The sequence below is a fragment of the Kogia breviceps genome, chromosome 15 (assembly GCF_026419965.1).
Source record: "Kogia breviceps isolate mKogBre1 chromosome 15, mKogBre1 haplotype 1, whole genome shotgun sequence".
Classification (NCBI taxonomy): Eukaryota; Metazoa; Chordata; class Mammalia; order Artiodactyla; family Physeteridae; genus Kogia; species Kogia breviceps.
In genome coordinates, this window is record NC_081324.1 from 79642812 (window position 1) to 79786990 (window position 144179).

General features: G+C 47.2%; 1 pseudogene; it reads left to right on the forward strand.

Annotated features, from left to right (window-relative positions):
- Positions 1-7471: 7471 nt before the first annotated feature.
- Positions 7472-120422, forward strand: LOC131742188 (26S proteasome non-ATPase regulatory subunit 5 pseudogene; annotated as a pseudogene).
- Positions 120423-144179: the final 23757 nt, after the last annotated feature.

Sequence of the window (144179 nt, forward strand, 5' to 3'; positions counted from 1 at the left end):
TTAGGTTTGCCAAGTGATCCTTCAGCCACAGAGGCAGAGAGTACATTGGCTGAAAGCGCGAGGTGTGTTGGAAGGAGCCTCAGATTTTGAGCGCCATGGCTGGTTGGTGGTTGAGACCTTCTGAGGCTGTGTGACTGGAGTTGGGTCCCTTCCTTTCTCTCCGTTTTAATTTTCTCATCTGTAAAGTGGGGGGGAAGTGGCCTTTATCTGTTTGCCTCATAGGATAATTGTGAGCCTCAGCTGAGTGAATTCATGAAAAAATACTTTGTCAATGTAAAAGTGCCATGTAGCTATTGTGCGTGAGAGCTGGATACCGTCTCACCGTCATAAGCTGTTTCCTCTTTACCATTCTGAGGTTCACGGGGAGCCAGGCAGGCCGGGCCAGGTGGAATTTGGCTTGTCAAAGCTTTTGCATCCTTCAGAAACAGAGAACTGCCCTAGCCACCGAGCCCCACCCTCTTCCAATGACATCAACAGGACATGGCCAACCTCTGATGATTCCGTAAACCCCTCCCACTGGCAATTCACTGAATAGCTGCGCCAAGACAGCCCAACTCCTTGAGAACACATTACATTCTGGCCTCCCCGCCCACGCACACACCCCACCACTCAGAGCCCCGTGAGGAAACAGAAAGCTGGGAGTTGGAAGAACATGTGATGAAAGGACTGCTCACAGAGGAGCGGGCAAGGCTCGGGGCATCCATGAGGGCTGTGGGGAGACACAGACACTAGCAATAGTTGGGCGCGGTTGAACATAAGGCTTGAATATAAAGGAGACGAAGGGGGCTCTCAGAACCTGGTGAGAGGTGCAGCCAGGGAGAGGAGGCCAGAGGAGCTGTGGTCACGGAAGGGCTTAGCCACAGCCCAAACCACAGTGCTGCGTTAGGGAGCAGGAGAGGGGATGGGGGAAACACCGCCAACTCTCTGAGCTTTCCTGCCTCTCCGGTGCCTCCCGCTGGCTACACTCACAGAGCAGCCAGAGGCCAGGGGGCCCAGGGGTGCCGAGAGCGCAGCTGGATGCGGGAGTGCCAGCAGCCCACTCCCACGTGCGCCTTCTGGCTTGCCCTCTTGGGCCCCCAGACTCTTAGTGAGAGGTGGTGTCTCTCCACTTTTCTGGAGTCATTTTCAGAGAGCACTGTCTCTCTCAGGAGCTCTCTCCTGGGGACCGGGACCCTTACGGAGAGGGCTGACACAGCAGGAAAAGGAAAGTTCTGAGATAGGCCAGGATGTCAAGGGCAAAACGTAGGAAGAGCTGAAGCTTGGACGCTTCCGTCATCGGCTGGGTGGTGGGCCCCCGCGAAGGCCAGGTCAGCGAACACAGGGCTCCAGCTCTTCCCAGCACTGCACGCGCTTTCTTCTTCCTGTGCAGCTTGAGGGCATCTAATTTTCTCGGCTGCAGCACAGTGGTTCAGAGCATGGCTTTGGAGTCTGGCCCTCCCACCCCCGGCTGTTTAAACTTGGATGTGTTTGTTAACCTCTCTGAGCTTCGGTTCCCTCATCCATAACATAGGAATACATCTACTTCATGAGGGTTGAATGAGAGGCTGAAAACAAAGGACCTGGCCACCCAGGAGACTGTCCGAATACGACAGCTGGAATATTGCGCTCTTCCTGGCATATGAGCTTCTCTGGTGGGGCTTCCAGGGCTGAGGTGCAGCCCCCTCTCAGCCCCCGCCTCAGCATCCCTCCCTCATCAGTTGCTCCTCGCTGGCCCTGCGCCCCTGGGAAGGGTTGTGGTCTGGCTCAGCCCGCAGATCGTGGGCAGGAGAGGCTGGGGGAATGCAGATATGGCCTTATCTGAGTGTGTGCAGCTGCTGTCTTCCTTGAGTCCATCGCCAGGAACAAGGGCAGGCTCTGGGCCCCCTGGGATGCCCCAGGCTTCTTCTGGCCCTGATGAGTCTATATAACATCAGCAACAATAATAATATCCAGCAATACCTCAGGCTTTTCTGTTTGCAGAGCGTTTTGATTTTTATCCTCTCATTTTATCTTCACAATGACCCTGGATTATTATGACCCACCAAATTTTACAGAGGAGGAAGACCAAGGCTCAGAAGTATCAAGAGACTTGCCCAAGGTCGCATGGCTAATTGGTGGTGGAGTGAGGATTAGAACCCATGCGGTTTGACACCAGAATTTAAGGTTCACTGTATTAGTGAGGGTGTTTCTGGCTGCAAGTAATGGAAAACCTTGACTCAATTACTTAAACAAGAAAGACTTTCATAATATCCCTAACAGGCAGTCTGGAGGAAATTTGGTTCTGTGGTTAGTGAATTAGCATTTCAACAATGTCATCTAACCTGGATTCTTTCCATCTCTAAACTAATAGGAATTGCCTTCTTTAGTCTGACTCTTTTTTTTTTTTTTTTTTTTTTTTTTTGTGGTATGCAAGCCTTGCACTGTTGTGGCCTCTCCCGTTGCGGAGCACAGGCTCCAGACGCGCAGGCCCAGCGGCCACGGTTCACGGGCCCAGCTGCTCCGCGGCACGCGGGATCCTCCCGGACTGGGCCACGAACCCGCGTCCCCTGCATGTGCAGGCGGACTCCCAACCACTGCGCCACCAGGGAAGCCCTCTGACTCTTCTTAAAGTCACAAAATGGCTGCTGTGGTTCCAGGTGTCACATCCACATATAACATCCAGGGAAGATGAGAGCCCTTCTCTTGACTATGTCTCTCTTAATTTTGTTTTTGAAGCATAGTTGATTTACAATATTGTGTTAGCTTCAAGTGTACAGCATAATGATTAGTTTGTGGTTTTTTTGCAGATTGTATTACATTATAGCTTATGACAAGATATTGGGTATAATTCCCTGTGCTATACAGTAAATCCTTGTTGCTTATCCATTTTATCTGTTCATCAATCCCATGCTCCTAATTTGTCCCTACCCCCACTCCGACTCTGTCTCTTTAAGAGCAAGGAAACATTTCCAACAAGGCATTGGCCAAAAACTAAGTCCCCTGTCCTGTTCCCAAACCAGCCCCTGACAAGGGAGTAAGAATGGCTTAGACAATGACTCTGCTTCGGAGTCGAGAAATGGCCATGATGGGCAACCGTCTGTTCTCTCCCTCCACACCTGTGACTGCTATACTCTTAATTCTGGCCCTATGACTCATCCTCTATCTGTGTCCATTCCTAGTTGCAAAGTAGACTTCATGATGTATAAGATAATTCAGGTGTTAGGGTGCAGAAGTTGTGGTCTCAGCCAGTCACTGACGTGGAGGATAACTGGCACAAGGAACTTTCCCGTCTGGAGTGGGTGGGCACCTATATCTCTGGGGTCAGAAAGCCACTTCTGGCTGTGTGGCCCTGAGCAAGCCTTCCCCACCTCCATTCTTTTTCAGTAAAGGGGGCCTAATGACGGTTTATGTCCCTAGAGTAGAGTGTGGATTATAGAGAACTCTGCAAAAGCACCTAGCACAGCGCTTAGTGTGTAGTAGGTGCTCAGTAAAGACCAGCTGGTGTTACTACAGGTGTTAAGTTTCCTCATCTTGAGAATTAGGGAGGCTGTGACCTTGGGGACCCTGGCTTGCGTTTAGCCCTGTGGCCAGCTTGCTCTCCTGCAAGAGAGGGGATGACTGATACCCCTTTGGCTCCAAAGAGAACCTTTCCAGGCAGCCATAATGTTCATCCCTATCTGCTAAGCTATTCCACAGTCTCCGTGCCCTGCAGAAAATCTGGCTGATGTTTCCTTCTGCCTGGTCTGTGCTATCTGAAGCTGGTGTGAAGGGGGCTAGAGACCACAGCCGTCCTCTGACAGCAGCAGAGAGCTGGTGGCATGTTCTTTCCCCCGAGGGGGCTGGGGACAGCAGGTGACACTCAGGAGGCAACCCAGCCACCCTGCGGCTGGTGAGCGGTTCATGCAGCTGTCATCCTGGAACTGGTACAGAATAGCAGACTGCAGGAGCAAGTTATCAGCAGAAGCTTCTAGCATCACGGGTCTAGGCTGGAAACGTCCGTGGCATGTCAGCTCAGCAAGAAGCACCATGCAGTCAGGAGGTGGAGGCCCAGTCCAACTCCCAGCTCTGCACTTTGACCTGGGTGATCATGGGCAAATCACTTCATCTCTCAGAGCCTCTGTCTTCCCACCTGACAGGGGTTCAAAGTGTAGATTCTAGATGCTGTCTGGGTTCACGTCTCAGCCTTGCCACTTAACGGGTGACTTCTAGTGTTGGTAATGTATGTATTGGGTGTGCATGTAGGTGTATATGCACAGCTCTGAAGGTGTCTCTGGGTGCATATGTGTGGGGTGGTGAGTATGTATGGGGGGGTGTATGTGTTGGCAGGTGTTCATGTATCAGGGTGCCTCTGGGTGTACATGTCTGGCTATAGAAATGTGTCTGTGTGCATGTGTGTGGAGGTGGTATGTGTGGGGTGTATGTACTAGAGTGTGTGCGCGTATGTGTGCGTGTGTCAGGGGTGCACGCGGGAGAACCCACGTGCTCCTCAGGAGTGCGTGCGCCTATGGCGGTTGGGGGGAGAGGGAGGGCAGAGAGTGGGGCCAGGAGAGAGCACACACACTCCCCTTCCCCTGGCACACTCTCCAAACCACTACCGTCTCCCAATGTGAGCTCTTTGTAGCTAAGATTAATTTTCTTATTTAGCATTGATGTGGCACTTTGGATCTGCAGAGTGCTTTACAATCGGTTTTATTAGTTGTGCTTGTGTGTTATATATAGAAGCAACCTCAGCTGCACCCAGAGCCTCCCTCCAGAGAGGTGAACCAAGGCAAACTCTACCCTCTCCCTCAAGTTTGGCCCAGTTCCGGGGACAAAGTCTGCTCTTTTGTGTGCAGACCAGTGTTAAGGTGGGTTGGTGGTGGTGGCGATGCTGGGGGCAGGGGGTGCTCGTGTGGACCTGCCCCCAAGGCGTTCTCTCATCCAGGAGAAATCACTCAACCTAATCACCGGATCACTTGCCTGGCTCAGCTTATTACTTGCCTGGGCTAGTGGATGAGAGGCTATCTGCAAGACTGCCTTAAAACTCCTTGCATCTCTTGTGTTAATGCACTTGTTCTTTGGATTAGCCGTTCAGACTTAACCCCTTGCCTTCTGGCTACTAACCTGTCTCAGGTGAGACCCTGAGACAAGGACTTAGGTGCAAAGAATTTATTAGGGAGGTGATCTCAGGAAGTGTGAGTGAGGTAGTGGGAAAGGGAGATGGGAAAGGGAGAAGAACCAAGAAGAGGAGGAGTGTCACCGAGGGGATAATTGCTGTGGACAGTTGGAACTTCATTCTACGGAGAACCACACCTTACAAACACCCCCTGGAGAACTGAGGGACTGGGGTATTCATCTATCCACTCCCACACCGTATCATTTAAGGTTGCCCCCTGGGCCCCCTGGGTGTTAACTCCCCCATACATCGGGCTGAGGCCAAGCAAGCTCCCTGGTTGCTGGAGGAGGCCCTCAGGCTGAGAGGACAGACAGATAGGGGTGCTCGAGGTGGAAAGCCTGTGCATGGGGGTATTGTGGGCTGCAGCTGCAGGGGAATTCAGGTGAGCCAAGGGCATATGGCGTGGGGGCAACAGTGTCTGTTTTACACACCCCTGGCCCCAGTAAAGCCTTTATTTCAAGGTCACAGATTCCATTAGCAAGTTCTTGGTTCACTGTCCGTGTGGCCTGCGGCAGCGGGCTGTCTTGGGACTCTGCACTATCCTGGTTTCTCTCTCTGTCTCTCCAACGACTCCTTCTCTATTTCTCTCATTTTCCTCCTCCCAAATGTGGGGACTCCCCCAATATCTTTGATTTTTCTTGCCCATATGCGAACTCACCAACATCTGGTATGATGTGCCATATTGGAAGCGGTGGCCCACACCTCTCTCTCCAAGTCCTGGCCTGTGTTTACAGCTGCCTGCGTGAAATATTCACTTGCAGATCACTCCAGCAGCTCAGACTCAGCATTTCCAAACCCAGCTCGTCATCTTTGACGTCTGCTCAAATCCACTGCATCCTTGCTTCTCAAGTTCTCTCCAGGGCCAGCTGCACGGGCACTATCTGAGAGCACATGGGTGCACAATCTCAGGTCCTGCCACGGACCAGCTGAATAGGATGTGCATGTTTAGCCATTCCCAGGTGATGTGTGTGCACATTAATATTTGACAAGCATTGGTCTACATATTGATTCTCTGTGTTTTATTAATGGCACCAGCATTTTACCAATTACACAAGTCTTAAAGCTTTGCAATTATTTAAATCCCAGGAATAACTATCCACTAGCCTTCTCCCAAACCAAGATTTCTGTGGGACTGAGATCTCAGTGAAACAGGTAAAAATAGTAATAATAATAATGATAATGATGATAATATAACTGATATTGATGTGTTTCAGTTGAATGTCTGTGACGATGCCATTACACGCATAATTTCACTTCAATACTTTTTTTTTTTTTTTTTTTTTGCTGCGTTGGGTCTTCGTTACTGCACACGGGCTTTCTCTAGTTGCAGCGAGCGGGGGCTACTCTTCCTTGCGGTGCGCGGGCTTCTCGTTGTCGTGGCTTCCCTTGTTGCGGAGCACGGGCTCTAGGCACGTGGGCTTCAGTAGTTGTGGCACGTGGGCTCAGTAGTTGTGGCTCACGGGCTTAGTTGCTCCACGGCATGTGGGATCTTCCCAGACCAGGGCTCGAACCTGTGTCCCCTGCATTGATAGGCGGATTCTTAACCACTGCGCCACCAGGGAAGTCCCTCACTTCAATAAATATGTATAGAGCTCTTGCTCAATGCCTGCCTCAATGCTAAGCTATGATGTAACACTGAACTAGACTCAGTGCTTACCCTCAAGGAATTCACAGTTGAGAGGAAGGAGACACACATAGACACCGAGTGATAAATAGAGGATACCTTGGAAACCGGAAGAGGGGTCCTAACACAGACTTATGGGGGCAGAGAAGGCTTTCCGGAAAAGGGACATCCAGTTAGACGGAACCTGAAGGATGAGTGGACCCAGCCAGTGAAATCAGGAGAAAGGGCTTCGCAGGGGGGTGGCTTGTGCACACAGTGATAAAGAGCAGGAGGCTTTGGGGGGATTATCCCTGATTTCCAGGTTTGTGACTTGCAGGGAAATCACTTCACCCCTCTTGCCTCATTTGCCTCAACTCTAAGTTGGGAATAACAGATTTTCCCTTCTCAGAGTCATTGTGAAAAGTAAATAAAAATGAGTACGGTTCAGAACTGCAGCTACTTGGTTCCCATAAGTACTGATTAATTATAAATTGTCAGCAACCAGAGCTTGGACCTTAGTTACAGAAAAAATAATCATGGTGTAGTAGGTCTAATGAGGGCCTCCCAAAAGATACATCCATGTCAAATCCTTGGAACCAGTGAATATGACTTTATTTGGAAAAAAGGACTTTGCAGGTGTAATTAAGGACCTGGAGATTAGATCATCCTGGATTTTCTGGGTGGGCCCAAAATCCAAGCATAATTGTCTTCACAAGGAGAAGAGAAGAACAGAAAGGGGAGAAGGCCATGTGAAGATGGAGGCAGAGGTACAGCCATGAGCCGGGGAACGTCTGTTCCCCACCCCCCCCAGAAGCCGAAAGAGGCAAGGAAAGAGCCTCCCCTAGGGCTTTCAGAGGGAGTGTGGCCCTGCCAACACCTTGATTTTGGATTCCTGGCCTTCAGAACTGTGAGAGAATACAGTTCCGTGGTTCAAGTCGCAAAGCTGTTAACAGCAGTCACAGGAAACGAATACACCTGGTTACCGGTTTTTGAGCCTTCTCTCCACACCAGGTGTGGAGTTCTCCTCGGTGATGCTTTGAAGCAATGCTGTTATTTCTGTTTCATGCTTAAGGAGTGCTAAGCCTCATGGAGGCAAAGCGACTCACGCTCAGTCATTCATTCACTAAATACTGACCCACCTCTTAACTGACCAGACGCTCTACTGGGTACTGAGGCCAGAGGCGTGAGCAAGGGAGACGCCTTTGCTGAGGTCCAGGGCTTATAAACCTATGTGGGGTTGAATAGTCCCCCAGCCCCAATTCATGTTCCCCCTGAATCTCAGAATGTGATCGTATTTGGAAATAGATTCTTTGCAGATATAATCAATTTATAATGAAGACATACTGGATTAGGGTGACCCCAATCCAGTGACTGCTGTCCTTGTGAGAAATTTGCACCGAGACACACTGGGAGGCCACGTGAGGACCAAGGCAGCGATTGGAGTGATCTTCTACAAGCCAAGGATCGTCAAGGGCTGCTGGCAGCCACCAGCAGCTGGAAGAGGAAAGGAAGTGTCTTCCCCTAAAGCCTTTAGAGAGAGCGTGGCCCTGCTGGCACATGGCTTTCACACTCCTGGTCTCCAGAACTGTGAGATATAAATGCCATCCAGTTTGTGGTAATTTGTTAAAGAAGCCCTAGGAATTGGACGTGCGGCTCCAGCAATGCACATGTCATTGCACGCGGGGAAGCAGCACACGGGCAGCTGTGGTCGCCAGTGAAGTGGGGTGGAGGAGGGCAGGGGGTGCTGGAGCGGGTTCTGAGGCGGGGTAGGAGCTGAGTGTGCAAAGAGAGGGGACATCTGGGCTGGAGGGGACAGAACGTGGAAGGGTTCTGTGGCTTGAGGACGGGACAGGCTGGAGGGATGGACAGAAGGTCAGAGCCCAGAGGAGCACACAGCCAGCAGCGGGGAGCCCGAGCCCGTTCCCTCCCCGCCCTTCCGGCCCGAGGCTTCTCTTGCAGAGGCTGTGGGGTCAGTCTGTCTGTGGCACCTTCTACCCCGCGTTCCCCTCTCCGTTTCCCCCTCCCCACGCCGGTGTCGGAGCAGGAGTCCGAGCTCGCCTTGCCCTTCCTTGAGCGCGGCGCGGGGCGCCGGGAGGAGGCGCAAAAGGCGCTTTGCGAGGCAGCGCCCAGCAGCTTCGGGGCCCTGGAGCCGGCTCGCTGTGAATGGGCTGCAGACAAAGGCATCGCCGCCGACCGAGTACCTGTAATTGGAGCGTCCGCGAGCTCGAGAGGGACAAAACGGAGACGCGTGGCGGCGACTTAGGCGGCCCGTTGCTATGGTTTCCGCGGGGCTGCTAGGGAGGGCGGTTACCGGGCAAAGGAGGAGGGCCCGAGACAAAGGGGGCCGGTACGAGGGAGCGGCCTGGGGCAGGTGTGAGTGTGCGCGGGCGAGGTGGGGAGGAGACCGAGAGGGGGTGAGAGAGAGGGAGGCGGACCGAGGGAGCCGGGAGAGGGGGAGACAGAGAAGGAGACAAAGGGAAAGACCAGTGCGGCGGGGGAGGGAGAGGCAGAGAGAGACCGATAAAGACAGAGAGGCAGAGCCACTGAAGCGTAGGTAGACACAACAGAGACACTTGGAGACAGAGAATTATGGAGAGAGTCATTCACCTATTAGCACCTGCTGTGCGAGATAGGCCTGTTAGCAAGACAGACACCATGCCGACCCCTGGAACTCACGGACCCAGAGAGAGAAACTGATGCAGCCAGAGGGAGATGCTGTCTTCCCTCCTGGAGTAACCAGGTCTTACTCGGAAGGCTGGTGTCCCTCCGAAGCTGGTAACCTCTGGGTCAGGCCATTGCATTCTTCCTCCTGTCTCCAGGCAGTGTCCTGGGAGGGCTGTTTGTAGGCAGCGCCTCCTGGTGGGAGGGCACTGGGCCTCTCCTTTGTAGCTCTCTCATTGGCTGCCCCCCAGGATGCTTGAATCTCCTACCATTACAGTGGACTTGGACAGGTTACTTCATTTAATAATTCTGTAGCTACAAAATGCTTTTCCAGGTGTTACTCGTGTGATCCAGTGTGGTGGGTGTTATCACTACTCCCACTTGACAGGAGTGGAAACTGAGGTCTTAGGGGGTCACACAGTCATTCAGTGGCAAAGTCACTAAGGTCTTCGGATTCCCAAGTGTTCTTCCTTTTGCTTACAGCCCTACCTGGGCAAGGCTTGTTTTGTTTACAGGGAACAAAAACTTACACAAATGAACTCTAGTAGGATGGAGAGTTTATTGGAAGAACAGAGAAGGGACCCAAGGGCAGGACGCAGAGCTGGATCTCACAAGGTTTCCATCGGGGCACTGAACAGAGATCCGAAGCCAAGAAAACCATTCTTCTTTGACTCTTCCTCAAACCACCTAGTGGCTCCTTTCTGCTTTTCTCTGCACATTGGCTCAGCTTACAGGTTCCATAAATGCTAAAAATGACCTTCAAGAAAATCCTCTTTCTTTTCCAGTTGAAAATTTCAAGACAGAACCTGATTGGCTCACTTGAATCAAGTGCACAGTCCTGGTCCAATCAGCTGTGGTCAGAGGGGAGGCTCCGCGCATATAACATGACCAGCTACTTGTGGCCAGCTCTTTAGCATGGGCGGTCAAAACAGCGGGTGTGGACAGGACAGGCACCCTGAGTTACATATATAAACATACTCATTTCTGTCGTGGGGATATGAGGACTAACCTTGCCTGCCTTCAAGGGCTGTTGCGGGAAGGGCATATTTACCAAAGGAGTTTGCAAACTGGCAAGGGCTTCAGAAGGGCCAGTTGTTATTGAGGTTAAAGGGAGCATCTGGAAGATACAATATCCCCCCATCACATCCTTTGCCAAGATCATGGCCCTGACCCGATGGGGCAGCATGGGAGAAAATTATTATTGACGAGGGAATGAAGCAAGGTAAGGGGAACTCAGAGGATGGGTGAGCCATGGTGTATTCCATGATGGAGTGAGAATGGGAAGAGGGGTGCCCTTTGTTCATTAATTCATTCACTCATTTAATAAGCCCTGTGAGCCTACCGTGTGCCAGAACTGTACCAGGTGATGGAGATACATGAAAAAGATGTGGCCTCTGTTCTCCAGGGATGCACGGGGGCTGGGTGATGGGCACATAACCTGCCCATTACTAACTGTCTTGAGGTGAGAGAGAGAATGGGATCAGAAGGGGTCCCCTAACTCAGCCAGAAGTACCAAGGAAGGCCAAGTACCGGTGACTCCAGAAGGACATTTGAAGGATAAGTAGGATTTGGAGAGGCGGACAAGGGTAGGGTTAGAGTGGATGGTGGGCACAGGCATTCTGGAAGAGCCGCGGAAGCATGAGTGTACTTGGGGAAGGTTCAGAGTGCCCCGTGATGGGGGTGCAGGGCGTGTTTGGGGTGGTGTTGGGAGCGATGGCGAACAAGGCCGGAGATCGTTAAGGAGCTACAATATTTGGCCTCTGTCCTAAGGACACTGGGGAGCCACTGGAAGCTTCCAACGGTGGTGCCGTTTCAGACTTGTCTTCTAGAAAGATCACTCTGACTGTAGTGCAGAGTAGATTGAATGGGGTGGGGGGGATGGAGACAGGAAGAGACAGAGGGTGTTTCATAGGACAATTGGGAGATGTTAGGCAGTACCTCAAATGTTAATGCTCTCACACTCCTCCCAGGGAACTTGGCTAAAAATACTGATTACAGGGCTCTTTAGAGAGAGCTCGATTTAGCAGGTCTGAGAAGGGGCCCATGAATCTGCATCTTGTAGATAGTACCCTAGGTCATGGGTAAAAATGGTTCCCAGACCACTCTTTAAGAAACTCTGGTCTAAGGGGCAGGAAGGTACCGTCATGAATCAGGAAGTATCTGAGAAAGATCTTGCTGGTTACCGCTTTGAAACCAAAGACCATTTAATGGCTGTCATGGATTTTTCACAAGAGTGGTTATAATTGGTTCAGCATTATCATTTTACATATATATCATGCTGCACACTCAACCGCCAGCACCTGTTGCTTATAACCAGGGAGTAAGAGACCGCGGGATGCAACTTTGAGAGTTCCTTCTCACCATTTATTACCTGCCTTCCTATCGCCCTCATGTGCTGGGGTAGTGGAGGGAAAGTTGAACTTTGCTGAACACTTTCTGCAGTCTTGCAGTGTCACAGATCTGCTTTGGAATGCCAGCTCCTCCATTTATAAACTGTGTGATTTTGGATGAGAGACTTCACTTCTGTGAGCTTAAGTTGCTTCGATCTGTGACCTCGAAGCTAATTAGATCTTCCTTCATAACATTGAATTGAGGATTAAATGAAAGAACTGAATTAGTTGTTTATACCACTATGAATTCGTGGATCCTGAACATATTTTATGTGTTTAGCTCTGTTGCATTATTCTTATTAATGCTCAAATTATCTCATCTTTGGCTGGTGGGAGACTATTAATATTGGCCCTTGAGTCCTTTGGAAATGACCCTAATATATCAACAGCTTTCTTACCCTCTGGTATGATGATGCTTTCAGACTCATCGTGTACATTTTCTGCCCAAGGCCAGGAGTCAGCCGTTTCTCCTAGGAGCCCTATTTTCTTTGAATAGGAAAATGATATTTGAGACCATAATCTGGGTGTTAGCAGGGCTCATTGGGTTAGCTATTGTTTCCAGGGATTTTAAGAGGACAATTAGAGAATGCATATGTTTTGTGGGAGAAACTGCATCATGTTCATAAATGTATTTCTAATTCACACTTGGGATGTATTGTTTTTATTTTGATTTTATATGTATATCTCTTTTAAGCTGAAAAACCTTAACTCCTAATGACAAGAAATTAGCTTCTTACTTGCTTTTTTGGTAATACAAATATATCATGTTTCAGAAATATACAATAACAAACTAACAATATGATTACTCAAAAAAATTTTATTTAAAAAACATCACCAGGTAGCATTTATTCAGGTGCTCATTTGGTGCCAGGCACTTAATCCTGAAACAAGCCAGGGAGGGAGGTGGGCTTATTATCCCCATTTACTTATGAGAAAATCGAGGCTCAAGAGTCACAAGTCGGTAAGTGATGAAGCCAGTATTTGAACCCCCAAGTCGCTGACTTCATCACTCTCTCTTGCTTTGGGTTTCATTTTTCCCCCTTGCCTTTGGAATTAATAATGTGCCTGCTCTCCAACTGCATGGGCCACCTGGATATTTAATATTCCCAAAGATGACCTGACATTCATTATATGGAAATGCACAGATGAGAGAGAGAGAGACAGACAGAGAGAGGCAAGCCGTTTACTAGCCTAATGTCATTACTAGAATGGAAAGCTTCTTGAGAAACGTGTTGGCTCATACTTTCAAAGTGACAGATTATTGCTTTCTGCTTTATTAGCTGACGGGCTCTGTTTACAGGTGTTGAGTATTTCTCGTCTCCTGCCAGATGTTTTAAGTGGGGCAAGCAAAAGGGAGGGGTCCTCAGGGCCTTGAGAAAAGATGTTATCAGGCACAGGCTTGAACCTACCAGGGGAGTTGTTTTTTTTTTTTTTTTTCAAATTTATTTTTGGCTGCATTGGGTCTTCGTTGCTGCACGTGGGCTTTCTCTAGTTGCGGCGAGCGGGGGCTGCTCTTGTTGCAGAGCACGGGCTCTAGGCTCGCGGGCTTCGGTAGTTGTAACACGCAGGCTCAGTAGTTGTGGCGCGCGGGCTCTAGAGCTCCAGCTCAGTAGTTGTGACGCACTTGCTTAGTTGTTCCGCGGCATGTGGGATCTTTCCGGACCAGGGCTCGAACCCGTGTCCCCTGCATTGGCAGGTGGATTCTTAACCACTGCACCACCAGGGAAGCCCGCTACCAGGGAAGCTTTAAAGGGGTCACTGGCTCCCTACCTTTGGGTGTTCGCTTAAGCCGTTTTTCTCAAATGGAATATCTGCCTGTGACATCATAGTCAGCCTCAGAGACCCAGCCTTTTTTTTTTTTTTTTTTTAAGAGCGTGTACTGGGTTGAATAGTTTCCCCTCAAAATTCATGTCCACCTGGAAACCTCAGAATGTGACTTTATTTGGCAACAGGGTCTTTGCAGATGTGAATGATCAGGCCGCCCAAGATGGCTGTTGTCTTGCTCTCTGTACATCCCTTGGTCAACCAGTGCCTGCTTCACCTACACCCTACCCACAGGCCTGACCTTCCCTCTTAAACATAGAGCCTAATCAGTAAGTGCCTGCATACTTGCCTACGGCCCAGCTAGTGATTGTTCTAATCTTTAGATCAGAACCTCTCCACCACGAGGGTGGGGCGCATGGGGCAGGCAGTGCTCCTCTGCTAGTTTCCATACCTCTCCCCTCCCCCCATAGCAAAGACTGCCGCCATGTCCTGCCTGCGTCCGCAGAACATGTGGGGTGTCGCTCCAGGACCTAGCTTCAGACGTGTAAGATCCCCCATCCATCCAACCGCTGATGTCGCTGTTGCTGACGCTGGGCTCTTTCTTCGGCCTCGAGGCTGGACGAGTACAGGGCTTGCAGGCCAGTGGGGTGCAGCCCAACAGGATGTAAGTAGTTAGAGAGGGTCACAGTGGATTAGCGTGGGCCTTAAGTCCAAAGACTGGTGTCCGTCTAAGAAGAGAAGACACACAGAGGGAGGAAGGCCGTGCAAAGATGGAGGTTGGAGTGATTCTGCAGCGTGTGCCACGGAAAGCCAGAGCCGCCGGAAGCTGCAAGAGGCAAGGAAAGATCCTCCCCTAGGGGCTTCGAGGGACCATGGCCCTGCTGCCACCTCGATTTCAGATATGTAGCCTCCAGCGCTGTGAGGGAGTAGCTTTCTGTTGTTTTAAGTCACCGGTGTGGTATTGGTTACCGCAGCCCTAGGAGACACAAACAGCACCCGACCCCGCACTGGGGCAGGAAGACGACTGGGGAGGATGAGGAGGATCGGGGAGGATGGTCGGGGGCTTCCTGGTGAGAGTGGCAGGCGGGAGGGGACAGGAAAAGGGCATTCTAGGCAGGGGGGCGACCCCATCAAAGTCCAGGAGAGGAGACGCAGCCGGGGTAGGCAAGGAGCTGCACGCGGGGCAGCCTTTCTAGAACGGTGCCAAGACTATTGTGAGATGAGGCTGCGGAGGCGGGCAGAGCCCAGAGCACACGGGGTCTTGCAGGCCAGCCGAGAAACTTGGGGGTTTCATGCGGGGACCAGGGAGCATTTGAGGGGAGACAGGGGAGAGACACGGCGATGACATGGGCAGGCCTGAAGGTTCTGGAGGGTGAGCTTCCTGCGGGGCTGGCTTCTCCTCTCATTGGAATTCAGTCTGGCACCCACAGGAGACACGACATTTCCTCCCCAGGTGGGGCCCCCCCTCTGGGCCACCCCCAGGCCCACCCTGCACGGAGGTGAGCGAGGGGGGGGCGTTAATAAAGCCAAGTGTTTCTCCGGCTCCTGGCTTGACTCCGTCAGACTCAGCCGGAAGTCCATTCAGCCGGCAGCCTCCGACCTTTATTTTGTCATTTCCTAAGGTTCTGCTTTAATAACTCTTTCTAGCCAAGACAGCCGAGGCAGGGACCCCCGCTGCCCTCTCAGGAGGGGGGAAGCGAGGTGCGAGGTGGGGATATTCGCTTTATCTCCAAGGACACTGAGGGATCTTTCCAGACCCATTTTAATTGGTAGTTCTGAGACGTCCAGGACACACCTGGGGTAATTTCCCTTCTGGAGAGAAGAGGGAAGGAGGAGCGTCCAGGGGAGGAGGAGGGGCTGGCCCAGCCCCCAGGGCCATTGGCCCAGCTTCCTGTCAGTCATCTTTAGCTCCAACCTTGCCCCTCTCTCTACTGTCTGCCCTTCTCTCTCCAGCTCTGGGTTCTCTCCACCCCTGTCCCTCCTCTTCCCCTCAGTCCTGCTCTGATACTGGTCAAAAAGAGTGAGAGGACCTCATGGCAGGTGACGCAGATTCTCTCAGCCAAACTGGAGGTGGTCTCCTCTGAATTCTCTTCTCGACTAAACCCTGACTTTGGGACTTTAATGTTCCTTCCCGTGTTTCGCAAGACTCCCGCTCAGTCTGTTTAGCCACGTGCACCGGTGACCCTGGGTATCTGATTGGGTTCCTCAGCCTCCACCATCCCCCAGGTGAGGTCTGATCACCCTGTCCTTCATCCCACAAGAATCCTAATGTAGCCAGACTCCTGGCCCTGATGTTTTTCCTGAGTGACTTTCCATCCGCTGACCTCCACCCTGCTCCTTGGCTATAAATTCCCACTTTTCCTTGTATTTGGAGCTGAGCCCAATCTCTCTTCCCTACTGCAAAATCCCATTGCAGGGGTCCCTGTTCCTACCCGGTAGTCCCCCTGAATAAAGTCTGCCTTACCATTCTTTATCACAGATCAGGGATGTTTGTTGAATAGATACTGGAGCTGGACAGAATTTAACCCAGTGGTTAAGTGAGGAGGCTCTACCTCGGAACAGCTGGTTTTGCATCCCACCTGTGCCGCTTTCTAGCTGGGTGACCTTGGACACGTGGTCAACCTCTCTGTGCCTCAGTTTTCTACTCTGCCAAATGGGGCTAAGCCTACCACCTGTAGCTGTTGGGATAGGAGGATGCTTAGTCTAGTGTCGTGCAGAGCCTAAGTGCCAAATAAACGTTATCTAGTCTTCGTAAGGATTGCTGCTTTTGTTTCTGGGAATGAAGGATGGTTGAATGAAACAAACACTCAGAGACGAGGAGACCTAGGCTTGAATTCCCGCTTTGCTTCTTACTCTCTCAGTGACCCAGGGTTAGCTAATTTAACTTTTCTGGCCTCAGTTTCCTCATCTTTAAAATGGAAACAAACATACCTAACTCTCAAAGGTGTGCAGGTGAGGATGAAAGATACTGTTGAGAAAATCCTTGGCACTTAGGAGCTCGATAACTGGTTGGCTCTACCACTTACTGTGCCGAGGTCAAATGACACTCCCTCTCCCACCTTAGTTTCCTCATCTAGAAAATGGGGATAGTAACAGTACCTATCTAAAAAGCTTGCTGTGAGGATTCAAGGATTTATTTTAAGCAAGGCTCTCGGAATAGTATCGGACACTATTAAATATTATAATTATTATTCCTATTATTAGTCTTCCTTGTACTAATAAAATTTGAAAGCCACTATTTATTAAGCACTTAACTGTGTGCCGGGCCCTGTGCATTACAGCCCTATGTATTAGGAGTTCTTATCAGCCCCACTTTACAGAAGAGCAAACTGAGGCTTAGAGAGATAAGATCACTTGTCCGAGGACACCCTGCCTGGAAGTGGCAGTTACTCTCACTGTCATCCCAAGAATGAATAGTGGTCTGGAGATGCGGGAGCAGCCACCAGAAGCCAACAGCATAGCCATCCTCGTGGTTCAGTGCTCCAAAGGTCCCCCACCCCCAGGGAAAACTGGGCTGCGGGTGAAGCCCAGCTGAGCTGATGGATGAGCAGAGACAGCTCCTGCTGCAGTGTAAACACAGAGAAATATAGGTCAGTTCCAGCAACCAACCCTCCTGACCACCCCCCCCCATGCTTGTTTTACCCCGAAGCCAGTCTTGTCAACTTGATCTTCTGCCCTGAACTTGAGCTGTCCTTGGGAAGTTCCTGTGTTTCGTGAATTATGCAGACTTAACAAAATGTGTGCTCCACAGATTAAAGACTCCATTCTCCTTACTGGAAGGCCTTTCTTTCCTCCGCTAGATTTTCCCTCTCTTGTTCTCTAAGCCTATTTTTCAGCCACCCTGCAGAGCATCTTCTCTCTTCTTGCTCTTAACAATGCAACTTGTGGTTCCACTGCTCTGTGCTAGGAGCGCTGCAGATTCTTTCCCATTAACTAAAAACACTTTGGGGAATCCCAAGGGGTCCCGGATGAGCTTCTGGGAATTTCCCTGGGCAAGTTGAGTGGATTGGAACTCAGCATGGCTGGCTCTGATAAGAGGGGTCCAATCAGTAGTGTCGTGGTAACTTGGCTCTTCAATAAAAAAGAAAGGCCTTGATTTGTAGCATTTGCCAATTTCCATGGTGTAAATGCTCCCACCATGGTGGATTTCACGGTCCCAGTGCGTTGTCACTGAACGTGAACTTGGGAAGGGACAACCTGCTCTCACAAGCTGGTACAAGCTGGCTCCAGCACACGACCGTGTTCACTTCCCACGAGTGGGGGAGAGGCAGTTATCATTTTGGTCTAGGTTTGGGTTCTGATCGTGCCACTGAGGAGCTGTGTGAACCTGGGTGACTTACTTAACTTCTCGGAGCTTCAGTTCCTCATCTGCAGACGGGCACACTCATAGGATTTCTGTCTGTGGTTGTGGTCAAGGTTAAATGAATTGAAGTACGTAAAGTGTCTAGCACCTAATCTGATACACAGAGCTCAGTAAATGGTATCTGTGAAGGGCTTGTGTCAGGGTAGCCCAGGTGTAGCTATAAGAAGATGTAACCCCAAACCTCAGCGTCTTAACGTAACAAAACTTGATTTCTCAGTCATGTTGTGTGACAAAGGCATATTGGCAGGAGGTCTGCTCTCACCCTAGCCTTTCAGGAAAGCAGGTTAATGGAGGCTCCATGTTGACGTATTTTCATGATCCTCGCCGCAGGAAGGAGAGGAATGAGCTGAAATACGCTCTCTTTTAAACCTTTTGCCCAGAAGTGGCACTCATCACTTCCGCTCACATTTTATTAGCTAAAGCAAGCAGGTGGATTTACCGAAATTCAAGAGGGTGGAGAACAGTAATCCAACTATGTGCCTGGAAAGAGAACCCCAAATTCTTGGTAAACAGCCTTAAAGATTAGCATGATCTCTTATATATCATTTTCTCTGTCACTAATTTTTTTCATTAAGTAACTAAAACTGAGCAGAGAGAGTGAATGGGAAGCCCAGGCCACCCAAATTACCAGCTGGGGAACCTTGGGCAAATTACTGAACCTCTATGGCCTCGGTTTTCTCACCTGTAACATGGGGAAACAGATCCTTCATTTCTCATAGTTGTAGTGAGGATTACCTGGGTCAATAGGCATAGTCATTGTAAGCGCTGTATTAGGTATAAACCATCATTATTATTAACCCACGACAATCCTATGATGTTGGTACTACCATCACCTCTTTTTTGCAGATGAGGGAACTGAGGCTCAAAGGAGTGGTTTCCCTTGTCTGATGTCACACAGATGGGAGGTAACCACATCAGGATTGGAGTTTACAGCTGTCTGATCCCAATGACTCCACTTTTGAGGGGCCTGGCCCTTTTTTGAGAGGAGCCACCAGCCCCCCCCCCCCCATTGTGTCTGGCCCCGGAGGGATGTTGTTGGCTGCGTCTGGGGGTTCTTCCATAGACCAGGGATCGTGGTAGCTAAACGAAGCAAGAGGTACACACTCTTTACAGTGCTAGCACACGCAGGTGGTCGCTGCCTTGCTTAGAGTAAATGTCTCAGTTAACGCAGAAGACCTCTTTTTGTTCCATAGCTGCAGGTGAGTTTGCCTTTTGGATCAGTGAATTGTGGACGGTCAGCAAGGAAGTCTACCTGCGAATCAACAGCCAAGGTGCCTTTTGGTGCAGGTGTGTGTGTGCTCCAAACGGGGCTGTGGGCGTGGGGAACGGACTAGAGTCAGGTTCAAATATTTTGATTCAATCCTTGCTAAGACACATTTCACATCACAACCAGCACGTGGCCTTGTGTGCACAGGTGTGTGCACGCACACACGCCGTCGCGCACACGCGCCGTCACGCACACGCGCCGTCGCGCACACAGGCACACACATAACTGTTATACGAGGATATTTTCCATTCCATTCCATTCAGAAGTGCTGGTTTCAGTGCACTAATTTCACGGCACCGGGAATGGGTTGCAGCGCTCACTTTGAAAAACGTTGGACTAAACTGTGACTGCCCAGCTCCTGTGTTGGGACACTTGGATATGCTGGGAAGGTATGATATGTCGCCATGGGGTAGTAAAAAAATTAATAAAGAGATATTCCATATACCGCACGTTTTTTATCCACTCATCTTTAGGGTGTTCAGGTCTTACACATACAGTCACTCCCAGATGAAGATGCAGAACATCTGCGGTCCCCTAGGAGGCCCCATCATGTCTCTTTCCGTGAACACTCCACTCTCAGAGGTGATCAACTCTTCCGACTTCTAACACTTTTAGATTCATTTTGCCTGTTTTTGAACTTCATATAAAATGGAGCCATGCTGTGTGTATTGTTTTATCTTCTCTTGGTCATCATCGTCAGTGAGAATCATCCGTTTTACCGCATGAAGCAGCAGTTTATCCTTTTTTATTGCTGCCTAGCGTTCTGTGGTACGAATGTGCCACAGTTTATTTATCTGTTCTTCTATTAATAGACACCTGGGTTGTTTCCAGTTTGGGGCTATTATAAATAAAACATGTACAAGTCTTTGTGTGAACATATGTTTTCATTTCTCTTGGGTAAATTGCTAGGAATGAGTTTCTTTGGGTTACAAGGTAGATAGATGCAAGTTTGATTTTATAAGACACTTCCAGATCTTTTCTAAAAATCGTTGTACGCTCTGTATCCCGATTTGGAATGTTTCAAAGTTTTGGTTGTTCCTCATCCTAGCCAATGTTTTATGTTGGTTAGATTTTTAAGAAACCATTTTGATGGGCATTCAGTGTTTTTTGTTTTTCTAATCTGGTTTTAATTTGCATTTCCCTGATGACTAATGACATTAGATTCATTTTCATGCACTAATTGCTTATTTGTATATCTTCCTTTGTGGAGTATCTGTTTAAGAGTTTTGACCATTTAAAAAATTAGATTATTTTTTCTTTTTATTATTGAGTTGTAGGAGTTTCTTTTATATTCTGGATACAAGGACTTTATCAGATACATGTATTGTAACCATTTTCTTTCACTTTATGCCTTCCCTATTAAGTTCCTTAAGGGTGTCTTTTGAATGAACAGAAGTTTAAAATTTTTATGACATCCAGTTTATGAATTTTAAAAAATGTATGCTTAGTGCTTCTTGTGTCTTAAGAACTGTTTGCTTATTATAACATATTCTCCCATGTTCCCTTCTAGAAGCTTTATAGTTTTAACTCTTACATTTAGACCTATGACTCACCTTAAAATTAATTTTTTGTATGGTATGATATAGGAATTGAGATTCACTTTTTTCATATGAGTATCTAGTTATTTCAGCACCATTTGTCAAAAAGACTCCTTTTCCATAGAATTGCTTTGGTGTTTTTGTAGAGAAACAATTGACTATAACATGTGAGTCTATTTCTAGAATCATTTTTCTGTTGCATTGATACGTTTTTCTTTTCTTTTCCATCATTCTATCATATTATATTGATTACTGTTACTTTATAATAATCAAGTAATGTAAGTTTTTCTTCAAGATTGTCTTGGCTTTCCTAGATTATGTGTCCTCCCCAAACTCATATGTTGAGGTCCTGACCCAAAGTACTTCAGAATGTGACTTTATTGAGGGATGGGGTCTTTGTAGTGGTTAGCAAGTTAAAATGAGATCTGTAGGGTGGGCCGTAATCCAATATGACTTGTGTCCTTTGAAAAGGGGGAATTTGGATGTGGACAGGCACACAGGGAGAATACCTCATGAAAAGGAAGGCAGAGATCAGGGTGATGCTTCTACAAACCAAGGAATATCAAAGATGGCCTGCAAACCACCAGAAGCTACGGGAGAGGCATGGGACAGATTTTCTCTCCCAGGCCTCAGAAAGAACCAATCCTGCCAACACCTCAGTCTTGGACTCCAAGCCTCCGGAACTGTGACACAATAAGTGTTTGTTGTTTAAGCCACCCAGCGTGTGGTACTTTGTTGCAGCAGCCCAAGCAAACTAATACATAGGTGTTTTGCTTTTTCATGGAATTTTAGAATCAGCTTGTCAGTTTCTTCAGTCTGAGATTTTGGTTGGGCTTGCAGTCAATTTGGGGAGAATGGGCATCTTAACGACATTATGTCTCTGACCCAGGATCATGGTATGTCATTTCCATTTACTCAAGGCATCTTTAATTTCCCTTAATAGTCTTCTTTAGTTTTCAGCAACTTACACATTTTTAATTAAATTTATTCCTAATTATTATATCTTTGCTGATGCTTTTGTAAATCCCATTGTATTTCTAATTTTGTTTTCCAATTATTTCTTACTAGCAGAAATGAAATTTATTTTTATTATGTATTGACTTGTATCCTGTGACTTTACTAAATTCACTTACTCTAGTAGAATTTTTGGTGTGAATTTAATAGGGTTTTCTACATGTACAATCAGGTTGTCTGTCATGGCTGCAGTTTGTTTAAAATAATTGGCCGTAGAGTGTAGCAGTGACTCCTCCTATGACCTAGGTTAGACGTCTCGTCTCTCTGAACTTCGGAGGTCCTTACCTATAGAGGAAGGTTATTACGTGGACTGGTCTTTGAGATTCCTTTCAGATCTAAGATGATAAGGGACCTGGCTCTGCCATTTGCTTGTTCGTGATCCTGGGCAAAACACTAGATCTCTACAAACCTCGATTTCCTCATTGGTAAAATGGGCTGAATCATAGTAAATTAGCCATGTCACAGAGTAGTTTTAAGGCACCAATGAAACAAAGCCTGTGATCAGGACACTGCGAAGATTGCAAGCACTCTGTAATTTACACATTGTGGTATAGTAAAATATAGATTTGGCTTTGTCCCTGGTTCCTGGTCCAGAGCTTAAAAAACCCTTGGAATTTCCTAAGTGATAGCAGTACCTCTTGTTATTCCTAACTTTCTGCCCCTTTCTAGACACTGGAGTAGTTGATAATGAGGTGACTCAGGGTGGGACCCCTAGATAGATTCAGGATAGGGGCTGGTCATCAGAAAGACCAAACTCGTGGTTAAAGGGTGGGAACTTTCAGCTCCCCCAATCCCTGGGGATGGGAGGGGCCTGAAGATTCGGTTATAAACGCTCTTGAATAGTTGGGGTGAACACACCCCCACGCTGGGAGTGGGGGGCGCCCCGACTGCACAGGCACAGAAGCTCCTGGGCTCCTTCCGGGCCTCACTCTATGTACCTCTTCATCTGGTTGTTCTTTTGCAGCCTTTATGGTGACCTCTAAGAGCAAGCATAGCAATTTCCTGAGTTCTGTGTCTAGCGAGCTGTCAGACCTGAGGAAGGGGTCTTGGGAACCCTTGAGTTTGTAGCTGGTCGCACAGAAGTGTGGGTAGCCTGTGGGTGGCGTTAGAGTTGATTGTTGGACACCCAGGTGGTGTCAGAGAGTCGGAGAACTGGAGAACTGGTCGTTGGTGTTGGAAAAAGACAACATACCTATTAATGATAATGACGCTGTTAGTCATACTAGTGATGGCACTGTAGGGCTCTTCAGCTCGCAGAGCACTTGTACCTTCTCTGTCTCACGTGCTCACCACAAGGGCCTGTGAGGTCGGCAGAGCTGAGGCTATTAACCTCACTGTATTGATGAGTAATTACAGGCTCCGGAGGTTAAGTGACAAGTCTAGGGTGATTCAGCGCGTAGGAAGCGAGGCTGTGACCCGGTTTTCTGACCTTGAGCCCTGTGTTTGCACACGTAAGGACAGGTTGGGCTGTCCCCAGCACCTGGGGACATCATCACCGAGCATGCTCTGAGATGTGGGTGTGTGTGGGTCGGGGGGGGGGGCTTCCCTAAAGCCACCAGCTTAGGACCATGGTTCTCAGACTGAAGTGTACCTCAGAATTTCCAGGGGAACATGTCAAAACGCAGTTGCCTGGGCTCCGCACTCGTAGGTCTGAGTGACGGCCCAGGAAGGGCTATCAGGGATTTTAAACACCCAAGTGATTCTGGTACAGTCCCCCCCTCTGACCAGAAGCCTTGCTTTAGGCAACAGTTCTCAGCCCAGGCTGCACAGGAGAGTCCCCAGGGGAGCTTTTGAAACTTGTGCCACCCGGCCCTCCCCTCGCCCTCCCCCCGCCGCCCCCAGAGCTCCAGGATCAGGACCCCTGGCGAGTGCTGCGCACCCCAGATGAAGCTGACCGGCAGACCCACCCGCGCGTCCCCTGCGTCTGCTCCTCCTCTGTGACTTTGTAGAACTCTCGTTTTATGTCTCTGTGAGTCATTTTGTTTGAATCCCCTGTGCTTCTGTCTCTGTCCTTCTGTGTTTGTCCTTCTTTAGTCCATCTGTGTCTCCCTGACAGCCTCTCTCTCTCCACTCTGTCTCTCTGTTTTCTGTGTCCCCTCTCTGGGGGATGTCTCTGAGTCTCCGCTTCTCTCTGTCCCTCCCATCCCTGGATCTGTCGCTGGGTGTGTCTCTGCGAGTCTCTGCCTCTGATTCGCCACTGTGTACCATATTCTGTGCTGAGTATGTAGCGGTGAAGATAGCAGATGTGATACTGTCAATCACAGCGCTCATGATAACTTCGTGTCGTGGGTCGAGCAGCTACTGTCCACCTACTGTGTTCTAGGAGCTTAATTTACATAAGGAACTTGATACCAAAATTCCTTGCGGGGAGACGACTGGCCCTTTTAGTGGAAAATACTTTATCTGCTTGTAATCATTATAGCTATTAATTAATTACAGCTATTAGTACACTGGACACTTAACTCTCCTGTATTTGGGGGTGATATTGAAAATGTTTAACAAATGAGCAATTGACCAATGGATACACTTGCCCTACTTCTCACTTCTATTGCAATTAATCGCATAAACATCCAATCTTCTGCCATGCATACATTCATTCATTCATGTAATCATTCATTTATTCTTTCTTTTAGCGTATTTTTAAGGGCCCACTGGATATTAGGCACCATGTTAGGAACTGGGGATGCAGCAGTTCACAGGACACCGTAAGGAACTCAGAGGAGGGAGCTAGAGAAAGACATTGGCCAAGTTCATGGAATGTGACAAAGGAGAAGTTCAGAAGAGTAGACCTGCAGTCTAACCTAGTTGGAAGAACTAGGGAGGGCTTTCTGGAGGCAGGGACATTAATAGTGAAACTTAAGCAATGAACAGGAGTTAGCTAAATGAGATCTCTTTCTTGCCAGTTTTGTATGCTCCATCGGTTAGAGCATAAGGCCCTGAGCATAGTAGGGCGTCACCAAATCTGTGAAGATTAAAACATGATGACTCCGAAGCAGACAGTACTATTGGCATGTCTTTTCTCATTGCCTGCACCTAACATCTGGCCAAGAATCAAAGGCAAATTTCTCCAGTCACCATTCATGGTGATGTCAGAGCTTTCAACAGATTCTTGCCCTGCCCATTCCCCCAAACTGGGAAGGCAAATTTGAGCCCAGGAAAGTAGACTGAGGGGGCAAAAGTTGACGAGAGAGAGCACCAAGTCCCAGGCTCTCAAATTCATGCCTGTAGGGGCCAGGTTGGGCTGTGCTTCTAGAGCTTCTGTTCTTTTAGAAGAAACCAGAAATCTGAATTTTCATGTAAGCCCTTCTAATTTTCATGTTTGGACCTAATTTGCAATTTAAAAAAAAAAGGCCATTGTGTACAGCAAACCAAATATCTATGGGCTGCTGTCTTAGTCCTTTTGGGCTGCTGTAACAAAAATACTGCAGCCTGGGTGGCTTAAGCAACAAACACTCATCCCTCACAGTTCTGAAGGCTGGGAAGTCCACGATCAGGGTGCTGGCCGATTTGGTATCTAGTGAGGCCCACTTCTTGGTTCATAGACAGATGACTTCTCACTGTGTCCTCACATGGTGGGAGGGGTGGGGGAGCCCTCTGGCGTCTCGTTGCTAAGGGCACAACCCCATTCACGAGGACTCCACCTTCCTAACCTGAACGCATCCCGAAGCCCCCCAACCTCCTAATACCATCACCTTGGGGGCTGGAATTTCAACATGTGAATTTTGGGAGGATAGAAAAATTCAGTCTATAACAGCTGCCATTCCTGATTTCGGAGTTATTTCCTAAAGATGGAAAGGGAATAAGAGGGACTTATATTTACTATGCAGCCACGTTGTTCTGAACATTGTACTGCATGTTCTATGGATCTTCATCATGAATTTTCATCGCATGAACATCTCTATTCTCTTATCTTTGCAACAACCTCATGGAATTGGTATTATCATCTCTGTTGAGGAAGATTGCCAACTTAAGTCTGCAGGGACCCGATATTGGCCATAAGAAAGTTTAATATTCACACAGAACTAGAAGCGAGCTATGAGGAGGATAAGGCCTTTGGATTAGAGACCTGATTTTATGAGACCCTCCAGGTGCTAAGAGACTTGAATAGCCAGACGTTGGGCTAAAAACTGTCCTTGGGACTTCCCTGGTGGTGCAGTGGTTAAGGATCTGCCTGCCAACGCACGGGACACGGGTTTGAGCCCTGGTCCGGGGAGATCCCACATGCTGCAGAGCAGCTAAGCCCGTGCGCCACGGTTACTGAGCCTGCGCTCTAGAGCCCGCGAGCCACAACTACTGAAGCCCGTGTGCCTAGGGCCCGTGCTCTGCAGCAAGAGAAGCCACCGCAGCGAGAAGCATGCGCAGTGCAACCAAGAGTAGCCCCTGCCCACAGCAACTAGAGACAGCCCGCGCGCAGCAACGAAGACCCAACGCAGCCAAAATTAAAAAAAAAAACAAAAAAACGTCCTTTTTTTGATTGGGTATCTTCACGAATTGCTTTAAATACCACTGCTCTTTCCTGCAACTTTCTTGCTTAGAGAGTTTTAACATGCTAGTTAAGGAGCCTGGCTCCCCTGTTATGTGACACGTGTGAAACCCACAAAGTCATTCACTATGGGTTGATGGCAAGTCTGTCTATTCAAGGTCCACTCAGCTAAGCAACACTGTTACACCTCTAGTTTCTAACTTCTCTATGCCTCCGAAATAGTTCAGTCCTTTTATTTGCGTGCCTATAGGAGTTGCATTAGAAAACACTTCCTTTTGCCTGGGCTTCTGTATCTTTGCCCCTGAAGTGAGCATCCTGGAGCCCTAGAGTATTAAGAGCTCCCGGACCAGTGAGGATTTCACAAGGTGAACTCCAAGTCCCCTCTGAGTATCTCCAAGTGGGATTTAGCAAGGTCGTGGATCTTCAGAACAACCTGGTGGAGGTGTTGTCTGTTCTAAGATGTGAAACCCTTGAACAATCAGATAAAAGGGCTCAACTATCTCAGAGTCACTGGGAGGTCAGACATGGGACGGAGTAGCTGTGCGGCTTAGCAAAGTGAATCCTTTTTTTTTTTTTTCCCTTTAAAAAAGTATTCATTTATTTTTTTGAAGTATAATTGATTTACAACGATTCAGATGTACAGCAAAGTGATTCAGTTATACATAAGAATATATACATATATTCTTTTTCAGATTCTTTTTTTTTAACATCTTTATTGGAGTATAATTGCTTTACAATGGTGTGTTAGTTTCTGCTTTATAACAAAGTGAATCAGTTATACATATACACATGTCCCCATATCTCTTCCCTCTTGCGTCTCCCTCCCTCCCACCCTCCCTATCCCACCCCTCTAGGTGGTCACAAACCACCAAGCTGATCTCCCTGTGCTATGAGGCTGCTTCCCACTAGCTCTCTGTTTTACATTTGGTAGTGTATATATGTCCATGCCACTCTCTCACTTTGTCACAGCTTACCCTTCCCCCTCCCCATATCCTCAAGTCCATGCTCTAGTAGGTCTGTGTTTTATTCCCGTCCTACCACTAATCTCTTCATGACATTTTTTTTTTCTTAGATTCCATATATATGTGTTAGCATATGGTATTTGTTTTTCTCCTTCTGACTTACTTCACTCCGTATGACAGACTCCAGGTCTATCCACCTCATTACAAACAACTCAGTTTCATTTCTTTTTTTTTTTTTTTTTTGCGGTATGCGGGCCTCTCACTGTTGTGGCCTCTCCCGTTGCGGAGCACAGGCTCCGGACGCGCAGGCCCAGCGGCCATGGCTCACGGGCTTAGTTGCTCCGCGGCATGTGGGATCTTCCCGGACCGGGGCACGAACCTGTGTCTCCTGCATCAGCAGGCAGATTCTCAACCACTGCGAAGCCCAGTTTCATTTCTTTTTATGGCTGAGTAATATTCCATTATATATATGTGCCACATCTTCTTTATCCATTCATCTGTTGATGGACACTTAGGTTGCTTCCATGTCCTGGCTATCATAAATAGAGCTGCAATAAACATTTTGGTACATGACTCTTTTTTAATTTTTATTTATTTATTTATTTTTTTCCTTTTTGCAGCACGCGGGCCTCTCACCGCTGTGGCCTCTCCCCTGCGGAGCACAGGCCCCGGCCGCGCAGGCTCAGCAGCCACGGCTCACAGGCCCAGCCGCTCCGCGGCACGTGGGATCCCCCCGGACCGGAGCACGAACCCACGTCCCCTGCGTCGGCAGGTGGACTCTCAACCACTGCGCCACCAGGGAAGCCCGAAGATAGAATTTCTTGTGTCGTGATTTCCATGGTCACCAAGTGGCAGGCATCAACCACTGGCTGAAAAACAGATAAATAAGAAAATGATTGCAAAATGCTTTACACAGTAAAGCATTTTGCGTAGTAAACAGTCACTATATATGACGTCAGAGTCGCTGCCTCTATAAAAGTAGGCTACACGTAAATGCTTCGCATGGAGAGCACACGGGGAATTCCCTCTTCCTTTGGAATGCTGCAGCCTGAACGTTCTGCGATTTTAAAAGCTGCTTTGGCACTGGAACTTTAAGTGATGGGACTTAGATAAGGAGTTTAATTTGTGGATTCCCTCTATGCAGAACCAAATGCACAGTGGGGAGTCACCCATCCTGGTTCCACTGTCTTGTTTAAGACTTTGTTTGTGCATTTCAAGCTCAAAATATGCTCCCATATTGTCTTTTAGAAACTTTATCTTTTTTTCCCTTTCACATTCAGATTTACAATCCACCTGCAATTGATTTTTGTGTATAGTATGAGTTAGAGATCAAGTTTCAGATTATTTCATATGGATCGCCAATTGACACAGCACCATTTATTGAAAAAGTCATCGTTTCCCCGTGGCTCTCCTATGGCACCTTTGTTATAAATCAAGTGTTTTTACATGCGTGGATTTGTTTCTGAGCTCCCGATGCTGTTTCGCTGGTCTATTTATCTTTCTTGTATCAAAGCACATTCCCTTAATTTCTATGGCTTGATAATAACTCCTGATATCCAGTAGTGAAAGTCATCTGACTTTGTCCTTCTTTGTGATAATTTTGGCTCTTTCATTTTGTACACATATTTTAGTGTTACCTTGTACATTTCCATCAAAACAAAAACTTGCTGGAATTTTTATTAAGATTACTGTCTCTTGGGCTTCCCTGGTGGCGCAGTGGTTGAGAATCCGCCTGCCGATGCAGGGGACACGGGTTTGTGCCCCGGTCTGGGAAGATCCCACGTGCTGCGGAGCAGCTGGGCCCGTGAGCCATGGCCACTGAGCCTGTGCATCCGGAGCCTGCGCTCCGCAAAGGGAGAGGCCACAACAGTGAGAGGCCCGTGTACCACAAAAAAAAAAAAAAAAAAAAAGATTACTGTCTCTAGAGCAAATTTGATGAGAAATGACGTTTTTACAATACTGATTCATGTTTTTTCACAACAACCCCATGAGGTAGGTTCTATTTTATCCCCATTGACAAATCCATCCCTCTTTTGCAGCTGGGGCACAAAAATGTAAACTAATCTCATGACGTATAAGGAGGAGGGGTGTCCCACCCAGAGATGTACTATATCTTTGACATTGTTTAGAATTACTGTCTCGTGGTAAAAATGTAAAGCTGGGTGATTGTCGGCAGTCTTATTATATTGCTTTTAAATTCTCTTTCAACCCTGCACTCTGTTACCCTTTGCGTCAGGGGCAGACCACTCCCACTGCTCTTGGCATGCCTCTGACCTTGTCCCACCAGTTTGATTCACCTATGCAAAACTTCAGTTTGGAGATGAGCAGTGCTGGTAAGCAGGTATGGGCGAACTCCATCTTTGAGTGAGCATGGTGGCAGACACACACCCAGCTTTTTAGGAGCAGCATTGGCAGGGGGTGGTGTTTCAAACCCAGAGGCGCTAATGTTAACTGAAGTGTCTGTAACGAGTAGTGGTAGCAGTTGTCTGTGCTGAAGTGGTACAGACCGGGTTTCATTCCTGGACATATCCTCCCTGACTGTAATCCTTTGATTCTCATTGGAGATGCCAGGAACTTCTTGATGTCCCTACAGTTTTTTTCTGTTCAGTTGGTAGCAGGGTTATGATTATTTGCAAATAATGGATGGAGTCATTATTGTTATTACTATTGTTAGTCGTGCCTCCTCTGCCCAGCTTATCCGCTTCCACTTTCTACACCACGCAGCTATCCCAGACTTCCAGAACACCAAATCTTGTCCAGCCCACGCATATCAGACACCTGCTTGTCTGGAGCCAAGGATTAGACAAAGATCAATTAGAACTTGTATTGTCAAGCTGGAGGGTAATACACAGGTGTTTTCCTTTGTAGTGGGTCACGTGTTCAGGAGCCCTGCAGCTCCCCTCCATTTGGTGAGAGTTTAATACCACAAGGAAGGAGCCAGCACACTGCTGGCTAAAAGACCAATAAATCATGCTGTGGACATGGGGAAACACCAAAGCCTTCCCTGGAAAGGCTTCCTGGTCCAAGGTACCATTAGTAATGCTGCTTTTTGCAATCATAATAAAAATAAAACTAATAGGAAAACCAGGTAGAGGCAATTCCACTGCCTACTGGCTTTTTAATTTTCTTGAAGATGCCAGAGGCAGTCTCGAGCCCATTATGACTAAATGAGGCATATTATAAAAGACTTGCAAAGTCCAGACTGCTTTTACAGCCATTAATTAGCCAGACTTCTAAATAGGCCCATAAGATTAAGCTTGGGTATGGTCGGTTTCTGGTCTCTAGAATGGGGTCGTAGTATGCAGAGAAATCAAATATCATCGGTTCAGTCATGACTGTCCTGCCCTTCTCTCTCATCTCAGCTCCACTCAGATACTGCCTTTTTTGGGAGGTGCGGAGAATGAATACTACCTAACCATGCACCTAATGAGAGGGCTCTGAACTTCCCTGCAAGGCTGTGGACGGCTTGAGCACAGGGACTGATGACATCATATTAGTTCCCACATCCACAGCATCTTGTGGATAGTAGGTATCAGCTGACATTCTTGGTGGCAGGGGACACAAACCTAACTCCAGCTTCCTTCAACTAAAAGAGAATATGTGGAAGGCTGTGGGGTGTATGGAATGAATGATCGGCTGGAGGGCCAGGCTTGCAAGCGAATAAGCATCAAGAATTATAGCACGGGCTTCCCTGGCGGCGCAGTGGTTGAGAGTCCGCCTGCCGATGCAGGGTACACGGGTCCGTGCCCCGGTCCGGGAAGATCCCACGTGCCGCGGAGTGGCTGGGCCCGTGAGCCATGGCCACCGAGCCTGCGCGTCTGGAGCCTGTGCTCCGCGATGGGAGAGGCCACAAAAGAGAGAGGCCCGCGTACCGCAAAAAAAAAAAAAAAAGAGAATTATAGCACATGTCCTTCGGCAGAAATTGTCCAGTTCACAGCCTCAACCATCTCGACATCCTTTCGTCACCAGCTCAAGATTCCAAGCCTCTGGGGAAAGCAGGTGACTAGAGGAAACTGTGTCATTCTCCTGTCCCCTTATGGGTGTCACCAGTGGGAAGGGATACTCATCCCAGAACCATTCTCAGTGGGAGAGTTTCCAAAATGGAAGTCCATGTGCCAACAGGCAGAGGAGTTGTAGACTGGATGGTGGTCAGTAAATGTTATATGTTGAACTGAATCTGCTACTTTTCCTGCTTTGGGTAGAGTCAGGCGCATCCCAAAGAAGGAAGACATAAGAAAATGTGATTTTTTTTTTCCCCCTCTGAGTATGGACCAGAGAGAGGCTTACCATGTACTAAGAATTATGCTAAACATTTCCCAAACATTATCCTCACAACCCATGACGTAGGAACTATTAATGTCCCCATTTAACAGATGAGGAAAATGAGGCTCACAAAGGTGAAGTCACTTGCCCAAGGACGCACAGGCAGAGCACAGATTCAAACCTAGGACTGTCAAACTCCAAAATCCACCCGTCCAGGTACTCCTTCCCCCCCACTTCCGGTCTGGCGCAGGGCACACGTTGAAGAAACAAATGGGCCCCCAGGACGACAAACTTGACTGAGACCTGACTGAATGAATGAACATATCTAAACATAATAATAATAATGTGCTATGGGAAGGGAATGATGAGCCCGGGAAGCAGAGGAAGGAGTGAGAGAGTGGCGTTTGGTGGCCACGTTCATTCAATGCCATTTAAGCAACGAGAGGCCACAGGCCATGAGGCTCTTTGGCACCTGTGACTCCAGCTGGCAGATGCAGATTGTAGGTATCATTCCACAACATCATGCTTTTTTTTTTTTTTTTTTTTTTTAATTTAAAGGGCAAAAATCTGTTTTAAAATTCTTTGAGAGGCAGACACCATGACTTTCGGATCCAGCTGGCGTGAGTTTTTTTGTGGTATGCGGGCCTCTCACTGTCGCGGCCTCTCCCGTTGCGGAGCACAGGCTCCGGACGCGCAGGTCTAGCGGCCATGGCTCACGTGCTTAGTTGCTCCGCGGCATGTAGGGATCTTTTCGGGCCAGGGCACGAACCCGTGTCTCCTGCATCGGCAGGCGGATTCTCAACCACTGCGCCACCAGAGAAGCCCCAGCTGGCGTGAGTTTAAATGCCTTGCGGACTTGCGTGATCCTGGGCGGGTGTGTAACAGGGGCGGGGCATGTGCGCAGCTGTTAGTGTTATCGCGAGATCATGAGCGCGAGAGCTTTAGCCCGCAACCTTTACTGCGAGCACGAGACCGCTAGCTTGGTGGTAAGTGGTCCTGGTCACAGCCTCGTCGGGGTCTTCCCGGCACAGAGTGCGGTACGAGGCGGATTGCGGCCTTCTCCTCGGGGCCCTCTGGCCTCTGGCCAGCAGGTGAGCTGGGGGGCCCGGGGACAGGCCTCGGAGCAGCCGCGAACCTCTCCAGCATCCCCACTTCCGCGACCTAATGGCGGCGGCGGTCTCCGTGGGTTGCGTTTCTCGGGCCCAGCCCCGCTTTGGGCAGCCTGAGGAGCCCGAGAGCCGGCGGGGTTTTGGGCGCCTGGCTCCCTCAGTGATGACGGCTGGGCAGGGACTGGGGTCTGGCCCTGAGGGTGCCGCCAGCTAGGCCTAGGCACTGGCGGGAAGACCCAGGCAGGGTAACTGGCCTGCGCAGGGGCCGTCCCCACCCCCCCGCCCCCCGCACTTAGCCGGGGGCCTGGACCTCGGAGGTGAAAGTTGAGCCTTGGAACCTTTCCCTCTCTTGTCAGAGCAGAGGGTAACATTTGTTTTGGTAGAGGTTTATGGAACATTGGGACCTAGCCTCAAGAACAAAGGATCTGCCACCAAGAAGCCTGCAGCAACTAACCACGTCCCTACCTCACCTTTCCTATAAAAGGGCTTTGCAGAAAGCTTTCAGGAGTTTGGGGTTTTTTAAGGCATGAGCCCCCCAGTTCTCCTTGCAGGGCCCCACAGTAAACCTTTCTCTGCCCCAAACTCCGACGTTTTAGTATCGTTTGGCCTCACAGTGCGTCAGGCCCAAGGACTTGCATTGGGTAACAGGTCATTTCACGTCGTGGTGCCCGAGTTGCTCTGTGAGCCTAACTACAGAACTACTCAAGGACGGTTATAAGGATTAAACGGTTTAATGCATGGAAAGCACTTACGAGAGTTTCTGGAACATCTCAAGCCCTGGACAGGTATGTGTGGATATTATTATCAATTCCACTGAGGGCATAATCCCTTTGCCGCTGCATAGTATTACACAGTGTGACCATTCCTCTGTAGACAGATGTTAGGTCATTTCCCACCTTTTGGCTCTTACAAGCAACTCAGTGTTGAAAATCCTTGTGTATCCCTCCTTGTGCGCATTGCATCCATCTGCATTTTTCTCTTCCAGAGTTGCCAGGAAGAGAAACGTCTGGATCCTAGAGCACATGCCTTTTTTCGTTTTAATGAGTACTGCCAAACCTCCAAAGGTGCTGAACCAGGGTGCACCCCCATCTGTAGAGCGTGATGATCTAGTTCTTACCTGGTTGAATCTGTCTTTTTGGAGAGATCCAACCTCCCTCCTGCTCATTAAGCCGCTTCTGTTGTCAGAGCTCAGCTGACGTCTCTGGCTGCGTCCCTTTTCATTATTCCAGCTTTGCGTCCTCAAGCAGTCCCTTGCCATGCTTTTCCTTCCTGACTCTTATTTAATGCGGCCAAGTGCTTTTGGAATCCTGGGTGATAATGGCAGACAGTGCGCAGGATGGAATGTGGAATTGGAGGTGCTGAATGTAGCCTTTGTTAGGAGTCTTTGGCGCGATTTCAGCCTGAAATGGAGCATTCTGCTCTCAGCCTAAATTGCCTCAATCACACCTGGCGTGCTGGGTGGATGGCGGCGCAGACAGGCTGAATGTTTTTCAGGAACATTTCTGTGGCTTTGGAGGCAGGACACCATGTAACCAGGGGGGGACAGCACTGGGCTTCAAATAGCACTTTTCGTTTCTGACCCTGTGGGTTTTAGCCAAGGAGTCTTCTCTAGTATCCTCGGAGGGGTGACTCCTCAGCATGGAGACAAGGAAAATTTGGTCATTTAGGGCATAAATTGACCATGATAAAATCCACTTTATTTATTGGTATGTTTTGGAGGTGCGATATTTGCAAAACAGAACTTGAAAGATTCTCTAAAAATCCAAATAAGCACCTGAGTAGCTCCCTGGAGGCAGAGATGGATTTGAAGCTGATATTTTCCCATTTCTCCTGCAGTTTGCTCCAGCCCTCATCACGATTATTGCATTCGATCAACTATCAGCTAAGGTCTCTATTTTGCTGTCTTTGCTTTCTCTGCCTGAAAATTAAAAAAGGTTTTGAAGTAATTGTCTGCAGTGGGGGTTTGCCTTCAAATGCTAATGAGGTGGTGAGGTGGAGGGTTGGACACTAAATGTTTACATTAAAATGGAAACATGTAATCGATTTTTCAAGCAGGGCCTCCTGTTTGCTTTTAAAGTACACTTCATGCGACTAAAACGAAACAAAAAAATCACCATCTTTAAGTAATATTGGCTGAGGCAGCAACTTGTGGTGAGCTACAGCCCAAACCAAGGATAGAGATAATTGTTTCCAATAATGCATCAGTACACCATTGTCTTTGTTGTAATAAAAAAGGAGAATTTATTTCGCAGCTAGACATGGGATTATTATCGTTTTAGGTACTTTTTGTAGTGACAGTGATTCTTCAGTAAAATGATATTTTCTCTTCAGAGAACAAATAAAAAAATAAGCTGATCTTTCAGATGAATAAAGTTGAAGTTCTGTTTGTTTATTCATAGGACAGTTGCTAGATGGTTTGAGAAAATGTGGGTTAAACACTAGTGTTCTGGAGTCTGAGAGAAGTAGATTGGAATCCAAGTTCTGCCATTTACCAGCTGTACAGTTTAGGGTCTCTTTGAGCCTCGGTTTCCATATCTGAAAAATGTTGCCCAGGCTGAAAGAAAGGCTGGGTTACCAGAAAATAAAGAGAAGAAAACTCCCTTTACATAGTAATTCAAAGTATCTTCCTATTATGGGGATACCGATATGAACAATAAGATTAACTCATATTTACTGAGTGCTTGTTACGTGCCAGGCACTGTTGAGAGTTTTGTTTGTGTTAACACTGTAATTCTAATAGCTCTATTAGGTAGGTCCTATTATTAAGTAGGTACTAATATTAAGCCAGTTTTAAAGATATTGTTTAATTTATTCAACAAGTATTTATCGAATGTGTTTGTATTTCTCAGTGAAATAAATAAATAAATATTTATTTATTTATATTTATTTTTAATAAAATAATTAAATTATTTATTGAGTATTAAATATTAAAACATTTATTAAAATATTAATTTATTAATATTTATTAAAATATTTATTATTTATTAAAATATTTATTGAGTATCTGCTGTACCAGGCAGTGTGCTAAATTCTGGAGCTACATTGGTGAACAAAATTAGCCACAGGCCTTGCTCTATTGGAAATTAAAGTCCAGGTGGCATGGGGACAGATCATAATCAAATAATCTCAAAAATGAGTAAATTGTTACAAAGTGAACAAAATGTGGAGAAATGGACTTGCTTCTTTCTGTGAGAGTGTCTAACAAAGAAGTTTGCATCAGAGTTGGGGAGGTGACCTGTGCTGAGCTCTAAAGGAGGTGCTGGAATTAAGTGAGGGGGAGAGCATGGGGGGCTGTCCCAGGTGGAGGGAGCAGCCCACGCAAAGGTCCTGTGGTGGGGGGAACATGGCATGCGAGGGAACACACCCCCACCCCCAGCCTTAACTCATTTCTATCTTTGTCTCTCTGATCCTGGAAAGCGATAAGGATCAGGGCATTTTTTGCTGCACTTGGCCAAGTTTTTACTTCATAGGGCTACTGTGCTTTGTGGGGAAGAGGCAGGGTATGCTGTAGCAGGTGGGGTCATGAGCAAGACCCTCACTGTTGTTAGAAAACTATTCTCTGGGGGCCTCGTCAATCTTTCCATATCCCTAGAAGCTGTGAGATGAGACCCAAGTCAAAGTAGAGAAGAAACAACCACTTTGGATAAAACTCAAAGAACCAATATGGCAGCCCATTGACTGCTGGGGACATGGAAAGCCTTGAGGGAAGTTGTCTCAAGCTTTGAAGAACAGTTGCAGGACATGGTGCTATGTGTAACTGTCTGACAGATGTCCTGGGATCTTATCATACCATATCAGGCTTGGGCAGGAGCATCTCACAATTGCTATTCCTCCTGTGGTTGGTGAGTGTGTGTACCCATGCTAATGAATTAAAGTCTGCAAAGTGTTTTAAACCTCCTGAAACAAAATGGAATAGAAGTGTGAGATTTTTAAATTATGATTGTTATTGATACTCTGCTTCTCAGCAGAGCCAGAGCATATTCTTGTTAAATGGCCTGTGTGCTGCCAACAAGACCAGAGCAGGTGTTAGGATGTTGCCAGCCATAAAGGCTTTTCTCAGCTGTGTGTGTGTGTGTGTGTGTGTGTGTGTGCTTGCGTGTGTGCATGTGTGCGTGTGCGTGCATGCGTGTGCGCCTGCAATATATATAAGGGTCAACATTCAGTGTAGAAACAAGAGAGAATTAATCTGATTTGTAAAAGAGCGCAGAAATTGCCTCTGGAGCCTGATTGATTGAGAAGTCTTTTCTCATTGAGAAAACAAAACATGAAATTATTTTATTTTCTCCAGTACCTACTATGAAGCCAGTCTCTGTTACACTTCCCACCCCCACCCCACCTTCTTGCCACCTGATAAGTCAGTTGGATTCCATAACTCTTCAATCTCCTTGAGCTATTAAAATAGCCTAGTCACCAGGCCATTTTTCAACGGACATATTTCATCCAGAGTTCCCCCTTTTGTTTGCCAGCACGGACTGGACTTAGGGGATGGCTCTGGCCTCTTACTGCCCTGCTCCCTACACGTTCCTGCTCCTTTTTTTCTGCTGTGTTGAGGTGGGAAGGAGAGAGAGGGGAAGAGATATTTCTTTTTGTTCTGTTCTGTTTTGTTTCATAGATCGTATCTTTTAGAGCGGTTTTAGTTTCATAGCCAGACTCAGCGGAGAGCACAGGGTCCCCACAGATACACAGCCTCCCCGGCTCTCAGTATCCCCCAACAGAGTGGGCCGTTTACGACGAGCAACGGACCTACGCTGGCACATTGTTACCACCCAAAGGCCATAGTTTACATTCAGGTGCACTCTGTGTTGTACGTTCTGTGGGTTCCGACGAATGTGTGATGGCATGTATCCACCATTGTAGTATCGCACAGAATAGTTTCACTGCCCTAAAGATCCTCTGTGCTCCACCTTTTCATCCCTCCCTGCCCCAGCCCCTGGCAACCACTGATCTTTTTACCATCTCCTTAGTTTTTCCTTTTCCAGAATATCATAGAGTTGGAATCGTAAGGTATTTAGTTTTTTTTTGGTTTTGGGGGGTTTTTTTTCGGTACGCGGGCCTCTCACTGTTGTGGCCTCTCCTGCTGCGGAGCACGGGCTCCGGACGCGCAGGCCCAGCGGCCATGGCTCACGGGCCCAGCCGCTCCGCGGCACTTGGGATCTTCCCGGACGGGGGCACGAACCCGTGTCCCCTGCATGGGCAGGCGGACTCTCAACCACTGTGCCACCAGGGAAGCCCGGTATTTCGTTTTTTAAATTGGCTTCTTTTCACTTAGTAAGATGTGTTTAAGGTTCCCACATGTCTTCTCATGGTTTGATAGCTCATCTCTTTGTAGCGCTGAATAACATTACACTGTGTGGATGTGCCACAGTTTATTTACCCATTTATCAGTTGAAGCTCAACTTGCTTCATTCCAGGTTTGGCACTACAGACATCTGCGAGCAGGTTTTTGTGTGGACGTAAGTATTTAATTCATTTTGGAAAATACCAAGGAGCGTGTTTGCTGGACCACATGGGTAAGAGTATGTTTGGTTTTGTAAGAAGCCGCCCAATCATCTTCCAAAGTGACTGTTTCATTTTGCATTTCCACCAGCACGGTGGGAGAGTTCCTGTGGCTGACACGCTCTCCAGCGTTTGGTGTTGTCCGTCTTTTGGATTTTTGCCATTCTGATAGGTGTGCAGTGGTATCTCATTGTTGGGATGTTTCTTTTTAACGTGTCCTTGGTGAGCTGACTGTCCTCTCAGTTCTAACTGCTGTATCCACGTGGGAGAAGCTCCATGCTGGGGGCGGCGGGGAGGGGCTGGAGCTGTCCTCTTTCTGCTGGTCATTTCCACTGGTCTGGCTTGCTCTCCACGGACTCTGTGCAGGGGCGTGGAAGCCCCAACAGACCTTCCTGGTAATGGATTCCATCTTCATGCAGTGTTTTTGCTTTTGTTCCTCCTGAGGCTCAGGAGCTTCAACATCCAGACATATTTATGCTGATTTTTTGGCTGAGGATTTCTGTATCATTCAGGGAATATAAAAATCAGACCCCCATACCTTGGTACCAGTATGCCTGGGCTTCCGATTTCTTACAGGAGACTTTTTTCCCCAATATAGTAGATGCCCCACCTTGCATCTCTTTGGTCCACCTGAGTTTTTCTTAAGCTTCAAACATTTCGGAGTGTGCTGCTGACAGCTTTTTACCACAAGTGCTTGCCTCTCCTCTGCCTGAGAGCTCATCTTGCTGAGCTCTGGTATAACCTGGAAGTGCGGAGAAATCGACCCTCTCAGAGCAACCTTTCACCATTGGGGGATGGGAGTTGGTGGCTTAACGTCCCATCCCCCATCCTCCGTGGGAATATTCTGAGGTGTGTTCACCACGGTCTCCCAGAGGGTCCCCAGCAGTTTCCCCCAGTGGTAACTTGCTTATTATGCAAACTTTATTGGCTTTTCACATTTTCCTCCCTTACTTTCTCATTGGGATATGGCCAGACTCTGGTCTTATTTGGAAAGGTATATTGCTGATGAATAAGATGTGGGATGTGATTAAATGAGAGGAGTTAAGGATGACTGCAAGGTTTTTGGCTTGAGCAGTTAAATGGCTGGAGGTGTGGTTTGATGAGACGGGAAAGACTGTGGGAGGAACAGTTTGGGGGGGGGGGGAGTTTGGTATCACCGGCTTAGGTCCAACGCGCTTATAAGCATCCAAAAGAAGACATCAAGTAGGCAATTGATCCTAGGACTGTGGGACTCAGCGGAGAGGCCAGGTAGCTCACAGACCAGGGAGGGATACCGGCACATGGATAGCAAGTTGTTCCAGAGCAGCGAGTGAGTGCAGCAGGCTGTGGAAGCACAAAGGAGGGCCCGAGACTTGTGGTGTTGGGAAGCGCTATGGAGTAAGTGATCTTTAAGCTGTGACCTGAAGATCGAGGAGGACAAAAGCCATGTGAAAATGGAGGAAGAACAGAGTTTAGGCAAACGGAACAGCCCATGCCAGGCCCCGAGGGAAGGGAGAGCATGTTACCATTTTGCAGGTAAAAGCAGGTCAGTCTCACTCAAAGAAGACAGTGGTCTGGGGAAGGATGGGGAAAGAAGGCTGGCGCGATCCGGTCATGCAGTGCCCTGGAGGCCATGTGCAGGAGTTTGGATTATTTCATGAGTGTACAGGGGTGTCACCGAAAAATTTTAAGCAGGGCGCTGAGTGTCCAGATTTATCAGATGCTTCTCCTCTGGAGATGCCTTCTCCCAGAGGCATTGTGAGCCGAGTCCTGTGAGCTCGTCTCCCTTGGGCCACCCCGGGCCTGTCTTCTTGTCCATCCCCATCAGCTCCATTCCCATTCTCACTAGGCGTATCACATCTAAGTAGGTCAGGCCAGGAAGAGAAGGTCCTCAGGGACTTTTCTTCCAATGGCGAGGCCTAGATTCAGGGAGCAATAGTCTGCATGGACGGCCTGGCTAAGATCTTGTACTCAACTGAGGGGAAAGCAGCCTGGGATACTTCCCAGGGCAACGTAAATGGAGTGGGTTTCTCTTTCTTGTGAACCACGAGTTTTTTCAAAAAGCCTCAGGCTTTGGCAGGTAAGATCGCTAAAATCTGAGGCTCCAGTTTAGTGCTTATGGTGATTTTTTTACCCTGGGAAGCTCTTTTTCTCTTAAGTCACCAGATCATGCTAAATATTGCAGCATGTGGGCATTTAAAATGCATGTGTGTGTCACTTGGGAGAGATCCACTGTCAGTTTCCCTGTGGCTTCTGCAAGTAGGATACATCTGGATGTGGCAGCTTGAGAACAATTGACTCAGCCTCTGAAGCCCTGCATTCTTATATTTGATCATCTGTCATTTACTCTGTGTCCTGGGGCCTGTCAGTTGTCATATCTAAGGTTTAGTTTCACACCTTTTAAATTAATAGGTTACCTTTGACAGTTTAAATGAAATGTACAAATTCCTCCAAGAATACAACATACTAAAATTAACAGAAGAAGAAATAGAAAATCTAAAAAGCCCTGTATCTATTTAAGAATTGAATTCACAATTTAAAAACTCTTCTTGACTTCTCTCTGCCACAACTATAGGCCCATTTTATCAAATATTTAAGGATAAAATTATGCTAAGATTACACAAACCCTTTCAGAAAATAAAGAATTGTTTCCAACTCATATCATTAGGTCAGCATAACTCTCATAAGAAAAGCTGACTTAAAAAAAAATAATAGACCAATGTCTTTGACATAGACTCAGTTCCTTAACAAGGTATTATCAAACAGAATTCAGCAATACATGAAAAGGTAGAGTTGAGATCAGAACCATGGACACATTGCATCTCACTCTTCCATAGCAACCCCCCGACAGACATCACTAATTGATCACTTTGTTTTTTTTCTGGCCGAAACATTCTCAGCCTATTTCTCCAGGCAGTCAGTATCAATCAGTTAGAGTTGGCATGTGAGAAGAAATCTATTTGACGTCATTGAATTAAATGGATCCTAACAGTACAAGGCTGAGATACTCTAATTCTATCTTCCTATTAAAAATTTGAGGTCATTTTACAGGCAAGCACTTCCTTCAGTGTGGGGTGATTTACTCCAGGCCAGACATGCAAGAACAAGAGTTCCTTGTTGTGAGCAGCTCACACAAAGGATGAAGCCATAAAATACCAACTGCCCGTGAAGACCGTAACCTTGCCGGTCCGGTCCTCGTTTACTGCTGTAGCATCTGCCCCCCCCAGGGACAAAATCTGGTACACAGGGTCATCCGGGACTGTTTGCTGAATGACTGAGTGAGTGAATTCTGGGGGAAGCGGACAAATGGTTCTATCTCTGTAGAGTTGTTACAGTTACTGCCATTTAGTCAAGGATAACCAGCCACAAATGATGAAGCCACGGACTGGGGGCCAGACCACAAGCTGCAACGCAAGGGTTGAGCATTGTTCTGATAAGTCTCGTATTAGTAACTTCAGCCTCATCTTTCCTCTAGTTTGCAGACAAATATATCTGGCTGCCTTCTTGATATTTTCACCTGGCCTCCTCAAAGACTTGTTAAGCTCGCGGTCTATCACAGACTGTATTGTCTCCCTCCTCCCTTACCCCCAAACCTGGTCCTTCTCCGGTGTTTCTGTCTCCGTGAGCCTCACAATCATCCATCTGGCTGTACAGGCCAGAAATGATGGCAGCCTGAAAACCTCTCCCCTCTTGACATCTCACATCCTAATTATCTCTGAAACATATGCGCTCTTCTCTGTCTTCCCCACCACCACCCTGAGTTCCCGGGACCTCTCACCTGGAAGGGCGGTAACAGCCAGCTGATCGACTCCCTGCATCCCCCCAACCCCCTTCTACCTCATTCTCCGCACTGCAGCTCGAGTGATCTGTTCAGGGAGGGAGACGCAAGAGGGAGGAGAGATGGGAACATCTGTATATGTATAGCTGATTCACTCTGTTGTAAAGCAGAAACTAACACGCCATTGTACAGCAATTATACTCCAATAAAGATGTTTTAAAAAAATGCAAAGTAAATTATTCACTCCCTGATGAAAATTGGGTGACTTCTCATTGCCTGTAAGAGCGAAACCAAACTCTGTAAGCTCTCCTAGCACCCCTGGGTGATCCGGCCCTCATCCTCTTAAGCCGCCTCATACAACACTCACCCTTTACTTCCGGTGTGTTTATCCCGCTGACCTTTCAGCCCCCCCAGACACGGCAGGCGCCTTCACTCCCTCTTCTCTGCCTACAGTGCTTTCCCCCTCCTCTTTATCTAGTTGATTCCTACACACCCCTCAGAGTTCTTGACACTTCCATGGGAAAGACTTCGCTAACCTTCCCCCTCCACCCCTTTCCCAGCAACACACAGGATAACAAAGACTTATCCAGCCCCCCGAGTCAATAATGCCGAGTTTAAGAAGCCCTTTTCTAAGTCTAAGATTTGGGGATTTATTGTTACCGTAGCTCAACAGGTCTTTTCCTCACTTATAAAATGAATGACTGAAATGACAAATTATAAATTTCAATCTTCTCTACCTCACAGAATCTCTGTTATTTTCCTTAAAGCTAGAGCCTTCAAGAAGGCAGTAAAGACTATCAAATGTAAATTAGATAGCTGGTGGGAAGCTGCTGCATAGCACAGGGAGATCACCTCTGTGCTGTGTGACCGCCTGGGGGGGTGGGATAGGGAGGGTGGGAGAGAGGGTGATGCAAGAGGGAGGAGATGTGGGAGCATGTGTGTATGTATAGCTGATTTAGTTTGTTGTAGAGGGAAAACTAACACACTATTGTAAAACAATTATACTCCAATAAAGATGTTAAAAAAAAAAAAAAAAAAAAAAAAAAAAAGAAGGCAGTAAAGGATTTATAAATGAATTGAATAAATGAAATAACTCCACGAGGAGCCAGTACGTTTTCTACGTGGCAATAAGGAAGTGGAGGAAACTGCAAAGTCCAAATGTAGAGTTAGTGCCATATAACTGCTAAGAGTAGAGGTTGCCATAGTAGGGCATATGCTCCATTGATCTGTCGAATCAGGTCCTTTGCCTGTTTGTGAAAATTCAGTTTTATTGGAACAAAACCATGCCCATTTGTTTATGTATAGTCGATGGCTACTTTTGTACTACAAGGACAGATCTAAGTAGTTACAACAGAGACAGGGTGGCCTGCAAAGCCCCAAATATTTGCTGTCTGACACTTTGCAGAACAAGTTTGCTGGTTCCTGTTAAGGGCGTGGGTTTGAGTCCCAGTTCCAACGCTTACTAGCTGTGTGACCTTGAGAAAGTCATATTACCTCTCTGAGCTTTAGTTTTCTCAGCAACCAAATGGAGAGAAAAACATGACTTGCCTCATATGGTTGTTTAAGGATTTAATGAGATCACTTGCTCTGCACACTGCCTGGCACATAGAATAGGCTTAATAAATCACAGCTGTTACTAATAAGTTAGTACTACAAATCATGAACAATAATAATAAAGCAAAACCACCTTTTATGTCTTGGGCAGAAGTAGATTCTTCCCTGGGGCCTGACAGTAAGTTTCCTTCCTCTGTCACAGATGCCCTGGCAGCCCATAAGGAAACATGTTTATCTTGAAAGCCCCTGGCAGAGACGGCGTGGGTGGGGCTGAGCTGGCGGAAGGACCCCGTTTCTCAAACCCAGCTTTCTACGTGGAATTATTCAGAGGGAAACCGTATCAAGCCGCCTTCCAGCTTGGTGTCATCCATCTTCTAAAGGTAATTCAGTAGCCCTTGGTGGCAGATGATGTATGGGGTGGGTGGCCAGGGGGAGGTGGCTGTTTTTATTACAGCTGGTTTTTATCAATGACCGGAGACCCGCTGGCTGGGGCCAGGAGGAACAGGCTCTTTGTTTAATCCTCTTAACCCAGGCCTTGTGTGCAGCCAGCTGCAGGCTAGCAGAGGGCCGCTGGCCACGTGGGCAGGGGAAGCACGTGGATCATTCTGAGTTGAGAGTGCCCGCTATTAAGGTAGGGCTCCTGCACAAAGCTTCTTTAAGCGCCTCCCGCCCCAGCCTCATCTGCTTAGTGCTGCAGTCCTGGGAGGGAGACGCTGTCATCCCTGCGTCACAGATGAGATGCCGAAGCTGGGAGGTAGTTCCTCATCTCGTGCCTAGATTAGGGGCGCCAAGGCAGGCGCCCCTATCTTGACAGGATGCACGTGGGGGGCTGTCTTGGACGCACCGGTCTTGGCTTACCCGTGAGGGTCACCTTCGTGAGGGTAGGACCTTGTTCTCTCCTCCATAATCTCATTCCTAGGGCCAGGCCTGGCACATAGTGGTATTTCATAAATGTGTTTAAAGAATGAATGGTGCCCAGGCTTTACACATGTTTTATCCTTTTCCTGAAAACGCTCTTCCCGTCCTTTTGCTTAGCTAACCCCTGCTCGTCCTCAAGGTCACCATGTAGATGTCATCTTGTGTCAGTTGGTGTCCAGTCAGGAAAATAGAAATCATAGGAACTAATTTAACTGAGAGAATTTAATAGGGAGTTGGTTAAGCACTTCCGGGAAGATGGAAAAGATAAAAAGGGAACACTGAGGTCACAGAGATAGTAACTGCAGTGGATTTTAGTTATCCATTGCTACGTAACAAATAATCCCACAACTCAGTAGCCTAAAACAGCCGTTCATTATCTCATATTTTCCGTGGTTTGGGAACCTGGGCACGGCTTGGCTGGATCTTCTCCATCAGGGTCTCTCATAACAGCAGTAAAAGTGGCAGCCGAGGCTGGGGTCTCGTCTGAAGGCTCGACTGAGGAGGGATCTGCTTCTAAGCTCACCCAGGTGGTTGCTGGCAGGATTCAGTTCCCCATGGGCTGTTGGATCGAAGCCCTCAGTTTCTCCCCATCTATTTGCTGGGGGCCTCCCTCAGTTCCCTGCCACATGGGCCTCCGTAGGGCAGCTTGCAGCGTGGCAAAACAAAACATCATCAGGCTGAACAAGCAAAAGAAAGCATCCTTGACGGAGGCCACAGTCCCGTTATCTAATCTCTGAAGTGACATCCCATCATCTCTTCCTTTTTCTAGTAGAAGCGAGTCAGCAAGTCCGTCCTACACGCCAGGGGAGGTGATGGCAGGAGGGCACAAATATCAGAGGGCAGGGATCATGGGGAGACCATGTCAGAGACTGCCTCTCACAGGCAGAAAGATGCTAATACCTAAAGGGGAGAGGCTGCGTTTTAGAATCTAGGTGTTTGGAGGAGGGTCCCCACAGGGCTGAGACTGCCTCGGAGGGGGTGGCCCTGGCCAGCTGATACTGGTGAATGATGGCGCACAGTGAAGCTGTTTGCGGCAGTGTGAGAAGAAACACCTGGACACAGGAGCTAACTGCTGTTTCTGGAACCAACTGGCACCGTCCAGGGTCAGGGGAGAACCATTGACACTGATGGGAACAGGATGCAGACTGGAAGGAGCAACCCCTTCTGCCCTTTTTAAGGGTTGAATTGTATCCCCCCAGCCCTCAGATTCATAGGGCAAAGTCCTAGCCCCCAGTACCTCAGAATGGGACCTTATTTGGGAATAGGGTCATTGCAGATGTAATTAGTCCAGATGAGGTCATGCTGGAATAGGTCATACTAATCCAAAATGACTGTTGTCCGTATTAAAAGGGGGAGTTTGGACACACAGTGCAGTGGAACCTGAAGGCAGAGATGGGGGTGATGTTTATACCAGCCAAGGAATACCAACAATTGATAGCGAACCGCCAGAAGCTAGGGGAGAGGCACGGAGCAGATTCTCTCAGCCCTCAGAAGGAACCCACCCTGCCGCCACCTTGATTTTGGACTTCTAGCCTCCAGAACTGTGAGAGAATAAAATTCTGTTTTGTAAACCAACCAGTTGGTGGCACTTTGCTCTGGCAGTCCTGGGAAGCGAATACAGCCTCCTCCAGCCTTGCAGTCACCTCTGGCTTACATCTTACAGAACCTGCCAGGGATGCAGCTTGAAAAGTAGGGATGTAGTTGCAGCTCAGCTTCATCCAGAGATGATGGAAGATGGATGTGAAGCTGGGCAATGAAATTGCAATGGCCAGCGAACCCTTCTTTGGAGGAAGCCTTCAGTGACACCACCACAGGGGCCCAGGCTGTTCTCTTGCCTTCTTGTGTGTCTCCTCAGTTCTCTGTACCACCTCTGTAGCAGCACTTACTATCCTCTTGTCCTAACTGATTGTTTGTGTCTTCCCCTAGATTGTGAACTTCATGAGGGCAGGAGCTCTGTCCCTTTTCCTCCACTGTGTCAGCCGTACCAATACAGACAGCTATCGTATTATACATATAATCTCACTTAATCTTCATAATAGCCCCACAATGAAGATATTTTTATCCCCGTTTTACTTACGAGAAAACTGGATGTCAGTGAGATCAAATGACTTGCCCAAGGTCATACAGCTGGCAAGTGGCAGAGCCAGGGTTAAACCTCCTTTCTGTTATCCACCTCTGCTTTCTCCCCAGATTTTTAGAGCTGCCATATATTAAAGATTTGCAATATGCCGGGAGCTGTGTTAGATGTTATCTGCATATCTGTCTCAAACTCCATATTTATATTAGCTCCATTATCACCTAATCCTCATTTCATAGAGTAAGCAGTGCTGATGGAGAGCTGGAAACCAAACTGAATATTCCAGTTAAATCCAATCCCTCTGTGTAGCCAGACAGCTGAAAAATCAACCAGTGTCTCTCCACTAAGAGCAGATTAGTAGATTGTTGATACATCTAATGGTTTGTTTAGTTGATGGCTTCTGCCATTATTAGGGGAGGATTTAGAGGGGTTTTTATGATTATAAGACCCACATCAATTAGCCTTGGAAATGAGAATGTAAATACAAAATGTTATTCTGTTGCCAAGCAAAATAAGTACCTGTACTTATAGCCAACGCTTTAAGAATTTATTCAGCAAATATTTGAGCACATACTACGTGTTTGGTACTGTTCTCACAGCTGTACAGGATATAAAAGTATAAGATGCATTCCTGTCCCTAGAGACCTTGCAGTGTAGTTAAGGAGAGGAGATATGCACACATGAGATGTTAATTAACAAAACAAGGCCATCTAGGGTAAATAGCAAATTAATGGAATGGACAATAGGAAATTGGTGCTTATGGGAATTCAGAGGAAGGAGTGATCATGATGATAGTAATGAAGAAATTTGCTACCATTTTACTGAGCATTTATTGTGTTCCAGGCAGAGTGCTGTTTGTATGCACTAACGTTTTGCTGATGAGGAGACTGAGGCTTAGAGAAGTTGAAAGACTTGCAGAAAGTCACATAGCCAGTGAAGGAGTGAGAATTTGATCCTGGGTTATCTCACCCAGGAATGAGCTCTTGCTGTCATTCTGTATTCTGAGAGTGGATTGTACTCTGTATGTCCACAGAAATCAATGACCGTGTTGGGGGCTGTAAATGTAAATCTTAGAGTTGATGATGTTTAAACTGGGTTTTGAAGCATGAGTAGGAGTTCAATGGTTGGAGAAAGGGAAAAGACACTCCAGGCAAAAGGAATAGCCCTCTGCCCACCCCCCCCTTTTTTTTAGAGATGGCTGGTATAAGTCATCCTCATTCTCTTATGCCCCTTCCTTCAGGGAGGGGTTTGGAATTTCACAGTATTTCCCCTTTGACTCTGCTGGCACTGAGGCTTGATTCTTTGGGAGAGAGAAGCCTCTGTGATTCTACAGCAGACCCAGATCTTGTCAATTATTTTCAGCATCTAGAAGAGACGGTGGTGGGACATCCTCTCTCCCCTCAACACATATAACTATTAAGAATGCTACAAACATTTTGTTGGGCAAACAATTCTTGGGAGAACTAAAGTACTTATTGCCACTTTAAAAAAGCCATTCTGAGAGAAAACTAAAGTAGATGGAAATCAATTGAATTTTCTGCCCTAGGAGATCTTGAGCAATGAAACCCATGTAACTGACCAGTGGATTTCAGAGGGGGATGGGTACAAAGGTAGTAAGAGGAAAGATGAGGACCAAGGAACATGTAGGGGGAGGAAACAGTTGTTTTGCAGAAGGAGAAGTACAGCCCCCTAGGTCTGGATTCCTTCTGAGAGGCCAGAGGAAACGTGTTAGGGATGGCACTCATGATAACCTCTCAGAGCTTCCATTTCCTCACCTGTGAAATGGGGGTCACGGCACTGAACCTTTGGGATCCTAGAAGGTACGTGAAGCTCTTTGCATGCTGTCTGGCATGTAGTAGGAGCTCAGAACTGTTAATTATGATTAATAATAGTACTGTGTTAGAGAGTAAAGTGCAGAGTTGATATTTTAGGTTGGGTTCCCTGGGGTTCTCATGCATGTGATAGATTGAGCTCTCAGAAGCAAGCGGGAGTGGGGGAAGCAGGAAAGCCCAGGAGAAGGAATTAAACAAGGATGTGGTCTCAGTTGGAGACTGGCCACAGCCCAATCCCACAGAGAGCTCCGGAGCATGAACTGTGCTGCCGAATTGATCTGCCCTGAGGCCCCGGGGTGGGTGAGCCTTTTTAAACTCCAGGTCAGTTAGTCATTGTATACAGGATGCTTTGGGGGAGGGATGTGCCCAAAGTGGGCTTTCTGGGTGAAGTGGCTCCTGTTTGAGAGCAGTTCTCCCCCCGGGCAGATGTGAGCCTAGTAGCCAGTACTCACAGCATCTGGGGGATGGCTGCATTGGGCTAGTAAGGGGCGGTCCAGATTGGTTGCACCAATGAAGTCCATTCCAGTGGTCAGGGTGAAGGATGCAGAGTGGAAACTGAATAAAGTGAGTGTATCAAGACTGTTTTTATGTAGCATGAGGATGACTCTCTTGACAAAAAGATGCAGAGGAGACCCACCCTGATGTAACTCAGGATATTTCCACCTGATTCCTCATAGAGATCTTGGCAACTTCCGGAATCCCAACTTCCCCCCAGAGCCTATCTTATTATGCCACTATTCAAAGATGGGATGCTTGCTCTTCTCATCTGTAAATCTTGAAACTCAGCTGATCAGATTATGGTGCCTTCAGGGCAGAAATTATGTCCTGCCTTTCTTAGTATCCCCCACGATGCTAAGTGCGGTGTCTTGTATATAGTCGGTATTCAGCAAGTATAGTTGAATGAAGAGCATCTCCCCCAAGCATCCTCAGGGATCCCAAGCTTCCAACTTTGTGGGGTGATTAAAGAAAGTGCCTTCAAGTTATGAATGTTCATACTTCTTGCTCTGGCATTTAAGGTCCCCAACCCTCTTGATCTGACCTCCAGGATTAGTTCCAGTGACCCTCTCACCCACCTTCACAAGCCTCACTCTGTTGTCCAGTGGTTCCAACCCTTTCTCATTTTCTCATACAGTGCTATCTGTCCTCATCTAACCAGTGGTCTGGGCTAAAATCCTAGGAGTAACTTTTAATTCCTCTTCCTCTGACCCTTAAGTGCCAAATCCACCAGCAAGTCTACTTTTTTTATTCTACTTTCAAAATATGCCCAAGTCTGGCCACTTTTCATTCTTTCCTCTGCTATCATCCTAGTCTAAGTCTTTTCCCCATCTTTCACCCAGATTACAACATCTTCCGCACTGGTCTCCCTGCTCCAGATCTTGTTTACTTCAGCAAGTTGTGTCTAGCGTGGTGCCTGGCACATAATGGTCTCTCAATAAATACTTGATGAATGAATGGTTAGGAAATGGCATACGGTTCCCTTTTGACTTTAAAAAAAATCATGGATTGCCAAACTAACAGTTGATATTTTAATATACCTGGCTTGGGAAACAATTTGTTGACCAAATGCATCTATGAATTCAATAATGCTTTTGAATAAACAGGTCTACAGACATTTGCAAAGTAGTTCTACTAGGGATGAGGCATTGGCAAGTTGGTCCCCAAATTGGCAGATACCTTGCAATACCTCTGCAGTCCTCTAGGAGGCGGTGACTCACAGGTTGGAATCCACTACTCCGGTTAAACTAGGTCTTTGCTATTCCTGCAGCATGACTCATTGTGGGATTCTGTTCCCACCCCTGTGCCTTTGTTCCAGCTGTGTCCTCCCTTTCAAATCTACCTCAAACTCGAGGTGTACAAAGCCCATCCATCTTTAAAGTCTCAGCCCAAATGTCAACTCTTTTAAAGCCTTTCTTGATTTCATCCAAATGAGAAGATTTCTCACCCTCCTTGCTGAGTTCCCATAGAGCTTTACCTTTACTGCTTTTATACACAGCTGTGGGTGCCTGATTTAGAGACTTCATGAACCACTAACATTTGAGAAGGTGCAGGCGGTGTCTGACATAGATTTGGCAACTTTTGACTTTGCCAAAAAGACCTTGAAACACTCAAATCTTATCACCACCGTTATTTCATAAAAGAAATTTATTTAAACACAAAAAGAGGAAAGGGGGGAGGAAGAGCATTATTTCAAAATAAGGAATCATTTTAACAATGAAATAAATTTAGTTCTACGAAAAATTCACCCAAGGATGGTTCTTATTTCTCTCTTGTTTCTGAGTCCTAGTAAGGAATTCATCACAGATAAGCCTTGATCTAGAATGGAACATTTGGAAACTTTGTCTTCTAATTCTCCATGTCCCTACCCCTTCACCACTTCTCACGGGTAGGGAATGTGTCTACTTCAGCACCATCTTCCTGACAAAGCCTGGCTCATGGTGACTAATCTAAGGCTGTTTGATTGAACATCGTGAAGGGCAGAGGCCCTGTCCTTTCTCTGGAATACTTTTGGTTCCTGATTCTTTGGCCTCTCTGCCACTGATGGTTAAAGAAAACCATTGCAGTAGAATTACCCTTTTCTGGAAGGCAAGGGCAATGTAGAACCCCTTGGATTTTTACCTACTAACTCAGTGCTGAAGGTACTCATGTAGCCTTCAAGGAAGACGTTGTCCATCCAATGGAGAAAGAAGAGACTACGATGTTCTTAATTTGTAATATCATAGTAGGTGCTCAATTAATACCTGACAAATCTCTATGGATCTCAAAATCTATGAAGCTGACTCTTTGTTTTGGTCCTGGGAGCCTTCTTGGTTGAACATGAGCCCTGCCACTCTTGGCTTTATATTCCAAAGTACAGGTGTTCTTTTAAGCAATCGCAAGACATGATGGAGAGCAAAGGCAGCTGGGCTCTGGGTCCCTTCCAGTCATGGGACAGAGGGAGGCCTTGTGGCTTACCCTGAGCTACTTTGGATAGCTGTTCTTTTTAGAGCCCTTGGGAGAACCGGGCCAAAGACAAGCAGCATCTTCCTGGGTCAAGGCACAAACCACAGACACCCCAGGAATTTGGGGCACAGAGCTGTCCCAAGGAGGCTGAATGCCTGGTGCCCAAATTCTCTGTCTGTGGAGTAACGAATTCTCATTTGATCATCTGCTGTGTAAATCACTGATGATGGGGAGTTAATCATGCATAGAAAGTGACTCCTTTCTCTGCGTTAATGAGCACAGTGCTCAGAGCAGCATCGTCTACCCCTCCACTCTCAAATCTCTGGCAGTTTGAACAATTAATTGGGCCCAGTAAGCTCTCTTTGTTTCAGGGCATTAGGAGAAAAAGCCCCAGTTCTCCCCAAAACACATATACCACTGGGTGGTGGGTAAAGAAGCCTCTCCTTAACTACTTTACCTACTTAAAAATGATGTTCTGAGAATCAAATGGTGTATACAAGTGTGGGGGGGTTATGGGGGATAGGGAGAGGAAGCGGGGAGAAGGGAAGAGAAGATAAAGGAAGAGAATGAGGAGGAAATAATAATTTGGGCTTCTGTTTTTATGAGTACTGTATCATGTATCAGGCAGTGTACCAAGTGCTTCACTTATGGGATCTTGTTTCATCTACATAATACAATTACAGACAGAGGTATTATTATCCCCATTTTATAGAGGAGAACACTGAGGTTCAGAGAGGTTAAGTCACTTGCCCAAGGCATCCAGCTAGCAAGTGGCTAGGAAGGGATTTGAGCTCAGGCTGTTCTGACTCTAAGGCTCAAGCCTTAGCTGATCTGCTACACTTGTCCTTTACTTTCAGTGGAAACCTCACTCACCTTCAAGTCCTCATTCTAAGGACCCTCCCCTGATCCCTCTTGGACAACCTTCAGGCAGAGGCCCTGAGGCTAAGCTGCCTACGCCTCCATCTCAGCAGTGCCACTTTGCAACATCGGCACCCTTCACTTCTCTGAGCTTCAGTTTCCTCACTTATCAACTGGGAACAGTCACAGTGCCTTCGCGTATGACTTTGTGAGGATTAAATGAGATGCTATACAGAGAGAGGGCACAGAGCCCTGTATCAGTCATATTCTTACTACTATCCTTTATGGAACACTTACTATGTGCCAGGCACTTTGCTAAACATCTTGTATACAGTGTGCATCTCTAAGTCGCACAACCACCCCAGAAAGTAGATATTAATTAATCAGTAATCAATTTATCATTTAGCAGATATTTACTGAGCATCTACTATGTGCAGGCACATCTTGGTGCTAGGGCTGAAGTCTAGATGGAAGGTGGACAAATAATAATTATATAATTAAATGATGATAAGGGTTATAGAGGGGAGTGCATGGTGCTCTAAGGGCCCATAGTGAGGGGAGGGGGACCTGATCTATTTTTGGAGGCGAGAGGGGTGTTCAGAGATGTCTTTTTGAGGAAAGTGACATTTCAGCTGAGCCCAGAAGGTTGCCTAGGAGGAAGTCAGGTCAAGGAAAAGGATGAGGGAAAAACATTCTGAGCAGAGAATGAGGTTGTGCTATTCTTATTTAACTAGGATATTTCATATTGTAGTCCAAAGGAATGATCAAATATGGGCTGCTTTCAGATCTGTGGCAGACTCTTGGAGCTGAGGGAGGAGGGAAGTTTGAGGTTGGAGTATATCCTATTCAGATTGCCTGGAATATTTCCATGCAGATGACTAATGAGGTCCTCGGTTAATTTTATTCAGTGAATATTCTATTCTCACCAGACCCTAGAAAGTCAAATCTGGAAGGAAACTTTGAGGTCATCTGGGGCTCAGATGCAAAACATTTGCAAAAATGTTACACTTAGGGTGACAGCTGTTATTGACTCGTGGTGTCTACTTACAGTTCTCTGTTGGGAAGAGACCTCATTAGTGGCAAATAGTGGTGAGTTGATTAGTGATGTCTGCTTCAGGCATGGAACTAGGAATTTATGGCAGATATGTGAGTAGGGTCAAAAAAGCTAGACACAGTTGGCATCAGAACTCCTGTTAGAGAGAAAACTGTCTTTGCCTCAGAATGTATTTTTATAGGTTCTTTTAGGTATTGAAGATGGGCCCTGAGGAACATAAGCTGTAAGAACACAGCAAAACAAAGAGAGAACTAAATTGCTTTGCATAATTGATAGGAATTCAAAGTCATGGATGAGCAGGGAAGAGAGAGGGTGAAAGAGCTTGTAGGGGAGGAGAGGCTGCACCACATGATGGATAGCTGAACCTCAGAGAGAAGGGCAGACAACCCAGGAACTTCATGATGGCAGAGTGGCCAAAGATTTCAAAGAGCTGGATACCTCATTTCCAATTTTAAGTAGTTTGTTTCCCTAAACTGACAATAAAAGTCTGTTTTACATATGGAGCCTTGTGTTATTGGCATTTAGGGGAATGAAGGCATAGGGGCAGTGTCCAGTATGAGATGCCATATTGTAGGAAAACGAGAGAACATGTGGGATGCTGAACTGATGATCCATGAACTGAACCAAACTCGGTAAAAATGGAGAACCCAGAGTTGGAGAAACACGCCCTCCATCCCCACCCCCAAATATCCCTGGACGAATGGGAAGGACACTGGGTCTGTTGCTGCATATGGAATAAGGGTTAGGGCTAGTTTCTTTTGGATTTCAAAGAACGGGAGAGTACAAATTGATATATGTGAGATATTCACCTATCTGCTTCCCTGTTCTAGCCTATCCTCCTAATTTTATAGATGGGGAAACTGAGACCCCTATAGCGGGAAGGATCCTAATGGAGTTCTCGTTTGATGGCTGCCCAATGAGCCTTTTTCTCTGAGACTGTGATGGGAGACATTAGGCAAGGGTAATGAGCCAACGCCTGTGTCTGCTGTCATCCTTGGTCTGCAGCACTCAGCCCGATTTTCACAAAATTAATATTTTTTACAGACTCTCAGACCCACTTTTATTTTTAAAAGGAAAATCATCAGAACTTAAATGAAGGCTGTTTAGTCGTGTGTGTGTGTGTGTGTGTGTGTGTGTGTTTTGGTGTGTTTGGGCAGGTTATGGATGTAGTTGGGAATCTGGATCTGACTTGAAGGGAAAAAGAAAGTCAAAAGAAGGGGGGTTTGACTTGGTTCCATCTTCCGCTTGGAGACGCCACTGTATCCCTCCTCCCAGGAGGGGTCCTTTCAGAAGAATACCCTGAAACTCAGGTCTTGTGTGTAAACAGTGGGCGGTCACTTAGCTAATGGTGGTCTAGGGGGAAAGAGGGCTGCCTGATGAACTGATTGCTCCACTTGCCTCCCTACAGTGCCTACCATTTCTGCTAACAGGCATGCCTTCGGATGCAGCGTGGATGTGCGCACATCTTTGCTAATGAGAGGGGGTAAGCTCTATGATACCCACCAAGGCCTTAGAAACAATTCACTCGTGATAACCCCTCAAAAGGTACTACTGTTTTCCAAATATTTGTGTGGAGACCTTGCCATTTGAGCCTCATCACCCTTCTGTATCAAGAACAACAGGTGGTGCCCTCATTTTCCAGAGGAGTAAACTGAGTCCTGAACAAACAAACAAACAAAAAAAGGGTGCTTATGAAGTAAGGATTGGATTGGTTGGGGTCTGAAATGGTTGCATAATAAGTTACAAGGGGGAACAACAACCTTGAGATTCAAGGTTGCAATTACCAGATGTTGTTTTAAAAATGGCTGGTGGCCTTGGTGTAGGCATAGTTCACAGGAAGTTCTGGTTCTCGGTGGTGCAGGGACGTGTCTGAGACCAGATCCTCAATGGCCACCTGACTCCATTTTTGTACGCCTGAGCTATGATTACTCCATTATAATCTCCATTTATCATCAGACTTAATGTCACACCCCTCGCTTCCAACATATGGAAAAGACAGGATTGGTTTATAATTCCTGAGATTCTTGCAAGCACCAGCTTCCTGTGGTTCTCAGTGGGGGGTGGGGGGTGGAGGAAAGCAGTCCATGAACTTGGATGGGAAAAATATTACACCTCTGTTCCTTTCTTTTCACTCATTGGTAACTGACATTTAGCTTTTCCTTCCATAATGAATAAAGGCAGCGTGTGGCCATAGTATTAGAACTACCTGTGACTTTATCAAAAAGTAGCAGATATCTTTATATCATGTTATTTATATCACAGAAAAAAAAGCGTCCGCTGTGTGGACAGCTCCAAACAACACTTTGAAATTACAGTAGTCATTATACGCAACACTAGATCTTATTTAATACATTGATGAAAAGCGCATGTATTGTCGTATACTGGGTTTTTAAACTCTCAGTGTGCCTTTGTAATCCTATATATGCTCTTTTAGCATTTGGAAACATTATTCTGAAATGGGGTCTGTTTGTGTTACCTATTGCTGTATAACAGTTCACCACAAAACTTTGTGGCTTAAAACAACAATCATTTTATTTTTATCTCTCACGGTTCTGGGGCTGACCGACCTCCACGAAGCCCGTCTCCCTTAGGGTTTCTCATGGAATTACAGTCGGGCAGTGTCTGGGGCTGGAACCATCCATTTACAAGTCTAGCTCCTAGGCTGGGAAGACCTGAACCGCTGGGCACGAGAACTGGGCTCACGCAGCATCTCTCCCTACCTGTGTTGTGTATTGGTTTGATACGATTTCACATGCACTTATTTATGACGAAGACCAAACAAAGCAGAGCTGTTTTTGGAAGTAGTGTCAGGATGTCATCGTCACATCAGGTGTCCTTGATACGCACAGCTGCTGAGGGGCCCCGCCGGGGGCCTGTCGACAAGAGCACGTGGGGAGGCAAGGGGACGAAAGGCAAGGGGACATTTAGACTGTGAGCACCTGGCGTTTGTGAGGAACATCCGAGAGTGTCGGTCTGGGCGAAAGCTACAGACTCTGAGTTGATGATCTAGCTCTCCGCTTGCTCCTGCCGCGGCCAGGCTGCTCTTGGTCGGCAGTGGTGTTAAACTGTACAGCAGTCTAAAGCAGAGAAGGGGCATCTTTGCCCTGTCTTGAGCACTCCTCGTTCGCAGTGGTGTAAGGTGGGCAACCGTCTCTGGGGGGGATAGCCCTGGGAGGAGCCTGCCCTGCCCCACAGGCGCTGTGGTTCCCTAGCAACGAGCTCCAGCAACAAGGGACTTTGGTTTTGTACTGGCAGCTGAAAGTCAGCTCCTGTTCGGTTAAGCCTTCTTTCCCTAGAAACCCAACTTGCATAAAGGTACACCTCGACTTAATTTGGACTTTACTCTGTCATCTCCCCTTGCCCGGAACACGAGTGTGATTGATCTATCATTGGTTTAGAGTATATTATTTCTTTATCGTCTTATTAAGAGACATGACCCTGTATACCAGTGGCTTGTGAAATTCCTGCAGTGAACATGTGTTAAATAAACTATTGTGGCAAAGAGGAAAAAAAAAAAAAAAAAGAGCTGCCTGCATTTAAGAGAAGGACTATGGAAAGGCTTTTGGTAGGAATGGTACTTTCTTTAAATAGAATCCTCTTGTTGAAAAAGTCTTTGCAAAAGTTTAGCTTGAAAGACGCCCGCTACAGTAGCATCACTGCATACTCTTCTTTCTTTTCCCATTCATGGGAGTTCTGACTCTCCCGTTACTCATGTCCAAAGGGAAGAGCCAATGTAGACATAACTCAGCATGACCCACATGCATCTCATTTATTTATTTTTTTTATTTTTATTTTTTTTCTGTACTCGGGCCTCTCACTGCTGTGGCCTCTCCCATTGCGGAGCACAGGCTCCGGACGCGCAGGCCAAGCAGCCATGGCTCACGGGCCCAGCCGCTCCGCGGCATGTGGGATCTTCCTGGACCGGGGCACGAACCCGTGTCCCCTGCATCGGCAGGCGGACTCCCAACCACTGCACCACCAGGGAAGCCCTGCATCTCATTTATTTCCAAATCTTGCTGAGCCTGGGCAGTGAGAGTTTGAGGAGGGAGGGAGAATGCATCTGTAAAAGTTGGGACTTTGAGTGGCAAGGCACGGAAACCCAACTCAAAGAGAATTGAGCACAAAATTTTATTTATCTATCTATCTGTCTACATACCTACCTACCTACCTATTTATTTATTTATTTATACACACACACACATACATACATACATACATACATACATACACACATACATACATACAGTGGAGACTTTGGTAGTTCCAGCTGGATCCATGGGTTCAAATGACATCTTCCAGGGCTTCCCTGGTGGCGCAGTGGTTGAGAATCCGCCTGCCGATGCAGGGGACACGGGTTCGTGCCCCGGTCCGGGAAGATCCCACATGCCGTGGAGCGGCTGGGCCCGTGAGCCATGGCCGCTGAGCCTGCGCATCCGGAGCCTGTGCTCCGCAACGGGAGAGACCACAACAGTGAGAGGCCCGCGTACCGCAAAAAAAAAAAAAAAAAAATGACATCTTCCAAAGTCTCTCTCTCTCACACTCTTTCCTCTTCCCCGTCTCAGCTCTTACTTCCTCCGTGTGGGCTCCACTCTCAGGTAGGCTCTCCCCAGTGATGACAAGAAGGCCACCAGCAGCTCCAGGCTTATATCCTGTCCCTTCAACAAAAGCCTTTTAATAAAGAGGGGAGTTATTCTCTCTTACCGGCATTTCCCCAAAAGTCAAAGAATAGAGTCTCTTTGGTTCTGATTGGGCCATAACACCATCATGTAGTCAGTCAGTAAGACCAGGGTACTGTGAACACCTGACTGGCCAGTCTTAGAGGCAAACATTATTATAAGTTGTACAGTGCAAGGAGAGAGAGGAAGGCACGTTCCTAAGAACTCAAGTCGTAGTTGCCGTTCACATGTAAGCAGAACACTAGGCGAGTGGATGCAATTCAATATGAGGTAATAATGCTAAACCGCTTGGAATGTTTGTTTTTCTTTTCTCTCTGGATGACAGCTGGGTGATTCCTACACACTGTCAGACAACTAGCAGATCCATTCCTGTTCTTTTGCCAGTTCTGTCCCATTTCTGACACAGCCTCTCACCTCCATGCCCAGGTGCTAAGCTTATATATAGTCTACGACGGCCACTCCTCCCTGCCGTCTACAACATTTTCAGCATTTTCTTCTCACCCTCTGACAGAGTGAATTCAGGGGGTTCAGACACACGTTAACGTTCTTCTGCTGTGTGCATCGGTAACTGAAAGTCCACTGGCTTCATTGCTGACGGTAGCATGGATTATCTCATTCTTTCTTGACACGTTCCTTAGCAACTCACTCTTGGAAAAACACCAAGACATCCTTTATCTCAGTTATTGGACTGCTAGCTCCTTGAGGTCAGTCACGGCGTCTTCTGTTTTCTCAGCTTTTATGCTCATTAGAACTTAGCACCTGTTCACCGATGCTTCCGGCAACATTTACAGTGGTTTGTTATTATTATTAATAATGATGAAATATGTTACTGTTAAAAGCATACTTTATCGCATTTTTATGGCATTTTGAAGTTTACTAATGCATTCCCTCATTATTTCGTGTAACTCTAACATGTCACTTTTGGCAACTCACTGATAATGAGAATCACCTTGGGTGTATTTCACACATACACATTCCTAGGACCTACTCCAAACCAGCTCTAAGAATGGAATTTGGAAGTCCAAATGTTAAGCCCTCTCCCAGGTGATTTTTATGATTATCCAGACAGGGGAACCACGAGTGTGGTGGCTGTGTATGTGGGCTTGGAAGTCAGCTTCTGTGGGACCCTGCACACATCTCTACAGATCGCCAGGCCCTAGAGTTGCCCCATCCGTAAAATAGGGCTGCTGAGACCAATACCAAGAAAACCAAATGAGACTAGGTGGGTATGATACGTGCTCGGTAGACAGCAGCTGCTACACAGCATAAAATAATAGCTCAGGGTATATATTGGGGTTCAAGCCCTGTCTCTTATACTTACGACCTGAGTTGCCACTAAGTCTCAGTTTCCTCATCTGTGAAATGGGGCTGATGGTGGACACATCTATCTCATGGGACTGTTTCCAGGGTTAACCTAGTTAACAGTGGAAAGCAGCACATGGTGTGTGCTCTGTCAGTGTTAGATGTGGCAATCTTTACATCCACTTCATAGAGGGAGGATACTGCTAGCTGCTATGAGGAGAAGGAAGACTTCAGCCCTGTCTCCCATGCCTAAACTCTGGGCTCTTCCCTCTTTACAAAGCTACCTCTTCATGCCAGCCCTCCCTAGGACTTAAAACCAGGTCAATGAATGCTTATCTCTCTTTTGCCTTCAGGGGACAAAGGATCAACTCATCACCCGCCCCCGCCCCGCCGTTGCCAGCTCTCCTTCGCTCTTGCAGCCCTTCCCCGTTCTCTCTGCCCAGAGCTGGGCCCCACTGCCATTTTTCAGAAATGTCATCTTACTTGGGCACCAGACTCCAAGGCCCTAAAACAGAGTGATTTGGGATTCCCGTCTCATCTCCGTCTGTCTGCTGGCATCTGGGCAGACAGCAGAACAGACTCATCTAATTAGTGGCCTTGCCTCCTCTGGGGCTTGGGGCCACTGGTGCGCGGCTTCCACATTTCCCAGGCAGAGACGAGACGCCTCCTCAGATGGGCCAGCAGTGAAGGCTTCCCCGCAGAGGCCTGGGAGGAAAGGGCTTTTCCAGATTCTGGAGCAGGGAGTTGAGAGCCTGCGCAGTGGGGACTCAGAACTGGAGCTTTACGTGGGTGTGGCTACTCAGAAGGGCATCTCCACACCACTCTGAGCCTTGCTGTCCTTGTCTGTAAAATGGGAGGATAATTGTACCTACCTCACAGACTTGTCGGGATTGTGTACGTAGAGTGATGATCTCAAGATCACTTGACCTCTGCCTCATTTCTCACTCTTGCTTTTTCTCCCCTCTCTCCAGACTCTTTAATGATTTGGTTAGAGAGGGTGATGTGGTAGTGATTAAGAGCACACACACTGAAGTTACCTGCTCAGGTATTAATCCTGGCCCTGTCTTTTTCTGCTGTGCTACCCTGGGCAAATCACTCTCTAGGCCCAGTTTCCTCTTCTGTAAATTGGAGGAGAAAATCCTGGACCTGCCTTGTATATTTGCTACGTACATGATTCTAAATGGGATCAAGTATGTTGGCTCATAGTCAGTACTCAGTAAATACCCCATATCATGATCATGAAGCAAGAATGGGGATGGATTCCTAGTCTACCCAACGTTTCCCTTTTTCATATGAACGAGAGAGCGGTTCTCTCTCCCAGGAACCTCATTACCTATGTGCTTTGACAACTTCGGAACTCACCTCATGGAGACCTTTCTCTGCAAAGCTTTCCCTGTTCTCCCCATGCTTTTCCTTCAGCTTCCTGGGCTTCTCCATCAAATCTCTTTGCACGTGGCATTATTTGCACAGAGTCTGCTCCCCTGTTGGGCTTCGATGCCTTGGGCCGGGGCTCCTGGGTTGATATTTGTGTTTTCAGTACCTTGGACAGCACGCCGTACCTATTTGAAACTTTATTGAGACAGTGAATGAGGACATTGACAGCCTTAAAGCGGTGCTTCTCCAAACTTTTTCTGCCATAATCAATGGTAAGAGATGCATTTTACGCCACAACCTGGTGATATGCGTGTGCACACATACGGTGGGACACAGAACATTCGTATTGGTTTCATATTTCACTGCGCACAGTGCACTCTGATGATTTCTCCTTTTTTCTCGTTTTCTCTTCTCATCTATTTAATTTCCTAAATTTTGTCTTTGAGCTACAGAATTCATTTCAGAACTAATTGTTCTGGGTTGAGAAGCAGTATCTTGTAATGCTAAGAGCATGGACCATTGGAAACAGATAGGTCAGGGTTTGGATCCCAAACCCGCAACTTAGTGATTGTGTACCCTGGGGACTTCATCTTACCTCTCTAAGCCTCAATTTCTTCATCTGCAAAATGGAGCTCATGCCTACTTCTTAGGTTTCTTGTGAGATTTTAATGAGATAATATAGGTAAAATGTTAAGCACAGGGTCTGGCATCTAGTAAGTGCTTAGCAAATGGTGGTCATTATTGGAACCAGTCTTGGACTCTTTGAATGACTTTCCTCTTTTCCCTCCCAATCATCCCAAGTCTCCTTATTCTATTGATCTCACTCCTTAGTCTTATCTGCCTCTCCAAGGCTTAGTCACCGGCAATGACCTCCCCACTCTCAGAGGCGTAAGAATGAGCCACGAGTCCCAAGTGTTGTATCCTGACTCCAGAGCATGCTGAGAAGGTGATTTGATGGAAGACAGCAGAAGCCCCATCACTCTGATGCAAGAGGTGAAGGAAGTAACCAGTGGTATGGAATCTGCTGTCTCCCTCATTCCTCCTGGTGCTGGTGAGAATTATTCAAAGATCTTATGGGGACACCTCATCTAATACCTCCTCCAGTGACTTGACGTAGCCCGAGAACTCTCCCACTCCCTTACCACCCAGCAGTTCCAATGCACAGGACCCTGGACAACATGATAGAGAGGACGGAGGTTGCTGAATAAACGGCCATTACATCAGGAGTGCAGCCAGCTGTGTCTAGGGCCTCAAGATGCTTGACCGTCCTTTTGAGCCGCCCAACTGTTGCCAGAGAGAAAGTCGCCAACGCCATTTGACCTCACTGCAGTCCTGGCCTGCTGTATTATCTGCTTAGCCTGGAGGTGCCCTGACTCACAAACCAGTGCTTCTGGAGTGAGCAGAGCAGGGCTCAATAGCTAAGGCTCCCTCCCGTCGTGGGCGGTGGGGGCGCCACGGCAGCGTTCACGTGCGCTTCTGAGCGTGGTGATTGAGCCGGGGGCCCTGGTTTTACACAACCTTTGCCACCAACCAGCTGTGCGACCTTGATCAAGTGGCTTCACTTCTCTCTCCCTCCGTTTCCTCACTGGTGGAATGGGAACATCAGTAATATCTAAAAATACCACCTGTTACGTTACGTGAGAAAATGAAATAATGCAAGTCAAGCCTCTGACACTTGTGAGTCTCCTGAGTGACTTCCCTCCTCCTCGCTGTTGCTGCTGCTGCTGCTCTTGTTTTCCTTCATGATCGTCACAAATGGACACTTGAGCTTCTGAATTAGATGCAGAACAAACTTAACATGAAGTGTGCTTGAGATACCGTATCCTCTTGACAAGAGAGAGCCCGGTTTTCCCGTGGACTGGCAGGCTCGTCACCCCCTCGCAGAAGGCTTTAGACGCATCAAGATGTGCTTGAACTTAGGCCTACCAGGAAGAAGGAAGCAGTTCTTTCATTCTGGGTACGCGTTGGTTTCTAAATCCTGCTAAATTGGGCTAGAATAGAAATAGTGGCTCAGAAAAGCAACGCATGCCCTCAATTCCTCTTTTCTTCTATGGCCTCAAACTTTTATCTCACCCCCCAAATGGACTGCCACCTTCCCTTGCTCCATGAGTTTCTTAAGACCAGATGCTATCTCTTATTCTGCCCCAATGTCAGGGCGAGTGCTTAGCACTTAGCAGAGCTCTGTGTATTGTGGCTCAGCCTGTGACCTCCTGATGATCTGGGATGTCTGTCTGCTCCACCACTGCCCGAAACTCAGCCACATTTTAATTTAACTAACTTGTTTAAAAAGAAGGACTTTAGTGAGTAATACCACCTGTTCTCCCTCTCTCTCTCTTTCTTAGTGATGCCAAATTTCAGCAAATTCAGAGAGGAGGTGGCCTTGTTATCTTCCTGAGCAATGCGATCAAAGCAGAATTTGATATTTAGAATTTAGATCTTCTAAAGGTCTAACGGAAGAAATCTTAAGGACAGAATATTCATGCCAAGCTTGTTAGAAGCTTTAGATACAAGTGGTCAAACCTTGCTCCGTGTATGGTTCCATCATAAGCTTTGAAAGAAGGAAGCTCATTCCCTGATCTCGCTGAGCGTTGAAATGACCAGGGGTAGGAAGATACAGCAGAAAGGATGATAGCGGTTTGAGTACCCACATAATTACCGCGCAGGGCAAGAAATAAAACCTTGCCAAACTCCAGGAGCTCCCTGTATGTACCCCCTGTCTCCTCCCTACAGTTAACTACTATGCTGTCTTTTATTGAAATCGCTTTGTTTTTCCTTACGGTCTTACGTTTGTGTTTGTTGCTACCATTTTGTCCCTAAACAATATAGTTTAAGTTTGTCTACTTTCGAACGTTATGTGATGGAATCCTACTCTATGTATTCTCTTCGTTCCTTCTTTCACTTAATATTACGCTTGAAAGCTCCAACTGTGTTGTTGCATGTATACTATTCTGTTCCTTTTCACTGCTGTAAAGTGCATTGTATGAATATGCACAGTACATTGATCTATTCTGTTGATGGGCAAGTGTCCTAATTTCTTTACATGTTAAGGTGGTTGGTGACATTTCCTGTTGTAGATAATGATGTGATGAATATCTTTACGGACGTCCGTAACAATTTGCTCGGGACAAATTCCTAAACATAGAATTTTTGGATCAAAGACTCGGGCCATTTTTTTAAGCTTCCTCCGGAATGGTTGTACCAATTTGCACCTCCACCAGCAAAGTACATTCCTGTCTGTGTCCTCACACTCTTGCCAATACTAGCTTACTTGCATGTGTTTTAATCATGCCAATTTAATAGGAATAAGATATTTTCTCTAGATTGTAGGAATTTCCATTTCTTCAAGTATAGTGAGGCTGGGCATCCTCCCTCCTTTGTGTTTATTGGCTATTTGTATCTATTGTTTTGTGGATTGTCTTTTATATCTTTTTGCCATAGAAGACGTTGGTGTGTGTGGATTTTAATAACAGCTCACGCTGGGGCTCAGCTCACTTAGACACATTTCAAACCGGAGCCTTTGGGAAGTACAGAGTAAATGGGGGAGAGGGAGGACGCTTCTTTGTGGCCCGGAGATCTCAAGTGGGTCTGCCAGGTGGAGAGTGATTTGGAAGTTATTGTTCAGAAACCACAGAGGACAGTTGTGCATTCAGCCCCATGCTGGGGAGGAAACAATGCTTCCTGGACCCGAGGCCATTTGAGAACAAGGGGCCCTGCTCTAATTGAACCTGCCTTCCACCTCCTTTGTGCCCAAGGAGTCTCTTCATGATTTTGACCGCCTGGGCTTCAGGAGCCAGATGGGGGATGTGGAAAAGGAGAGAGTTGGTATAGCTTGGCTTGAAATCCAGGAGTCGAATCACCCGCACCCCAGACTGAGTTTACACTATTTCCTTTTGTTCTTCCTGTCCTCATCCTTTCTCCAGCCAACACTATTGAACTCTTACTGTATGCTTAGGCAGTGTAGTGGGCGCTAGAGGTCTTCTACTCTAACCCTGCAGTGTCTCCCATCTCAGCAGCTGGAAAGTCCATCTTCCCAGTCGAAGTGAAGAAGCTGGGGGTCACTTGTGACTCTGCCCTTTCTGCAATATGTTACAGCCTCCCCACCAGCAAATTCTTTCAGCTTCACCTTCAAAATATACCCTCAATCTTGAAAATAACCCAAATGTCCATCAACAGGTAAATGGATAAACAAATTGTGGTACCTCCATGCAGTGGCATCGTAGTCAAGAATGAAAAAGAGCAAACCAGGGGCTTCCCTGGTGGCGCAGTGGTTGAGAGTCCGCCTGCCGATGCAGGGGACGCGGGTTCGTGCCCCGGTCCAGGAAGATCCCACGTGCCGCGGAGCGGCTGGGCCCGTGAGCCATGGCCACCGGGCCTGCGCGTCCGGAGCCTGTGCTCCGCAATGGGAGAGGCCACAACAGTGAGAGGCCCGCATACCGCAAAAAAAAAAAAAAAAAAAAAAAAAAGAGCAAACTATTGGTACGTGCAACAACTTGAGTGGATTTCAAAATAATTGTACTGAGTGAAAGGAGCCAGATGCAAAAGAGTACTATATGATGCTATTTATATAAAATTCCAGAAAATTCATACTAATCCATAGTGATAGAAAGCAGATCAGTGGGTGGGGGTAGGAGGAGGCAGGAGGGATGACCGAGGGTGCGAGGAGACTTTGGGGTGGTGGCGGATACATTCATTACCTTGATTGTAGTGATGGTTTCACACGTATAACACATATCAAAGCTTATCAAGTTGTATTTTAAGTATGTACAGTTTATTGTATGCCAGTTCTACCTCAGTTAAGCTGTTAAAAACATACGCAGAATCTGACCACTTCTCACCATCTCTGTTGCTACCGTTTCATCTCTCACCTGGTTAATTGAGATAGCCCCATGCCATGCCCTTCTGGCGCCTGCCCTTGGTTTCTCACACTCTCTTCTCAGCAAAGAATTCACAACCATGCTTTTAAGAGGAAAGTGAGGTCATTTCACTCCTCTCTTTAAAGCCACCCAGTGGCTTTCCACGCCTTCCCGTCGCACTGAGAGCGCTCACCACCGTCTGACACACTGTGTGCCTTGTGGGTTTGTTGACTGTCCTCCCACCACAGTGACATGAGCCTTATGAGAGCAGGTCCCTTTTTCTCCACTGCTGTATCTCCGGTGTCTGGAACAATATGCATCACACAGAAGGTGATCAATAGATATTAGTGGAATGAGTCAATAAATACGGTCTCAGACTCAAAGAGTTCCCAGACTACTGAGGGAGATGTGTGTAAATACAGTTAGAATATAGGGCAATAAGTTCTATGATAACGGGACCCCCAACAGAGGTACCTAAACTTTCCTGGGGTGAAGTCAAGGTTGGCTTCCTGGAGGAAAGTAGTATCTAATCTGAGACCTGAAAGCCATGTAAGATGTCTTGGGGAAGAGGACACAGTTCCTGCCTTCGTGGAATTCTATTGGATGAGCAAATACACAGGCATATATCACATCATGTGATAAGTGCTTTGTGGGGCTAAGTATGGGGGCTGAGGAGAAGAGAGGTGACGCCTAACCCAGCCTCACCTGGGTTAGGGGAGGGTCTGGCAACATTGACAAAGTTTCTTATAGTGAAGCACTTCCTGGTTGGGGTGTATCCCACCCCTTCACCCAGTCTCCAAAAACCCACATTTGGGAGACTGTTGCGTGGATACAGACAATTGCCATAGGAACCAAGGAATTGATCCAAGATTTGAGAGATAACCAATCATCACATTTCCCCATCATGTTTGCTTCCTTTTTATGTAAATTCTACTGCACCAATGTCCATCTAATCTAGTCATTTTCCACCCTGTCTGTGAATCACAGTTGCTGGGGAGCTTTAAAAAAAAAATGATGATTTAGTTCTACCCCAGATTGATCAAATCTAAATCTTGGCAGGGAGTAGCCTAAACATGAGTATTTTAAAAACTGACTGTGTGCCTAGAGGGCTGAGAATGACAGATGTAATTCAAGGGTCAGGAAGAGTTGTCTTACGTGGAATCTAGTCATTCATTTATTCCTTCATTCCATTCCTGCCTCAGGGCCTTTGCACTTTCCTTTCCCTTCACCCAGAATATTCTTCCCTTGGGTTTTTTTTTTTTTTTTTTTTCACATCTACTAGCTTCTCATTCTATAAGTCTCAGTGAAAATGTTCATTCTTTAGGGAAGCTCTCTCTGACCCTCTCCTCTCATCATCTAAAATAGTTTTCATCCACTTGCTCCCCCCTGACTCTTATCTCTCTGTCACATCACCTGGTTGATTTTCTTTACAGCACTTATCATAACTTGAAGTGATGTTATTTACTGCAATATTCCTAACACTAAAGAAATGAACCATTTCAGTAAAGGCTGAAAAGATCTGACACACATAAAGCACAGTGCTCTGCACATGGTAAGGATTAGGACATGGTTGCAATTTATTATGAATGGATTAATTAGTTATTTGGCATAATACACAGGATTGTGTTGAAAAGAATTAGCTCTGGCAGCATAGGAAATGTTATGAGACACTACCTCATTTTTTATTGAGCAGTTTGATGTTAAGCTCTTCGAAGGCCGGGGCTGTGTCTTGTTCCTTCTTGCACATCCAGAGCTTAACACGGTGCCTGTCACATAAGAGGATGTTTGGATTTAGCAGCTGTTTCATTGCAAATAATGGAGTCCCCCTCAAGCTAGTATAAGCAGAAAAATGAATTTATTGGAAGGACAACAGGGTCTCAGAGAACCCAAAGGTGGGAAGGGGAGTTGGGCTAGCAAGGAACTTGAACCAAAAAAAGTAGAAAATGACCCAGAAGTTTCCCCCTGTGTTTCTCTAAGACTGCATGATGTCTCTTTCTGTCTCTTTGCAAACTGGCTTTCTCTGCTCCGTGGGCACATGGCTGTCCCCAGCCCAGGCTTTACAACGCTTTCCACTTCGAACATCACACAGAGATTAGCATCTCGATTCTAAATTCCCAGGGAAGAGAAAATTTGATTGGCTTTAACTCCTTCCAGGCATTTACTCTTGGGCCCATCAACTGGTTTTAGGGGCAGGGGAATGGGATTATGCGCCGTGCTGCTCTAAAGATTGGAAGTATCTCTTTGCAGTCTGGAGGTCTTAGCTCAAATTCCCCCCTGGAAGCAGAGCTTATGAGAAGGGCTCACACGCGGGTGGTTTGGTAGGAAAGAGTTGCTGGGCAGTAGGAGAGGGGGAACTTGGAAGAGTCACATAGAGAAGGATGGCAAGCCGGTCCAAAGGTGTGTTATTGAGCTGATGTGGGAAACTGAGGCTCATGCTCAACAGAGATCCCATGTTGAACTATGTAGACTGCACCTCAGAGATGCCCTGCTGAGAATGGGAGAGGGAAAAATGTATTCATCAGCTCCTCGTCTCTGCTGGTCAAAGGATTGCCCCAGAGGGTGTTACCTTCATCTCATTTCCAGTTTTGTACTTGTCCCAGTATGGCCCTTAGATCAAATCCCTAGAGCAGAAAGCAGGAGGTACGTGGCCCAGCTAAAGCAAGGTGCTCTCAGAATATACCTGCGAGCAGGTGGTTTGCTGCTGCAGCGGTGACAAGAGGTGGGCCAAGAGGATGTGAGATGTGAAATGGAGCAAACAAGTCGTCCAGTAAGGAGGTATGGGCAGCGTGTCTAAGAGAGCGTAAGTGTGGGTGGAAATAATTCACATCTCTAGGATCTGCTCAGTGAATGTTTTCTGAATGAATAAATGAAGGGAAAATGATGGAAAGACTCTTGGAGAAAGCAAGATTTTAAGCCCCCCCCCCCCCTCAGTGTCTGAAGGATGAGACCAGGGACCGTGTGGGTACTGATCATCTACTCTCAAGTATTTTTCCACGGAGGATGATCAGTTTTATTGATAAGTCTGTGATGTCATAAGGAAGGTAGAAAATATTTCCTTCATGTGGGGATGCAGAACAGATCTGGAGATGGCGAGCACTTTAGTATATGGGTGCACGGTGTCAGCATCGGGGCCAAGTTTACGTTTTCTGTCTGCTGTAACCCCCTGAAAGTTATATGGCTGCAGTTGGACTGCAAGCATTGGGGAGACACCAGCTGCCCCTCCAGAGCTCCTGCTCCTTCCTCTGTGTGTAGTTCAGCGCGGTGAATGCACTGGTCATCAGAACCTGAAGCAGCTTCTAATTGTGTTTCATTCTGAGTGTGAATGTGACTCTCAGGACCCCCCCCCCCACCCCGCCATGGCCTTAACTAAACTTACTCTTGCCAGCTGTGAAGAGACGAGATAAAGAGCTCAATGGAGACTCCAGGTGGGGGAAGGCGGGGCTGACTCAGCCCCGAGAAACCTGCAGTCAAAAAGATCGATGGAGCTTTCTCAAGAGTTGCCATTATCCAGCGAGAAAAAAATTTCAAAAATAAATTGCCGTGTGGCATAAAATCAGATTAAGTAGATAACGGATTTTGCTGACCTTGGGGCCCTGTTGGGGGCGGCACAGGAGGGAAAGAATTAGCAGTTTAACGAGCTCAGTTCTCTTCCTGCTCATGCTATTCAAGCCTTTACTCCTGACTGAACAAGAGAGGGAGAGCAAAGGTGAGAAAACGAATTCCAGTTTCTGTTTGAATTTCATCCCACAGCTGACCCAGCCCTGCGCTGGAGGGTCAGGTCAGCTCACCCTTGTTTGACGGTGGACTTACAGAGAGTTCACTGCCCTAGCCTTGAAGTCACGGGTCTTAACCAGGCTTCACCGTGCCGTGTGACATGGGGCACGTTATTTCACGTGTCTGTGGGCCTCAGTTTCCTAATCTTGAATTGGGCTTCCCGTTGACTGAGGCCTGCGGGGAGTTATTCCACAAGGGAAACTGTTGTGTTGTGAGGAGAAATGAGGATGGATATTGGGCAGTAACAAACCATAAGTGTGTACCAGTTACGAATCTGACTCTTTCTTCTTTGACTCTGACGAGGTCAGGGGCAGTGAGACCCGGCATGGTTTGAGCCTGTGTTCTGTGCGCCCTAGTTTGTGCTCACAGATTCCGGTTTGTCCTTGCTCTCTCTCACTTCTCATCTGTCTGTCCTTCGGGACTGCCTGCGCTGCAGATTTCAAACTCCAGCATCAGATGCAAAGACAACAACGGCCTTACGGAGACTGTTTAATCAATCACAACTGAGTAAGGTCACATGCCCGGGACGGATTCTTTAATATATATATACACCTCCCGGTGGACCTGCTTCTTTGATTGAACCCCGACTGATACACCTACGAGGGAAGTTTTATTCCTGAAAGATGCATGCCTGGGGGTCTTATCTTGGATTTCCCCAGAGAAGAAGTCTGATATAAGTACTTGGGGGCAAGTAGTTTATCTGGGAGCTAATCCCAGGAAGCAGAAGTGAAGGAGCAGGGAGAGTGAAATCAGGAAATGATGAAAAGCCAATAAAGAATTCATTATTGGGCTTCCCTGGTGGCGCAGTGGTTGAGAATCCGCCTGCCGATGCAGGGGACACGGGTTCGTGCCCCGGTCCGGGAAGATCCCACATACCACGGAGCGGCTGGGCCCGTGACCCATGGCCGGTGAGCCTGCGCGTCCAGAGCCTGCGCTCCGCAAAGGGAGAGGCCACAACAGTGAGAGGCCCGCGTACCACAAAAAAAAAAAAAAAAAAAAAAAAAGAATTCATTATTTACAAGCTGCTGCTGTAGGCTGTGGGGCTCAAGTCCATCAGGGCATCTGAGAAGTGTACACACTGTCTCCCAGAAGTCCCTGTTTAAAGCATGGGAGGCAGGACAGCTGAGTTATTTATCCACTGACCCCAGTCACCTATTTGAGGGTTTCCCCGAGGGTGTTAACTGCCCCCACACTTCCAGAATTCGCCTACTTGAGGCTGAGCGGGTTCTTGTGGTGTTAGAGAGGGCATAGAAGCAGAGAGGTTCTGGGTTCTGGGCAGGAGCTTGAAGTTGAATGGTGTCAGCGTGCCCAGACTGCTGGGGCCACAGTCAAGGGTGAGCTGCAAGGCCGTGACTTGGGCACCACAGGCTTCTGTTATCCCTGGCAAAGTCGTCGTTTGCAAGATCCAGTCTCATATATGCCGTCGGGTCAGGAGGAAACAAATAAGATGGCATGAAAGGTATATTTAAAAGCCAAAATAAATAGAAGGTCTAGAGCTTTCTAATGTTCAAGCATGAGATTTATTATGGAGACACACACACACACACACACACACACACACACACACACACACACACACACACACTTTTCCCAACTCTCACTTTACCGTCTCTTTAACTCCTAAATCACTTTCCTGCATTGCTCAGAAAAGAATTTTGTTTATGCAGCCCTGTCTCTGCTGAGGTGGATGCTCCTCTGACTTTCCAAGCAGCCCATTCTAGCCGAGGCCAGGGGAGGGCTATTAAAGGGTCCACCTATGGCTTTTTAAAAGTAAAAATAATGCTTCATGTTTAAAAAAATTTTTAAAAACGGATATACGCATATTAAGAATATGGTAGCTCATCATTATCGGGGCAAGACCATGAGTAGCAAGTGGTTATTGGTTTTCTGTTCACAGGGGAGGGTCAGAGGCCTGATGGTTTGGGCCATACCTGTTATTTAATGTTGTATTTGATTATCATACGGTCAACTGCCATTTCGCGTTCCTCTTCTCCCACCCTCTGACCTTCACTTTTTTTGTTGTTTTCTACTCCGGGATCAGTGACAAATCAAATAATCTATCCTAGTCTCAGCCTGGGGCTCTGATGCCTGCCTGTGTCAGGATCGTGCTACTTTCTAGGTAGGACAGCATTCCCAGTGCGAAAGACTCTGGGAGGGCCAACCTCTTAGACACTCAGGGTTTCCATTTTCCAAAGGGATAACGACTTGGATATCCACATGGGTGCCAGTGACTATCACTTGATGCTCAGAACCTCCCTCCTAGGTGAGAACACCAGTGACAGCTCTCCATGAGACAGATGAGGAAACTGAGGCCCCGAGAGAAGCAGTGAATTACCCAGATCCCAACAAAGCATTCATGACCCGGCCCATAGTAGGCCCTCAATAATCATTTGGTTATTGTGAGAAACAGATAAGTATTGTGATTAAGAGCACAGGCTTTGAGGTCAGACAGACTGGGGTCACACCCTGACTCTGCCTTTCACTAGGTAAGTGCTATTGGGCAGGTGACTTAGCCTCTCTGAGCCTCAGTGTTCCTGCCTGTGAAATGGGATTAGTAACAGCACTTGTGTGTATGTTGTTGAGAGGATCCAATGAGATCATGAACTGTGTAGAATGTTTGACAGATAGTAGAAGTAACTAATAACGATGCTGAAGTATCCTGACCTGGGCACCTGGGAACTTTGGTCATTCTTTAGCTACCTGACCTCTGAGAGTTCAGCAACCTTCCATCCACTGGCAGGTAGACAGGGGCAGAGGGCTGCCAGTCCTGTCTTTCTGGCTTGCTGATCATTGTTTCTTATACAAGCCAGTGTTTTATTGATTGGCCATTGATCTCTGCATGGGACCAGGGAAATTCTTGGGCCACGAAGACAAAGGCAACGTTTTCCAGCCCAGGGGTCCCCGGTGGGTGTCAGAGGCATCATCTGCTGGCTTGAATGACTGGCCTCTGCCCTGCTTGGGACAACTTCTCAGTCCGAACCAGCTGCCCCCGTGGCCTCCTCCCTCTTGTGCCCCTTTATTGCTTCCATCAACCCTTCCCCTGCTGGCTCGGTTTGACCTTTAATAAGGGCGCTTTTGTGCGGGGCTGCGGATGAGTTGTTGCCGAGTGGGCAGCTCCCCAGGGCAAGCGACCTCCCCAGCCCCCGGCCTCAGCGCAGCTTGTGAGGGAAAATTACATTCTGATCTACATTCCCCGTTTCCATTCTCTCTCACGCGGCTTTGGAGACAAAGGGAAGAAAAGGATGTTTTCCTCTCTCTCTCTCTGTCTGTCCTCTTCCTCCTCCTCTTCCTCCTGGACTGTGCCTCTGTGCTGTTTCCTCTCTTCCCTTCCCTCTTTCTCTATTCTGTCCCGATGGTCAGTTGCAGAACATAAAGTCATCTGGCCAGAAGTTCCCACCTAGGTCATCCTCCCTTGGACACTGGGGTCATCAAAGCCTCAGAGGTCATACAAACTTTCCCCAATTCTCACTTTACCATCTCTTTAACTCCTAAATTACTTTCTTCCATTGTTCAGAAAAAAAAAGATTTCTTAGCCCCATATTCTCAGGCAAGACACCACCTGAAAGTCAGCACATGGGCTTTGAGAAGAATAAACCCACCCTTGTCCCACAGGCCTTGTGTGATGCCCCTAGTCGATTGTTCTCACCACATCCTGTTCCTCTTCTTTCTCCTCCCCTTTTTAAAGTGGAGATAAAAGTCACATAGCACAAAATTCATCCTTTTAACCATTAAAAGATAATGGTTTTTGACCAGTGGTTTTTAGTATCTTCACAATGTTTGGCAACCATCACCACTATCCAATTCCAGAACATCCTTATCACCCCAAAGGAAAGTGCACACCCACTAAGCTGTCATTTCCCATTCCCTTCTCTCCGCAGCCTCTGGCCACTACTAATCTACTTTCTGACTCTATGGATTTGCCTCTTCTGGACATTTCCTATACATAGAAGCAAACAGTATGTGGCCTTTCATGACTGGTTTCTTTCCTTTTGCATAATGTTTTTGAGGTCGATCCATGTTGTAGCATGAGTCAGCGCAGCACTTTGTTCTTTTTTATGGCTGAATAATATTCCATTGTATAGAAATACCACATTTGTTTATCCATTCATCCATTGATGGACATTTGGGTTGTTTCCACCTTTTGGCTATTATGAATAATGCTGCTGTGGGTATTTGTGTATAAACATTTGTTTGAACATATGTTTTTAATTCTCTTAGCTAGGAATGAAATTGCCGGGTCTTATGGTAGTTCTGTGTTTAACTTTTTGAGGAACAGCCAAACCGTTTTCCACAATACTGTACCACTTTACTTCTTCATCAGCAATATACAGGGGCTCCAGTTTTTCCACACATCTTCTTCAACTCTTGATAATTTCTATTTTTTTTTAAATTATAGCCATTCTACTGGGTGTGATGTGGTCTCTCTTCTGGTTTCAATTTGCATTACCCTAATTACTAATGATGTTGAGCATCTTTTCATGTGTTTATTGGCCATTTGTGTATTTTCTTTGGAGAGATGTCTATTCCATTCCTTTGGTCACGTTTAAATTGTTTTTTTTTTTTTGCGGGGGGGTGTTTGTTTTTACTGGTATTGTTGAGTTGTAAGAGTTTTTAATATATTTAGATACTAGGCAGACCCTTATCAGGTATACGATTTGCAAATATTTTCTACCATTCTATGGATTGTCTTTGCACTTCCTTGATAATGACTTTTGACACACAAAAGTTTTTAATTTTGACAAAGTCTCATTTATCTATTTTTTTGTTGTTATTGTTGCTTGTGTTTTAGTTTTCATATTGAAGAAACTGTTGCCTAATCCAAGGTCATGAAGATTTATACTTCTGGTTCCTTCTAAGAGTTTTATAGTTTAACTCTTATAATTAGGTCCTTGATCCATTTTGAGTTAATTTTTGTATGTGTTAGAGTTCCAGCTCCATTCTTTTGTGTGTGGCTATCCAGTTGTCCTGTCACCATTTGTTGAGAAGTTTATTCTTTTCAGCAAAATAATTTCACTGTGTCTGGCACATTGGTTGGCACATCATTGGAGTTCTAGAAACATTTCCAACCAAACACACGAAGAGAAGAAGGACATTTTTCAAAAAGTTTTATTTTAACAGGTTTTTTGAGATATAATTCATACACCATACAGTTCACCCATTTAAAGTGTTCAGTTCCACTGTCTTAATGTATTCACAGAAATATGAAACAGTCACCACAGTCAATTTAGAATATTTTTATCACCTTAGAAAGAAATCTACTCTTTACCTGTCACCCCTCTCCTCACCCCACCCACAGCCACTGGTCTACTTTCTGTCTCTACAAATTCCCTATTCTGGACTTCCATCTGAATGGAATCATAATACGTGGTCTTCTGTGATTGTCTCCCTTCACTTAGCGTGTTTTTGAGGTTCATTCATATTGGAGCATGTGTCAGTACTTCATTCCTTTTTCTGGCCAAGTAATATTCCACTGTGTAGCTATACCACCTTTTATTTATCCCTTTGTCAGGTTCTTCCGCCTCTCGGCGATCATGAATGATGCTGCTATGAACATTTGAATACAAGTTTGTGTGGACATAAGTAAGGAAGGCATTCTTGATGTGGAGCTTTGGTCACACAAGGAGACTCCAATCCTCTTTTGGGCATCAAGGTGTAAGTTTTCATCATACAGCCTTGTGGCCAGGGGTAGAAACTAATGAGACGCCACCTTTTAAGAAGCTTTGACCAATGGCGCTGTGGATGGTGGGTCGGTTAGGGTGGTAAAGGGCCTAGAATCGTGTCATCTGGGGGAAAGAGGATGTTATTCTAGGAGAAGGGAAGTCCTCAGCGTGGACCAGTGTGGTCCAATCAGACTGAGAGAGCAGGACAGTAATAGGAAATGAGGTCGGAGAGCTGACCTCAAATGTTTGGAAGGTAAAGGCTTTTTCTGTGCTGCTCCTCAAGGAAAACCTTGGATGCTAACTCCTTCTTGTTCTCCAGGTCTCAGCTTAAAGGTCACTTTCTCCGGGATGTCTTCTCTGAACCTCCTCCTCGCCACCCCCAGGACTGGACAAGGTCCTCGCACTCTCTTGTCTCCTCTGCACTTCTCCTTTGAAACCTTTTGTGAAGGCAGGTCCAGGTCCGATTCATTTCCTGGTGTTTCTTCAGTACCAAGAACAGCTCCAGGCTCACAACAGGTGCCTAATGTGCCTTTGCCCCGTGAAAGAAGAAACAAATGAGCCAGGAGGTGCAAGTTAAAAAAGAAACGGATGTGGATGCCATCAAAACACTATGTAATATTGAGCCATGTCCAACATGGGCTGCTGTGAAACTGGCTGCTTCAAAAGTCCTGGCCATGGAGAGTGGGGACACAAACCCCACTCGTTTGCCTTCAGGTCCCGTGAATTTCCACTACACCAACGCTTCCTCGAACCTGTGGCTTCCTCCATTCGTTTTCCTTCCCTCTGGATCTTCCTCCGCTAAGAGGGACCTGAATGGTTCTCTAAAGAGGAGAATATAATGGAGTAGAATTGATTTTCTATCTGCTCTGAAAACAAATACTAGTCAGAATATTTAGGAGATAGCCAGAAGCATGGATTTTTGGCTCTGCTCAAACTCTCAAGTATTTATTTCCTTAATAACACTTACTATTTATTGAGCACTCACTAAGCACAAGACACTGTATTATAAACATGACATATAAATCACCCATCCCCAAAACAGCTCTGCTAGGTGGGAATTTTTATCTCCCAAACATGAGACCTCCCTGCTTTTTCCCAACCACCTTGGAATCCAGAGCTAATGTCCAACTTCTAAAGGAGCTGATCTAGGCATGTAACCAGCTTGGCGGAGGCCTCTGTGGTAGAATCAGTAGAGTGACCCCAGACAGTGGAGCTGAGCATCTTCTCACACTGTTCAGTGTGACTCCGATGATGCTGACAAACAACCCAACACAGCAGAGGTGACACCTGCATTTGATTTAGCTTCGCAACCATATAACACCCAGAAAGCTCCAGAAAGCAAAGGTAAGGATTTAATTTTATTATCCGCGTTTTTTGTGTGTGTGTGTGTTTTTTTTTTTTTACGGTCTCAAATAAAGGGAAGTGACATTCAGAAGTACCTCCTAAATCACTGGAGAGAGATTCAATTATGTTTGCTGTCATTAGTGTTAACTGTACTTTGAGGAATGCTAATTTTCAAAAAATTGGTTACCTGAATATGATTTTTTAAAAAAGTCTCTCCCTAATCGAGCAAGCAGTAGTTCCCTAAAAATTTCACTGGTGGAAAAATTCAAGCCCTGAAGCTTCGGGTTTTCTCTGGGAACATGTGTTATGTTGTATAAGGTCACAAGTGAAAGTGTGAGAGTCCTGATAAATTTTCTTTTACATCAAATAAAGCAAAGGTGGCATCTAAGTAAGGAAATAATCAAAGACAGGTTATGCATATTAAATTATTGATAACAGGTCATGTATAATTTATCTTCACGCATCATCCTCAGCTCCCGAGATGTGTGGGCCTGTCTCTGCAAACTTCAAGGCAACTAGTCAGAGTGGTGGGCATGAGTGTTCTTAAGGAAATCCAATCTCAGGGTAGAGGCACGTCGAAGTCACCTGTGAGGCCAGGGGCTTTAGTCAGGGTCCCTTTGATTGGAGTCAACAGAAACCCACTCCAGCGAGCTCAAGTGCAATTGAGGCTTTGCTGTGAGATGCAGACACGTCTCATGGGAATCTAGAGAAAGCAGAACAGGGGACCTCAGGAAGGGCAGGGAGAATACCTGGAACCAACAGGATGCTGGTTGCAAACAGTCTCCTCCAGTTGCTTGCTGTGTGACCTCAGGATAGTTACTTTACTTCTCTGTGTCTCAGTCTCAACAGGGGAGAAGATACGGTATGTCGTTCTATGTCAAGTATTCAATGGGTTCCTGACTGTGCCGTACTTAGCACATTCTGTCTGTTCAATAGATGTCAGCTGCTATTGTTGTTATTGTTATATTTTTCTACATTGCTTTTGTGCAGCTGCTCCATCTTTCTTTTGCTTCCTCATGGCTTCCGCCTTCACAGTAGCCCCTGAATCTACGTGACCTTATAAGTTCTAGTGCCTGTAACTCCCTAAATACTATCTCCTCCTCTTAGTTCAAGTTGCTGAGAGGGGAAATCTGATTGACTCATTCCATCCGTATCACAGGCCTCTGCCAGCTCGTGGCTGGGATCCCTCTGGGTCAGAGACACCTCCCGGTCCCCGTGTCAGGGGATGGCCGAGGAGCCTCGCGTTAGGCAGCACGGGTGAGCAGCAGACAGTGGGAAGCTCGTCTAGAAGCGCAGATGAGATCGCTTCTGGCTGGGAAGGGAGAGAAGCCCCGTAATGGGCTGTGTGAGCAGGAGTGTATGCGGGGCGGTGCTCACCAGTGTAACGTTGATGCAGGAGTTAGGGATGAACCATCGTGGTGGTTGTAACTTAATTAGAAATGGGAGAGAAAGCAAAGGTGTGTATGTGCCTTCTGAGGGAGAAAAGGCAAGAGAGAGTTTGATGAATCTGGGTGAAGCATACATGGGTGTTCAGAAAACTATTCTTTTAATTTTACTATAGGTTTGAAATTTTTCAAAAGTAAAAAAAAAAAATGGGGAAAAATACAGCTAAGGTGTTTACCAAATAAAGCAAATATTTTCATAATAAATACAAATAAATATACAAACATACACAATGAGCTCAGCAAGCTAACTCAGGACTCAGCAAATTCCAGATCTGCTTACCTACTCTGTGAGTGATTTTTCTCTCTCTGAGTCTCCGTTTCCACATATGAGAAATGGGCTCATAATAGTGTCTCCTGGCCTATTGAGGGGGCTCGTTAATTGGCAGATATGCAAAGCAGGCAGATAGTCAGCTGGTAGGCATTGCGATAGCTGTGCTGGTCCCAATGGTTATTTGCAGAGAGCATCTCCTCTGACTGGTCGGATTGTCCTACTTGATAAATATGTTTGAATATCATTCTCGCTAATTGGCAGGAGCCAATTTCATGGATACCGGTTCTAGTACAATCATCTTCATCAGCATTCCTGAGCCCCGCTGGCCTCCCCACCCTGGTGGCATGCAGAGGATGAGAGCTCAGGAGTAACTGCTAGATTTGGGGCGGGGACAGGTGGCCAAAGCTTTGAGTGGTTTAGGCACCTGGCGGCATAGTGCCACGCCAGCACAAGGCAGAGGAGGAGATCTCACTAGTGTTTCAGGCTGGGTCACGTGTACTCCCCTGGCCCAGAAGGCATTAGCTCTGTTTGTAAACGAAACACTGGCAGAAGCTGGGAGAGGGGTGGAGGCCCCAGGCTGCAGGGAGCTAGAGGGATGGATGCTGAGTCTTGGGGCCTGTGTCCCTGGGCTGGAAGGAGAAGGTATTGGGTTGGGGGGAGTGGGGCACATTTCGGGGTGGGCCCCCAGGCATAACTGGGCTTGCTTCAGAGGGGTGTTTAAAAATGCTGGTGCTGGTATGGTCTCATGCTTCTAATCTCTCTGTTGTTGCCTCAACATCCTTCAGAATAAGCTTGATAAGTACTAGTTTAAACCGTAAATAGATGGATGGGTGGGTGGATGAGGCTGGATGGATTCAGTTGATAGATAGATGTATGAACTGTGAAACAACAAGGAAATCACTGAAAAATGAGCACATAGGTGGCTGAATATTTGTTTTCTTCCCAGCTTTATTGGAATATGACTGACACGTAACATGGTGTACAGTGTGGTGCTTTGACACACACCTGTATATCGCACAGTGCTCACCACAGTAAAAGGCTAGCGAACACACCCTTCATCTCACGTCATTTTCATGTTTTCGGTGGTCGTGGTGGCGGTGGGAGCATTTGCGATGCACTCGCTTAGCAGCTTTAAAGTCTGCAGTGCAGTGAACTGTAGTCACCATGCTGTACGTTGGATGCCCCAAGAACTTACTCATCTTGTAACTAGAAGTTTGTGCCCTTTGACCAACATCTCCCCACTTGCTTCATTCAGCATAACGCCCTCAAGGTCCATCCGTGTTGTTACAAGTGGTAGGATTTCCTTCTTCCTGTGGCTGAGTCATATTCCAATGTGTATATATGCTACATTTGCTTTGTCCATTCATCCATGGACAGACACTTAGGTTGTTCCCATGTCTTGGCTATTGTGAATAATGCTGCACTGAACATGGGGGTGCCGATATCTCTTCACAATCATGATTTCATTTCTTTCAGACATATAGCCAGGAGTAGAATTCCTGGATCATATGCTAGTTGTACTTTTAATGTTTTGAGGAACCTCCATACTGTTTTCCATAGTGACTGTACCAGTTTACTTGCCCATCAACAGTGCCCAAGGGTTCCCTTTTCTCTACATCTTCACCAGCTTTTGCCAGCTCTTGTCTTTTTATTTATTTATTTTTTATTTATTTATTTATGGCTGTGTTGGGTCTTCGTCTCTGTGCGAGGGCTTTCTCTAGTTGTGGCAGGAGGGGGCCACTCTTCATTGCGGTGCGTGAGCTTCTCACTATCACGGCCTCTCTTGTTGTGGAGCACAGGCTCCAGACGCACAGGCTCAGTAGTTGTGGCTCACAGGCTCAGTTGCTCCGTGGCATGTGGGATCTTCCCAGACCAAGGCTCAAACCTGTGTCCCCTGCATTGGCAGGCAGATTCTCAACCACTGCGCCACCAGGGAAGCCCCCTCTAGTCTTTTTTTTTTTTTTTTGGATAATAGCCATTCTGACAGGTGTACAGTGATATCTCATTGTTGTTTTGATTTGCATTTCCCTGATGATTAGTGACATTGAACACCTTCTCATGTACTTATTGGTTATTTGTATGATGTTTTTTGGAAAAATGTGTATTCAGATCCTCTGTTCATTTTTTTTAACATCTTTATTGGAGTATAATTGCTTTACAATGGTGTGTTAGTTTCTGCTTTACAACAAAGTGAATCAGTTATACATATACATATATTCCCATGTTCATTTTAAAATAGAATGATGATGATTTTGCCGTTGAGTTTATGAGTTCCTTATATATTTTGGATATTAACTCCTTAACAGATATATAGTTTGCAAATATTTTCTACCATTCTGTAGGTTGCCTTTTTGTTTTGTTGTCACTTTTGCTGTGTAGAAGCTTTTTAGTTTGATGTAGTCCCACTTAATGATTTTTGCTTTTGTTGCCATGCTTTTAGTGTCATAGCCAATGTCAAAAGGATTTTTTTCCTGTGCTTTCTCCTAGGAGTTTTATGATTGCAACTCTTTTAATTTGTCTTTAACCCATTTTAAGTGAATCTTTGTGACTGGTGGAAGATAGCAGTCCAATTTCATTCTTTAGCATGTGAATACCCAGTTTTCCAAGCACCATTTAGTGAAGAGACTGTCCTTTCCCCATTGAGTGTTCTTGGCTCCCTTTTCAAATATTAATTGACACTATTTGTGTGGGTTTATTTCTGGGCTCTTTATTCTGTTCCATGTGTCTATGTGTCTGTTTTTATTCTGATACCATACTGTTTTGATTACTATAGCTTTGTAATTATAGATCACAGAAGATCTTTCAGAGCAGATACAAAGACCTGCATCATGCATAGTGTGTTATACAAAGATCTAAGGGAGAGTATTCCAAGCAAAGGGTAAATCAAGTGCAAAGGTCCTGCGGCAGGAATGAGCATTCCAAGTTGGAAGACTAGCAAGGAGGCCAGCGTGTTCAGACTGGTGTGAGCAAAGGAGATAGTGACAGGAGCTGCAGTCAGAGAGGGAGACAGATGCCAGATCCTACAAGGATAACGGGAATGGGTTTTGTTTTAAGGAAGAAAGTGTGTCTGAATTCGATTTTAAAATATCACTCTGGTGGCCGTAGGTTGTTCCATCACTCTTGTCTCCAATCCAGTGAAACAATTGGGTCAGTTAGTGTAAGAATGGAAAACAGTTGTTTGTCCTCCTTTGAGTGATTTCAGGTGTTGTGTCCCTCCTGTCCCCTCCCTTCCCCCTTGGGGACTCATGTGTCATTGACTCTCCACCTGTTGGCACCAGGACATTTGCTGGAACCACCCTTTCTTCTTGTGCTCTCTTTTCTCCTGGGGACTCTTGGCATGGCTATTCATCCTAAAGTCCCATCTAACAGAAAAGATAAATGATAGCAACGTATATGTCCAACGATAAGGGATTGGTTAAGCAAATCCATTTACGATAACACTTTTGGCCACCAAAAATGATGCTGGGGAAAAGTAATTGCTGATGCTATACTATACCAGTAATTATGATAGCTACTCAAACATCTGTTATGCAACGGGCTCTGTGTTAATAACTAACATGTTTTACTTCATTTAATGTCCTCAACACAGAGAGATCAATTCCACTTTTGTCCCCAGTTTATAGATGAGGAAATTAAGGCTTAAGCATCTTGCCAAAAGAACTAAATAGTATATGGTTCAGCAGGAGTAAAATGCGGGTCTATCTGATTACAAAGTCCATGATTTTGACTGATGCCATCCGCCTCCCATTGGAACATGATTGTGCTGAATTGCTAAGTAAGGAAGCTGGTTATTAAATAATAAGTGCAGCCTCCAGCCCATCTTTTTCAGTACCAAAAGGGCATGCAAGAAAATATTAAAAGTTATCTCTGGATGGTTAATTATGGGAGATTTTTGCATTTGTTTTTGATTTCTGTAATTAGAGTTAAACAAAAGCAATAAAAGGTCTCCGTGTGTTTTTCTCCCCTGCTCAGCCCCTGTCTTCCTCCCCTGTGGTCTCCAGACTGGCTCTGGTTTCTCTATGAATATAAAACTAGCATGGCCTCTTTCGCTTGGCTTCCCGGCTTTGTAGTTTCAGCACAGTTCTCTAGATTGCTTCAAATTTTGCTAGCATTCTAGATGCTGAGTTAGTTGCAAATTTTTCACCCCCCAAAACAAAAGTGTTGTTTCTTAGCTAGAGGCTTAAGTAATACGTTTGCAAAAGATCCATCTCCCTAACGTTTTTGCCATCTAGGGTGTGGACTGGAGAATGACCTCAACTCCTGAGGAGAGGGCCAGGGCCTTTGCTGATAGGAAGATCACTTAATTTGCTCAGTGAGGGGCTGGACCTGGAGAATAATGGGGGTGAGTGAGGTTCTGCTGTCAATACTGAGACCCGAAATCACCCACGTGTCCTCGAACACCATCTCAGGGAATGCAGATCTGTGTGTGTCCTGTGTTTGGAGGTAATTTCAGTGGGAGGGAACTCTCAGGCTCTGCTATTCATGCATGCGTGCCTTTGTTCAGAAAGGCAATATTTATTGAGCGCTGACTCTCTCCAACACTGTGCTGACTGCTAGGAATTCAGCAGTCAGGAGGAAAGACCCATCCCCACCTCCGTGGAGTTCACAAAGTGGAGTCTATAGAGACATGTTCAAATGTGACAGAAGATGGAAATGCAGGATGCCATGGAGAAATATAAGAGGGGTGGGGAGCTAGCTGAGCCTGAGAATTCAGGGAAGGCAGCCCCAGGAAGTAGTGTTTAAGCTGAGAATGGAAGGATGCCTAGGAACAAACGAGGTGAAGAAAGAGGAAGAAGAAAGGGTGTTTCAGGATGAGGGGGTGCATATAGAAAGACCCGGAAACGAGGGAAAGCAGGGCACTACGGTCCAGTTGAAAGAACGTATGATACCCAGATGCAAGACAGAAAGAGGCATGGGATGGCCTGGAGGAGAAACCTCAGCCAGAACCAGAGGATCTGATAAACCACATCACAAAGTTTGCAAGTTATCCTAGGGATGATAAGAGGAAAGCTGTTGAAAGATTTAATTAGGAAAAAAAAGTTTTATTTTCAAATGACATCACCAAGCAAAGACAGTTAGAACTGAGAATGAAGTTGCTTCTCAGAATAGAGGATGCTTTTATTGTTTTCTACTTTTTGGGTTTTTTGGGGGTGTTTTTGGCCACGCTCCATGGCATGTGGGATCCTAGTTCCCCGACCAGGGATCGAATCCACACCCCCTGCACTGGAAGCACAGAATCTTAACCACTGGACCCCCGGGGAAGTTCCAAAAGAGGATGCTTTTGTGCTACCACCTTGTTCTTTAACTCAACAAATATTTAGGCAATGTGTACCATATAACAGGCAGAGCCCTGGATGCTGGGGAAATGGAGGAGAACAAAGGTCTCTAACCTTATGGAGCTTACAGTCTACTGGGGAGAGAAAGGCAATAAACGAAAGAACAAATATGTTGAGTATCGCTAAGATTCATGAAAAAAGGCACAAGAAAGTAAAGGAAAGCATAAGGCCATGCCATTCCCGTGGGTGGACAGAGAGTCCTTCGAAGTTGACATTTGAGCAGAGAACTGGAGGAAGCGAGACCTCTGCTGCACCAGCCCTTCTCAGGTGGTCTCCCCTCCAGGGACTTTTCGGGTGGCCAGGTAGGATTGAGAGTCAAGTGAGGCTTTTGAACAATAAGGAAGATTGGTTCCCTTGGTCATATGGACCCATGACCTTGGACCTTTGACCTTGGATTTTTAACCTTCCATATCCAGCTGACCACAAATGAAATGTCCAGCCACACACCATTCACATCCAATGCTGAGCTGAACCCCGAGAATTATTCAACAGCTGCTTTAACTTCATCTCCTGATCATGAGTTACTCTACTGGACGCATGTACTTGTTGACCTCTTTATTTAAAGACAGAGATGAGCCTGATCAAATGCAGGGCAGGATCGACCCTGCAGCCTAAGCACGTTACAGCAGTGTATCGCTGAGACGGAAATCTCCCGGTGATATACCAGGCATCTGTTAGGGAGCGGAGTCCAGGGCTTTGCTCATTAAGCAGAGCCTCCTGATAAAGTCTGCTGCAGCCAGAGTGGCAGTGTGTTCTTTCTTTCTTTTAAAGGATACAAAGCAGTATCCTTGTCTTTATCGATCTCTACTACTATTATTATCAGAACGTACTCTTTCAAAGTCACTTCTGATAGCTCCTCTTCACACACCTTGCCCTGTAGCCTTGCATTCAGAGAGGCAGTGACTAGTGGTAGGTAAGCCTGGAGGTTTGATGTCTGATGTTCTGTGTTTGAATTACAGCTCTTTTACCTACAGGCTGGGTGACCTTGGGTAAGTCACTTCACCTCCCTGAACCTCAGTATCCCTGGACATAAATTGAGGATAATCATGCGTACCCCCTTGGATAGCTGAGAGGATTAAATGAAAGAGTGAGCTTGGTACTCTTTGGAAATGGTTTCCAAAATGTAGCTCATAAGAATGACTTGGGGAGTCTGTTAGAATTCAGATTCATGAGCCTCATCGACAGAGATTCTGACCCAGGAGGCTAGGGATGGCCATTCCTGGGTGGTTTTGTATAAATGGTTCCTTAAGGCATGCTTGGAGAAGCATTGCTCTATATTTGTATTTTGCTGACATTTTTCTCCTGCTCCTTACTTCCTCGGCCTGGACCGTGCAACACCCAGGCATCCTGGATTCTGCCTTTGCTCTAAGACCCATGTGAGATGTCTCCTCTTCCATAATGCCTTTCCCAGTTTCCCCGGGTTTGAAGGCATTTCTCTTCCTGCTGGCTACTCCATTTTATCTCTCCTTCATTAGGGTACCTTCTGTTGTAGATTATAGACTCAGTATTATAAACTGTATATATAAACATTATCTTCTAGAACCATGGAAGTAATGCAGATATACTAGATATATATCTTATATATTATCAGTACTTTCACAGTAATGCAGGTAGCATGTTACATCAGTACAGAGATAGGTAGTATACTTTGCAGATGTCTTCATTCATCCATTCAACTGTGTTTTAGCATCTCCTCTGTGCCGGGCATTGTGCTAGCTGCTGAGATCACAGCAGTGCAGAAGACTGAGGGGACCTTTGCACACAGAGCCTAGAATCTGTCTGTCTGTCCATCTCAAGACTAAAAACTCCTTGGCCCCCAGCCACCACTGGAGAGGATGGCCTCAAGGTTTTCCGAAGCACATCGACTAAAGCGAAAGCCGCCCTCACCGCATCTGTGGCATCCAGCTCGTGCCTGTGGCTGATGGTCAAACGCTGTCTTCTTGAAATTAAGTCTCTTTGCGGACTTTCATCTTTTAGCAGTCAAGCCATTGGCCTCTCCCCTGGGTTTGTGCCTTTGTCACATTTGCAGCAGCTGGACTAACGCCACTGGGATTTTGCCATGCGTTCATGTCTTCCAGCTAATTCCCTTGAGGTTTCATTGCTTTCTGAAAATTCGGTTTCCAGGAGAGGAAGCATTTTAGATTCCTCCGCAGTTTCACAATACGTAGACTTCCATTCATCCATTCATTCAGAGAACAAGAATTTATTTCACACCTACCCATGCAGTAGACACTCACCCATACAGGGTGCTCAGTTAACACTGGTGAAATTGGTATCGTATCGGCAAGTACTCTGCGTCTCTCGCTCTGCGAGTTTTCGCCGTCTTTAGTGGACAGTGGGTGTGTGAGTGTCGTGGACCCAGTGGTTTCTGTCCTGCGGGTGGTACATTGACCGGCTCTGAGGCAGAGCCATCAAGCACATGAGAGGTCTGTGATCTTCAGTGCACCAGGACGTGCTGTGTAAGACCAAAACAGTGGTGTGCCAGAACAGGAGGAAAGGAGTACAGATTTTTTACATTTGCGATAAAACTCCCATCAATCACATCACCAAGACTTGGAGCAACTGAACTGATATCTGAGCTGTAAGACTGCACTTTCCCTGACTTTTCCTGTCAGTCGGAAGCGTTCGTGCATAGCTGTTCACCAGCTGATACAGACGCCGAAAGACAAGGGGGAAGAACGTAAACGAGGACCCAGACATACCGTGTCAGGGCGCCCACAGCGTGCCGATTGCACTGCAGGCTGTCTCAGGTACCAGATACATACTGGGCCCACGTTCGTTCTTCATCCTCTTTGGAATATTTCCCGACTAATTAACACTATGCAAGAATGAAACAGGCATAGATAGTGTCAGTGTATCGTTGGTGACGTCATCAACAGGGTGATCATTATCATTGTCGTCATCGCAAACACTCATGGGGGTCTGCCGTGTGCCCCCAAGACTATACGTGTACGTATTCTCTCTAATTCCTTACAACCACTTTATAGGGGAGGTACTGTTATTGTCCCCATGTTGTAGATAAAGAAACTGAGACACAAAGAGGGTAAGTGATTTTCCCAAGTAAGTGACAGGGCTGGGCTTGAAGCCCAGTTCTGTTCTCGGATACCTAGGGTAGGTGAACTGCCAACTTGGATCATTTACTCACCAGAAAAATCACAAGCTGATAGATTCAAGGGTCATTTGCTTTAAGTCAGTTGAGTTGGTGAGACCAAAGCTGGTGGTCCGTTGATCTAGGGACCTGGATTTGAACCAAACTGGTGGTCAGATCCTCTCTTGATGCTTATTAGCTCTGTGGCTGCTGAAGGAATCCTGAACTGACTCACACGTTAGCGTTCCCGTGAGTTCTGAGAACCAGTCAACACTTACGTGAACAAGACACAGCCTGTGTCCTGAAGAAGCTCATCATCTGGTAGTGGTGAGAGGCGATGGAAACAGGCTCTGGGAGGGGTTCTGTTTGTATCCTCCACAAGATCTGTGGGAGCTAAAGGAGGAGCCCCAAACCTGTTCTTGGCAGGATTAGCAAAAATTGGATTTTAGGGGTAATCTTACTCAGAGAACAAGTGGGACACCTGTCTTCCTGCCAGTAGCGCATTCATTAATTGCTGCTTTTTATAAAGCAGTAGGGAAAAGGTTTAGAACTCCAAGGAACAGAAATCCATCAGTACAGCTTTTTTTTTTTTTTTTTTCCAACAAACTCCTGTATTTTCTACTCAAGGTACCATTAAGAAATAATAAGATATCACCCCCTTGGTTGCTTAATCCCCTGCTCATGAGGCTCTCTCCTTAAATAATTTCAAGGGTCTAACTGAAATGAAACCACCTCCATCTCCCCTCTCTGGCCTTGGTCTTAGGATAATATGACAGAACAAGATTTGTCCAGGTCAAACTCCTTGACTACAACCTGGTCACTGCTGCACTGCTCCTTCCCTCAGAGGGATGATTGATAATGATGACATCCAGTTACAGTTTTTTATTTATACTTGGGCATGGAGGCAAGGCTCCCTATATGCTGTGATAGAAATAACTAGTAAGCACACACAAAAAATTTTATGACTTAAAGTGAGATGAATTTAAAGGCTCATGATTTTGTTTCTTCCCTTGTTGTAACTCATAGAAATTATCTCGTGGGCACGAAATGGCCCGAGCGTTATGGTGCTGTGAGCCCCAAGTGACAACTTACCCATTTCTGTATCTTCAAGGGAAGGAAGCAGGGACACATGGAAGATGCCCTGGGGTTCTCCACCAGCTGAAACAGGACTGCCCAAAGGTCCACTGACACAAATTGTGGGAGGAGGGGACATCTAGGCAGAGACCTGAAGGATGAGTGGGAGTTATCTAGGAAGAGAGAAGGGATATGAACGTCCCATATAGAGACGATGTATCTGCAAAAACAGAGAGGCGTTAACCCAGTGTTTCCTAAGGTGTAACAATGACTAGAAGGTAAAATCCAAGACGGGGAGGGTAAGGGAATGGGGTTGGTGTGGGTAGGCAAGGCCCAGAAGATGGAGAAATGGCCTTGTCATGAAAATTCTGATGATGTTATGAGTTGCAGAATGGAGACGGGTTTGAGGAGGAAAGATTTCTGCTTTAGGGAAAGCTTTCTGTTTAGGGAAACACTTCAAGAATTTCTTCTTATGTGTTCAGATTCCCATTTCGTGCAGTTGATGTTTGATATCTTCATGTCAAAGAGAGTTCCATCTCAGACACTCTAGTTACATCCTAATATTTTCACAGGATGCAATTTTACCTACAACACCAAGTCTTCTACCTTGCCGATGCCGTGTCTATCTTCCTCCTCATCAGCATTTAGACTAACCCATCTGTGTGTTTCTTTTGGGTCCAGTAACTTTCTAGGCACCCCCTCCTTCATGTTTGTCCTCTGGGAGAGACATTTCCTGAAAAAAGTCTTTGAGTTGCAGTGGGTGTGTAAGGGGTACCATTGAGAGCATATATGCTATTAAGAGAACAAATGAATCCTGCTCTCAAACCACCATTTGTACAAGTCAGATGCTGGAGCATGTGGGTAACTTCCTTCACCAAGTTTAGACAAGCAGAGATAGCCTTTCCTCTGGGCCTCACCCTAGTTCCCCCTTAGATTCCAAAGGGGGGTAAGGGAAATGACCCTCCCCAAGAGGGAGGAGATAGTATATGTTCTCCAATCTCATCATTAGGAGAGAGAGAGAGAGAGAGAGAGAGACTTTGAGTCACCTTGGCAGGTTTGGTCCAATGAAACCTTTGCCCCAATCACACATCCTTGGCTTGACCAATCCAGATGAACCTTCGCCATCTTTGGTGATCACATGAGGGAAGGGAAATCTCTATGAGTATGGTGAGTATGACTAAACAAATATCTAGTCTACTCTTGATTCTTTCTCCTATTAACTAAAATTTCTTACCAGTCAAGCATATTACAGTCATCATATCCTTTCTGAGGAGAAAAAAACAGTACAGTAAGTTGTATCTGGGGTGGGATGGTAGAATCCCTGGCCATCATGCTCGGGTGGGTTTGGCAGAGCAAGGGCTTATCCCTCCAATGTCCCGTGAGTGACCAGCACTTTAACTCTTCCAGAGGAGATTCCTGTGGTCTGAGCCCTGGGGGAGGGATTTTCACATTAATCAAGGATTTTTACCAGATTCTACAGGGCTGAAGAAAACCAGCAACAACACCCATTTCAATTTCAGGGCATAATGGATTAAAGTTATTTCCAGAAGGGGTTAGGCAGGAGTTACGTGTTATTAGGAGGTGATCCTGGAAAGTTACACACATGTGGACTGTGAATCAGTTAATTTCACTGCATACATAACAAACCACCTCAAAGATCAGTGACTGCAAACCATAAACATTTATTCTTGTTTACTGGTCTGCAGGTCAGCTGGGCAGTTCTGCTGATCTAGGACGGGATGGGCTGATCTCAGCTGGGTTTGCTCACGAGTCTGTGGTCAGATCGTGGTGGGTGGGAGGCATGCTAGTCGAGGATGGCCCCACTCGCATATGTAGAAGTCAGCTGGTTGTTGGATGGGGTGATAGGCGATGCCTGAGCCTTGTATCTCCCATCATCCTGTAGAGTAACTCAAGCTTGTTATAAGAGAGAGTGGAAGTGTTTAAGATCTCTTGAACCCTAAGCTTTGGAATCAGCACACACTCACTTCTGCTGCATTCAGTTAACCAAAGCAACTCACAAGACCAGCCCACATCAAGGATTGGGGAGAGTCTTCCTCTTGATGAGAGGAGCTGCAGAGTCACATTGCACGGGGCATGGATACAGGGAGGGGTGAAGAATTTGGATGCTCTTGCAATTGAGCTACCACAGAACTTAAGGAAGCCAAAGGTTTTTGAACGATGGAAACACTGTGAAGTGAGTTTTGTAACCTATATAACTGACCTCATGGATTTTTGGCAGATCTATCACATTTCCAAGGGTCACAAGAGATTCGTTTTTCACCTCTGGGAATGCAGAGTGTGAGGGAGAGGCACATCTTCCCTCCCCATCCCCTGCTGCCTCCCTCCTGCTGTGATGACGTCCACCCCTGGCCCCAGACACCTTTAATCCTTGATCAGCTATACCTGTGTTTGACGGAGTCCGTGGGATGAAGTCAGCCAGCTGGAAGGAAGGTGCCGGGTTGTGTATGAGGCAGCAGAGGAACAAACCCAGACTCTTGCTCCGCTCCTTGACTCTGCCAGCTTCCAGGGGGACAGATCAGAGCCTTTCCATAGAGCTCGGCTCAGGCCTGCCATTGCTACCCAGGCGTTTAATACGGGGAAAGTTTAATCACGTTTGTCTTCCCATGTTTTGTCCTAACGACAAATCATTCTGAATGGGAGCCTAGGGGCTGGGGGGAAAGATGTAGCAAATCTTGGCTGACGGTTTTACCACCAGTCTCAGATCTCTGGTCCCGGGGCTGACTTCGCCACCAACTGCAAATCATCCTGAGTGAGTGAGACGCACAGGAACTGGGAAAAGGCACCAATGTTGGGTCCCCCTGGAGGCCAGGGCCGCTCCCCGCCTCCGACTTGTCTGCCGTCCCCAGGCAGAATCTGTGGACATCTCCTGCATTCCAGGTGTTCTCACGCTTTAATCCTCTCCCTAACCCCTCAGGGTAGGGAATTGCTCTCCCCTTTGGGCATGTATGGAAACTGACACTCGAAGCCCCTGGTGACTTGCCAGAGTTCACCTAGCTACCGAGCACGGAGCCGGGGTCTAAATCCAGGTCTGTCTGACTCAAGAGCCTGTGTTCTTCACCGTGGCACCATGCTGCCCTTGTTTACAAATCACAGAACATTTCAAACTTCTTGAGAGTTATAATTGCTAAGATTTGAGAGATCCAAAATTGATTTCCCTTACAGAAGTCTGTTTTTCTAAAGTACGCTCTCATATACAGAGAGACTCACCTCAGCAGGGATAAATATGCCATACAGGGTTCCACGTGTGGATCCTGGCAGGGCCAAGCCCGACAACATTTCCAGGTTTCCTCTGCCGTGACATAAACGCATGGTCCTTGACCTTCCATTTGTCAGGCAGAACACTATGAATCCTTGCTCTGACTAAGACCTCTCTCGGGTCACCTGAGGTATGCTGCTCTTTGTGGTAGAAACACCATTGGTTTTAGGACTCCAAAGGAGACCTAGTTTTGGAAGATGGAATTGTGGTGGTGGATCATACAACCTTTTATTTTATTTTAATTTATTTTAAAGTTATGCTTACCTTTTTCATTACACAGATAATACATGGCCACATCTGGCGTATTTCAAGCAATTCCAAGATACACCATTTCACTCAAAAGTACTTTAGTGAATATCTCTAACAGATGAGGACTTTTGAAAAAACATATCCACAATCATAGGGCTCTGGTGTCCTTAGTTTATTCACCTGTGAAATGGCATGAAAAACCCCAGAAAGTTCATTAAAGGGTAAGAAATGAGAAATCACAGTCAAAGATGGAAGTGAAGAGCCAGGAGATAGAACTGTGAAAATCGGAGGGTAGGAGAGTTTCAAGCAGAAGGCAGGTGGTCAGCAGCGGCGAATGTTACTGAAAGGTCAAGCAGCATGAAGGCCGAAGAGTGACCGTTGAATTTAGCAACTGAGGGGCCCCCAGCGCTCTCGAGGGCAATCTTGGTGGGACTGTGTGAATGGAAACCAGATGGTAAAGGAAGCAAAAGGCAAGAGGAAGTAGAAGAGCGTACGGACTGTGTTTTCTAGAAGTTTGACTTCTGCTCTTGGGGGAAAGCCAGGACCGAATGGAAGTGCTCTTCAGGATGGGGAAGTGCGCCTTTCTTGTTGTGAGGGAGGATCTAGGTGGGAGAGCGAGCTTGAATGTATAAGAGAGAAGGGACAACTGATGCAACAAGGTCTCGGTGAAGCGGGAAGAGTTGCTGTCAGTAGCGCAAAGGCAGGAGTTGGCTTTAGAGAGACGTTAGAGCTCTTCAATCCTCAGACACACATTTACTGAGCCCTTTTCGTGTGCGACTGTCCAGGGTCCTGGAGGATATAATGGAAAACGAGTCCTGGCCATCTCTTCGAGGTTTTCCTAGTCTAGTAGTTGCCTGGAGCCAACTAAGCAGGCAGTTATGAGCGCTGTGATACATGGTCTGTAACCCGGGTATTTAGAGAGGGTCAGAGAAGACCTTCTGAAAGAAAGCCTCTGAGCTGAGACTTGAGGGAGATGCAGAAAGAGTGTTCTTGCAGAAGGAACAACGTGTGTAAAGGTCTGGAGGCCAAAGCAAGGGTGGTCTACCTTTTACCTTCAGGAGGAACAGACATAGGTAAAGATGGGTAAAGATGCCGGTACGTTTTGGATGGAAGTCAAAGTTGCTGAAGTGCAGGTTGAGTGGCCTGTTTTCTTGGAGAGTAGGAGGCTGGGGGAGCTCATGGAGGTGATATATTTTGAGTCAGGGCTGTGAGAATGGAGATGAGCTGAGTCCATTCATCATGTGTTTGAAGGGCAGGCATTAACTTCCACCCTGTAGAAAATGTGTCTGCTTCTCACTTTCACTGTCATCAGTGAGTCCAAATTATCCTCACCTTCCCCCTGGACCACAGAAGTAGCCTCCACATCAGTCCCTGCCCATCCATTCCTGCTTCCTCCATTTCCTTCTTTACGCAGCATCTGTTAAACAGACCACATAGCTGCCCTGCTTAAAACCCTCTGATAGCTTCCCCTTGCACTTAGGGGAAAAACAAGATCTAGACCCTTTGCCACATCCTTACAAAGTCTGTGTAATGTCTCTGTACAGTCTCCGGGCTCTTCCTGAGCCTCCTCCTCTCTGCTCCAGCCACTCTGCCTTCTTTCAACCCTTCCTCAGATGTGCCATGCCTCCCCTTGCCCCCTAGCCTTTGCATATAGAGCCTCCTGTGTCTGTACCATCTCCCAAGCCCTGTCCCCACCCCCAGCCTAGTTAACCCCACACAACTTATACCTTAGACCTTAGCTCAATCCTCATCACCTCCAGGAAGCTTTCCCTGACCGTACAGGATAGGTCACAACGCCTTCTTGGCAGCACTCACAGCATTATAAACCTCTTCACTGTGGGCACTTCATAGGGGAGCAGTTTTACATTTAATTGACTAATGATTTGACTGACATCCCTCTCAGCCATTACCGTAAGCTTCCCGAGAGCAGAACCGGTGTCTGTTCTTCCCCCCCCCCGCCCCGCCCCCGGGACCCAGCACAGGGGCTGACACACAGTAGGCACTCAATGAATACTTTATGAATGAAGACATGAAGACATGAATATTAATTAGCACTCCTTGAAAAAACCATTGCACCCTTTGCAGATCCTCATAGAGTTGTTGATTCAGTCCAGTTTCCTCTGAGCACGGGCACCCTCTTCCTCCCAAACACGTCCATATGGTGAGTGCATCTCTTTGTTCCAATGTGCCACCTCCCCACAGCCCACGCGCGTGCGCCGGCGTCGGCAGCCCCCCACCCCAGTAAACGCATCGTTTACACGAGAGACGGCAGACACGCTCTCGTCAAACCCCTGCCTGCGACCACGAGGTGAAGCTGCCCTCATTGCTTTAGCACACGTGTTTATTGATGATGCAGATTAAACTTTAATCAGATTGCACGGTTTCAACGTTCGATTGAAATTGAAAGTCTGAGCCACGCATGGGTTTTTATTACCTTCCACTTACGCTGCTCATGGAAGGGATCGGAGGGGAGCCATCTTCTCAGGCCTCAGGTGGGATGGCTGGGCCATAAATCAAATTAATACTGCAGTGTCGTGGAGGTGGTAATGCACAATACGAGATAAGAAGGGTTAGGATCAATTTAGTGAGTGTGAGCTCATCATGGGGGCGGGATGGGAGTGAGGTAGGGGCTCCAAAGTGGGGGGACGGGCTTCTGCCTCCAGTTCCCTGCCGGGCATGTACCAGAGGCAGGCATTTTTATAAACAAAGGGAAATGCTATTCCACCATGCTTTCAACAACAGCTATGATGGCAGAAGTTCCTCCTAAAGAAGAGTATGGCTTTTGCGTGTGAGTGTTTTAACTTGGGAATCCCTGAAGACAGCAGACACTGCTGAAAGGGATGACAATTGGGGTTTATCTCACATTAGAACAGAAGGACTTTTTGCAAACGTATTTAGTATTTTTGTAATAACACCAGTTGCTAAAAATGTGGGTATCCGTATTTTCACAAATGCAGAACATCGATGTCTGTGATTTTTGACTGAGCTTTTTATTCTCTGCTGGAAATATCATCCATCTGTTTGGGTGGAAGGAAGTTGTCTTAGGTATCAGGCTGGTACTGGACCAAGAAATAGAAGTTAATCAAGTCTTCATGCCCCAGTGGAAGAATAACAACAGCAATAAGTAGCATTTATTGAATGCTTACTGTATGCCAGACTCTGTGCCGAGCACTTACCTAGTTTGCATAGCAACCGTATGAAGTAAGTACCATTAATAACGAACGTGTGTGAAGTACTCGTTCTGTACGTGGCGCAGGTTAAGTACCCGATTATATTAGCAATCTGTTGTTGTTGCTGTTCCACTGTACACTTGGGGAAATGAGATCCAGAGGGATGAGATGACTTGGCCGAGGTCACAGAGCTAGGAAGTGGCCCAGCTGTGATTTCACATCCAGATATCTGATTCTAGTGCCTGGATCTTTAACCACTAGGCACTTCTGCCTCCTCATCTGGAAGCCTCCCTGTGAAGAACAGATCTGTGAAAAACCCCATCTGTGGGGCTTCCCTGGTGGTGCAGTGGTTAAGAATCCGCCTGCCAATGCAGGGGACACGGGTTCTAGCCCTGGTCCGGGAAGATCCCACATGCCGCGGAGCGACTAAGCCCATGCGCTGCAACTACTGAGCCTGCGCGCTAGAGCCCGCGAGCCACAACTGCAGAGCCCACGTGCCACAACTATTGAAGCCTGCGTACCCAGAGCCCGTGCTCCGCAACAAGAGAAGCCACCGCGATGAGAAGCCCGCGCACCGCAACGAAGAGTAGACCCCGCTCGCCGCAACCAGAGAAAGCCCGTGCGTGGCAACGAAGACCCAACAGAGCCAATAAATAGATAAATTTATCTTCTTTTAAAAAAATCTGTGTTTTGGGAGGCAGGGTACAAGGATGAGTCTATAACCAAGGAATTCAATGTGGATGAATCCGTTAAAGAATTCCAGGACTCATGAGAAATTGGAGGGTTGGGTGGCTAGCTGGCTGGCTGGATCAGTGACCTGATAATTATTTCTCAGATGTCCACTCTCTGGTAGGCTTCTGGGATGCAGGAGTGAAAAGATGCAGCCCTGTCCTCAGTTATCTTAGTCTGTAGGGCAATCCACTGTTTGCTGTAGGTTTTCCCCAGAGTCTCAGCCGCTCCACTGGTTTGCTCAGATCCCGTTCCCAGTGTGAGAACTTACGTGGGGATGCAGCCTGGCCAGCTGCCACAAGCTGTCTTCCTGTATGGCTTCATTTTTGCTCCATCGAAACCACCGTGGGGGAGGCTGCCTGAGCTCCATCTTGTGCACCTGTCAGGACCCCGGCTTTTTTCCTCTGCCTGAGACGTGCTCAGCAGCTCAGCGCTGGAAAGTCTCCATGCCACTAGCAGGTGGAAGAGGGAAAGGAAGAGGGAGAATCTAAGCTAAACCATCGAAAACCCCAGCAGGATAGCGAAAGATGATAGTGCCATTGGCCTGTGTTATAAGATCATAGTTCCCACCGTGTGCTGGGTATTTCACTGGGTGCATCAGATAGAGCATCACAACAACCCTTCCAGGGAGGTGGGACGATCCCCATTTTACAGAAGAAGACACAGGCTCGGAGAGGTTAAGACACTTGCCCAGAATCACTGGGCACCGATAACACGTGTCTCATCCCAAAGCGCATGCTCTTTCAACTATGCGACATTGCCTCGCGTTTTTATTATGAATTTTAATGTCTCTTACTTTTGGACTAAGTTCTATCTGCAAATGTTACAAAATCCAAAGGCTCATCAATGTGTAGAGCAAAATCTCCTTCCCTACCCCTATCTCCTGGTCCCAAAGTTTAGCAGTAAGCATCCCCCAGAGAGGAGGAGGTGAGAGTTCTGTGGGGTGTCCTCCAGGAGTTCCCAGGTCAACCGTGAAGCCAGGAAAAGCACCACAGAGGCAAACTTACCGGACAAAGCAGATCAGTGTGACAGGTGCCTTCCAAACTGGATACAAATGCTTTGGGAGAACAGCCAGCATATTTCCAGATATTGGAGAGAGACAATCACGGATGCCTGCATGGATGAGGTGGTATTTGACCTGTCATTGACCTATGGGGAGTGCATGCAAGACTAGAGAGGAATATGTGAAAAAAAAAAATGTCATCGAGGGTGCATTTCCAGCCCCAGGGTCTTCCCAGAGGCTGTTCCCAGTTGCTGGAGCACACGTCCTTTCCCTTCAACCCATCCAGTTTCTGTTTACCCTTTCAACCCCAGCTGGAATGTCCCATCCTTAAGGAAGCCTTTCTCAGTCAGCCGTACTTAGGTTGGGCCACCCTCTTATCTGGATTTGTATGAGCTTTCTTGGCACCTGGTACATCTTTATTTGTAGCACTTACCACACGTTCAGTTATTTGAGTAATTCCCTGGCTGATGTCTGTTCTTCTCCTCTAGACTAGAAGCCCCATGTTAACAGGAACTGTGTCTGTCCTCAGTTACTGCTGCCCCTCTAAGTGCACAGTTGCGACTCAGTTAATACAACCTGAGTTCAGTCCTTACTCACTAGCCGAATGACATTGGGCAAGTGACTCCGTTTTCATTATTTTATGAAAACAATAATAGCAAACACTTTGATAACACTTTCTGTATATGCCAGGCCCCAATCTAAATGCTTTTGCATACAGTAACTAACCGAATATATGTAATAACCTTATGAGGTAGGCGCTACTATCATCATTTTACAGATGAGGATACTGAGACCCAGATACGGAAGGCAGCCCTTCTAAGAGAGCCTCCAGTGATCCCCAGCTCCTGGAATCCAGGCAGGCCTTTGGGTTATCTCCTTCCCGTGAGAGTGGACTGGACTAGTGACTTGCTTCTAACCGGTAGAATATGGCAAAGATGATAGGATGTCACTTCCCTGATTACGTTACAAAAGACGGTGACTTCCATCTTGCCAGCAGACCATTTCGTTTGCCTTCTCAGCTTGCAGGCTTTGACGAGGCAAACTTCCATGTAGGAGCTGAGGCCAGCTGTCCAACAACACTCAAGGAATTGAATCCTGATAGGCTTGAATGAACTTGGAAGCAGATAGTCCCCCCGTCAAGCATGGAGATGTCTGAAGCCCTGGTTGATACCTTCATAACTGTCTTGTGGGGTACCTTGAATAAGAGGAGCCAGGCAGGCCAGGCCCCAAACTGTGGGGTCACAAATGAGTGGTGTTTTAAGCCACTAAATTGCAGGGTTGTTACACAGCAATTGATGACTAGTAACAGCCAGGAAGCTTAAGTCACTTGCCCAAGTTCACACGCCTAGTATGTAGAGAATCTGGATTTAAACTCCGGGAATCAGGCTCTGGAATCCATGCTCTTAAGCACCACACTCTACTGCCTTACTGGAATGCAGGGATACTTCTTGTACCTACTTCAAAAATTTTCCTACAGATTAAATGGTACCGTGAATGTAAAATGCTTAGCTGAGCACATGGCACCTAGTAAGTGCTTAATACACTCAGCTATAGTGATTATTACCTTCCTTGTTGTTTGGTGCCTTCAAGACACGAGCAACGAAAAGGGTCAGTCCCGGGCTTCCCTGGTGGCGCAGTGGTTGAGAATCCGCCTGCCGATGCAGGAGACACGGGTTCGTGCCCTGGTCCGGGAAGATCCCACATGCCGCGGAGCAACTAAGCCCTTGAGCCATGGCCGCTAGGCCTGCGCGTCCGGAGCCTGTGCTCCGCAACGGGAGAGGCCACAACAGTGAGAGGCCCGCATACCGCAAAAAAAAAAAAAAAAAAAAGAAAAGGGTCAGTCCCATACACAGAAGAAGGCTGAAAAGATGCTCATAGTTGCCTTCAGGAGAGTAGCTCTTTGCCTTCATCAAGAGCCATCATCCCAAGGAAGGTATTTAAGAAAACATTCCCGAGCCACCGCTACTGGGGAGGCTGAAATGGCAGCCCCCAGGGGACCCCCAAGCACAGGCAGATGCACTTGTCTAGTCTCCCCTCCTCCTCTGCAGTGTCGCCACGGAAACCCCGGAGAGCAAGGAGGGAAGGGTTTGTCTGAAACTAAGCAGACATCGTAGCTGGGCAGGAATATGTTTGAGAATTCTAAACGACACTCCCAGGACCCAGTTTTCCTCAAGTCAGGGTATCATGAATAGACCCGATCGCGGCTTCGTTAGGCTGCTTCCATCCCCATTTTTTTCAGGGAGCCACAGGGCAGAGGATGTTTCTGGAGGCTGTGTCCTGGGCAAACAGCCTCCCTCATTCTGTGCCCTTCAACCTTTCCCAGAGGACAGGATCAGGGAATTGCATGGGCTTACGTAGAGGATGAGGGTACCGTGTGTTGATACCCAGGACCCGGGCACCGTGTTGGGAAAACTCTTTCTCTCCTGTGTGTGTCCTTTACTCCTCGGCCAGAACACCTCACTTCTGACCCCTCCAGTCAGCAAATGTGTGGAGGTTCTCCCCCGTAGCAAGCAATTCTCCATGGCACCAGCTGAGTGTTTTACAAGTTAACTTAATTTTGACACCGTCAGCCTAGAGATAGTGCCAGATCCCACAGGGTAAGGGCTCAGTTCCACAAGACTGTTCCCACCCCACTTTAGGTGTCAGTTGGAAGTAGTAGGTCCCCAGGTTACCCACAGCTTCTGTCCAACTTGGCTGTAAATCAGAGGTTCAGTTAGTCTGCTAGAGCAGCTCACAGAACTCAGGGAAACGCTTACATTTACCAGTTTATTAAGGGATACGATAAAGGATGCAGATGAACAGACAGATGAAGAGATACAGAGGGTGAGGTCTGGGAGCATCCCAAGCACAGCAGCTTCTGTCCCCATGGAGCTGGGGTGCATCACCCTCCTGGTGTGTGGATGCGTTCACCAACCTGGAAGCTCCCTGAACCCTGTAATTTGGGGATTTTTATGGAGGCTTTATCAGTTAGGCGTGACCAGCCATGGACCCCATTTTCAGCCCTTCTCCCTTCTCAAGAGAATGGGGCTGGGGGCTGAAAATTCCAAGCTTCTCATCATGGTTTGGTCTTTCTAGTGAGCAGCGCTCATCCAGGAACCACCCAGAGTCGCCTCGTTGGAGGAAAAGACACTCCTAGCGCCCAGGAAATTACGAGGATTTCAGGAACCCTGTGTCAGGAACTGGAGTTAGAGACCAAATATGAGAACAGGAGATGTTCCTAACGCTCTTATCACTTAGGAAATTCCAAGGGTTTCAGGAACTCTGTGCCAGCAACGGGGCGCAGAGACCAATACATATATTTTCTGTTATCTCACGGGGACCCAGGAGTCTGGGGAGGAAGGACACGGGCCTGACTCGGAGGTCTGCCCTTTCATCCCTCTAATCGCAGTGACCCTGATGGTAGAAAAGTTACAACACTACTCACAGCAAAGCCTAACATTCAAACAGAACCACAATGCCTCCTTCCCAAGGGCAGAAAAATGTGGGATATGTTCTGGCTCCTTCTCTGTCTGCCCCACCAGGCATCTGCATAAAGCTGATTTGTCTGTGTTTACACAATGGTCCTTCTCAGCATTGCTCAGTTAATTACTTTAGTATATCTGTCATCTCTGACTCTTACATTTTTGCCTCTCCTGATAGAGGCTGCGTTTTCTTCTTGGTATGTATACATGCAACTTATATCCAGAAAAGTCAATGCCCGAGTTCTTCCCTTATTTGTTACTGCTTTTACTTTTTCCTTACAGCGTGTGGGCTGTCATGGTGATGGGCAGCTGCGGTATTGAGAGGCTCCTGGAGAAAATATATTATCTGTGTGAAAGGATCCATTTCTAAGTCAGGTTGCAGATGGTGTATAATCTCCTCCTACGGCCCAATCAGTCAGCCACCGTAAGGTCGAGAAAGTGTCTAAACGTCACTTGACTCCTCCCACAGCTTTGCCATCATTAAAGCTCTTGGGACTCCCATGGGTCATGGGAGGAGGAGGCTCCTTCAAGCACACAGGCGTTTAGTAGGGGTTGGCAGACTATGGTCCACAGGCCAAACCCAGCCAGCCACTTGGTTGTAAATAAATCTTTATTGGCACACAGCCATGCCCCTTTGTTTCCATAGTGTCTAAAGTTGCTTTTGTGCTGTAACAGCAGAATGGAGTAGTCATGACAGAGACCAAAAATGGTCTGCACAACCTAAAATATTTACTGTCTGGCTCTTTAAGTAAAAGGTTGCCAGCCCCTGACGGGGTCGTGCCTATGGGAGAAGCAGGGTCCTTTTCTAGTAGCAATCTAGAAAGATGATGAGTTCAGAGACCCGAACTAAATCTTATCCCCTTGACTGGCTAGCTGGGTGAGCTTCAATACACCCATACCCCTGTCCTGGTCTTCCTCCTCATTTGTAAAATGCAGATACCTCTGTCCACAAGCTGGCACCCTCCTCTAGGGCAAGAGCCATGATTCTCTGGCCTTTCTGGGAGCGTGCTGGTGACACACGTTGCAGGAGTTGAACAAATGTTTGTTGAATGAATGTGCGTCGAACATTATTATCTCGCAGAGTTGCCGTAAGGCTCAAGTGGGCTAATGGTGCGCACAGTGAGAAAGAGAATATGCTCCAGGCACCAGAGGCTATTTTAGATGGATCCGGCTCTGGTCTGGAAGCTAGGGCCAGAGAAAACTGTCATTGGTTCACGTGGTCTTCACCTTGGTCTTTGTGTCCTGACTTCCCTTTGTTTCATTCGGGTTCTTTCAGTTGCAAGAAACAGACTCCTTCGAGTTGCCTCCAGAACAGCGGTGTATTGTTAGGACAACTGTGAACTGTAATTAGATCTGGAAAGCTGTCAAGGCCTGCGGCTGCTTTAGGAACTAGTCTCTCTTATTCTCTCTCTCTCTCTCATCCTCTCTCTTGTTCTCTCCAATTATTTGTTCAGTTCTACTTTCTCTCTGTGGGCTGATTTCCTCTCACTCCTTATCTTTTCTGCTCACATAGAATTTTGGTTTATTCCTGGTTTGAAGGTGTCTTTGCATCCTCAGCCCCTGTGCCATCTCACTTCTCAGCTTTACAGTTTTCAGTACCTCAGAGCCATATGGTTGGCCAGATATGTCTTGGCATCCCGGGTCACACGGGTCATAGGTCACCTGCCATCACTGTTTTGGACCCATCATTCTTGGGTCATGTAGTCCACGTGTGACCCCGTAAGCTGGCAGGAGGAGGAGGTTGTTGAAGAAATGGGGGAACATAGGGTAGACCGTTTTCCTGAAATGAGTCTGCAGGGGCAGGCACCGAATGACATCCCTAATAGGACTCTCTCTTTGCGCCTCCATCCTTTTTTTCCTTTTTATTTAAGCTTTTATTTTATTTGATTTTTTTAGCCATGCCACGGGCATGCGGGATCTTAGTTCCCCAACCAGAGATGGAACCTGTACCCTCTGCAGTTGAATCATGGAGTCCTAACCAGTGGACCGCCAGGGAAGTCCCACTCGTCTGTCCTTTTATAGACTCTGCCCAATATTGGATGCAGTAAAATTATTTAATATTACCTTTGTGACAAGGGACTGGTGGCGATTGAAGGTGGAAGACCAACTTCACAAACCTCCAGTTTGCTTCCAGACATAGGGACCATCGGAAAGCCGTGGTCGTTTCTGATGTGCTGTCCCCATGATGTCCTGGAGGTTTTCCCTCCATGCAGCCTGTGAGGTTGGACCACTCCGTAGAGATAAGGTGGGGACCCCATGGCTGGGCACTGGGATCATCTGGGACAGGAGACAGAGAAACGAGGCTCAAGGGGGATGTGTATTAGGAAGGCCTTTCAAGTCCTACTAATCACACAGAATCGCCACCTCCGTACCGGAGGCTATAGACTGACGAGGGTCTTTAAATTTACTTGAGGTTGAAGCTGAGCAAAACAGGCAAAAATGGGTTTCCTTTGGCAGACCCTCTCCTGCTGGCTTCTTACCACTCCTAGGACTTGTCCTCCTCATGATTTTACCTTATTTTTTCTCCCCCTCCTTTCTTTCACTAAGTATTGAATTCATTTGGGTATTTTCTTTGGACGAGGCTAACTAATAAATGTGATGAATTACTGTGTTATTGGGAGAGAGTTTGGAAGCCCAGATGATGGCTTCCTCCTGCCCTCACCTCTTGCTCTCCAACCCCAAGTATCAGAGATCTCGGGTCATAAGATGTCTAAACAGACACAGGCTAATTTGAGCAGAAAATGCATTTATTAGAAGGTACTGGATCATAGAATCAGTGAGGAGGCTGGAGAACCCAGCTCAGAAAAGGAAAGTGGTACTCTGGTATCTGGGTGGCGTGAAGTGGACAGCATTCTTGAAAAGGTGTCCCTCTGGAGGAAGCGACGGCCAACGCTTTTCCTCCCTATGGTCTTCTACTCACGATTCAGAGTCACAGCAGGAAAGGACTGCTCTGCCACGCTTGAATCGTACATCTCTGGGGGGGAGACGACGTGCCTTGACTGTTGGTATCGTTAAGACTGCACACGCTGAGTGAGAGGGAATCTCCCAAAGGAAATTAAGCTATGAGGGAATGGATCCTGGAGTAAAGAACATCTGTCCCCAAAGCCGACACATGTTCTCTACTCCAAAGCAGAGACTATGACAGTAGGACCTCAGAACACGGGGGCGAGGAGGGCTCTGCGGGGTGAGGGCCGCCCCAGCCAGATCACTTCTCGTCAGAATCAGATCGCACTTTGTCAGCCACGTCACGTATCGTGAGAACTGAGCGGTGCTCTTTGCTCCTAAGACGGTTTCTGTTCACTGACGCCAGACCAGCACGTAATCGGAGCAGATAGGCATCTACAAGCTGTGATTTGATGAGTTCTTGGAAGCCTCCCCTCCCAACACTATCCCCTGAGCCTCTGGCCACTTCTCGATGCCTGGAGTCACCCCATGCGTAAGCCACCTCTTTGGGTTCAGCGTCGCTCCTCCAATCCCCCTGCTGAAATGGCAAATGCCCCTCGAAAGGGCAGCATCTTGGGTCTTAATACCTGAGGTTGAACAAGTTTTTCACTCGTTTACATTAAATCAGCTCAAGACGACCAACACTGAGCCAGTCACGCTGCTGTATGCTGGCGTGTAAATGTACCCAAGATAGAAGCAGTGCTTAACGTGGGCCAGCCGGCTCAGCAGGAAGGACGGATACGTTGAGATGCCAGGCTACGAAGGTGATGAGAGCTTTGAGAGCGGTGCGCCCCTGGAGGAAGAATAGGCACCGCGCCGAGGGGGTGAGGGAGGAAGAGGCGCGAGCTCTGGGACTTCTGTAGAGGGTGCTACCGTCCTTCCACCATCTTCTGCTGAGCCCTCGCCAGGTCTCCCGCACTGTTTTTCATCTCCCCCTCCTGTCAGAGCTGAGAGTAAGGATCCCAACCGAGAGCATCATACCTGAGAGTTGCGATTAGCACATCTGACAGATCCATGCATTTGAAGACAAGCAAGAAAACCCGTGGTCTCTCCAGAGGCCGCGAACGAGCACGGGGTGAGATAACCCAGGCTGCTTTACCGAGCTGTTTGCTCTACAGCTTGCAATAAAACGTTCCTCTCGTATTCTTTTTCTTTCTACCAGACCGTTAATTCTCATTACCTTGGCATCTAAACATTTTTGCGTAAATATCAGACAGCTGAGTTTTGGGGGGGAATAGCTTCAGAGAGTGAATCTGCCAAGGCTATAACACATGAACTTAAATCTTTTCTTGCCTGTGTCTATGTATATGTGTGTGTGTGTGTGTGTGTGTATGTATGTATATATATCTTAAGGGGTCCATTTTCCCTTTTATATTTCTCCGAGTATGAGGCTAATATGGTTATAATAACAAAATTAGTTCATCACTTACTAACTGTTAATTTAATTTTAATTGTCCATTAAATCAGGCGCTGGGCTGTTTATATTTTAATTTTAATGTCAGAGAGTTAAATCACTTTCCAGATGCAGGTTAACAAGGGAGGGCTATCCCTGACTCTGCAAACAAGGGAAATCATGTGGAATCACAAACGTGCTGCTGCCGTTTGGGGTGTGGACAGAGCGTGAAGAATGAGGATAAGCATAAGCGTTTATTGAGTGCTCACCACGTGCTGCTCTCTGTGTTAAGTGTTTTAGACGCGTTGTCTCGTTGATTCCTTACAGAAATGCTATGATGTAGCATCTGCTCTTATCCCCGTTTAATATACGGGAGAGCCGAGGCTCAGAGAGGGCAGGACATGAGCTTAAGGCTCACAGCTTGCTCCTGGCTGAGCCAGGAATCGGAACGGTCTCCCTACCTCCAATTCGAGTGTTCTGAACTAAAACGCTACACTGCCTCGTTTGAAGATATCGGTCTGAGGAAATAATGAGAAGAGACATGAGAGTGGGAAGACAGTGTAGTGTAATGAGAAGAGTCAGGCCTTGGAGGGACAATAGTGGATTCCCCCAAAATTAAGATGAAGAATTCCTGAGCAAGGCAATCTAACAGGTTCCTTTGGGCTGCTGCGTCCTCAGATTCCGTGACGTTTCAGCCGCAGCTAAGTGCTGTTAGTAGCTGAGGTTTTCATGGGCAGAGAAGAGGTTGGAGCTGTAGGCATCCCTGCTGCCCAAAACAAAGAGAAGTCAGCTGGACTGATGTCCGCGCTCGGGTCCTTTCTCTGGTTCTGTGCAAAGAAGAAAAGAACAGCAGAGCACGAGGTCTCGTAGCTTAACTGTTGGGCAAACGGTGTCCTGTAGGTGTGTGCGTGTGTGTGTGCGCGGGCGCGCGCGCGTGTGTTGTTGCGCAGCAGCACGTAAGGGACCTGGAACAGTAGGGGGGAAATGTTGCAGAAGGGTGAGTGAGAAGGGACAAAGCCACAGCGGTTTCTGAAGTTGTCTTTTGAGAGCATCTCTGAACGTTCTTAGGAGGAGCAGCACGTTAAGCTCTCATCAGCTCCCCGCTAGCTGGGGATGAGGTGATGGGTAGCTGACACCTAGATCGCTCCTCCCTTCTTCCTCTCTTCCTCGCTCCCTCCCTCCCTCCCCCTCTCCCTCCGTTCCCTCTAACAAGTACTTACTGGGCATTCTCTGATTCAGGCGCTGCATTAGGTGCTATGGAGACAGTGGTACAAAGAGTGGCTCTCTCCCTACCTGTTGTGAGTTCATAGTCTAGAGGTTTCCAGGGACATGAGATACGGGAAAAGTGTCTTGTGTTCAACCTCCACCTCGGGAGGGGGGCGTCTTAGCCCTCTCATCCTGAGTGGAGTCAGACTGAAAGAGAAGCCAGGCCATGGCTGGACACGTTCAATCGGTTTCAGTTTTTGCCGAGGTCGGATTCTTCCGTGACACCTTAGAAGCATCACTGCATAGAGGTAACGAACCCAGGCTCCGGAGGCAGGCTGTGGGGGTCCCAATCCTGCCTTCTCCGTTTCTAGCTCTGAGACCTTGGAAAAGATCCTTATTCTCTCTGTGCCTCAGTTTCTTCATCTGGAAAATAGGGGTAACGCGAGTTCATAGCTCAGAGAATTTCTGCCAGCGTTCAGTAACGATATTGACATAGTGCTTAGAAAAGTGTCTGACACATAGTAGATGCTAGATTGTGCTTGTTAAAGAGATGAAGCTTCTTTTGCATTTCCCCGCATAGCTCCTGAACTAAAAACCATGCCCAGACCTCGCTAATTTCCTCTTGTGCTTTCTTGTACATGGCCTGGGTCTCTGATCGGAAGGTAGTGGACATCCAAGCTGACTTTGGCCTTTCTCTCCTGCCTCCTCATGAGCAGGTTCCAGGCACAGCCAGCCTTCACTCTGTACCCGGGGTGGCCAAGGACATTTGATTTGTAGAATTCTTGGAAACATTGCTGGGCAGTCAGGTTGCCTGGGTGACGTGCACCATTTCATTGTATGCTTAATGCCCACGGCCCAGATTTTAGTTCCTGGGAATTCAGTGTTTGTGCTCCAAACTGGGGCCCGAGGGAACCAATCTTATATGTGTAGACTCTACATGTTGAGGAATATTAGCCTTGTAGCAAGACTGCCTGGGCCCCCAGATGTCCCTCTGAGGACACCAGGGAGGGTCCAAAAGCATGAATCGATTAAATAAAGCTAACATTCTAAACTCATCCTCCCAGAGCTCTTCCAGACCCACCCAAGGGCTTCTGAAAAACAATTGAGTACTAAAAGGAAACAAGAGGAACAGTTGATGGGACTTGGTGGTCTGGCTCAATTCCCCCTGCGGTTAAATTTCATATTTTACCCTGGGCTGGGATGGCTTCCAGAGACCAGTCTATGAAAACAACTGGATTGAGCCAAGTCTGTTTTCCTAAACAACTGTGACATTCAGAGCCCCTTTCTGACTTGGCAGGGGCTCAGAGAGGAAAGGGCTCTTGTGGGTGAAAAAGAAAACTAGCTTGGAGCCTGATACCTCTCAGTTTTCCAGATTACTGCGGGAGATGTGCAGAAGGGGACATTGTCCTTAATTAGAATGACCTGGTAGAATGAACATGGTTTGGGGGGGTGAGACACCCTGAGTTTGAGGCCTGGATCTGCTACACATTAGATGAATGCCTTTGGGAAAATCACTAATCTCTTTAATCCTTAGATTCTTCCTCTGTAAAATGGGTGTGCCAGTCGGCTTAAGTTAGTTATGTTGTGGTAACAAACAAGCCCCCCCAAATCTTGGTGACTTACAGCAACAGAGGGTTATTTATGGCTCATATTATATTTTTGCTGTGGTCAGGTCTCAGCTGTGGTTCTGTGGCTCTTCTCCATGTGTATTCTACATTCTGAGGTCCAAGATGAAGGCACATCCACTGGTTTTGTGCCCAGGGATAAGGAAGGAGGTAGAGTCGTGCAGTGTCTCTAAAGCTTTTACTCAGATGTCCCCGATATTCACTTCTGCTCACGTTCTGTGGGTAAGGATGTTATACTTCTCCCACAGAGCGGCGGTGGAAATCACATGGCAGTAAAGCAGGGTTGTAGAACCCTCTCACAGGCAGGGCAGCAAATAATTTGGAACGGTAATATAACCCACACCAGTGAAATGATAATACTCCTTCCTTCACAGGATAGTCATGAAGCCCAAATGAAACCATACACATGAAAGTTTATTACAAACTATTAAATTCTGTGTCCATGCTAATTCTTACTCCCTAACGCCAAGCTCTCTGTGGGTCTCACAGAGGTTGAATGGCGACAGTTTGTACGTATCTCTATTTGCATGGAAATCTGTTTGTCTTCACATATACTCCCCATGTGCTTTGAGGGCTAGCCTGGTGATTTCAACATCAGTGTCACTATGTCCAGCCCTTTTTATAGAATCCTAGAATCCGAAGAGTTTAGTTTTGCCTGCAGATGAATGCCCAGCCCAGTGTTTTGGGAACTCCCGATGAAGAATTGTGACATTGCCTGGCTTGGGGTCACTAAGGACGACAGACTGTCCTGAATGGAGCTGGGCTTTGCCAGTTGGGATACGGCCCCTCATTGTCAGCTACTCATTGACTGACTTTGTTCTTGCTCCTGGAGAAGACATTTACAGAACCACCTCAGAGAGGGACAAAAAAACTCCACGGACAATTGATTAGGGTGCTGGAGACCCAGAAACTTGAGAAGGGGATTGAGAAAGAACCGTGAAAACACCAGAAAAAAACCTCATTTAGACTTATAGAAGGCTAACTTCATTAGTTAATCAATTTACTCCATCAGTTATATTGATCGCCTACTATATGCCAGGCAGTGTGTGTTCAAATAATTTGCTCACCCGTTTATTCATTTATTCGACAGGTATTTACTGGACGTCTACTATGCGCCACACGCTGTTTTACGCAGTGAAACTATAGCAAAGAGCAGAACGCTCAGAATCCTTTGTCATAGGGGAGTTTATCTTTCGGGGGGCGGGGTGCTACTCAGGAGACACATAATAAATTAAACAAATAAGCGAGTAAAATACACGGCATAATGGTACAACATTAAGAAAATAAGAAAGGAGGATGGGAAGGGTTCAAGAAGAAACTCACTTTTTTTTGGCAAAAAAATTGTTTAGCTGGAGTATAACCAGTTAACAACGTTGTGATAGTGTCAGGTGCACAGCGGAGGGACTCAGCCACACGTGCGCATGTATCCGTTCTCCCCCAGACTCCCCTCCCATCCAGGCTGCCACGTAACACTGAGCAGAGCTCCCTGTGTTCTGCAGTAGGTCCTTGCTGGTTATGCATTTTAAATACAGCACTGTGTACACGTCAGTGCCAAGCTCCTTAACTATCCCTTCCCCCCATCCTTCCCCGCTGGTAACCATAAGTTCATTCTCTAAGTCTGTGAGTCTGTTTCTGTTTTGTAAATAAGTTCATTTGTATCATTTCTTTTTAGATTCCACGTATAAGCCATATCATACAGTATTTCTGTTTCTCTGTCTGACTGACTTCACTCAGTAGGACAATCTCTCAGTCCATCCACATTGCTGCAGATGGCCTTATTTCATTCTTTTTAATGGCTAAGTAATATACCGTTGTATATCTGTACCACATCTTCTTTACCCATTCCTCTGTCAATGGACATTTAGAATGGGGTATCCGGAAAGTTTTGATTGAGAGGCCTGAAGGAAGCGAGGGGGCAAGACTTGTGGGAGAACAGTCCTGCAGAGGGAACAGCACATGTGTCTCTGTGGGGCGGGAGTGTGCCTGGTGGGCGGGAGGGACGGGGGGGGGGGAGGCCACAGGGGCTGCAGTGCATGAGGCGGAAGGAGGGTAGTGGAAGATGGCGTCAGGCAGGGACAGAGGCAGAATCGTGGAGGGCGTGTAGGCCATTGTAGGGACTTCAGGGTTTTCGAAGTGAATGAGAAGCCCAACTTAGAGACGAGGACCAACCAATCCTGAATGTTGGTTTCCTAAGGTACGTTTTGGCTGCTGTCTTGACGATGGCTGCTTTTTTTCGGCTGCTTCCTAACAAGAAGGTGGCTAAGGACAGAATCAAGGGAGGCCTGGGAGGAGGCTAACGCAACAATATGGGTGAGAAGTTAGAAGACTAACTTCATTAGTTGATTAAAGAACTAAGTCTATTAGTTAAAATAGAATTAGTGGGGCTCAGACCAAGATAGTAGTGGTGCCAAGCAGTGGTTGGATTTGGAATATGTACATATATTTCAAAAGTAGAGCTGACAAGATGTGCACATGAACTGGATGTGAGGTGGGAGAGGAAGAAGACTAGAAGGACCCTTTCTCTCCTGGGGTGACAGACACCCGAGCATACGATCATAAAGCAGAATGAAGTGCGGTGACGGGTAGTATGAGACCTTCTGGTGCACCTAGTGTGAAGGAATGAAGATACCTTAGTGGAGTTTTAAAGGATGGGTGGGATTTTCCCAAGAGGAGAAGAGGCTCTAAAAATGGTATGTGCAGAGGAACGGGAGCCATCCAGTGTTGACGGAGGGCAGATTATGAGGCGTGCTGAGAGATGAGCCTGGAACATGACAAAGCCAAACTCTGGAAGGTCTTGTAGGCTAACTTGAGGAACTGAGACCCTCTTTTTTCTTCAGGTGATACACCTTGGTTTTAACAACAAGTAACATGGTGAGGTTGGGGCGCCCAGAGGGTCCTCCATGCAGGGTCTATAGTGGATTGGGCGTGGAGGCAAACATGGAGGCAGGTGTGGGCCTCATGAGGAGGAGGGGTGAGGCCTGACTCAGGAAGGGATTGGGTCAACAGACTTTGACAGCCAGTCCTCTAAGGGGAGCAGGACAGCGTCGTGGAGCAGTGCTCCAAAGACTACTTCCTGTCGGTGCCACTTCCATCTAATATAGGCTTCCCCTTTCCAGAAACTGCAGGGAGGTTTTGCAGCATTCGGGTGAAATGTTGGCGAAAGTGACCATTTTGAAGGACAAAGCCCAATTTAAGCTGCCAAACGTGTAGCGTGGAAGGATACTAGAGAGTCACAGATTCACATTTTCAGCTGCTTACCCACAATGGGAATAAAAAAACCAACTTTCTTCAAATATGTCTCTTTAAAGAGCAAGGCAAGGCACTGATTGGCTGCATCTGGATCACATGGCCACCCCTAGGCCAATCCTGGTGATCAGGAAAATATAAAAGATGATTGGCTCTGCCTGGGTCATATGCTATAACCTCTGTGGACCTGCAGAAAGTAGAGAAATGGGGGTGAGGAAGCTTTCTAGGTAGACACAAAACAACAGTGTCCATAGGCCATTATTTTATGAAGAAAGCTCTCAGGAGGGACGATGGGGAAGGAGTGGTGAGCTGAGAGTCAGGAGTTCAACCTGGCTCCAGCGCTCTCACTTCTGTCTCTTGCCTGACCTTATAGGCTGCATTAGAATGACACACAGCTATCATCACTTCCAGATTAAGCTATGAGCTCTCAAACAGCAGAAGCTTTCTTAGGTAGTTCTCTCTGCCAAGATAACCTGCCCTTCTCAAACTTGGCCTCTTTCCAAACTTAACACGAATGTCTCCTCCTCTACGAAGTGCTTCTGTCATCACTAAGGCAGATTAACCCTGTCTCTCCTGTGTTCCAGTGGCGATTTATTTATACCACTGTTATCATACCTAGAATGTTGCCTTGTACTTGGCCGCCTACGGTCTGCCTCAGATCTTTACTCCTCAGACTGTGAACTTCTGGAAGATGTTGATGTATCTCCTTTACCTTTGTATCCAAGTTCCATGAACAGTAACAGGCACGTAATAGATACTCAAAAAATGGTCACTCAAATGGTGATTTCTTTTTCCTCTGTTGAGACCAAGTTTGTACAAAATCAGCATTTCTTAAAGAACACTAGCCCAGTAAGCTGAGATGCTAAAGATTCAGAGTGGATGCATGTTTTTTGGGTCACCATTGCAACTCTTCTTTTGGGGAAACACCTTTCCCCCTCTTCCACGCTTAGTTTATGTCCACCTGTCCAATCAGGCTACTTCATACCCCTGGCCACAGAGAGTGAATCAGACATGGGTCCATGACCCAAGATAGGTAAATTGGGGGAAAATATTTTCTTTCTCTGTATCCTAGACTGTAATCTTGAGACTTGCATGAAACAATATTGCCGTCCAACACAAAAGCCTAATAACAAAGCCAAACGGAAGAGATGTTCAAATAGGTGAGGAGAGAATAGGCAGGAAGAAGAAGGGAGAGGAGGGAGGGAGGAGAGACAGATTAGATGGCATAATTTGAACCCCTGGACCCTTTTAACCTACAGTGTATACAGTCCTAGGCGACAGAGTTACGTGACCAATAAAGTGTCTTTTTTGCATAACCTAAATTCAGCTGGGCTTCTGCCATTTGCAGCTGAAAATGTCAAGATTAATACAATATTATATCTGCTTGTTAGAGAGGCACAAATTCTATTGGGATATAAAAGTTTCTGACAAGTCCTGCAGGAAATAAATCTGTTTCACTTTGTTTAACCGAGTGTCTCTAACCAAGCGTTTCACTTAATTTAACCAAGTTGAACCGAGTATATCCCAAACTTGTTTGATCACCAATTCCTTTTTTCCAGTAATTAATATCGGTAGGTCTGTTCTTTCTACTCTTTGTGAAGTATGGGCCTGAAACACATGTTGTCTTAGGCTAAGAGAGCATACGTTTGATAGTGCAAAGTGAAGTTAACTTGTGTGCTCAGGGATTGGGTCCATGGCTTAGGTCAGCTTAGTGGGGAGAGATCTAATAAACTGAGTTAGGGGGAACCTCTAGCCCGAGAAGCCTTTATAGCACTTGAGTTTATAATACTAGTGATGGGGTAATAGCAGTATTAGCATTATTACTCGTTAACAGCTACTGTGTTTGTCAAGTGCTTACTCTGTGCCAGGCACAGTGAAGAAGCTCAGAGAAGCTGAGTGACTTGCCCAAGATCATAAAGCCAGGAGGTGGAGGGACCAAAATACTTGAACCCAGGTCTGGCTGACATTGAGACCCATGCTCTTTGCCACTAAATGTTCATCCTTGAAAGCTTGGAAATTAATCCCCTAACTAAATGCCTTGATTATTGGTTGCTTACTTGGCACATCTGTGTCTGCATCAAGGAAACCAGTCAGAGCACCTCCTCACATTTTAACAAGCACATTTTCCACCCTGGCCAGAGCAGCCCATGTGGATTTTAAAAATGGGCTATTACTATTATATTGTCATTCGTCTCTTTTAATGGGCCAGTGTTTGCATTTCTGTAGAGGTGCAGAGCACAGTAGAAATTTGGAGGGGAAAAACCCTAAATCCCGCTATCATATGAACACTGCTAGTTGGAGGGTGAGACGGCGATGTAAACACAGGAACAGCCAGAGCTGATTTCTTGTCTGCCAATAGATGCTGACTCAATAACGGTACTGCACTTCCTTCTATGGCGTTGCAGCAGGACCTTCTTGCAGCATAAGAATCTGCTTAACTGCGACTCTGTGACTCTGATGAATGGCCATCAGAACTTAGCTTGATTATTTCCTGGGATGGAGAGTTCACTACCGGATATGTTACCAGTCACAGAGAGGAGTCCGGTGCATGTAGTCAAGCAGCAGGAAGACCCGGTCAATATTCGGCCAGGGCATTTACAGGGAAGGGCACTGGATGGGAACTCTGGACTTCGAGCCTGGGCTCTGTCACCTACAAGTTCAGTGACTTTCTTAGATAACCACCTAATCTTTCTAGGCTTCAGTCTTCTCCTCTGGAAATGGGGGAGCAGAGCTTACATTTGCCAGCTGACAAGGTACTTGTTGTGAGGGTGTGAAAAATTCTGTTGTGTAAAAACACTTTTAAAATTCCTACATGCCCATAAAACATAAGGTGGTCACGCACTGTGTTGTTATTGTTTATTTGGGGACGGGCAGGGAGGAGTGGAGTGGAGTTACTATATATATATATATGTATATATTTTAAAGTCAACAATAAAAACTTACTGTATTATATGATGCCATTTACCTAAAATATACATGTATATGCATAAAAATATATGAGGGTGTTTTCAAAATACTAGCAGTTTTAGGTGACTTTTACCTTTTGCCATTTACTTTTCTGTGTTATTCACATATCTACAGTGGACATGGATTATTTATCTAGTCAGGAAAAAGAAGATAGAAGAATAGCTCTTTCCGTTGAGAGCCGTGGCAGACACAGAAATACATCGCTCAGACCCCCCGTCGGGGAGGGACTCATGTCCAGCTATAAGGAGTGTGGCCAGCCTCGCAAGGTCACACCCTTTGAGGGGGGCCCCGGCCGATGGCTAAACATGAGAGGGATAAGAGGGCCCAGCCATTCCCACCCAGAATAGATGCTTTTAAAAAGTTTTACTGAGGTATAATTGATATACAAAAAACTGCATTTATTTAATGTATACAATTTGACGAGTTTGGACATATGCATACACCCTTAAGACCATCATCACAGCCGAGGTGATAGACATATCCATCACCTGCAAAAGTTTCCTTTTTCTCTACAATGAAGTGTAAATGACATATAACACTATATCAGTTTAGGTGTACATAAAATCACCACGATAGGTCTATCAACAAAATTTTACGCTCACAGTGCAGCATCGTTGACTCTAGGTGCTCTGCTCTACAGCAGATGTCTAGAATGTATTCACCTAGCATAACAAACTTTATACCCGTGGAGCAACAACCCCCCAGTTACCCCTCCCCAACGGGCCCTGGTCCATTATGCTAAGTGAAATAAACCAGGCACAGAAGGACTAATTCCACGTGGGTGAGAAACCGAAAATAATCAAACTCATAGAAGCAGAGGATAGAGCAGTGTAGATGCTTCTAATGGGCACTCTTTGCTCCGGGGCTCCCCGTTGGGCTGGTAGAGACTGTCCCGGGCTCTCCTGCACTCTGACAGCTGCCTCTGTCCGATCCCGCTCCCTTCCCTTTTCCTTCAGGGGTTGTTACTCTCCAGTAAACCTTTCGCACTCTTCGTTTTATCTCAGCATCTGCTGCTTGGAGAACTTAACCAACACCGAGGTAATAAAGGGAGGCGTGTTCACAAACAGTGCCAGCTGTCGTCCGGAGACCTGTGCTTTTCTTTATTCTTTCTCTGCAGTCTTTGTCAAGCCATAGCCAGGCCACATCTAGGTCTCCATCGCCCTCGCTAAAATTTGAGAAGGTTGGATTGTATGATCTCCAAGAGCCTTTCTAATTTTAGAGGTTTTGTGGGATATAATCCCAAGACAGGGCTGACCTTTGGTTAATTTGTGAAATTTTCCCTTGAGTCACTGTCCTAACTACCTACTTAGCCCAAAGCTGACTTTTCAGACTCTGGACACCCTGTGGGATCTCCCCAAGCTCCTGATCTTGAACTCCCTCCCCAGTACTTCGAGACCATCATATGGGCAGGAATTTTCTTTCCTTTGTCTGTCTTCTCTTTCTAGTCAAAGCATACGGCCCCCACATCCCATGCGCTCACGTTCTACAAGGTAACTGAAAACGCTGGTAAGCTAAATGATGCCGAGTTGCTCGTGAATCTTAGTGGGGAACCGCAGGAATCTCTCCGAGGTTGTCGGGTGGGTTCCTCTGTGCCGAGACTCCCCCAGATGCAGTGGCCTCCTCCTCGCTGATTCTTGGCAACCACTTCTTCCCCCACTTTAGCTGAATAACTCCTGCTGCAGTTTGGTTATAGTGGTTGTACTATAGCACCCTGACATCAGACGGAATTGGGTTGGAATCTTAGATCCACTGCATATGCTAGTTGTGTAACCTTACTGAAACCCTCGAAGCCTCATCTTCTTCATCTGTTGGATAAAGGCTAACAATATCTGCCTCATAGTGTTATTGTAATGATTAAATGCAGTAACACGGCAGTGTGCTTAGCTTAGTGTCTAATACATGTTGAGCATTTTTGGAAAAGTGTGCTGTTGTCATTATGGATAAGATTACCTAGGAAACTATATTTATAATAAATGAATTACAAGTAGTACATACAGTGAATTATAAACATTTATGTACGGTGGACATGCTAACGCACTGCCCGGATCCTCCTTCAAGGAGAAGGACGTGTGATCCAGCCGTGCGGGTGTTGCCAGTAGCTGGTCCTCCCCCGCCGGCCCTTCGGGGATTGCCTCAGCTGCAGAGAACCGCCTCATCCAAAGACATAACCCTTCTCAGGGCAGCCCCCAGCGAATCCGTAATCCATGTGGGAGTACAAAGATCTGACCGTTTAGACCCAACTTGAGACGCCTCTGAAGAAGGACCATTCTTGCTTCAGAGCGCCCTGTGGGCTCAGCCGTGGTTATCTTTGGGGGATGCTTCACCCGGTCCTTGTGCGGTTCCCTCCCTTCCCCACTCCCCCCTTCCTGAAGTGGCATCTCTGCAGCTCATCATATCACATCAAGTTTTCTCCAGACACAGCTGTTGGAGAAGGAGGAAGAGTGTCTAGCTGTGTGTGTGTGTGTGTGTGTGTGTGCGTGTGTGTGTGTGTGTGTGTGTGTTGGGAGGGTCAGTGTTAGGGACTCAGTAGTAGAGACATCTAGTTGTAGAAAGGTGACTCATGGGGCCCCCTCCCTGTGTGGTCTGGGGAGACAGTGAAAGAGCCAGGGAAAACAAGGAGCTACAAGGAGAATGAGGGGGGCACTGCAGGGCAGGTGAACTCAAGTCTTATTTCTCTTCTGCCATTTCCTGGATCTGTGATTTTGGGTGAATCACTTTCATCTCTGTGCCTACTTGTCTTCCCCAATAAAATTATAAGATTGGGACAGACTGACCAGTGGTCTCCCTACTTAGCTGATGGCTGGGGTCACGTGGAAAGCTGGCTGAAAACAGCTTCCTGGGCTCTAACCCCTAGAAACAGGTTTAGGGTGTTGAGTGATGCCTGGGAATCTGAATTTTAACAGGTTCATCTAGGAGTGGGAAACACTGGGCTGGATTGTTTCTAAGACCTTCTACCAAAACAAGGCATTGATAAATATCCTATCCTTCTTGGAATAGAGGAAGCCTCTCTCCATACCCTCCCTACTACTGTGGTTCTGGTGGAGCTGCCATCCACAAGACTCCATCCAAGACCCAAGCCTATCCAGTCACAGGACCACACTCCTCTGTGATCACTGAGAAGGGCCTTTGAAAGTCATGTGACCAAGCCAAGCCAATCAGAGCTCTTCCCTGGGACTTTTTACTTGGAGCTGGAGGAGAAATAGCCTATTCTCTGTGGTCACAGAACTCAAAGGCCCTTATCCAGAGCTTCTAGTTGTCGTATGTGCTACCAGATGGAGAAGGCCCATCTGCTGCAGAAGAGTGTGACATGGGGCAGAAAAAAAAAGCTGAAATGAGATGGGCAGAGTCAGACAATCCCAGTGGCCTCCAGTTTCTCAGGCCTCAGAACTGCCCCAATTACCTCAATTTATTCTGCAAGCTACCCCCTCTTCTGTGGATCAGTAAAGGCCCATTTTGCTTAAGTTGAAGCTGGGTCTCTGTCACCTTCAACTAAACGAATCCTTTGGTAAATTCAGGATTCAAACCTAGGTCTGTTTCCAAAGTCCATACTTCTAACCACTATTCAACTTTATCTTCTTCAGTGGGGGCCAGCAGAGCAGTTTTCATCAATGCCACCTGCTCCCCCACCAGCTCCAACAGTTTGTAAAGCCTTAACGCTCCTGCATGGATCTCACTGTGTTCTTCTCCTCCTCTTTTCTGTTTTTTTTTAACATCTTTATTAGAGTATAATTGCTTTACAATGGTGTGTTAGTTTCTGCTGTATAACAAAGTGAATCAGCTACATATGTACATGTATCCCCATATCTCCTCCCTCTTGCGTCTCCCTCCCACCCTCCCTATCCCCCGCCTCTAGGTGGACACAGAGCACCGAGCTGATCTCCCTGTGCTATGCGGCTGCTTCCCGCTAGCTCTCTGTTTTACGTTTGGTAGTGTATATATGTCCATGCCGCTCTCTCACTTCGTCACAGCTTACCCTTCCCCTCTTTTCTGTTCTTATGGTACTTTCTGCACAACTCAATTGCTAATGATCGTTTACTGCCATGGACCATAACTTCTCATATCTATATTAAACCTTTGTAACCTTTTTGGTTCTATCACCTCAATTAAATTATAAGACCCTGGGAGCAGAGGACATAAGTTATATTTTAAAACACAGATTCTTCACCATTGTGGGCAGGGAATGATCCAGAAGCAATTTCAGTTCTGTTTAATTTGTAAGTGAAGGAGCTGGGGCTCAAACCCAAGCAGGGCAGCTCCAGAACCCACATTATGAGACACTATGAGATGGTTCGGGGACTCCAGGGAGAGAACACCCAGAGGAACCTGCCTCTTCATTTGGGATGATTTGAAGGCAGTCGGTTCCCTCTGCGAGAGCAGCCACATCTGCCCAGCAGCAGGCACGATTCCCAAAGGAAACAGACGCCTTGTTTATCCATCTGGCAGACATGATGTAGATGGAAGTCATTAACCTTGATTCCCTGGCCTCACTTCCTTAGAACACCAGCAGTGATGGAAGCGGCCCTCCCAAGATCCAGAGCTCCCGCGCGCACCTCAGTGATGTGAGACTCGCAGCTCTCCAGAGCCACTGCCTGGGGAAAATCACTCAGCCAGACCCTCTGCCCCAGCTGAATGAGCCCTCACCCTGAGGGGCTGCACCTTCTACTGAAAGAGTCAGAAACAAAGACCCACAGGAAACCAGGGGCCTGGTCCCCGCCCTCAAGGGAGTCTGGAATTTATTTGAGGACACGGCTCACATCTGCACGTGAAAACCAGTTTGGAATATTTATGAGGCTGCCCAGTATCCCGTGTAAACAAACAGTCGTGCTGAGTACTGATGGAGACAGCATGCCCTGGAGCAGGAGGGGACCTTGCAAAGTATCTAGCCCAGGAGTCACTGAATGGGGGCTCATGAGCTGAATTAGCTTGTGGATGTGTGTGTTTGACTCATACAGTGTTTTGTTTTATTTTTATTTTCTTTGACCCAACTTTTAAACTTGGTGAGAATTCATAGAAAATACAGGTTCAGGCTTCTCTTGAAGGAGCAGGTGATCTGGCAGCCCTAGGCTTCTATTCCTGCATGGCAGCACCTGGATAGAGCAAGGAGAACACCCTCTCAAGAAAAGACACGTGCGGACCTTCCCTGGTGGCGCAGTGGTTGAGAGCCCGCCTGCCGATGCAGGGGACGCGGGTTCGTGCCCCGGTCCGGGAGGATCCCACGTGCCGCGGAGCGGCTGGGCCCGTGAGCTGTGGCCGCTGAGCCTGCGCGTCCGGAGCCTGTGCTCCGCATTGGGAGAGGCCACAGCAGTGAGAGGCCCGTGTACCGCAAAAAAAAAAAAAAAAAAAAAAAAAAGAAAGAAAAGACGTGTGCTCTTCAGTTGGCCGGTGTCTTCGCCAGCCCCTGTTGCCTCCCCAACTCTGAGGCCCAGTGTCATTTGCTATGTATGTTGAATGTGTGCTCTTGCTTTTCTTATAGTAGAGAAAGCAATCGCTGTCGACCTGCTTTTTGCACTTAAATAAACTGCTCTGTGCATTAAGCTTCTGAACATGTGGTCTCTGGTTTCTTCCAAACCCTACTTCTCATGAAATTGAAGCTCAGAGAGAGGAAGAGACTGAAGCCTGGCATCACAGAACAGCCTCAGGGCTTGGTCTGGGTCAGGAGGACTGGAAGCCTCGCTCTGAAACCCGTCACTAGCACCTGATGACTATATGTTCCTGAGAAGCTTGCCTGAGGCCTCCGAGCCTCAGTTGACCCTTCCATAAAATGGACACAAGCGTAAGCAGCCTACAGGACTTATTGGGAGGATTAAAAGAGATAATTTCATGAGCACTTCATAGACTTCATAAAGTACAGGAAGCCATAATACCGTGGCTGTTTATACAGCCCTCCGAGTGTTCCAGTCTTCGTAATTTGTACTTAATTTGGGTCTCTGCCACTGACTTACTTCCCTCTTTGCAATGCTGGAAAGAACCTTCAGCCTTTTAGGTTTTTTATGTGCCCCGTCTCCCCTCGCTTTAGCTTAGCTAACAGAAAGGTTATATTCTTGGCTGCACAGCATCTGTGCTCTAATTAATTTATTGATGCCTCTCAAGTGCATGTTTTTACAGACACGCCCCTCCTAAGTTCTTGAACCAGAGCAAAGAGCAAATACTTTACTTTTATGGCCAAAAATAACAATAATGAGGGATATTTTCTGAGCTGTTATTGTGGGTCGGGCACTGTGCAGGAAAAAAGATCCTTTACATGCATTTAAAATTCACAGTGGCCCTATGAGGTGAGTGCACTAGGTATCTATCCCTTTATAACAAATTGCCTAGAAACTTAGCATCTTAAAACATCAGTAGGGCGAGCCCCGGCGGGAGGGGGCCGCCCAGGCGGCCCAGGCGCTGTCGCTCCCGAGGGAGGTGTCTCGGCTGGAAGCGCCGCTGGAGGAGGCGCTGCGCGCTCTGCAGCCGATGCTGCAGTCGGTGCCTCCCGGCGAGCTCCGCGAGCAAGCGGCGGAAAGCGGGACTGCGCCTTGGCCCGCTCGTCTCCCTGCTCAGTGAGAACCATGGGGAACAGACGACTTTGTGTGTGTCCATCCTGGAGAGATGGCTGCAAGCTTCGGAGCCAGTTCACGTGGCCCGGGACCTCAGCGTTGACCTGCAGAGGGGACTGACTCACCCCAATGATTCCGTAAAAATCCTCGCTGTCCCCGGTTGGAAGAATTGTTGAAAATTCTGATGCTGTTACCGAGATTCTAAATAATGCTGAACTATTCAAACAAATCGCTTATTGTGTTGGGGAGAGAATCTATCTGTAGCCAAAGCAGCCATTAAATCCCCGTCAAGAATATCACTGACCCAGGCTGGACTGGAGGCTTTATTTGAAAGTAACCTGCTGGATGATTTGAAAAGTGTAATGGAAACAAGTGACATTGTTCGATACAGGGTGTATGAGCTAACTGTGGAGATACCTTCTGCGTCACCAGGATCTTTAAACTACTGTACCGCCCATGGATTGGTAACGCAGCTCCTCCGAGAACGTGACCGGTGAGGATGTGCTCGTCAGAGCCACCTGTATAGAAATGGTGACGTCACTGGCATATACTCCTCGTGGACGACAGTACCTCAAGGAGGAGGAACTGACCAGATTTCTCATATAATTGTTGGGGCAGATTCAGACCTTTCTCTAGCTTCTATTTGCCAAGGTTTGTGAAGTTTTTTGGAAACCTGGCTATCATGGATAGTCCTCAGCAGATCTGTGAGCATTATCCTGTCTTTGTGGGAAAAGTCTTTGAAATGACAGAAAGGCAAGACCCCACCGTGACTGGTGTAGCCGTGGACACAATTGGAATTCTAGGATCCAGTGTTGAGGGAAAACAAGTTTTACAGAAAACAGGAACTCGCTTTGAACGCTTGCTGATGAGAATAGGATATCAAGCAAAGAATGCCTCCGCGGAGCTCAAAATTAGGTGTTTGGATGCAGTTTCATCTCTTTTTTTCTTTACCACCTGAGCCGCAGACTGATGGCCTCCTGAGGATGACAGAATCCTGGTTTTCTTCTTTATCTCGGGACCCGCTGGGGCTCTTCCGTGGCATCCGTAATCAACCCTTCCTTGAACTGCACCGTGCTGCCTTAAAAGTGTTCATGGCAATTGCAAACCAACCCTGGGCTCAGAAGCTTATGTTTAACAGTCCAGGTTTTGTAGAACATGTGATGGACCGGTCCGTAGAGCATGACAGAGCTTCAAAGGAGGCCAGATATGAACTGGTGAAAGCACTTGCCAATTCTAAGACAATTGCAGAAATCTTTGGGAACCCGAATTATTTGAGGCTCAGAACTAACCTGAGCGAAGGTCCGTACTATGTGAAACCTGTTTCCACAACAGCAGTGGAAGGAGCAGAGTGATTTCTTCTAGAGTCCAGACCATTTATTGACCAACATTTCTCCTGAGGCATTTGACTCCGTCTGTATTTTACAAAACAGGGACTTCCCTCCCACCAGAATTATTATGGAGTGTCTAATGTAATTTTATCACCAACATTTGTTGTGCTTCTACATTGAAATTCAGCGTAAAGCCAGGAAAGCAGGCCAACTTGATCGTAATTGAACCAGATGTTTCTCAGATTCCTTTGACTGCCTTAATCTTTGCAAGAAGTTGGAAGTTTTGTTCTTCTCCCAGAAAATTTTCATGGACATACTCACCATCTTATTTTAAAATCCACTTTAACTAAAATGGAACCAAATTGTTTCTGAATTCTTTCTATCCCCCCACTCCCTTATTTTTTTGGTCTTTTTTTTCCCTTCTGGTTCCACTTTCAAAGTCTTGGATGTAAATACTCTTTGAAAAACAAGTAATATGCAATCTTAAAATTATGTTCCCTATACTAAGAATAAATACTTTTTTTTTTTTTTTGCGGTATGCGGGCCTCTCACTGCTGTGGCCTCTCCCGTTGCGGAGCACAGGCTCTGGATGCGCAGGCCTAGCGGCCATGGCTCACGGGCTTAGTTGCTCCGCAGCATGTGGGATCTTCCCGGACCAGGGCACGAACCCGTGACCCCTGCATCGGCAGGCGGATTCTCAACCACTGCGCCACCAGGGAAACCCAGAATAAATACTTTTAATAAGGTCTCTTTTGCTTTTTTGTTACTATTATTCCTTTGAAAAATAGATAATAAATCTTTTAAAATTGAAACAAAACAAAACAAATCAGTAAACATTTACTACCTGACGCATAGTTTGTTTGTTTTTTAAATTATTTTTGAATCCTCCCACATTCCTGATGGTCAGGAATTTGAGAGCGGTTTAGCCAAGTGGTTCTGGTTCAGGGTGTCTCTTTAGGTTGCAGCCTCATCTGAAGGTTTGACTGGTGCTGGAGGATAATTTTCCAAGGTGTTTCACGCGTAAGGTAGCAGATGGGTGCTGGCTGCTGGCAGGAAGCTGCAGTTCCTTGCCTCCTGCTTGAGCATCCTCGTGACATGACGGCTGGCTTCCTTCAGACTGACTGATCCCAGAGAGAGCAGGCCTCCACGGCAGAGTCTGCAGTGTCCTTTATGGCGTGCTCAAGAATCACGCTCCATCATTTTAGCAGTGTCTTATTGGTTGTGTAGATCAGTCCTATTCATTTTCAGTAGGGGCTACGTAAGAACTTGAACATCAGGAACAAGGATCATTGGCTGACTAGTACAGTGAGAATTCCTATCATTCTCATATTAAAAACAGAGGAACTAAGGCTTGGAAGGATTATATAACTTGTCTAAGTTCACATGGATAGTATTGGCAGAGCTGGGATTCAAACTGAGATTCGTCTGTTTGTAAATATGCCAATACATACTCTGAACCACTCAGCCGTACCACATCCCAAGTAGATTCAAAACTGCAAAGCGCTCTGCAAATACACTGTATTAGTGGATAGAATATTCCAGCAATGGGTGTAATTTTGCTGATGAGAAAGAGATCGTTCACCCATTCATTCATCTATTTAACAAATATCCATGGAATGCTTCATTTATGCCGGAATCTGAGATAGATGACTTGGCCCAAATCACACAGCTAAGAAACGGCAGAGCAGGACTCAAACCTAAGTCTGTATGACTCCCAGTACAGTGATCTTTCCACCACCTATAAGATTGTTTTCAGTGTATATTATATGTCTCCAGAGCATCTTGATGAGGCTCAGAGAAATGAAGTGACTTCCCACAGTCTAAGAGAAGAGGCAAGAGAACGCACTAGCTTTCTCCCTCTAAATGGCTCTGAGCCCTGGAGCAGACAAGCATTCCGACCTACAAGAAAGATTCAGCTGGAATCGTGATTTGTATCTCACAGGATTCTGTAATTACGGGCATTCATGTTTTAGCCCCCAACATGTTCCAGGCACTAATCAAAAATATTGTTGTCTATGGCCAACAAGCACATGAAAAGATGCTCAACATCACTAATCGTTAGGAAAATGTGAGTCAAAATCACAATGAGGGCTTCCCTGGTGGCGCTGTGGTTGAGAATCTGCCTGCCGATGCAGGGTACACGGGTTCGTGCCCCGGTCCGGGAGGATCCCACATGCCGCGGAGCTGCTGGGCCCGTGAGCCATGGCCGCTGAGCCTGTGTGTCCGGACCCTGTGCTCCGCAGCAGCAGAGGCCACAACAGTGAGAGGCCCGCGTACCACCAAAAAAAAAAAAAAAAAAAAAAAAATCACAATGAGATACCACCTCACATCTACTAGGATGGCTACTATCAAAAAAAAAAAAAAAAGAAACCCTCCAAATAACAAAGTGTTGGTGAGGATGTGAAGAAGGTGGAGCCCCTTGTGCACTGTTGCTGGGAATGGAAAATGGTGCAGCCACTAAGGAAATCGGTGTGGCAGTTCCTCCAAAAATTAAATATAGAATTACTATGTGATTCATCAGTTTTACTCCTAGGTATATACCCCAAAGAAGTGAAAGCAGGGACTTAAAGAGACAGTTGTACAACCAGGTTCATAACAGCATTATTCACAATAGCTAAAATAGAGAAGAAACCCAAGGGTCCATCAATGGATGAATGGATAAGTAAATGTGTCGTGTTGTATACATACAAGGAATATAATTCAGCCTTAAGGAGGAAGAAAATTCTGACACATGCTACCACCTGGACAAACCTTGAGGACATTATTCTAAATGAAATAAACCTGTCACAAAAGGAAAAAACACTATGATTCCACTTATACGAGGTACCGAGACTGGTCCGTTTCACAGGGACAGAAAGTAGAAGGGTGGATGCCGGGGAGGGCAATGGGGGGGGTTAGTGTTTAATGAGTACAGAGTCCCGGCTTTGCGAGGTGAAAAGAATTGTGGAGACGGAGGGTGGTGACGGTTGTGCAACAACGTGAATGTACTCAATGCCCCAGGACTCTGTACTTAAAATGGTTATACAAAGGCAAATTTTATGTTACGTATATTTTTACCACAATTTAAAAATATATTGTTGTGTTGTTTGGTGACATCTCGGAGACAAGCCCCAACGACAGCCCATCTTACGGGAGAAGAAACAGGGGCTCCAAGATGCTAAGTCACTTGCTCAGAATCACATAGCTGGGGGAGAAAGAGAGTTGGGGGATTTAAACCCAAATCCTTTGCACAGAAATACACAGCTTGCTCGTGGATTTGCTGCCCAAGGGATCCCTGGTAACCATTTCACCATTGCCGGGGCAGCAGTTTGCCAGTGAGTGAAGGCCTTGGGGAGGCAATTGGATTTCGTGGTCTGAGGTCAAGCTGGGAGAGGAAGGGCTGGGGCTCTGGGATGCTTGACTGGGGACAACTGAAATCAGAGCAGCATGTCTGCTGTGAGCTAGTTCTCTTGAAAACATCCCGGGGGGGCGGGGCGTGGGGAGGCCTTGGCCGCACAGCTGGGATAATTGGCCAGCCCGGGAGCACCAGGAAAGAAATGTACAGGTCCAGCTGCTGTAGTGGAATATTTTCCTGCAGCAGCTGGGCCAGATACCCTCAGCTTTAAAAAATCCTCGACCTACTGGGACTTATTTTTGTTTAACTTGCAGGTGGGAGGAGGTGGTGAGGGGCAGCATCATTGTGGCTCCAGGAAAGGGGGTGGGAGCTGAGGGAGGGGGTCCCGTTTTCCCTCACTTGTCTTCCAAGCTTTGCGCTTGTACTTCCCACCTGCAGCCCCTTGCTGGGAAAAGTGACAATTTAATTCAGAGAAAGTTGAAAGCAGGCCACACTCAGCTTAATGAGAAGTGACCAGGGAGCAGGCTGGATTAACCAGGGGAGGTTGTAAACTGCTGTGTCATATCAACTGCTGGACTGCTGGGGGCGGGAAGTTACTTGAGCCCGTCCGGAAGCCGCAGTAGCTCTCCGAGGTGAGGCTGAGGTAGCAGCTTTGCAGCCCTCTGAAATTTGGAACTTTCTGGGTGCTGTCTGAGACAGACAAGTTGGTTATGAAAACAGCTTCCGGGACTATCTGAGCCTGGCAGGAGCTTCTCACTGGTGGCGATTCTGACACCCAGTGTGAGAACCACTCAGCCGTACTGCATCCCAAGTGTGGCTTTTCCCCTGCCCCACCAAGCAATTCCCCAACACCAGCTGGACGTCCTACAGTTCAACTCCACTCTGACACTGTCTGCACTGAGAGTAGCATCGGATCCCACAGGTGAAGGGTTCAGTGTCACAAGGTCACTCACCCCCACTTCAGACACCAGTGCCAAGTCCAGGTTGTCACCTGTGTTTCTGACCTCCTGGCTGTAGATGGGAGGTTCCAGCAACCCACCCCCTCGATTAATTTGCTAGAGTGGCCCCCAAACCTCAGAAAAACATTTTTACTTACTAGATCTCTGCTTTACTGTAAAAGAATATAATTCGGGAACAGCCAGACGGAAGTGACGCACAGGGCGAGGTAGGTGAGAAAGGGCACAGAGCCTCCGTGCCCCACAGAGCGCCGGAAGCAGTCGGAACGTGTCCTTTGGGTTTTTACGGGCTTTGTTACTAGGGCACGATTGATTAAATCATTGGCCTTTGGTGATTGAATTCCATCTGCAGCCCTTCTCCCCTCCCCAGAGGTAGAGGTGGGGTGGGTCTGAAAGTCCCAACCCTCTAATCACATGACTGGTTCCCCTGACCACCAGCTTCCATTCCTAGGTTACACTGGAGTTTTCCAAAACTCACTTCAATGACATAACAGTACACCTTTATCACTGTCACCACTTAGGAAATTCCAAGGGTTTTAGGGAGCTCTGTGCCAGGAATGGGGACGAAGGCCAAATATATATTTCTTATTATAGATCACAGTATCAGCCTGGTTTACAGGGGTGGGAGCCTTGGTCAAGGAGGGAAAGAAGAAAATTTTGTTTATGGAAAACTTATCAGAGTTTCCTGACTCTGCAGAGCCAGGGCTCACGCTGAGTGTTTCCGCACGCAGGAGTCTGAGAGCTTTGGAGCCGTACGTGTCCACCTTCAGCTACTTCGCCTTGATAGCTACTTGAACTTGGGTTTGCCTCTTGACCTCTCTGAGCCTCGTGTTCCTCATGTGTGAAAGGGGTTAATGATACCTGTCTGACGGGTTGCTTGGGGGAACTAGAGAGGATTAGGCCTGTGCCTGGCACACAGTCAGCACCCAGTATCTAGAGTTTGTTAATGTCATAATGTCATCTCCAGGGGTCCTCATGCTAATATCTGTGAGGTGTAATCAATCACCAGTGGACCTAGAGAGAAGCACAGAAGGTGGGTTATTTTCAGCACTGGTCATTTCTCCTCTACAGCAGGGGCCGGCACGCTTTTTCTGTAAAGGGCCATGTATTTAGTAAATATTTTTGGCTTTATAGGCTGGGTGGTCTCTATAGCAACTACTCAACGCAGAAGCAGCCCATGAGCATTATGTAAACCAATGGGCATGGCTGTGCACCAATAAAACTTTATTTACAAAAATAGGCAGCCGGCTGGATTTGGCCCACAGGCCATAGTTTGCTGACTTCTGTCTTTCAGCGCTTTACTGCCTCTCCGTTATGACCGGGTCACTTTTCATTTTGTGTCACAGCTAGCGGTGAATACGCCTGCTCTTGCCATTGGAATGTGAGCTCCTTGAGGTCAGGATGCGTTAGGAATTGCGCGTGCGTATTCCCAGTTTCCTCTAAATAGGGAACTCAGTAAATGCTTCCTCACTGGATAAGCGTGGGATACTTGTCATAGGTTGAAGGACAGTAGGATGGTTAAGAGCACAGGATTCAAAGTCAAAAACGCCTGGTTCAAATTCTGATGCCTTTGGTCAAGTGGTGTCACTCCTCTGAATCTCAGTTTTTCAACTGTAAAAACGCAGATACACCGGGTACTCATTTCATTGGGTTGTTGGAAGGATTTAAGGTGATATGTGTAGAATTCTTAGTGAAGTGCCTGACAGGTAGAAAACACTTAAGTGTTAGCAGAAGGGGCAGAGCCCTCAACTAGAACCAGGATATCCCAGACACTCAATAAGTATTTGTGGGATGCCATTCATGAAGCCTGAGGGAAAATCCCTTTCTTTCTCTGGGCCTCAGTTTCCTCATCTGTAAAATGGCAAGAAGAAAATGTGTTAAACGGGTGTCGTGAAGTACTAGCGAAACAGTGCCGTGAGAACCCCTGGTAAATCGTGCAGGTTTTCTAACAGTGGAGCTGCTTCTGCAAGTGTCACCCTCAGTATTTTTCTCTCCCTCCTCCTTCTCATCTCCTTAGGAACCCCCCAGCCCGTCAGCTCTCCCTCCCCTAGTCCTTGTAGACAAGGATTTATCAAACTTGGCACTACTGACGTTTGGGCCTGGACAGTTCTCTGTAGTGGGGGCCGTCCTGTGCACTGTAGTGCGTGTGGAGCAGCATCCCTGGGCCCTACCAACTAGATGCCAGTAGCGCCCCCTCTCTTCCCCCATCAGCGTGACAACCAAAAATATCTGGAGACATTGTTAAATGTCAAAATTGCCGCCACCACCACCCCCCATTTAAAAACCACTGCATTAGAACAAGCCTGATCGATAGAACAAGGTGAAATTTTGGAGAAGGAAGAAGCCTTTGGAGGTGTCTGGGGCGTTCTGTGCTGCAGAAGATACATGGAGAAATGATTACCCTCTCTGCAGAGACTCCAGTGTAGTAAAGTGTGACCTTGGACAAATGGCTTAACCTCTGTGAGCCTCAATTTTCTTCCTAAGTTGGGGTAAAAATCCCTGCCCTCCCCGGGCTTTGTGGTGAGAACTCAATGGAGTAATATAAACAAGTTGCTAAGCACACAGTAGGTACTGAATGAATCATAACTATTCTTTTTACTGTGTTTTTCATTGTTGTGGTGGTAACTGATGAGATATTAAAATTCCCTTCCACCTCTGGAATTTCTTTTCAACACTCATAGCACAGTTTGCAAACTTGAATGAGCGAGCTGGCTTTGACGTTCAGGCATGTTTTATTTGGCCTGCAATGTGATTTTTAAATGTTTGAATCCATAGCTTACATTTCCATGTGAGGAGATTTCACCCGAAGTTCCAGATTTGGGGCTTTTCCTGAACACATGGGTAGTTGGTCTGTGCTGGAGCTGCAGACCCACCCGGGGTCCCCAGCGGGCAGCTGGAACTGGTGACCGCCCCCTCCTTTAGACGGGGTGCCATCTCCGGTTCCCCTAAAGCCTCACCAGGCTCATTTCAGCTTCACTAAATGGTGTTTTCCCTCTCGGTGCCTAATAGGTATTTGAGTTTGCAACCCCTGTACCTGGAATTCTCTTTTAAGTCCCTCAGACTCGATGATTCTTACATGCATGTTTGAGTTTCTTCCTTAAAGCTGAGCCTCCTTTCCAACCTGAGAAGGGTGGCCACTTAGGACTCACCCCATCTAATCTCAGTGTCCCTTTGACTGGCTCGCTCTTGGCAAGGAGTCAGGCAGGACCATCTCCAAACCGTCATCTCCGTTCGGGCTGCGGTGCAGCTCTGAGGCCCTGGGCTCCCCCTCCTATCATCTCTTCCCATTCTGCTGACCCACATCCTCCCCAATCCAGTCTCCCCCAGCGAAAACAGAGCTGACAGCTTCTCGACAACCGTTTATCAGAAGTGAGGAAATAACAGCTTTTAACCACGGTTCTTATGCTTGAAGACTGTGATCAAATTCCCAACCATTTCCAGCGGTGCCCCTCGGGGCCCCGGAGGAGACGTGGCTTCCATGATAACAAGTCCCTGCTGGTTCCCCGTCTCCACTCCCTCGGAAGCAAGCGGGTCGTACCTTCCAGCAGCGCTGGGGGAAATTTGACTGCAAAACCCTGCTAGGAATGACACGTACAGAGACAGCTGTACAGCTGTACAGACACCGCTTTACTGGGGACCAGTAATCCAATGTGTTATTGGTGACTGCGGCTCTAAGGGAGAGACTTCCGGCAACATTCCCTCCACATCCCTCTTTCAGCTGCACACGCCTGAGCCAGTGTGCAGACCGGAGCATCAGGGGAGCCCTGGATGCGGAGAAAGACACAAGTTCCTTCCAGACAGGCCTATAGCCTCTCCCTCAGACAATCTTGGGTCTTAAGTGCTTTCCTGGGAGTGATAAAACACTAACTAGACAAAAGAGAAACCAGAAAATTAAACTAGGAGAGGCTGGGGTTGTAGGGAAGAGATGCTTCATGGATATAATGATAACGTGTGCGGATTACTTAGGGTTCTTGGGTATCGAGACAGCACTCCATGTTAGTGATGCTATGTATTATCATCTGATTGGCTCTGCTTCGGAGCCTACATTGATAACCAGAGCAGACATCTATGGAGCACTTATTCTGATTTACGTCCCTGATCTCATTTAGTTCTCACGGCCGTCATACCTGGGTGTTGTTATTGCCTTTTAGAGATACACTGAGGCTCAGACTGGTTAAACAGCCTGGCCCAGGCCACACAGCCCATTCGTGGTAAACATGGACCCCAATCCAGGTCTGTCTGATTCCACAGTCTGTGATGCTGTCTCTCACACAGCACTGCACCACCTTCTTTGAGAATATGGGTAGAGAACAGTGTTCAGTCTAGAGGGAGGGGTAGGGGAGCTCGTGAACTTCTAAAGGCGGTGGATGTATCTACCGTATCTATCATTGTATCCCCACTGCCTAGTACAGAACCAGAAATGCAGTTGGTGCTCAATAAATGTTTGTTGGATTAATGAGAGAGCAATGATGCATTCAAATGGAGGCGCCTCTATGGGTGGGCTTTCAGGCAAGGCAAAGAGATGTTTATATCATAATTTTCTGTTTAATTTTCCTTCTCTCTCTCTCTCTCTCTGGAGGGTGAACCCCTGCTTCTGTGATGGTATCTGCGTTAGCTCGCTACAGCTACCGTAAGAAAATACCCCAGACTGGGTGGCTTAGATAACAGAAAATTATTTTTTCTCAGTTCTGGAGGCTGGAAGTCTGAGACCAAGGTCAGCAGGTTTGGTTTCTTCGGAGGCCTCTCTCCTTGGCTTGCAGGCGGCTGCCTTCTCGCTGTGTTCACGTGGTCACCTCTCTGCCTGCATGTGTCCGTTGTCTTTCCTGGTCCACGTCTTGATTCCCTCCTCATATAAGGACGCCAGGCATATTGGACTCGGGCCCACCCCAATGAGCCCATTTTAACTTAATTACCTCTTTAAAGGCCCTGTCTCTAAGTACTGTCACATTCTGAGGTTAGAGCTTCAACACACGAATTTGAAAGAAGATACAATTCGTACCATAACAGAGTCTGTCTTAGTTTTGTATCCTCAGAACTTCACGGGGGCTCTAGCACACAGTTTCCTAAGTAGCTTGTATAAATGAAGGAAGGGAGGAACTATCATAGTGTTGTAGGTCAATTATACTTCAATTTTTAAAAACATGAAGGAAGGAAGGAAAGAGTAGAATGTGGAAGGACGAATGGTGGGGTGGATAGATGGACGGAGAAATGGGTGGATGGGTGGATCTGGGGTGTGATGGTTTTGCCACAGTGGGCAGCCTCCTGCCGACCTCTGACCGCCAGACTGGGACCCATGCTTGTATTGGTAAAATAGTATCTTATATCCACATTGGAAACATGTTTCTACCAAAGGTCTCTGCTTTGTTTTTCCCCTAGTGCTTATTGCCATCTTACAGGCTAAGTATTTTGCTTACATATTTTGTGTATTGCCCACCTCTGCCAACTAGATCCATGAGGACAGAGGGTTTCCCCTGTCTTGCTTGCTAGAACAAATCTTGGCACATAGCAGGTGTTCAGTAAGAATCTGGTGAATGAATCAGTGAGTGCATTCATCTCCTCCTGTGGCCCCCGTCTAGATACTTCAAGACCCAGCAAAAGGCTGGCTCTCTTCCTCCAAGAAGCCTTCCCTGACCACTCCAATTTGCAGTGGTCTTGCTAGTCTCACCAGCTGCTAACTATGCTTCCCCAGCATTAATATGCCTTGATTCAATAAGTCATATGAGTAGAACAGCTTGTATATCGACAGAATTCAGATTCCCTAGCCCCACCCCCCAGATGAACGGAATCCACTGAATCCACGTGTCTGGTGCAAAGGCCTCGGAATCAGCATTTTGATATGCCTCTCCCAGTATTAAATTACACGGTCCTTGAATTAACTTTGAGAAACTGTGCAGAGTTAAACACTGGGAACCTGAGGTCATAACTCCCTGAGAATTTAGCCAGATCTCCTGCATTTCTTTATTTTTTTGCAAACAGATAGCTGGTAACTTTCCCTGGATTTGTCTTAGAGGGGCTTGTTTTTCCTTTGATAGACATGTCCAAACTATGCCACATGGAGATCTCTTCTGATTATAGACGCTGGATGTGAGGGAGGGACTTGAGCCCGAATAGATTTCATGAAGCCCAGACCCTTTGGTGTTTCTGTCACAAAGTCCCAAATGCCTCTAAGAACTGGTTCTCAGGACAGAGGTTGCAGATCCAAGGGCAAAGGTGCTAGGGGCCAGCTGATTTATTTCCTTGCTTTAGTGCCTCCCTTCTTAACCTCTCAACTCTCACCCCGTGCCCATGGGCTTACGACGTGGGTGGTGGTGGTATTATGTTGCTATTCTGTGGGGAATTAGGGAATATTTCACTGGGGAAAGAGGTTTTTTTTTTCTTCTTTGTTGGTCTTAGATGTGTTTGGAAACTGACTAGAAGCTCCTATTTCCCTCTGACTCTTCTTCTTCCCCTCTTTCTCCTCTTCTTCTCTCTTGTTTTTCTCATGTCTCCTCTTCCTCCATCCTCCCTCTTCTCCTTCCAGCATCTACCATGTATTTTTGGAGCGCTTCCCTGAGTCTGGCTCTATACCAAGAGTTTTACAAGTACTGTTCCCTCAGATCCTTACAACACTCTGGAGTCTGTTTTATTACTTTCCCCACTTTACTTAGGGGGAAGCTGAGGCTCTGAGTGCTGAAGTCGCTTGCTCAAGGTCACACAGCTTGTGATAAGGCAAAAGTGGGACTTGAACTCAGGATGTCTGATGCCTAAGAACCTGATGCACGGTTCCATGCATGCTGAGAACCATGACGCAGGGACGAACAAACCCAAACGCCTACGTGGGACGTGTGGACCACAGGGAGGGCTGGGAACGTGGCAAACTTGTCCTATGTGAAGGACGCTGCTACTGCCCATCTCCATCTGAGTGTTGGCCGGTGGGGCCTTCTGCTTTCTTCAAGAGAAGCTAGAAATGCAGATGGTTATGTGAAACCCCTTGGTTTTTAAATGTCGGCCACCAGTTGATTTTTTAAAAACTGCATAAGTCAAACAAGCCTACAGGTTGAATTTTGCCTGTGGACCACCGGTCTGTGACCTCTGCTTGAAATGCCTACGAGAGGGCAGTTCCCATGGGCCTGGAGCATCATGACATCCATCCACTGGCCCCAGGTTCTGTGACTCGGATGGATCATGGTCTTCTTGTATGTTATCCCAGGACTCACAAAGAACTGTGGCTGCTGTAGAAGGAAGGTCCAGATAACCCCAGAGTAGCATTTTGTAGAGCTGCACTGTTGGGTATAGTAACCATTAGTCACATGTGGCTATTTATATTTAAATGAATTAAAATTAAATAAAATCTAAAAATTCAGTTCTCTTGTCACAGTAGCCACATTTCGTGTCGTCTGTAGCTACCCTATGAGCAGCGCAAATACAGACCATTTCCATCATCATGGGCCGTTCTTCTGGACAGTGCTATTGAGAATCACACGCTGGACCTGACCCTTTTCTCTGCTCCTCTTCCCCCATAAAACACCTCTCTGCTCCCTAATCCCCCAGGGAACTCTCAGCCAGTGACAAGAGAGCTTATCTGGAGGGAGAAAAGAAAATCATTTCCTATGTGTTAACAGGGGAAGGTGAGTCGATGAGCTCGCCTTCCTCTCAGTGAACATGTGCATCACGGCACCCTTGGAGGCTTTGGCCCACCTCTGATTAGTTCAGAAAAACGAATTCTTGGAAGGTATTTCAGAACAGACAGAACTAGCAAGCCCCTGGCAGCGACGTCTTGAGGGCGCACGGCGCCAGCAGTCTACACCTGGGAACCCCACCCGGAGGCTGCACCTCCTGCTGCTTCTGCAAGTTCATTAAATAAGTTAGTTCAGGTGAGTCCTAGCTCAGTTATGGGAAGGAAAATACATGGAGGTTTTCAGATCCATCAAGGAGGAAAGAGATCTCAGAGGGAATGTAGAACAGCTAATAAAATAAGACAAGCTTGAAATGAATGATGATTCAAAAATGCCAGAGTTACCAAGTTCCTCTTTTTTTTTTTTAATAAGATTCAGTAAGAAAGTGGAAAAGTTGGAACATGTACCAGACGTGAAGAAATTGCTAGAATAGTTATCAGCCAAGATGTAATTAGAAATAACTTGGATGAGTCGAGGCATCTGCAAGGTTGGCAGAGGGCAAGGCATGGGTATGAAGTGGATCTGCCAAATCGCTGTACGATTCAGGACCTGGGTGGGTGGGAAGCCAGAATGTCAGGCGAGAGGAAAGCCAAAGGAAGAGCTGTCTTGGCAGAAAGTTTGCTTCGGACAGCCACCTGGAATCATGACAAGGAGACTTAGTGGAGAGTTGGAATGACCAATGTAAAAAGAGGGGAGTGAACCCTTTCAAGGTGGTTGGAAACTAATTGCAAGAGCCACAGAAGAGCCAGTCAGATGGAGATCGAAGTGTCAGCTTCATTACTGATAAGAAGGTCTTTTGGAGGACACAGCTTGCTAATACTCTTCTCAGTTGAACTCACCCCCAATCCCAACATCAGGCAAAACCCGATGGGACAAAGCCTGCTCTGCTAAGCCCAGAATGCACCTTCTCTGCAGGCGAGCAGATCCCCAAAGAGAGACAAGCTGAGCAAGTTCAGCTCCTCCTTCCAGGCGCACCAGCCGGGTGGGGCAAGAGGCCAGGAGTGTCACTCTACCGGAGGTCCTCCTGTAGGGAAACATGAGGCCTGGGGAATAAGTGTTCCGCCTCCCATCTTCTCCCCCTCAACATCAGGTGGTCTCAAGAAAATGGCACATTGGTTTTAAGGATATGAGGGAATCAGAATTGCAGAGTCATCGGAACCTGAGGAAAATACACGGGGCTACCTGGCCTCTCCCTGTCTCTCTTTCAGGTTCCTGTTTCTGAATTTTTACACGGACAGACTTACTGAGGCCCTTCATCTTCATGGCATCCTCTCACCGTCCTCTGCTTCTGCTTTCTGTGGACTATCACATTGACTCTATGAGTGGGTGCTGTTATTATCTCTCCATTTTACTGATAGGAAAACTGAGGCTCAGAGATGTTAAATGCTTTGCCTGAGGTCACTCAGATGGTAAGTGGAGGGGCTAGGATTTGAACCCAGGCCTGCGCCCTTCTCCGCTGCACTCTAGTCCTGCCCTAGGACAGCAGGGAGCCTGGCTGGGCCGGCCTCCGTACCAGGCAGTGAGCAGAGAGTGTGGGTCCACAGGCCTGGAGAGACTTACCCTATCCAGCAGACACTGGAAGCCTCTCCCTTTGGACCCACCTGTCACAGCCGTGACACAGGCAGCAGAGGGTTGAGAGAGCTGCTCGAGAGTAACACGGTTCAGGGCTCAAATCCCAGCTTAGCCAGTGACTTGCTCTGGGACCCTGAGCGCTTGAGTCACTTCTACTCTCTGATCCTCAGTTTCCTCACTTATAAATGGAGGTTTTCCATTTTGTAGGAATGTGGTAGGAATTCAACGAGATGCTGAGTATTAAAACATAACAGTGAACGTTGAGTCAAATCCTATTGTTCTTTTTGTTACAGAAGAGTCAGAATAGGGAATGCTAAACTTTTCACTGTTTACCCAATTATGACAAGCCTTTTCACACCGCCGTGTCTTTGTTCATCCTGTTCCTTTTGCCGGGAATGCTTTGCCCTCCCTCCTACGTAACTCCCGCAGTTTGATGACCTCCACTTGTTTTCAAGGCCTGGCTCAACGTTCAGCACTTTTGGAGCCTCTCGGGTTCTCCTCAGCGGAGTGACATCTTGACTAGGTCCCCCTTCCTTTCCCTATTAGGGCTTTTCACTGAAATGATTCTTCAGTGATCTGGTAACTTGTCTCTCTTCCCAGCTCCCAACGAGACTAGAGCTTTTCAGAATGAGAGAGCCACGCCTGAGTCATCAAACCGTCCCCTCATTTAACAGGGACACAATGTTAAATGCTCAGCAAGTGTTCGAGCAAAGGAATGCTCAGCACCGTGGCCATCTACTGCTGCTTAACGAGTCACCCCCTTACAAGCAACATACGCACTATCGCACTTTCCGTGGGTCAGAAGTCTGTCGTGGTGTCGTGGGTCCTTCACGAGGCTGCCATCAAGGTGTGGCCCCGGGCCGCATCGTCAGTCATCTGAAGACTCAGCTGGGAAGGATCCGCTGTCACGTTCGCCCGTATGCAGTTGTTGGCAGGAGTCAGTTTCTTGCAGCTTGTTGAACGGAGACTTCACTTCTTCATAAGCTGTTGGCCAGAGGCCGCCTTTGATCTGTTGCCGTGTGGGCCTCTCCACAGAGCATCTCACAACATGGAACTGCCTTCGTCAGGGGGAGCAAGAGAGAGGACAAGGGCTTCCCTGGTGGCGCAGTGGTTGAGAGTCCGCCTGCCGATGCAGGGGACACGGGTTCGTGTCCCGGTCCGGGAAGATCCCACGTGCCGCAGAGCGGCTGGGCCCATGAGCCGTGGCCGCTGAGCCTGCGTGTCCGGAGCCTGTGCTCCGCAACGGGAGAGGCCACAACAGTGAGAGGCCCGCGTACCGCCCCCACCTCCCCCCCCAAAAAAAGAGAGAGGACAAGAAAGAGTGCCGGCAAGAGAGTGCCAACAAGAGAGTCACAGCCTCCTGTCATCTGATCATGGAGGTGACATACCATTACCTTCACTGCATTCTGTTCATTAGAAGCAAGTCGCCCCACCAAGGAGAGGGGGTTGCCCAAGGCTGTGACTATCAGGGGCAGAGAGCTTCGGGGGCCACGTCAGCAGCCGCCCGCCACGCTTAAAAGAGCAAAGGGGAGCAGAGGGGAGCAAAAAGAAGAGCCTGAAATCCAAGAGGAAAGGATGAGGAGGAGAGGGAGGAGAGGAAGTAAGAATGAAGACGACAGAAGAAGAGAGGAGAAGGGGGTCGGTCACCAAACACTGGTTCGACACCTGTTGTGTTCCCCAGAAGAGAATACAGGAGACACGTGGGCTGTGACATGTCTCCTCCCCGTAGGTGGCTGTCAGGATGGGGAGATGAAACACCCCCACGAGGGATGATGACACAGTAACTGAGGGTCGTCTGCGGGGTGGGCCGCGTGCTTCATCAGCCCCTAAGGGTTAGTGAAATTGAGATGAAGGAGGACTCATTGGCTATGGTGTGCTGCTGGGCAAGTGGGGCTCGAGCTGGAGCTTGCCACATGGGTAGACTTGGGTCAGGGAAATAGCATGCTAAGGGGTGAGGAGTGGTGTGGGAAAGGGCTCAGCTGTGAGCGACTTCTTAAGTGAGAGGGCCTCCAAGATACCTGCCACGGGGGATCCTAGGAGCGCATTAGTGGGAGATGAGATTGCGGAAGCAGATGGAGACCAACCAGGTCTTGAAGGGTCTTGAGAGCCCAAAATTCTTGAGAATTTTGAGGTCCATTGGGTAGACCGATAGGAGTCTTTGAAGGTGGCTGAGTGGAGGCTCTGTTAAGTGAGGTTAAGCACAGAAGTTTGGGATCAGGAACACTGGCTTTCCAGTCCCCGGCTCCACTGCTTACAGCTGTGAGAAGCTCCCGGGGCAAATGACTTAAGTTCCTGAGCCTCAGTTTCTTCACCTGCAGTATGGTAACATCTCCCCCATGGGCTTGTTGTAAAGATTAAATGAAATCATGCTGTAAAGTGCTTAGTGTAATGCCTGTCCTATGGTGAGCCCACGACAAGTAGTTAAATAGTTGCTATTATTGTTATTATTATTATTATTATTATTATTATTTCTGAGTTGGGGACGAGGGACGTGATTACCCTGAGAGATGGAGAATCTTAAAACATCCAAGTCTTCCTCTTATTGGCAAAACATTCATCTGGCCTTTTCCCTTGTCTCTTCCTGGTGGTGGACCATGACAGATGAGCAATGCGGACCTGAAAGTGACAGATGTGTCCAATAGGACAGGACAAAGCGGGAGGGACAGAGGGAGGAAGGGCCGAGGAGTGACCAAACAATGCCTGGCATCAGGGACAACAGAGCTACAGAGGTTTAAGGAACTATCTTTACAGAAGTGTAATTCTGAGGCCAAGTCAAGGGCGAGTTCCCAGAATTTGCACGGGGCACTGGTACAGCTGTTCTCATTCAGAGGGAGGGGGCCTGACCTGGATTCCAAAGACAGGAGGGTCCCTGGAGTTCAGTGGGATCCGACATCCCTCCTTGTACTGTATTGTTGTCCTTTGAAGGAGGTTGTTGACCTCAGCAGCTGTGGGAGGGACCATTGGGAGGGACCTCAGGCTTGAGTAAATGAAGATCCTGATCTCTGGGGTGGTGGGCTTATGTCCTAAGTACGTGAGGAAGTAGGGGAAGTTAGTTTGCTTTCTTCATCCACCATTTGGCTCCACCAAACGCCTTCTGGTCTTTTAAATCAGATAAAATGTACCCCCGTAGTTGGGTCCCATGCTGTAGTTCTTTCCTCTCCATTTCTTCTCATCAAAACTTACGAGTTGTGGGTTACATCCCCTCCAATTCTGCTTTCACTGTTAATTCATAAAGTGGTGGTCCTCAGACTCTCGAATTTCAGGTACTAGTGCGTTTTCAATGTTGAAACTCCCTTGTTGGGCTAGAGATAGAGATACAGATTTGTCTCAATGTGGAGGTTGCTTACTCTCTATTTTGTCAAATAAATACCTTTAAAAATTTATTCTATAAGTGACGTTTTTTTCAACCCCAAACGAAGAAGCAAGAGTAGGTCTCAAATAAAGACAATCTGTTGAATGGGACAATTTCAGCTTCTTGAGAAACTTTTCCTATACTGACTTTATTTTTTTGCGCTTGTGCTACCATTGGTAAACCGCAGTCAGGGGTGATTTATGCTAAGGTGTCAGTGGTTTCATTACATGTTCATTTAGGAAATATCAAGCTCTTCCTATGTGTTAAGCCTTGTGTTAAATGCTGGACCCGTAGAGATGAAGGAAACCTGGTATCTGATGCCAAAGAAATCCAGTCTCGACTGGGAAAACATTTGTGAACACTGATGCTGATTCCAGTACAGTGACTCAGAGCACATGGCATTGTGCTCTAGCAGTTTAGACAAAAAGCTACCTGGGCTGAAGAAAAAGATGGAGAAATCTTCATAGGTAAGGAGGAATTCAAGAAGGGAACTGCCAGTGGAGAGAGGTAGAGAGGGGTGTGCTTGTAAGGGCTGCCATTTATCTGGGAGCTACAGGTTGCTCGGTGCTTTGATGCCACCCCATTTTAATCTTTTTTTTTTTTTTTTTTTTTTTTCCGGAACGCGGGCCTCTCACTGCTGTGGCCTCTCCCGTTGCGGAGCACAGGCTCCGGACGCGCAGGCTCAGCGGCCACGGCTCACGGGCCCAGCCGCTCCGCGTCATGTGGGATCTTCCCGGACCGGGGCACGAACCCGTGTCCCCTGCATCGGCAGGCAGACTCTCAACCGCTGCGCCACCGGGGAAGCCCCGTTTTAATCTTAACAACAACTCTATAAGGCTGATATTACAAGCCTCGTTTTACCGTAAAGAAAGGAGTTTCAGTAGGGAAAGTCACATGCTGGAGGTCACGTAGTAAGAGGCAGACATGGGGTTTGAACCGCTGAGCCTGCGCGTCCGGAGCCTGTGCTCCGCAACGGGAGAGGCCACAACGGTGAGAGGCCCGCGTACCGCAAACCAACCAACCAACCAACCAAACATGGGTTTAACCACCCTGGAAATTTCCTCAGAAGCCTTCAGTGGCTCTCCGCTCTTACCCATGCTCCCAGTGCTGCCCACAAGGAAATGAGAAGGAAATGTAGGCTGGGGTTAGATTGTCAATAGCTGAGGTTGCCAAATAAAATACAAGATGCTCAGTTAAATTTGATTTTCAGATAAACAATGAAAGTTTTTTGGCATAAGTATATCCCAAACATTACATGGGACATACTTAGAAACCATTCATTGTTCATCTGAAATTCAAATTTAACTGGGTGGCCTGTATTGGTGTCCTGTTTTTTTGTTTGTTTGTTTGTTTTTGTGGTATGCGGGCCTCTCACTGCTGTGGCCTCTCCCGTTGCGGAGCACAGGCTCCGGACGCGCAGGCTCAGCGGCCACGGCTCACGGGCCCAGCCGCTCCGCGGCACGTGGGATCTTCCCGGACCGAGGCATAAACCCACGTCCCCTGCATCGGCAGGCGGACTCTCAACCACTGCACCACCAGGGAAGCCCAGGTGTCCTGTAAGTTTATGGACTACATCCATCCACCTTTTCGGCAGCCCAGCACTTTGACATCTACATCCCAACCCGAACTTACAGGACTTAGCGGTGCAGTGAGTGGAAAGTCCTTGCTTCCCGTGGAAACTCAAGCTCTCATCACGTCGAGCCGAAATTAGATTTCAGCGAAGCAAGATGGATTTAGGTTAGCCCCCTCCGACCCCTTAAAAAGGAAAGAGCAGTCTATTAGCTTTACTCAGTAGTATGATTTCTTACATGGAGAATGTCATGGAGCTGAAGAGTGGTTTCAAACGTTGCAATGGCCCTGAAAGGAAGGCAGCGGGTGGGGAGCGGGGCTTAAGAGTCCTAGGTCATCCTGACTTGGGGATTCCACAATCCTGTGGGACCTCATCCCCTTTTTTTCTTCTATTCTGTGCAGCTGAACCTCAGGTTTGCCTCCCACCTCGAGAATCCCTTTGTAGGCGTCGGGCACCTAACCGGAGGGAGCTGGGAGGGAGTACATTTGAGAGCACTTAGCAGCCACGAGAGCTTCCCTTTCTTCTCTTCTCCCTGCTATTTGACAAACAAGAGGGTTGTTTAATCACAGAGAGCAGACTGAAGTGGAGTTTTTATCTTGAGCCATTCACTAAAGCGATCAAATTTGGGTTGCCTTTGAAGAAACGAAAGAAAGAGTGGCTTCTTTCCCTTCTTCTTTCCTGTTCCATCAGCTTTAAAAAAAAAAAAAAAAAGTTTGAAGGGAAAATGCTTACAGCATGGAAAAGATATAGAAAGCTCCCTGTTAGTTAAAGATACATAACCAAACCTTTTGGGCTAATGAAACCTAATGCTGTTCTGCGTAGTTTCTTTCTTTTTTGTTTGACCATTGTTCTGCAACCGCCCTGACCCAAAGCTTCACATTTTTGCCCTCTATTGCTGGGACTGCTTAGAACTTGGGGTCCAATAGTTATGTTAATTTTCAACTTGCTTAAATGTGTGGGCTAGCGTGGGAGAAGGAAATATAGAAGCAGATACTTTGCATACATTATCTCCTGTAATCCTCCCAACAATCAGCTAAAGTGCTGTTCTCCCCACTTTACAGATTAGAAAACTGAGGCTCACAGAGGTTTAGACTTGATGAGTCAGGTGAAAGCTCTGGGGAGGAGTTAGAACAGGGGGGCTGATGCTGCTAATTTGACACCCATTAAAAGACTTTCTTGACTCACCGTACCTGCACTCTTTGCCTTCAGAATTACTCATCCTTACTCTAATAATATTAAACCCCAAACTGCTATTGTAATGTGGGTATTTTTCTTCTCTTCACGTAGGGTGACGTAGAACAAATGGAAGTCTTCCCACCTTCCTGACAGCTTAAAAGGAATAAGCCAAATAAGGCAATGTACTCATTAGAAACTAGATATCAGGATTTTCAAAATACAGCCGTGAATGCCATGCTGCTGCTGGTCCGTGATGGAATTTGCTAACCGCCTTGGAGAGGTCCTTGGATTCCCCCCCATAGAGCGCATCCACTCACTAAGTGATTGAAAACATCCATATGAAGCCACTGGGGCAGAGGCTTCAGAAACCTGCCCGGTCCACCTGATTCCCTCCTGCAGCTCTTTCCCACCATACCTACTGCACTGCAAGGGGAAGGGCTTAAAATACAAAATGAAGAGTTGGGTGGGAGGTAGGGCTAGGGCTGCGAGGGAAAAGAATTCAGGTGGTAGTGGTCAACTCTGTGAATGCACTCATTCATTCACTCAAATAAATATTCATGCCATCGCTCAGCAATGTTTCTTGAGACTCCACTATATGCCAGGACCCGTTCATGGTGCTGAGATTATAGCTATGAACACAGTGGCTGATACCTTCCAACAAAGAGTGCTTATTCCAGTAGATGGGAGGGGTGCAGATAGTTTTGAGTGATGGCTTACATTATTTATTATATAATCACAGTGTGTGGCAGTTGTTTCAAGTGAGCTACAGGTGTGTATCCTGGGAGGGGGGCCGGTCTTCTCCAAGGCTGGGGAAGATTCTGAGTCGAGACCTGGAGGATGAATAAGACTTAACTAGGTGAGGCGTGGGTGGCAGCGGGGAAGAGAAAGCATCCCAGTGCAGAGAACTGATGTGCAAAGATTCAAGGGGGAAGGAAAGAACAGGGTAGTGGTTTCTTCTTCTCTCCCTGGGCCCTCCATCCCAGTGTTTGTGACATTTCCATTCCTGCACAGAATGAGCTCTAACCTCTCACGGGAGGCTTAAGCCCCATCTGCAGCTGCCAGGGATTCTTACCCATAGCTGGGGGTCTGTAATGCCTTGGACACTCCGATGGAGACCCAGTAGTTTGATCCCAGGATAGTGCATGCAGACACGTAAGCACAAACTTTTCAGAGAACTGCATGGGTTCCATTAATCCCGTAGACCTCTGGCTTCAAGAAGAAGTACAGATGCCCTAGTGTGACACTCATGCCCTTTCTACAGTTCCCGCTTCTTCTCTGGCTGTACCCCCAGCGCCGACGCCAGTGGCCCGGCTACTTCTGGGAAGAGGCTCTGCTCCCTCCTACCTCCCTGCTGTAGCCTGCGCTCGGGCCTCCGCCTGGGACGCTCTCTGCTCCCGCCTCCTCTTCTGGGGGCTCTTGTCTCTGTCTTACGGCTCAGCTCAGCTGTGCTTCCTCTAAGAATCGTCCCGTAACTCCCTCGGGCTGGGCCAAGGACCCTCCTCAGAAGCTCTCTCCATTAGCGCTAGCGCGCCGATCACTGTGAATTCTGAATTTTGCCTGTTTAATGGTTTGTGCCCCAGCTCCTGGATTGTGAGCTCCTTGAAAGCAGGGGCTGTGGTTTTCATCAGACCCCAGTGCCCAGTACCGCTGTGTTCGGGAGATGTGCTGTCACTGCTACCTGAAGAAATTAATGGAGTGCCCCAGCCTTGTCTCCAAAAGGTCACTTCCTAGGCCGGTAGCTTTGGTTCCTGTGTGACTCAAACCTGCATGTATGAACCCGGACTCCAGCGGACTTGCAGCCAAGGGACTCTGGTTCACAATTGTCATTACACTCAGGCCTTCCAGCGCCCGTCCCTGGAGCAACAGGAGCCACCCTAAAGAGTTCGTCACTTCACATAAGCCCGGCGCTGAAGCAGCAGGCCCTGTGCTGCTTCTAGGATGTTTGCGATTTTACTCTGACCACTGGATCAGGCCCCCTTACTCCGCGGGCCACTGAGTATCCTCACTACTTCTGAGCCGACGACATTCAGCAGGCACTTCGTCTGGGTCGTGCCAGGCCCAGAGTAGGCTTTTGAAGACTTGGCTACTCCACGTGAGGTCTGGGCACTAGTGTCTCCAGGCCTCCCGTGGGAGCTGCTTAGAAATGCAGAATCTCTGGCCCTACCTTCGACCTGCTGAATCGGAATCTCGGTTTTAACAAGATCCCAAAGTGATTCGTGGAAAGTACTGGAACACACTGTTTCTCAACTTTGGTTGCACATCAGAATCACCCGGGAGCTTAAAAAAAAAAAATGACTAGGCCCAGCCTCAGGCCGGCTGAATCAGAATCTTTGGGAGTGCGGCCCAGGCGTCAGTAATTTCAAGATGTGTCCAGCGATCCTGGTGTGGAACCAGGGTCCAGCATCCCTGGGAGTCGATGAGTCATCAGCATCGGCAGGTGCGTCGCCGTCACTGGATCCACTCACTGTGAAGTAGCTACTGTCGCTGTCCCACTTTACAGGGCCTCAGAGAGGGCTTGTCTCGTAGCCAGAGTCACGGAGTTGGTAAGTGGAAGAGCTGGGAGTTTATATCCAGCTCTGCCGGCCCCATCCCCAGCCCACACTCTTACAAAGCTGTCGAAGCTTCCTCTTTCTTGCTGTACTAGCGCGGGAGTGTGTCTCCCAGGTAGGAATTTTGTTCCTCCAGTTTTACTTGTAATGTATTTAGTAGCAAAGCCTTTTTTACAGCATTAGCCCAGAGTTCTGAAGCCAAGATGTTCCGATCCGTTCTCTTTGCTTCCTCCCTTCCACCAGGATGTAGGTCTCTTCTCCCAAGCACTTGGGCAAAACTGTTTTCATTTAACTTCTGTTCTTTCCCGGTCTTCCTCCACTCGATCCTGCGTACCCGGCCTCTTAGGCTTTACTGTCACAGAGACTTGACTGTTCGTGCCGTCGTCCCAGCGTTAGAAAAACTGGCCGCCGCAGAGTGGGCCCTTCTGCCCAGCGGACACCCAGGCCCTGCCGGTCTCCTTGACCGCGACCCTCTGCTTTCTCCTCGCCCTTTATTGCTCTCCACTGTCTGGGATGCATAAAGAGTCCGGGGCTCTGTTTACAACTCTGCCGCCTACTCCGTGTGCCTTATGAATTTAGGTGGGTCCTGAAGCCACTCCAGCCTTCAGTTCCTTGACATGTAAAATGGGGGGTAGGTTCCTAGACAAATGAAACATAGAATTACTGCATGATCCAGCAATTCCATTCTTAGGCACATGCCCAAAATAACTTACAGCAGAGATGCAAGCAGATACACATAAACCAATGTTAATCGTAGAATTATTCACAATAGCCAAATAAACACATAATTAACACGATGATTCTGGGTGGAGATAAGAGCTATAAGAAAATAAAACAAGCTGACGGGGGAGAGGCAAACAGAAGGACCATTTATTATTGGGTGATTAGAGGAACTAGTATTTGCACTGAGATCAGAATAATGAGAAGGAATCGTATGTTTAAAGTCTGGGGGTAGAATCTTGCAGGCAAATGGAAGAGCAAATGCAAAGGCTTAGAGGTAGGAACCAGCTGAGCAGTTCTGAGGAGCATTTATGTAGGTAAAAGCAAGTGTCATGTCACTGCTCTTTCTAAAATGCTCAAAAGTGCCTCATTACCCTAAAGATAAAACCTTGATCCCACAGGCTTTCTGTGACCCGGCCCCACCCTCCTCTCCAGCCATACTTCTGACCACCCTCAGCCTTGAGGAAATCCTATTCTCTGCGTTTGTCACCTGGAGGACTGGTCACAACAGGTTTCTGGGTCCTACCTCCTCGAGTGCGCAACTCAGTAAGCCTAGGGCGGGGCCTGGGAATTTGCATTTCCATCAGGATCCCAGGAGATGCTGCTCCCACTGGTCTGGCTGGACTCCAGTGTGAGAATCGCTGCTGAACTCTGAGCTCTGGGTCCGGGTACCTGTGAGCTGTGTCCCCGGAGTGGCCTCTCCCTCTCCCGGCCTCCTTGGCCTGCATAACCTACACTTAGGGCTGGTTTTTCCCTGACCGCCTCAACACAGAGACGAGGACTCCTTCCGTGTGCGCCCTCAGCGCTCTGAGTTGAGGGGTGATACCGCAGGTCGCAACCCAGAGGCGTTGCCAGGCTACCTGCCTACACCCCCGCCCCTCACCCTGGGCTGTGGGCTTACTGAAGGCAGAGATAGTTTCCCACTTCTCGTTGAAACCTCAGCACTTGG